The sequence below is a fragment of the Anser anser genome (genome assembly GCF_964211835.1).
Source record: "Anser anser genome assembly, chromosome: 1".
Classification (NCBI taxonomy): Eukaryota; Metazoa; Chordata; class Aves; order Anseriformes; family Anatidae; genus Anser; species Anser anser.
The window spans coordinates 111,549,979-111,671,874 of NC_139720.1; the positions used below are offsets into that span (position 1 = coordinate 111,549,979).

The 121,896-nt window shown below is 39.2% G+C and overlaps 2 protein-coding genes and 2 long non-coding RNA genes across 15 annotated transcripts; 2 read left to right on the forward strand and 2 right to left on the reverse strand.

Moving 5' to 3' along the window:
• Positions 1 to 19,575: 19,575 nt before the first annotated feature.
• MAP3K7CL (MAP3K7 C-terminal like) lies at positions 19,576 to 50,300 on the forward strand. 9 transcript variants are annotated; one of them, XM_083794843.1, is made up of 7 exons: positions 19,577 to 20,025; positions 22,151 to 22,294; positions 22,516 to 22,576; positions 22,831 to 22,939; positions 31,791 to 31,852; positions 41,327 to 41,442; positions 49,123 to 50,300. In XM_083794843.1, the coding sequence occupies exons 3-7, from the start codon at positions 22,559 to 22,561 to the stop codon at positions 49,301 to 49,303; spliced, it is 486 nt and encodes a 161-aa protein (XP_083650969.1). In that variant the 5' UTR covers positions 19,577 to 20,025; positions 22,151 to 22,294; positions 22,516 to 22,558; the 3' UTR covers positions 49,304 to 50,300. The 9 variants fall into 9 exon arrangements, with proteins under 9 accessions (XP_083650972.1, XP_083650969.1, XP_083650971.1 ...); XM_083794844.1 differs by lacking the exon at positions 19,577 to 20,025 and adding an exon at positions 20,238 to 20,382; XM_083794845.1 differs by lacking the exon at positions 22,516 to 22,576 and having other exon boundaries at positions 19,578 to 20,025.
• Positions 34,140 to 58,338, reverse strand: LOC310879915. The gene is made up of 5 exons (XR_014571226.1): positions 57,544 to 58,338; positions 56,831 to 56,949; positions 45,138 to 45,379; positions 41,526 to 43,119; positions 34,140 to 38,057 (listed from the first exon to the last, which is right to left on the reverse strand). It is a non-coding gene; the product is annotated as an uncharacterized lncRNA (long non-coding RNA).
• A 12,819-nt stretch (positions 58,339 to 71,157) lies between these two features.
• BACH1 (BTB domain and CNC homolog 1) lies at positions 71,158 to 101,387 on the forward strand. 4 transcript variants are annotated; one of them, XM_083794803.1, is made up of 6 exons: positions 71,158 to 71,311; positions 74,067 to 74,187; positions 85,826 to 86,123; positions 89,971 to 91,353; positions 93,001 to 93,207; positions 98,022 to 101,387. In XM_083794803.1, the coding sequence occupies exons 3-6, from the start codon at positions 85,884 to 85,886 to the stop codon at positions 98,481 to 98,483; spliced, it is 2,292 nt and encodes a 763-aa protein (XP_083650929.1). In that variant the 5' UTR covers positions 71,158 to 71,311; positions 74,067 to 74,187; positions 85,826 to 85,883; the 3' UTR covers positions 98,484 to 101,387. The 4 variants fall into 4 exon arrangements, with proteins under 4 accessions (XP_083650929.1, XP_083650930.1, XP_083650927.1 ...); XM_083794804.1 differs by lacking the exon at positions 71,158 to 71,311 and having other exon boundaries at positions 73,757 to 74,187; XM_083794801.1 differs by lacking the exons at positions 71,158 to 71,311; positions 74,067 to 74,187 and adding an exon at positions 74,437 to 74,601.
• LOC310879918 lies at positions 101,019 to 120,471 on the reverse strand. The gene is made up of 2 exons (XR_014571230.1): positions 119,492 to 120,471; positions 101,019 to 119,445 (listed from the first exon to the last, which is right to left on the reverse strand). It is a non-coding gene; the product is annotated as an uncharacterized lncRNA (long non-coding RNA).
• Positions 120,472 to 121,896: the final 1,425 nt, after the last annotated feature.

Consider the following 121,896-nt stretch of genomic DNA (forward strand, 5'->3'; position numbering starts at 1 on the left):
AAGTGTGGCTGCTGTATCTTGTTCCTGCCTTTGCTGCTTTAAACCAGTATTCTTTTTTTTTTTTCTTTTTTTTTTTTTCTTTTTCTCCCAGGTTTGGACTATGAGCGGATTGAACTAGGGTTCAGCTTGTTTTCCTGTGTTGTTTTGCATTTTTCCCTTCTGCACCTTTATACCTTTTCTATACTTCATACACATTAGTGTACTGGGTCTGTCTGGGATTGAGTTAACTTTCCCTGCAGGGGCCTATATAAGGGTTGTACTCTGCACTTGTAGCTAGAACAGCCAACTTGTAGCTATCACACCAATATTTTATTCTATTTTATTTTATTTTATTTTATTTTATTTTATTTTATTTTATTTTATTTTATTTTATTTTATATTTTATTTTATTTTATTTTATTTATTTTGTTTTATTTTATTTTATTTATTTATTTATTTTTATTTTAAATTTCTGAGCAGGGCTGGCACAGCATCCAGACTTCCTCCAAACTCCCCAGAGCCAGCAGGCAGGGGGTGGGCAAGAGGTGGGGAGGGGACAGCAGCAGGGCAGCTGACCTAAACCGACCCAAGGGATATTGCACAGCATGTAGTGTCACAGTCTGCAGTAATAGGTGGGGAAGGAGAATGGGTTGGGCGGAGGGTGTCTCTGCATGAAGACATCTGTCCTCCCAAACCACCACTATATGTACTGAGGCCCTGTTTCCGAGGATGGGCCCAAGCATCGCTCATTGGTGGGAATTAGAGAATAATTGTTTTTCCTTCTTCCCCTGTTGTTTCCATGCGGCTTTTGCTTGTTTTCTTCCTCTTCCTTTTCACTTTAATTAAATTATCCTTATCTCCCCTCTCCCCCTCCCTTTTTTCCATCCTTTCCATCGTACTCTCTTCTCCCCCTTTCTATGAGGAGGGGGAGTGAGAGAGCAGTTGTACTGGAGTTCAGCTGCCCAGCAGGGTAAAAACAGCACAATTAGTTAGGCTGCAACATTTGAATCCATGTGTAATCAAGAGTGAATCAGATGTTACCGGTTATTTCGTTCAAACCGCCTGCACTCCAGTCAAGATCTCAAACTGCATGCAGTAAGTTTGTTCTTATACGAACCTAGACATGAGTTCAATATGGTACTCTGAAAATAGAAAATAAGACGAAACTAAGGAGATGAAAGGGGAAAAGTGATCTCATTTTCCTTCCAGTCTTTTCTATTTGATTTCATTTAAAAGAGTTTTTTTTATTTGTTTGTTTGTTTTGTTTTAAACTCCTCATTAAGTTTAGCGTCATCCTAACAATCAGACAAGGTACAATTTTACGGAAAAAAATTAAAAGTAGGCTGAGATAAATAAAAGTCCCTAAACTCAATGATCTTCTCCTTCTACCTCCCTCCCCCGCAACATTAGCAATCGAAGATAAACTGTTCAGTAAAGACTTTCTCCATAAATACAACTGAGATTTAATCAACATAATTACAATTACTGGACTAAATACAAATTCAAGTATATAAGAATTCTCCAGATTCTTCTCTTTCCTTTCTTAACTGACATTCCTGTCACCCCCTCTCAACAACTAACTCTTTTCAAGCCTGTGCAGATCTAATTCTGTTTGTCCGTTGTTCTCCCTGAACAGCGTTTTGTTCAAGCTCATGAAATCCAATTTCAGTTCTGCTAACGAGAACACGGAGAGCATCCTTCCCCTCTCATCCCCTGCCCCTGTTCTGGAGAGGGTTGGAGATAAAATCATCCTAGCGTTATGTTATGGACTTCAAATACAATGCCATACCTTCAGTGGCTTGCTTCCCTGGATCGCTGATACCCATTCCAAAGCAATTTCTGGAAGTCTTTACACGTCTTCAAATTGTCAAGATCCTAGTTTGTCATGAAACAATTTCCTAGTTGTGAAAGCCTTCTCTGTGTGGATCTATTACTAGAGTGCAAACCTGCGAAAGCTAATAAAAATAACAACATTTTCTAGGCTAACAAAGTGTTAATGAATCAGATTTATCTAAATGTGCATCTCTTAAAACTTCAGGAATCATCAAGTTCTATTCCGATCTTACCTAATGCAATGTATATGAACTTTAGGTACGTTTCAGATTGGAGAGAAGAAAAAACAACTGCATAGCACTTACATTTTAAAGTTTAGTGACAAAATCAATGGTTTAACTCCTACGAAAATAGTCAAAACTTTAAAATGGTGACTAGAAAATGGTGACCGATTTGGTAACCCTTAAAAAGGATGCTCAGAAAACTGTAAGCACAGAACTGTGGAAAATCAAGTCCTTTAAGACTGCCAACCTTAGATGTCCATAAATGACTAAGCTCTGCGAGTTAATCTTCAAAAGCTTGTACTTAGGTTGTATTTTATTCTCTACTCATTTAAGTTGAAGCATTACCAAGTTTCGGTAGATAAAATCCAATTATTTTCCCATTCCTACTACAAATAACTGTTATTACTTCCAAACGAGCCACAACAATATCAGTTCTTTTATAACGATGAACAAACCCCCTGCCATGGGCAGAGACACCTCCCACCAGACCAGGTTGCTCAAAGCCCCTTCCAGCCTGGCCTTGAACACCTCCAGGGATGGGGCATCCACAGCTTCTCTGGGCAGCCTGTGCCAGTGCCTCACCACCCTCACGGTAAGGAATTTCCTCCTTATAGCTAATCCAATTCTACCCTCTTTTATTTTAAAACCATTATTCCTTGTTCTGTCACTACACTCCCTGACAAAGAGTCCCTCCCCAGCTTTCCTGTAGGCCCCCTTCAGGTACTGGCAGGCCGCTGTAAGGTCTCCCTGGAGCCTTCTCTTCTCCAGGCTGAACCACCCCAACTCCCTCAGCCTGTCTTCACAGGAGAGGTGCTCCAGCCCCTTGATCCATCCTTGGGGCCCTCCTCTGGACTCACTGTAACACTTCTGTGTCCTTCTTGTGCTGGGAGCCCCAGAGCTGAAGGCAGTGCTCCAGGTGGGGTCTCACGAGAGCAGAGCAGAGGGGGAGAATCACCTCCCTCGCCCTGCTGGCCACCCGGCTTTTGATGCAGCCCAGGATACAGCTGGCTTTCTGTGCCTTAAGCACACATTGCTGGCTCATGTTGAGCTTCTCATCAACCAACACCCCCAGGGCCTTCTCCTCAGGGCTGCCCTCAACCCATTCTCCACCCAGCCCATATTTGTGCTTGGGAGTGCCCTGGCCCAGGTGCAGGACCTTGCACTTGGCCTTGTTGAACTCCATGAGGTTCTCACCGGCCCACCTCTTGAGCCAGGTTCCCCTGGCTGGCATCCCTTCCCTCCAGTGTGTCGGCCACGCCACACAACTTGGTGTCATCAGAAGACTTACTGCGGGTGCACTTGATCCCACTGTCCAGGGCACTGACAAAGATGTTAAAAAGCAGTGGTCCCAATATTGGCCCCTGGGGAACACCACTCAGTACTGTTCTCCACTTGGACATTGACTGCAATTCTTTGAGCGCAACCATCCAGCCAATTCCTTACCCGGCAAGTGGTCCAACATTTCTATAAATATAAATATTTTAAATATACATAGTTTCATCATTTCTGAACTCTGTTCTCTTGCTTTTCAGGGATGCCTCTCCAAAGCACTTGATTTCTCAGCGCCCTCATGAATGTTAGCTCAGAAATCACAGCACAGGTGGTTACTGCCTGGCGATGTAGAGTGTTCCCCTTGTGAGCATTCATCCTACTATGAAGGTGACATTCCCTTTCTGAGTCTTCTGTAATTAAAATGCTGTTATTTAGACTTTCTCAACTTGCCCTCAGAAGTCATCATTAGGAAGAGCATCCTCGGTGCGTGCAGCATGCCGACATTACCCAGTCTTTTACTCTCTATGGCTAAGTACCTGGAGCTTGACCGTTAGAGAAAACCATTACATGGATGTGAGAACAGTTGCTTCTCCTTCCTTCTGAGAAATGAAATACAAACTCGATCTGAGATTCCACCATAAAAATGTATATAGGAATAATAATAAAAAGACACAGGAGAACTGTAAAAGGTTTATTATGCAAACAATTATTTTCAAAACAATCGGCCTATGAACTATGAACAGCTATGAACAACTAGGAACAACTAGGGACAACTAGGAACCTGTAACTGGGTGCCGCTCTCCCCACTGTCTCCAAAGGGTCCTGCACTAGGGTTCCAGCCCATTGCCTGCAGCTGCCTTGTTTGGGCTGCAGGTGCAAGTTGGGCAGTGTGGGGCTGCTGAGGGCTGCCAGTCGGGTGGATTCGGCATGGCCGTGGCAGCGGCTGCTGCCGGCCCAAGAATTGCAAATGGACGGAAGGGAGGTATGGTGGCCCAGGGAATCCGTGGAGCTGGCGCGTTTTGGTGCGTAGGTGCCGAGCCGGCTCCCATGAGAGGCAGAAAGTAGTGCCGTGTGGGAGTAGGAGAGGCAGATGGGCTCGGGCTGCTGCGTGGTGGCAGCTGGGAGGAGGCTGGAGGCTGTTGCTCGTCCCTGCCTGCTGCCTCTGCAGCGGGGCCTGGCAGGGAGGGAGCATCCACGCCTGAGGCTGGATGGGCACCGCTAGCCTGGGGGGTGGCTTTTGCCTGGCGCTTTGGGAGTGGGGGCCCTGCGGGGGCTGCTGTCTGCGTGTGCTCTGCTGGAGCTGCTGCCATCCCGTCCTTCTCCTCCCCGGCATCTGCTCCCCACCCATGCTGGATGCCTGGGCTGCTGCTGGGGCAGTTTCCATACAGAGCCGCCTGCGTTGCATGGGCAGCCGTGGCTTTCCTCTTCAGAGCAACACGGCGCTTGCAGTTGACGAGCAGGTGGGGAGAATCTCTCTTGAAGTTGGGGTTGTGGTAGAGGAGTAACTAAAAAATGCAAAGGAGGAAAGTTAGTTGCTAACATTTTCCAAAAATAATAAAAAATAATTGATCAAGAAACCCAGATACCATAACTTTTCAGATGCTTCTGGGTAGAACTAACAGGTAGGTAACGCTACACTGCTAATATGCATCCCACGGTTGAAAAAAGAATTCACCTATGGCACAGCAAGATTTCTTGCGAATATATTCAACTGAGTAGACTCATCATAGCCTGATTTATTTATCTTTCCATTCCATGAATTTGAAATCCTTGAGTATAACCCAATTATATTGTCTCCACATTTCTACCACTCATCAACGCCACCTGAAAAATACCTCCACACCAGCCTGAGAAAGACATTAAATTTAGAACATTTACTGTCATCCTCATCTCCTGTATTGCCAAGGCCTACGCCCATATCTCCCACTAGACTATTGTGAGTGTTGGTTCGCGTGTGGAGCAAGTGATGTACCTTCCTGTGAGCAGAAAACGCATCTTCTTCTGCAAGGAATTCAGGAAGTGAGGCAGATCTTTGGAAGTCCTGTTGCATTTTGGTAAATCCGTACAGGTTAAGCTGACGGATGAAACTTTTCATGCGCCCAGTCTCAAAAATTTTCTGAGGCCCGCTCCTTCCCAGCACTTCCACTTTAAATATTTCTTCATCAATCACAATGCAGTTTCCACAGTGACCCCACCAAATGGTCTTAAAGTCGTTGCTTTCAACTAGTTGCCACAGTTTCTCTGGGAAACTGAGGAAGGAGAAGAAGTTGGCTTTGACAGCGCTCTCCTCAGAAGAACTGCAGGGTTTGCTCTCACAGTTATCAGTGGAAGCCGGCCAATCCATTTCTTCCTTTACTGATGCTGCAGCACCATCACAAGCTGCTCCTCTGTGCTGACCCAGAGGCTCAGCAGAAGGGGACTCTGAGGATTCAACCAGCTTGTCTGGAGCAGAAACAGGTGAAGTTTCTGCTGGAAGCGGCTCCCTCTTAATTTCTTTTATCTCATTTTCACTGAAGTTTCCGCCTGAAGCCATTTCAGTGGCCAGCTTAGTCTTCGTCCTGCCACTCAGCGAGCGAGACCCAGCTGGTCTGTCTGGGCGTTGTGGTGGGAGATGCTCGAGCATCACCATGACACCCACCCGTCATCAGAGTGACATCACAGTGGAACAGCCAGATGTTGCTGTCCAGCACTTGCTGCTGGTGCTGTACCACGGGTGTTTCGACTCAAAAGAAGCACATAAAGCCGTGTTTAAAGGGGATCGCTTCTTCCCTAGACCTTGCTTCCCCTTCCCTGTGTGATAGCTCTCTTCTGGCCTCCTTGATGTCCCTGTGCGTTTTCCATCTGGGGAGGGAAATCAGTTTCCCAAGCAATGTTAACTAAAGAATGTAGCGATCTCTTCCTAGTTTGCTGCCACTTCCTGTAAATGCTCTGTGATTTGCACAGCACTGCTTTTGCAAGGGAGTAGCTATGTACCCAGGTGATGCTCCTTGAGGTCAGCAGTCTCCCAGAGGCTGCTCTGCAGGTCCAACCAGAACAAAACCTATATAGATTTTGCTAATGACATAAAATGGTAGATGTACAAGCCCTTGTTTCTTTGATTTGGTTCTTATGCTTTGATTCGACAGTTGAGAAATTTAGAAAGCAATTCAACAAAAGCAGTGATGTTCTCCAAGCCTTTTCAATCACACCCCTCTCTACAGGGTCAAGTGGGTTTCTTTTTGTAAAGGAACGGTTCGATGTGGACGTAGTGTCTGGATGCGGGACTGGAATGCACACTAAGTTTGCAGATTGTACCAAATATGAGGCGATGTTAACTCCCTTGAGTATAGACAGGCCTTGTGGGGAGATCTTGACAAGTTAGAGTGCCGGGCAATCAGTGCTGTATGGAATTTAACAGCAATAAGTGATGGATTCTTCCCCTAGGTGGGGGCAACATTGCCTATACATACAGAGTGGGGGATGAGCAGCCCTGCAGAAAGGGATCTGGGCATTGTGGTCAGTGGCAAGTTGAATATGTATCAACAGTGTACCCTGCAGCCAGGAGGGCCACCCGTACCCTGGGGTGCATCAGGCAAAGCATCACTAGCCGGTTGAGGGAAAGCATTGTCCTGCTCTGCTCTGCTCTGCACTGATGTGGCTTCACCTGAAGCACTGTGTGCAGTTTTGGGTGCCACAAAATAAGAAGTACACAGAGCTATTAGAGAGTGTCCAAAGGAAACTATGAAAATGGTAAAAGGTCTGGAGGGCAAGACATATGAGGAGCGGCTGAGGTCCCTTGGTTTGCTCAGCCCAGAGCAGAGCAGGCTGAGGGGAGGCCTCCTGGTGGCCTGCAGCTCCCTCCCGAGGGGAGCGGAGGGGCAGGCGCTGAGCTCTGCTCTCTGGGGACAGCGACAGGACCCGAGGGAACGGCATGGGGCTGGGACAGTGGAGGGTCAGGGTGGGTGTTAGGGAAAAGTTCTTCACCCGGAGGGTGGTCGGGCACTGGGAGAGGCTCCCAGGGCAGTGGTCATGGCACCGAGCCTGCCGGAGTTCAAGGAGTGTTTGGACTACGCTCTCAGCCACATGGTCTGGATTTTGGGTGGGCCTGTATGGAGCCAAGAATTGGACTTGATGATTCTTGTGGGTTGCTTCCAACTCAGGATATTCTGTGATTTTATGATTATATACAGGAAGTGTAGCTTTTGTCATGTTGGAACTACAGCAAAATGCAAAGACAGCTCATGCAGGCCCACAGTTGCAACATTGCATGGTGCTTGCTATTAGGTCAACTCTTCTTCAATTAAGTAAGCAACCTGGGGGTGAAAACCCCTTTTCTTACTTCAGCACTTCAGTAGTCCAGTTTACTTCAGTTTAGGCTTTTTCCTAAGTGCTGCTTTTTTTTGGAGAAGAAAATTTATTCAGTGTTTGTTTCTACTTATAATATTGCAGGTTCCTAAAGGAAGTTGCTGCTGGTCAATGATTTCACACTCCAGGTCCATTATTTTGAAGGATAATGGCTAAAAAGGCAGTCCCATGTCTGCCTGCTTCTTTCACCTCTGCATTCCCCTTCTCCTCCACTCAAATCCTCTCTTGCCAGATTTTTGATCACCCAAGCAGTGAAGCAAATTAGAGAACTGATCTGCACTAAAACTAACCCCAATACAGCTTGGCCAGCTTTCAGCTTTCCTGCTCACTTACATGGTTGTGCAAAATCTTGGGCTGGCACGAGGAGACCTGAAGGGAAACAAGGCAGAGTCTCTCTGTGGCAGTGCTGCTTTACCCTACCTTCAGTTATTTCAGGAACTGCCCTGTTGGTATGATGCCTTCAGTGAAGCTTATAGTGGTTCCTTTTTTTTCTTTTTTTTTTTAAGCTAGAATACCACTAAAGCTAGAATATAAATGTGTGTGCTATATGTATGTGCATTATTATGAATATATACATACATATATTAGTTTGTATTAAACTGTCACTGAAGCATCTCTTCTGTTATAATCAGGAGTTACTTGGGACTCGATGCCTAAGCATGACTTTGACTTGGCCTTGATCTTTTTTTAGCTATTCATATACACCATTTATATTCTGCACAGATATTGCCATGCTAAAGGACCATCCAAAGGTCAGAGGTTTGGCCATTGGCAGTTGGCTGTCCTTTCATCAGCCAAAATCTATTACTGTACACATGGAAATCCCCAGCTTATCTATGGGCATATGTTTGTCAAATTCTGGGATGGTAAAATTTAACAAGGTCTTGGGAAGTTTGTACAAAGGACAGAATGTTAAAGGGCTTAATTTCTATTTACTTATTCAGCAGTGGGAACATAAACAATTGGAAAAATAGGGAATAGAAAAGTATTTGGTGAAACTGTGAGTGTAACTAATATCTGATTGTGTTTGTCAAACAACATTGATGTTTGGCCAATGAAAAAATGTGAGTGCCATGTTGAGGGAAGCCTGAGGACCATACCTAGTTTGCAGAGAATCATGCTTATACCTGACAAACAGAAGTGTGAACCACATAGGGCTGAGCAATCAGGATGAAAATTATTCTGTATGTAACAGCAGCAGTAGTTACTTCAGCTTTTCCCAGATTGTGCTTATCTCACCTGCCACAGAGTGAAAAGGAGCACTCTAATAAACTATGAATACTTCTTAGGCCATTAGTGCACAGCTCCTGGGCTAAGGGCTGCTAGCATCCTGGGCTTATCTCACTTGTTGGAGCAAGCTAGTCAGGAAAGCAAAATCTTCTTACCATTTGTGTATTCTTACCCCAGTATATGAGCTTTCAGCTAATAGCTAAAGACTTCTGCAGAAATAACACAGAAAAGGACTCATGAAGAGTAAATGAAATCACAACTGTTTGTAGACTTGTAGAAACAAGTTACTGTTACACCTGATCTGCATTTCTTTCAGCTCTGCAGACACAAAGTAGAAAAAATGTAAAGGTAGGATTCTGAGATCAAGACCAGAACTTACATTTGCTGGTGCTTGGACCACAGAGGTCTGTAATCTTTCTTCATTGTGTAATGCCTTGACCAATCTGGAATTTTCTAAGGATGGTCTAAAACAGTACTAGATCTTTAGAACAAGGACAGAGTTTTTTCCAATTTTTTTATACTTTGTTTCTCTACCCAAACAATTTTAAAGACCTTGTCCAAGTAACTGCAAATTTTGTTTCTTGTATTGTCCCCATTCTTATCTGGGGATTAATCTTAGGTTTCCTGACTATACATCATCCAAATATACCCATTTAGAAATTCATAAATTCTCCAGAACTCAGGTCAATGGAAGACTTCTTGCCCAGTTATCTCTAAACTATGGAATCATAGAATAGCTTCAATTGCAAGGAACCTGTCCCTCACAGGACATGCTTTCCAGCCCTTCTACCAGCTTTGTTGCCCTCCTCTGGATACTTTCAAGGAACTTAACATCCTTTTTACATTGTGGAGCCCAGAATGGCACAGGGTATTCAAGGTAAGGCTGCACGAACACTAAATATAACGGGAGAATCGCCCCTTTTGACCGGCTGGCTGTGCGGTGTGTAACACACCCCAAAATGCAGTTTGCCCTCCTGGCTCCCCGGGCACACTGTTGGCTCACGCTGAGCCAGCTGTCGACCAGCACCCCCAGGTCCCTTTCTGCTGAGCCTCTCCCCAGCCACTCCTCTCCCAGGCCGTGCCTGTGGCCAGCGCTTCTCCGTCCCAGGTGCAGCTCCTGGCATTTGCCTTTCTGGAACTTCATAACGTTGCCAATTGTCCAGTGCTTCAATCTATCTAAAAGAGAAGTAATAGTTCACAAAATTAATGTTATGGTGGTTTACTTAACAAGACAATCTCCCTAGTGTACATCTGATCAGCAGTAACTAGTGTTTATACTGTGTTGTGACAATATGTAAAGCTACCAAAACACTGAATTACTTTTTTCACATGGATTTGTGTGTATTTATTAAGCATTTGGTCTCTGGAAGCTTTGTGTACTACACAATGAATGGGTGACATGAGAACTAGGCTTAGGGAAGCAAAAGGATGTTACTGGACATTGAAGTTCCAAGGCAAAGGTGGCGAAAACACATCACCAGCTCAGCAGTGTCAGTAGTTTTCCGTGTTGGCTATCATCCAGATTTAGTTCTGAATCCTCTTTTGGGGTTAAGATTCTTGAAACAGTAATCAAGCAGTAAAGAACTCTCTGCCATTTTATTTTTTTTTTTGCTTTTGAAGGATAATTGTCACAACTTCTTTTCATCCCCGATATTGCATATGCTACCAACTCTTGATTTTATCTGTGACGCATTTGAGCTTCTTCATTTCTATCATTTATTCATTTTTAAATGTAATACAGTGAAATGAATGTCTAAATGTTTGTTATGAATCTTTATGGTCTAGGTTCTGAATTCTGTGGACTAAAATTTGGGCATCAGTAAGCCACATGTGAGATTCACAACAGATTCTCTGTTAATTATTCTCTTGTGTAAAAATGGTCCAAAACATATGTTAAAGCTTCACACTGGTTATTTTGATCCACTAACAGATGTCCTTGTTGTCAGCCAACTGGCAAAGAAACAACAGAAGACTTTAAACCAGTGCTTGAAGTAGGACAATATATGGCAGCAAGCCATACTACCGCTTTCTCTCTTACTTTAAACATCAGCATGCTGTGGATTTAGGAAGAAGTCATCTTTCCAAACACCTGCAGAAGGTCTGAGAAAGCAGTTGGCTTGTTTGATCACTTACAAAGGCTTTTGGTAGGTTGGCCCAGAGGACACCATCTTCACAGAAGGGAGTGGCGGAAGGCAGAGTCTACAGGACTCCAAACCACAGTGCTATCTTTTTGCTTCATTTAAACTTCATTTTCTTTGTAAATAAAAGAAGACATTTGACAACTAAGGGTTCAGCAAGGAATCTGTGGAAAAGATGGAAAACATAGTATTCATTCAGCAGTATGTGATTCCATCTACAATGCTTTTGAAGACCCAAGTGTAACTTCTTTTGCTCTCACAGACAGCCTGATGTCTGCTTGTCAAGCCTTCAGAGTCCTGAAGTTTGATCTCTCACACTTAATGGGGTACTTCATTATGTTTCCATGTCTCCAGTCCTCTATGATATGGTCTAACCAGCAATTTCTCTTCAGTCTTGAATTTCCATTATCACTGGCATGTACAGAAGAACTATGACAGAAAATGTGCTGTTCTGATGGGACTTATGAAACTTTATGAATTTGAGAGCTAATAATTGATTTTACATACTGGAATCACAGCCCAAACAAAAACAGTAAAACACAGAGTGTATGTTTTTTAGGATGCCAAGTACAGTATTTTTACTGTAAAAACAAATAAAAATAAATTATTGTGCTTTATCACTAGATGCCTGTGCTAAAGGATTCCAGATAAATACTTTCAATATTTCTCCCTTAAATCCATTAAAGAATGAATCCTTTGTCATCATACAGTCTCATAGAAGCTTACTGCTTACAATTTTTGTGTGTTTCTTGGCTTTAGGAGGAGTAAATGAGTTTATGGTGAAAACTGTGAGTGGCAATGTGAAGATGAATAGCAAAAACCTAGTAATATTTGAATATTCAGAATGTTAAAAAAGGATTCTTCTCAGCAAGTGAAATTAGACAATCTTTTAAAAAAATCAGTATTTTATAATTGCTATGGCAATAATGACATAATTTGTCTAGTAAATATGGTTTTAAGATAAATGCATGAAGCAAGTTTCTTTTTCTTACTCTTGCATTTTTAAAATTCAAAAACAGTCTGTCATGTCTATATGCCGTATTTTTTGTAACTCTTGAAAGTAATGTTTTAAAATTGCAATCTCATCAACCACTAAGCTGTGGTAATGGAAATGGTCTGGTACTACTAAAGAACACTCTTGTACTGGATTTAACATTTCAAGAAATGTGGGCTCTATTGAGAGCTGGTTTTACTCATTTTAAACCAGTGTCATTTTATTTATGGCTGTAAAACTGTAGGAGCCAAAAGAATAGAACAGGAGTAATTTTCATTTTATGTATTTCAGTAGCAATTTTTTAGTTTTGCACTATGTTTGAAGGCATAATGCTCAAATGGTAGACAGATTGATGATGTAAGCTGTAACCTGGAATGAGCAATTTGTCCTCTCAAGTGTGCTACACCATGTACCTTACAGGTTTTCTTTTGATGCCATTGGAGAATACTTGAGACTGCAGTCTTGGGTTTCATAATGTTTCGTCTGAAATGGATGGCTACCAGATATTAAGATCTCACTGTGCTCTTCTATATGTATTCAAGGTATGATGAAGCGTCACACACGGATAGAGATCATGCATTCTGCAAGATGAGATTCTTAAACATTTTTGTCAGGATCTCCTAATTCAGATAATTTAGAGATGAGTATTCCCTGCTGCTGCCCTGCTAAAGTGGCATTGCTGTCACTTTCACAAGAGAATTAGGATTTAGAGAGCTCAAGCAAGAGCTATGGCAGCCTGCGTATAGTTCATGGTATTAAAACATTTAGCTGGTACCAGCAACAAACCTTAATAAAAACAAGGGAGAAAAAGAAGAAAAAGAAAAAGAAAAAGAAAAAGAAAAAGAAAAAGAAAAAGAAAAAGAAAAAGAAAAAGAAAAAGAAAAAGAAAAAGAAAAAGAAAAAGAAAAAGAAAAAGAAAAAGAAAAAGAAAAAGAAAAAGAAAAAGAAAAAGAAAAAGAAAAAGAAAAAGAAAAAAAGAAAAAGAAAGAGAAAGAGAAAGAAAAAGAAAAAGAAAAAGAAAAAGAAAAAGAAAAAGAAAAAGAAAAAGAAAAAGAAAAAGAAAAAGAAAAAGGAGAAAAAGGGAAAAAAGTTTAAAAAGTAAAAAGTAAAAAGAAAAGAAAAAGACTCAGTACATGTTTAGCTTGGAAATTTCATTTTATTCCTGGATTATTGTGGATGACCATATGAATAAAATCATAAAGTTAAAACTGGGATGCCATTAAAGGACTTGCACAAAAGTGATATGGCGAATCAAGCTTGTTTTTTGACAAACACAGCTGTAGCAAAAACAATTTCTCAAAGTGATTAAGGAGTTTTGCATGTTAATATGCCATAGTGGTTAATAGGTTAATAATTAGTAGGTTTCAAATAGTGCAACATTACATTGTCTCGATACAGTTTTCTCTGTCTTGTCTTCATAGGCTCTTTTACAGGAAATGGATGAATTTCTTGAATGTGTCCTCTAAGGGGCAGCATTGAAGAGCAGGTATCTCTCCGTAAACGTCGGCTTCTATTCGTAATAAGAGGTAGGTGTAAGTGAATAACTACCAAATCAGTGATTATTCTCTGTTGTCTGAAACTGTGGGTTTTTAAAGGTAAACAATATGTTTGGGGGTCATTACTGCCAATCTGACAAAAATCCTGTAGCAGACACGTTCTAATTAAAGTGCTAAAACCATTGGCATTCTCACCTGTGGAGTACTCACAATCATATGAGTAATTTGGGTATTTTGTTAATCTTTGATAGAGAGCGAAAGAGAAACTGATGACAGATCCAGCACATTTCTTTCATGCGAGAAATATCAATATTATGTCATTTCTAGAAGCAATATGTCATCTTGACTAATGTTAATAAGGTAATGCCAAGCTTTCCTGGCAGTATAGTTATACTTAGTATTGTGTAGGTGTCTTAATATGGGAATATTCCGACGTATTAATATCACTGGCTTAATCCTCTATATTAAATCACAAGAATATCTGCTTGTTCATTATTAAAATTTGGTGAGATGAGGAAGAGTATGGCATTAATAACGAGAAAATGGTTGTGGTAGGACCTTCACTTAGAGTCAGCCTCAGGCACATGGGTCATCTTTTAGGAAGAATGACGTTCAAGTACCTTCTTCCCCAGCAAATAAAGAAGCGGTTTACTGTCCTTACCCCACTTGGTCTTGCCAGTGTCCCAGTACAAACAGCCTTATTTTCTGGGAAAGGGCCATCCCCAGGTAAGCTGGCCTTTGAATGTGTCTTGTACAATTCATCTGCCAGAGCAAGCACATTTTTTTTTCCTAGTGTGCCTTTTTAAAAATATAATACCTTTCATTGGAACAAGCCATTTTGGCTGAATTTGGGTTGCTGGGGGGAAGTGGTGTAAGCATCCATTGTTAAAGATCATATCAGAGATGCACAAGGGTTCTGAACCATATGTGAATAGGCAGGCTGTTCATAAGCCTGAAAGTGTTTGACTTTGTAACAATAATGATATCCTGTTTAGTGTAGCTCATTCTATAGATCAAGATAAATTCATGCACACACATCCTGTCATTGTGTGATAGTCCTGGGCCTGATACTTGCACACCACTGCAGAACTGTCTTCTGTACTCTTGCTGGTTATAGTACCATATGCTTTCTCTTCGAGGAGAGAGGGAAAATAAATATCTAGAGGAGGTGTGAGGACTTTCTAGACTGTTATAAGCAGTGCTTCATAATGAACAAGTTTTGCTAATAAATATTCTAGAGTGTATTGTTTCTTAATTTCTCCTCCATGTTTGCAGGTGGGAATTTTGCCACAGGTTCTTCTGGAGGCTGATTTCTTCCTGATAGCAGGAAAGTTTGATGAAAAAGTGTGTTAGTTTAGAAGTCTCGTGCCTATATCCATAAGAGTATGACGACCTCAGCCATCATCAACAAGTGAGGCTGTAATGTCTTGCAGTATTCCCTTCCGGTAAGTTCTTATGCAAGGTAAACTAAACATGCCTTCGGGACATGGCAATTCCAATTGAAATGGAGTGACTACTTTACTTTTATGCGGCTGTAAGAGAATTGTCTTTCTGTACTAGAACAATTGGATGTGGTTTAGTGACAAAATCAATAAACAAAATTGATGTCTTTTGGTTTTAGTTCTTTCAAGAAAGTGCTGGTGTTTCCAGCTAACCAGTACTAGCCAGTGCTAGCTTTGAACATTTGGCTGGTGATCTCCTAGTGCATCGCACCCTGTCTTTGCATATCCTCCATCATTCCCTGTTGAGATGACCTGTCACCATTCTTCCTGTATTTAGTTTCTAAAGGTTATTTGCATCTCTATGCTGATGCGAGTGAAGTGTGTAAGTTTGCACCTGTTGATTTCTGACAACAGTGATCCTTTTCCAATAATATTTCTAACTTCAGCTTTCATCTTATTTTCCACCCAAGAGATATGAGAGGATGCCAAAGCAGCATCCTATCTCAAAGGCTTAAGCTTTCTTCCTGTTAGCAGCATTAGCGGCCCACAGTTTTTCTCTAGAGGTTGCTGTGGAAGAGACAGAGCTTTTCACCAGTTAGACTTTCAAATGATTCAAGATGCAGTTATTTCCAGATGGTCATAAAGCAGGTGAAAAAATGTTGAGTCAGCTCCGGTAATTCCACATCACCTCGACTAAGCCAATTTTTTAAATTTCTCTGGAACAATCTCCTTCATTAGATCGGTATGACCCTATATAATATGACCCTATATAACTGAATTCAGCTACTGCACGTCAATTTACCGTTAATTATAACATTTATGTGCTATTTTTTGTCACTGTTCAATGTCTGCGTCAGGTTGTTTTTAATTAATTAATTTCATCTGATAGGGTTCAGACATTTATGATTGTAGAGCTTGGGGGAAAGTATGTTATTTTACCCCCATTAAAATACTACCCAGGGAAGGAGACTGGAGGCAGTATCTAAGAGTAATGAAGTATTCTGTTGGCTGCTCCAGTCGTTAGAACTTGGGATATACGGTTGTGAATGAGATGAAACTAAGTAATGCATATTTTATCTATACCTTCCTATCATCCAAAAGACAAAAGAGAAGTATTGACCTCTGCCTTTAGATTTCTGTCTGGAAAAATTGTAGTTTGAATTCATCATATTGGATGTTCTGATCTCACCGAGGATGAAACCTACTGAAGAAAAAAACACTTCTCTACTCAGTTCCATGCAGACTTGAGATGGTTATCCTTATGGACTGCAAGATGAGATTGGATCAACAAATAACTTATTTTTGTGGCTGGTGTGAAGGCACTTTTTAAATTACCATGACAGACAAATGGAATATACCATCTAGATTTTAATATCTGACAAGTTCTGAGCTTTACAATCTAGGTGTTTTTGGAAATTCTACAGGTAATATGAAGCTAAAGGATGTAGCTCACCAATGTTTATGCCTTTAAAGTCAATTTTCTATGGCATGGAGCAGCTTCACCCTGATCAGCCTCAATGTGAGTAAAGTGGACCAGATGCCTCCTGTAATGGTTTGTTTTAACATTTTTTTTTCTGCAAAAATAATCTGCAACAAAATCAGAAATTGACAAAAATGTGATTCTGTTAGTACTCAGGGGAATTATTAAAATAAGATTTCACTTTATGTACAGTTTTAGGGAAAGCATTTTTTAAAAAATTTCTCCTTGGAACATCTTCCATATGTTGGAATATTTAAAGTGTATTTTTAAATAGTGACTGACAATCTGTGAAACACCATTTTAGCATGAATGAGGTCATATGTTACTAAAATACCACTTATACTAGGAAACTGAGATGAATCGAGAGTAGCACAACTAAAAAAAGTGAGGCAACAGGTGTTTTATTAGACAGCAGATATTGGCTTTTTTACATCTGTAGAATAACTTATACTTCACGCTAAAAGTTGTTACAAATTTGCATATTTCTGCTACAGAATATCAACAAGTCCTAGTGTTCCTAATTTAGCACACACTTTTTTTTAAGGTGCTTTTGATGAATAAAACATCATATCCTCTTCTAGTTTATCACCAGTTCCATAATGTGACACAGGATTAAAAAAATTTTGCTTGGGTACCAGGCATCTGATGACTAAGAGTATGCTGGAAAGGAAACAGGGCAGACTGTGCTCCTGCACTAAAAAAAAAAAAAAAAGAAAAAAAGAAAAAAAAAAAAGTAGATAAAGGAGTTAACAGCATCCTGTAATTTCACAAAGATGACTAGCAGGTGTATGTACAGACTTTTATAAAAAGTATTTTTTGTTTTGTGATAAATGGGAGAATAAGTTTCTTAGATGCATAATTAGCCTACGGAGTGAACAAGTGGGATTTATGTCTTCCCCAAATTTACAATGTCTTCGACTACTAGCTTCAGCAAATCGCAGTACCCTGGACTTCAATTTCCCCCTTGCTTAAAACAGAGCTCTTCCCCAGTTTATTGCTATAAAGTTTTTTAGAAAACTTTTTGAAATGTGCTGTTTAAATCCATATTTTTATTTTTACTACCATATCCCCAGTAGTAAACAGATGATAAAATGGTTACAGCCAAATCATTTATCCTGATGTTTCAGATTTAATGTTCTATATACAGAATGCCATAATGTTCTCAGTCTTAAAATACACTACCTTCCATACAGGTGACTAATTCTTGTGTAAAGCACAGAACTGATATTTAAATGCAAATCAGGGGATTTTTGGTTTGTGCAGTTTTGGTATCTTAGCTCATGATACATAGTCTTCTGAAGCAGCAGCCTCCTTAGAAGAGGAGTGCACATATTAAGTGAAGCACAGGTGATTTCATCTTTTTTTTTTTTTCTTTTTGGAAAGTGTATATAATAATACAGATTTAACTAGAAACACCGACGTAAAAAATATATGCACAATGGATACAAATGATTATGACCTCAATTTCCAAATGCATATACTGTTTAAACTGAGTACAACTGAAGTGTCAGTCTGGAAATGTGGAGTGTCAGAGCCATCTGGGAAAAACACTCCTGAACTATTCAGCCATCATTTCTGTCCAAGACCCTTGCTGTTATGGCTATTGAAGAACTTGCACGACTTAAGACTTTACATCGAGAGCCTTTTTTTAGGCTTTACTGTCATGGCATGTAATGAAGCCTCTCATACCATCTAAATACCATCTGTCCACACAAGGGAGAAGAGGATATATGATTTGAGGGAAACCCTGGCTACGTGGAAACAGAAGCAAAATATTTTTTACTAACTTCAGTGGAGCCAGGATTTTCTGTATCTTCAAACAAATACTTTCACAGTAGTTGGACCAAGAGCTGGAGATCAGCATCAACTGCTGATGGTATTGAGCTGTAGAATGTTATCAGCAATAATGGCTGTGATCAGAGACAAATCTCTTTCCTTCCCCTTCCAAAGGAGACATACAGGGAGGAACCCTCAATTTTTTATTTTTTTTTCACAAACACATCAAGAGAAGAGAAAATGCCTGCTTTTGAGTAACTTTTTGGACCAGAGCCTATACCTTGCTCTGAATTCACAGTGCAGTTAAAAAGCTGGCCTCACCAGCTACCTAGTTAATGGTGTAGCTGTCTGATGCCCTCCCAGGTCATTGCTGGTGGAAAGGCGGTGTGAGTAGAATATCTTTGCAGTTTAGTCATTTCAAAGTATGAAAAAGGTCTTTTGAGGCCACAAGGGCAACTGCTGGGTTCCTGAGATTTGCACTGATTAGACCAGTCCTGGGCTGGGGCCGGAAGGTGAGGAAGGGTGAGAGGGTGAGGATGAAAATTTGACTTCAGAAAACCTTTACTTGTCAATCTGTCCTGCAACCTTTGTCTGTCTTGGCTGAGCCAACAGAAGAATCTAGCAGTGTCCCTATACAGGAGGTTTGGGCTAGATAAAACTTCCATATGGAATTTAAAAACAAATTGATCTTCAAAACATATTTTGAAATAAATAAATTAAAAAAAAAAAAGAACCCCTTTTTCAGTCACATAACAATAAAGATACGGTGTCTAATCATTTTGTAATTGTTTTCCATTTTTCTCCATTTGTTTTAATGTCTGTGATAGCAGTCAATCAAAAAAAAAAAAAGTCATGTATGCAGTACTTGTGCCGGATACAGCTACAGAAAATAAATGTTCAAGCTGAAGAAGTTCTCTTTTGTGTTAGTTCAAGATTTCTCTATTAATTACTTGCCTGTGGTTTCAAGGCTGAGAAATGCTGTCAGAAATCACACTAGGAAACCTAGTTAGTGTGGAAATCTCTGAGTTCAGTGAAGTCTCTGAATTAGTCACCTTCAGTTATCACCATCCTCATCAGTTCATCTATAAATACATCTGCTTTCACAGCGCATACATTCTGAAATTCGCCCGTTGCCTCTCCAAAGCAGCCGCACTATCGCCTGTTACGAGCCGAGCCTTGCTTTACCAAAGCCAGCATGAACCGAGCCTAAAACACCAAGCCCATCCCTTGCTGTTCACTCTGATAGTTGCTGCTATCATTTGATAGTTCGCTTGTAGCCGGTCCAAGTTGGCAATGTCACCCCAAGCTGATTGGAGCCACAGACATTTTTGCTGACTGGAGTCATGCTATCTTTGCCAGTTTGCTGGAATAGACACAGACACTGATTGGGTCATGCTGAAAACATTCCTGTCCTATGAAGCAAGTCTGTTTGTATTTTAGGTTTGCCAGGACTAATGAATTAAAAATCTTGGGCTCGCCACAGTTTGCTGCTTAATAATGCCTGTGACAGAAGGATTTTTTCCACCCTGAAGCATGACAGCATCATAATCCCTCGCCACTGGAAAGGAGAGGAAGGAAAACGGAATTGTGGAGAAAAGCGGAAAAGGGCGATCTTTTGGGACGGCAAAGCCTATGGGAAGTGCAGGTAGCAGCATGTTGCCCTGACAGCTGTCTCAGCTTCTCAGACCTTGTCAGTTTGTTGCTATGCAGCAGGTGCAGCCTTTTCTTTTATTGAAGCTTTACTCCATAAAGGCAACGACAAGCCAAGGCAGTGGCTGGCCCTGGATTATACAAGTGCAGACACTCCACTAAGTGAGGTAAGGCAACAGGTGTGAAAAGTGAACTAAATTGATAGAGCTGTAACAACACTTAGATTATCTGAGTTCTGCTACAGGCTTTTTATGAAGCAGCAGCAGCCAGTGCTATAGGCAATTGCCACGATCAAGAGGGCTGCTCAATAAATCTCATTAAATTCCAGGTTGCCCACTCACACTCATCTCTGTCTGCAGAGATCCTGCTCATCATGTGCGGAGGAGGCAGGTGGGATGGGGGGCAGTCAGGCTGTGTTTCCTGCATCACCTTGTTTGCACACAGAATGCTTCCACCCCACTCTTTTCTGTCTGATTGCTTTTTGTGATGAAGAGCTTGAGGATTCTGCACACAATTGAGTGAAGGTACAAATGTAATATAAGAAACCAGATAGCATGGTAATGGCTGTGGATAAAGATGAGACTATTATTATATATATATATGCTTTTTTGTGTGTGTGAATTAGAATAAAACACAAACACTCTTGTGTTATGATAGAATTCACCATTACTTACTGAAGAGGTATTGATTTTTGCCCTCACATAGCAGGTGGTTAAGAGAGGTAATTTAAAGATATTGAAGACCACAGAATATGTGGCTAGGATAGGACAACAGATTTATTCCTGCCAATGTGCTATGGCAAATTTAAATCCTCCAGCAGAATACTCTATTTTAATTTCTTAGGCTATGATATGAATTGTGAAGTATACTGTTATGTGGAAGACCACTTGTGATAGCAGGTGTCAGGAGAACTGATGCAGAATAGAGCAAATTTTAAATTTATCATTTAAAATCTCTTTTTTTTTTTTTCCCTTTACCTTGTATTGGGAGATATAGAACGGAAATATGAATTTTGGCTTAGTAGTTCTGTTAATTTTTAAAAATAGTGAGATGTCTCAGATATTTCTCATGAAGTGAATGTCTGGGGGAAAAATAGGAGATCACTAATGCCAAGAAGGTAAAAGTTATTTAGTCAGATATTTCGGTCGACTCCAGAGATCTTTTCCTGAGACCAAAAACATACACTGGGGCAGTTATTTGACCTTTATTTGTCTATGCCCATAAGATATCAATTCAATTTTTTGTGTGTCTTGAAGATTAGTAATACAGAATAGGGAATAATTCCTGATATCTTTCATGTATCAGTAGAAAGAGAAATTCACAGCTCCAAATCAGATTTATTTAAAGCAATGATTTTAGAATATTTGTTACTTTTAGACAAGATTAAGAATTTTAAATAATAATTTATTTGATCAGAGTGAATGAATGATTGATAGCATTGCTACAGAGTAACTGTATCACTCTGTTAGCTAAATATTAAGGCAGACAAAGCAAATAAAAAGAAATGCTGAAATTAATGGGCCAAATGCAAATAGGATACTCTTACCCTGATTGCAAGGCAGTGATGCCAGGGAAGAATTTGATTCACTTGTGCATCACCAAGGAAGATTGTAATCCTGTAATATTGTTCTGTTCTATTGACTTTCTGAGACTGCCAAATAATTAAGTGTAAATTGGAATGGGTTGTTGGGATTTCAGTGCAATACAATCGCTACTTCACTGAAAAACTGCACAATTACTGGCTTAGGAAATTGGCTTGTGTTTTCACTTGCTAAATGCCATGTTATCTGGAGATATGTGGTACAACTTTTAGTAATTTGTTTGTATTTTTCTGAAGAATTTGGTTTCTAATTGACCGAGGAGTTTTTATGGTGATTTAAACATTACTCTCATATTTGTCCACATAGTTGGTATGAGTACAATGCACTCTGGATAGCATAGTCTTCAGTCCTAAAATAATTTCTTTATGGGCAGATCTTTTGTGTGCATGAAGTCCCACTGACTTCGTGTTCTCCCCACATGGAGCTAATCAGAAAATTAATATCTGTGAATTTTAGCAGCTTTGTGCTAGGTATACAAGGAGATTAAGTTTACATTCAGCTATTTGATAGAGTTCAACCAAAGCTATTCATTCAAAAGGTTAAACACTGTGAACTCTGCATACAACTTTTGAGTGGTCAGAGATGTCTTAATTGTAGCATTACAGATCAGTAGTAACTAAATTTTTTGTTGTTGCTCAACAACTCTTCGGTGCCCTGCTTGAAATGAATTAGCAGTTTTCTTAATGGGCAGGGTCTCATCTCCTTAAAACCACTTTTTGGAGTTGGTGGTCTCAGAAGAAATACCGAGGACTGACTAAGGTCCAGATCCGGGAGGCAACCCATGCAGAAAGACCCCTACACCTGCAGAGAGTTCCACTGAGGAATCACCACCAAGGTTTGGCGAGCCACTGACTTTCTGACCATTGAGTGTGCAACTACCAGGCACACTTTGACTGGGGGAGCATGGGTGGAAGGTAGGAGGATGGGTGGAAGGTAGGAGGATGGGTGCCTCCTCGTTGACACCATGTGGAGTGGTGTGCACGTTTCCAATCACATGGCAGGCTTGGGGTCATGTTACTCTCATCTCCCCACCCCTTCTTCCTTCTTCACCTTCAGAACCAGGCAGCATTGCCACGAGTCAAGGCTTGCTGAAGGGGCAATGGCGGGGAGCAAGCAGGTGAGGAGAGGGGATGCTTCCTTTGCCATCGTTCTTTCTAACCTACAAGTAGCAAAAGAAAGGCAGGCTGTGCACTGAATTTCACTTAAATATTTTTTAAATGGAAAAGTGAAATGGCGCTCCCTTGACTTTCATTCTAAACGTTGCTTAGCTAGAATGAGAAAGGCAGCTATGAATGCATGAAAAGCAGTAAAACTAATTTGTTGAATGGTGTTACATGCTCTGTAATAAATATATTGTTTATATTATTTCAGCTGGAACAAACAAGTAAAAGCATTGGCTCAAGTGCCCACATGATCACCACCGCCAGGGTACCTGCTGATAAGCCAGTACGAATTGCCTTCAGCCTGAATGAAACCGAAGGTACAGTTTAATTTACAGATCAAACCACAAGGAAATAACTGCTTTTAAATTTTACTTGTTTTTACCCGTGTTTACAATACCAAATGAAGTCCAGTGTAATGGGTGGATTTTTTTCCTGAGTAATAGCATATGATCAGTTTTTCTGTTTCCACTAACAATTTCGTTAGACTAAAGTGACTTGACTGACATTTTAGATCTTAACTATTTTCATGTGGTTTGTGGAATATACTAAAGATTTTAATTAACTATCAAAATTATTTGTATTTAAAGTATGCTTGATTTGGGGGGAATTTTGAAACAAGAAAAGAAAAAAGACATTTTGTACTGTAAATGAGGCTAGAACAGGAAGAGACTTTCCCTTCAGCAGGAAGGTTGGAAAGTGCCACATGTGCCCAGTTTGGTGAAAGGTTTCAGGAAACGGATGCCCCACATGTCATGCTTCATGAGAAAGTAGCTGAAATTTCATTGATGTTTATCCTGTCAGCAATTGCTGACTGAGCATTAATTTCCCCAAATGTGCCCTGTATGCACATGGCCCCTTTGGCCTTTGGAATAAATGAATATTATTACTTTGTACCTTAAATATTATTAAGATCTAGAGAGCTGTTGGCACACAGTAAAAATCAGAGTGTAATAAAGTAGATTGGAAGCTGTGAAGTACCTTTTTAAAAATTGGCTGAGCTGTTGATAGAGGTGTGTGCCTGCAGTAAGGATTGAGATGTGTCGATGGTGTGAAATATAAGGATCTCTGATAACGATAACTGAAACCCAGTGCTGATGATTGCTTTATTGGACGACATGTGCTGTAGGATAATGTGTGAGGTCTCTTCCTGAGCTTTGTGTGAATAGAGTCTAAGTCTGGATATCATTTTCTCATTTAAAAATATTTTAGAATATACATAGCTAATAATAATAATAGCTTCTTATTGCGTAATATTAATTTACAGCTACAATCCTGAAATAGAATCTCATCCATTATGCAAGGAGATTTAAAAACAAACATTTAAGTATATTATTGCACGTAACTTGCAGGTCATAAAGATGAGTGATCCTGAAAGACTGGGAGAAGGAATATAAAGAAATATATGCGGCTGTCTTTGTGCCCTTTTTACATAAACTATAATAATCTGGTAATTGCATTTTTATTATAGAAAGTAATAATGAATCATTCTCACCTCTGGAAATACAATAGCGTGGTACATTTCTTACAGGAATTATGGCAAAGCTAGGTCTTAAAGGGAGATGTAAAAGAAAGGAGTGCTCTTATGAGTTGTGGAAGAAGAATGTTTATGTGAGACAGTGAATACAAGTCAGGGAAAGCTGAGACCACGGGAAAATCAAAGAGGGTAGAGTGGTTTGTGACAAGAGACGGCAGTAGGAAATAACAAGGTTGTGAATAGCTTGGAAGAAGAAGGACGTGAAAGGCAGGAAGCCTAGCTTCCTTAACATTGCATCATATTTTATTTTTTACTTTTCTATCCTGCTAATAATTTCAGCTTCTCTTAACATTTATAAAAAGAATCTTAGTTGCAGAAAGGTAATCTTTTTCTGTTACATTTTGTTAAACTTTTCCGTAGTTCCAGAATTTCCATGAATACCGGTAAAACTAAAATGAAACCGGTAAAGTGAGTGCCATATTTACTTCTGCACTAGTAAGAGGTCTAAATTGGCATCCTGTTTTACCACATAACATGAATTCCACTTTTGCTCTCAGTGGTAAGCCTGAACATATAAATGTTATTATATTTACTATATTTTAAAAGAAGGCAAAGTAAATAAACTTTTATCAGGTTTGCAGATTTCCACCAAACCGTAGTTGAATCAAGATAGTATAAATAAGTATATAACATATGCTTTTTTTGCAACTCGTCTTAAAAAAGAATAACAGAAACCTCTTTTCACTCCTTGACAATCATATTTGCTTTTAATTCAAACAGGGGTTACTTGCTTTATATGTGACAGTAAAGCATCAAGTGAGGTTTTTGTACTGCTAGGGTATATCCGAGAAGTCCTTCACTAGGGCTAAGTGGTGAGGGAATCTGCATGACTTAAACTTTTCCTTGAATTTTATCTCATTTGAAAGGCACAGTGATAGGTTTCACTAAGTAATGCTTCATTATCCTTCCGGGGGCTGTACAACTGCTTACTCGGAGGAACTTGCAGCATAACTAGATATAAAAAGGGGAAATGGAATGTTTCTTCTGGGTGGTGATTATCTCACTGGCTAGGATTGTAACCAAGTGCTGGGTGTGAGAAGCAGTGAAAGGAGAAACTGCTCTTAACTCCTGAGAAGAGATTACTTTGTGTTAACTGACCTACAAGAGGGGAGCTGGCTTATCCTGAGTATACAAGAAATAACTTAATTGTGTTATATTATTTGTCAGTCAACACATGATGACTGAAATCCCGGCCAGCTTTGTGTAGTATGTTTAATGTGAAAGTAGGCTAACCAGTTCCTTAAAAGTCTCAAGAATAGTGGCTGGCAGGGGTGCTATATAAGATGACAGTTTTATTGTGTATCTCTAATTCCTGTATATATAGATGTCTATTTTGGCTCTTTTACTCAAGTTCACTAAGCTGGCATCAAACATAGGTTTCCTGGGGTGTGTCTGCACACCATATTGCACCAGTTTGACTTAAGGTACTGTTTTAAATTTATGAATCTGAGACATACTATATCAGCCTATCTTATATCACTTGGAAACTAAAGTGAATATGGTGTTCCAAAATTTTTAAAAAGTGTTCCCAAATAGAAAGTTCATTGTAGTTTGTCAATATCAATTTATTTAAGCTAGTGAAATTAAGTATGTCCTAACTTATATACTTAAATCTTATTTACTGAACATATTAAGATAGAATAATTATAACAGGAACTTTATTAAATGTAGAGTACTGGATTTATTTTGTGTAATAGATCTAAGTTTTACAGGTAAACATCTCTTCACTTTCTCTCCTAGAAAAAAAAAAAGCTTGAATCTGGCTGAAAAGTTCTGCTTGTAATAAGTGGTGATCAATGACTTGTTTTGAAATTGTTAGTAACTTTTTTCCTTTGAAATTATTCTACCTCTGATAGCACCCTCAGGAAAAATCACTGATAACAAAGGCAAAACATACATCTTTTAATGAAACGAACAGACAGTGGAACAATGTAGTATTTCTGCAAGCATAGTAAATGACTTATTTTACTTTTCTTTATGCCTTTGTTCTCCTAGTGTCCATAAAGAATTTTTGCTTTATATAGTTGATCATGCAGGACTGTTTTGCCATGGTTGTTTTTCAATAGCAAGCTTCAGATCCCTACTCCATACTCACTGTAATGGCAACAGAGGCTTTCCAGCTGACAAAGTATTGATTGAAAACTAATGGAGTTTTCTAAAATATTATTCAAAAAATTATAAGGCTAGTTTCCTAAATCTGCACCCAACATTCAGATAAGTGGCTTGGTCTTTGGAAATGACAAGAATCATCACTCACTTACCTCACCCCACTTGCTGCCTCTTATCTAAAGACATGCTGTTAGTTCCTGAAGGGGAAACATGCTGCCACTTTGCCTGTCTGTCCAGAGGCTGGCATAATGGACCCATCTTTGAGGACTTTTGGGCATTTCTGTGTTATAAATAAGATATTTTTACAGTGGGAACATCACAGTGCATTCACTTTTTGGTTAGGGCTCATGCATGTCTTTGCAGCCCCACATGTTTAATAAATTCTGAGTGCCAGACCTTATTAGGATAGGAAGTACCTACTGTTGTATTTTGGGGAAGTTAGACAGGAACTTAAGTGAGATACCCTAAAAAGGGATAACGGCTGTACATTCCTCATAGGACACTTTAGGCTTAGGTGAAGGTATACTGAGTAGGAGGGTTTTGCTCTTACCTCCTGTGTTACGGGCTGCTTCTATTTTGGGAAGGTCTACAACTCTTATTATTGAGCAAGCCTTCATAGCCTATTCCTGGGTCAGGCAGTGACCATTCCCCACTATTTTATGAGTGAGGTAACCGAGGGGTTGCGTAAGGTCGTTTCAGGCAGGGCTGTGAATAGAACCCGGGGAGTTTCATGCAGCAGTGCCAAGTCCCAGTCACTTAGCCACACAGCCTTCCAGGATCAACTCGATCGGTCCACGCTTGTCTGTCAGTAACCAGCGCTGTAGCTTCTGGACCTCGCTGCCCTCCGAGGGCCAAGGCTGGGCCCCCATACACAGCTTCCCACTGGAGTCCTGTGGTTGCTTGCAGTGCTTTCAGTCGAGTTCGAGCAGCTTTCCTGTGCGAGGGCTGATCCACTTACAGGATAACAGCCTACTTACGTTACCAATTTAATTTTTTAATTTAGGAGGAAGAGATCTGAATACACTTGCCCACGCATGTAGAAGAGAAAAATAGTATCTGATTGTATAATTAAAGACTGGATCATAACTCAGTTACTCAAGGAAGCAGAGTTGTGATTGGCATTTCCTAAATTTTGAGTGCTTGATTTAGCAACCTTAATGTGCTTTTAACACATTTAAATTTTTATGTTCTATTTCTATCTTTGCAAAGACTCTAGAGAAACTGTAATTTGTGAGTTTATATTGCAAATAAATCAGATGTTGTTCTTAAAGTATTTATTCATCAACTCTTGCCTGTAGCCCGCAGTTCAGCTAAATGGAGTAGACATGTAGGGAAAGACTGGAGTGTTACTCTTCACTGTACCAGACATTTTGCCAGTCAGACAGCAAAGTGTGAGGGATTTTGTTTGTTTGTCTGCATCATGGAGGCCTGTGCTATTGGAATCTCTTGTCAGTCCCGAATATGATTAGGTGAAGATTTCCAGAAAGCGTGATACATCCTTAAATGTGCAATATTAGCATGTATCAGCGGAGAGAATGCATCTGGAGATCACTGATAAATAATAAGTCTTTTTTGTGAAGACAGTGCATCTCAGTATAGGTCAGCTTTCTAAATCAGATTGCCTGAGTGAACCTCTGTATCACACGTTATAAGCCCATCATCACATTTGTATTAATAGGTGCTATCAGCAGAGAGACAAGAGCTCAGCTGGACAACAAAGGTTGGGTGGCTTAGCCTTGCTGTGCCTACACACTGAGGCACCACCACACCATTTCAGCATGAAGGTGTGTTGGCTGGGCAGCACAGGGACCTTGTTCCTTTGTTATGTTAGCTTTCTTATAAAAATGGTCAGAGAGCTGGCTTTGAAACAGAAGGATTCTTTGTCTCAGCCCAACGGAATGGAAAGCAAAAGGAGGAAGTAAATTCCATGGAGATTTTGTCTCATGCTCTGCATTATAATGAGAGTTTTTAGCAACAAGCACAGAATGTATGAACCTGATGAACCAAACACAAAAGTCAAACTATTCCATATATATGAACAGAGTATTTAGTTTAAAAAAAAAAACCATCCACTGTGTGTGCAGAGAGTTCATCTTGTAATTGGAGTACAGGTCTTTACCTTTAGTACACTTTTAAATATAGACCTTCAAAATTAGTTTCAGGATCCATGGGCAATCAGGAAGTGCTACTCATTTAGAAATCACGCATCATGTATTTTCACTTAGACTGTGATGAAGTGTCTCATCTGACTCCTTCACATCACAGGTTAGTGCTGTTGAGTTTACTGGGATGGCTGTAAAATTCACATGCACATTTTTCATTCTTTCTTGGATTCTTTTGACCAGAATCTTGACTCATTTTCAGATACAGCAAATTGCTGTCCATCTTTTTTTTTACAAAATATATTCTCAACAAGCGGCTTTCATTATAAATCCATTTTCTTTATGAGCAACCAGGAAGGGAGGAGTGAAATAATGACTGCAGGGGTGAGATGCTGTTTGTGTCTGGTGAAGAATCAGCCTAATTATTTTCAGGCTTTTGTGGCACAAAAAAGCCACTAACTTTATTAGAAAGAGTATCCTTGATCATATCAATGGTTCCTTATAACTAGGCATTCATTAAATACTGATAATAAACTAAGGAAAGGAGTAATAGATGTTTCGGGATTGTCTAGTAAAGAAGATATGGAATAGAAAAGAACAAATATGTGTAGAAAAGGAGGTAGTTATGAATGTGTTTTGATCTTCAGAATATTTTGACACTTGGGACATTTTCACTGTTTCTGATTTTCAGAGTCATAGATTTTTAAGGCTAGAAGCCAATGTGATTTAGCCTGATCCCCTGTGTAACATTAAGGGCACTAGTAATTCTTTTGCAATAAAATGCAAGAGTTTCTTTCCTCTTGATTTTCTGCAAACATCCTCATAAGAGTCTTTGGAGGTGAATAATTGCTGTCATTTGCTTTTCCCTTTTGTGAAATCTAAATGTGTTTAATTTTTACCAAGTGCTTTTTGTTGTTATTTTTGTGGTTGTTACTTTGACAACGGTGCAATATAGACCATCCTGAAGAAGTAATTTATTTCACTGAAAGCTTTGGGGAAGGTTTTTTGTTGTTTTTGTGGAAAACAAACTTGCAGTTAGTTAGCTGTGGGGGTGAATGCTTAAGTTGAAAATTTCAGAGGAGCCCAAGAGAATTAGGAACTCAGAAAAATTTCAAGCTACTGAAGACCCCAGCTTATCTGATGTGCTGAACATCATCGAGAGGATGATTTAAACAAGTCTTAAACTACCATAACTAAAAAAAAACCTAGCAGCTGTTCAATAGATGCTAGGGCAGGCCCATTATAAAATGTACTATGGTATGCCATAATGGTTAGGATACCAATATGTTCTATTTTTAGTACCATTGACTCAGTCACTTGAGTTCAGAAAATAAGCAGGGAACATCTGCTTATTGAAAGGATTTCCTCTGTAGTAATTTCTCTCAGTATTCCATCCTTTTAAAGGTATTTCCAACTTTTTTTTTTTTCTGGTTCTTTTCTGAGGATAATCCATTTTTTCTCTAATATTCTGAAACTATTTTTTTCTTATTAATATCTGATTCGTTGAAAAAGTGGTTATTGGCTGTTGTTTCTTTAAAAGCTTCTGGGGTTGCTTTTGCTTCGATTTTCCTTAAGTTAAAATTTTGTCTGAGTTCCCTCTTTACTGCTACTGTACCAACAGTTGTAGTGCTGGAATTGTCAAAACAAATAGCAGCTTAACTGCTGTCCACTACTCTGGTCCAATATCTCTGTCAGAATATTTAACAGCTATTCAGCCAAATATCTGCACAGCAGCTGTACCCCTAGTCTGAGTCCTATTTCGTCCTTCCTTTTAGCCCTGCTCTATGATTCATCTTTCTTCTTTTAGAATATTAGTCTATTTTTAAATATTGTACAAGAAAGCAACTGAAAATTAAAGGTAAACACTTGCATGTCAATGAGATAGCACTCTACAATTAAAGCATTTAAATATTCTCCAGAATAGGCATGTATGGGACATAGTATACAAAATGAATTTGTGTGGTGGGGTATGACGTCATGTGCAAGACCCCTACCCCATAAAAATATACCCGTTCACTTTGTTTTCTGCAGAAGTTCAAAAACTTTTGCTTTTGCCTTCTGTATCATTGTATTTCCCCCCCCCCCCCCCCCCCACCGGGCATCCCTTCCTAGCGGTGTCCAGCTCTGGCTGTGCTAGTTAAAGTTCAGACTGTCTGTTAACCAGTATGTTTGTTCTTCGTAGGATAAAGTGGGTTAGTTTACTTGTTTGCCCTAACCTACTTTGCTGTATGGCAGGATAAAGAGAAAACAAATGCTTGTCAAATAATTGAAATCCAAGCCTGCACTCTTTAAGAATGTACAGAATCCTGCTTTGACACGTGGTTCTTTTAATCCTGTTTGGGTTTTGTTGTAGCGTACAGGTCAGCCGGCATAGAGCAGTTTGCGAGATCTGACCTATGGTAGCAATTTTCTCCTGTGGGATCCATCCTTGTTTAATTTTGACACATTACAAATAACTCTGTAAGCTAGCTAATAGTAACCTTCTCTTCACCTCCCGTAACCTGTAGTAAGATACATAAACAGTCATCACAATCCAATGCAAAACTGATAGTGTGAAAGTCACTGAGAAAGAAATATTGCAGTGGCTAGCTATGATGCTACTGAGTATGATTCATATTTCTGATCTCAGTCCAGCTACTAGTGGGCAGGTGTCCACACCACAACACTGACGCAACTGGCACACTCTGTCCCACCTTTGCTGGAAGCCTGTACTAAAAATAAAGAAATAAATGAAAACACAGTTTGGCTCGTTGTCATGAATGAACTAACTCTAGTACAGGAGGAGTGTTATCTACAGGTTAGAGTAAAGGCATTCCCTTGCAGTATGGAGAAGTTTGTGGTGCTTCGGTGCTCTAATCATGTCAATGTAGGTAATGGTCTTCCAATTACAGGGTTGCCAGTCTGGTTTGCATGTTCTTGTGGTTGCCTTTGGATAGTGGGAGGAAAGGTTTCTATTATTGTTGGTTTAGCCCTGGTAAGTCATTGTACTGTGATACGTAAGATATCTTTCCCTTTCATTCCAGTCATGAACTCTTTTATAGTAAGGATGCTGTCTGTGGAGGGTTCTTTATTTTGCACTGTAATGGATATCTCAGGGAGAAAGATCACTTGAATTTATTGTTTTTTATTAAGTCACCACATGTATTACTTCTGTAACTGCTTTAACTGCAATAATAATAATAATAAAAAAAAGGATTTCTGCTTTCCGCTTTCCCAGCACGTAAACATTTTATTTCCCACCCATTTTTATTTACAATGAGTCTGTTAAGATATCTCAAGTGTAGAAAAATAAGCCTATATGGAAGTGTTTTCCTAATCCTGATATTATTGTGAGTATATGCAATTTAGAGCTACATTGAACAGATCATATGAAATGCCCTTTTGGGGTAGATACTGGCTTTTAATGTAATGTGTACCTTTTAGATGATGATGCACCTGAAAACTCCTTCGCTTTGGCATTTCCAGAACTAGATCAGCAGCTGCAGGTAATTTTTTTTTTTTTTTGGACTGCAGTTCTACTTCACGTTGACTAGATTTGTTTTGTTAAAAGGCTTTGGATGTTACACTAAGATGAAAGTTTTCAGTGGTGCTTCTCTAACCTATTAACATTTAATAAGGCTGTGTATATTTCTGTAGCGGAAAACATTGTCTTTTTAAGATCTGCAGAAAAAGTGATTTGATGTTTTTAATCCAATTGCAGGGAAATTACTATTTGAATAATCTCATGTACTCTTTTATTTTTTTACAATCCCTGTGCAAAACACAGCATGTACTACTGCACTGCAGTGAAGGGAGTTTTTGTGGTTTTGGTGGGAGCAGGAATGAGCCAGGTATTACACTCTTATGACTACAGACTGTGCTAAGGTTGGTATGATCAGCTCTCTCTGAAGCATCCCAAGAGAATGCAAAGGTATGCAGTGCCATCCTATCTCTAATCTTGGGTAACAAAGGCCAGTCATCAAGACTGACTTCTCAGAATTACTCTAGTTCATGCTGTGCAGCCAGCAACCCTAGCGTGCTGCCCTAGCAGATGCCTGCAGACAGTACCCGAGAACGGAGGTGAACCCTTTTGTGACCACTCTGACTTGTGATGGCAGCATAGCACAGCAGAGCCCTGATACGCTGGGCGATCCGGCAGCAAGTTGATGGCAAGTCCATGGTTGTCCAGGCACAGAGCCAGTTCTGTAACCAGGGATTATTTCCCTTTCCTCTGTGGCAGTTCTGGAGTGTTTGTTGGCCTTTGTAAGCTACTTCAGATCATCTGTTTCCCAGGAGCATTTAGACTTCCTCTGATATTTCAATATGAAGGCAGTTGTTTCCTGAGTGTAAACTGAGAAAGGCATTAGCGGGCCGTGGTGTCCAATGATGTCATCCTTCCTGTCCCCATCAGCGAGTGAGACAGCTCTGGAGGGCTGCTGACTTAATGAACTTCACTTTCTCTCCTGCTGTTCTCATCAAAAGGATGGCTGAGGAAGGAATGGAGGATGGCAGAGACTCCTCTTGCTCTGTCCCTCTAATCCTGAGAACAGAGGCAGGATCCGTAGGCATAGCTAGGAAGGATTAAAGGAGTGAATAGCAATTTAAGATCAGGGCTGAAAAGAGCAGGGTAATATGATGGCCTCTTTATTCCACTGCTCTTCCAGCGCAGCAGAGGGGACTGATATTTTCTTCCCTCAGAAGGATCCATTTGAGAAAAGCAGTATTGTTTTGTGGCCGGAGCACTGAAGTGAATGAACATCAGTAACCTACATTCTTTTACCAACTCTGTCAGTGACACACTGTGCAATCTGGAAGAAGTTGCCTCATCCCTCAGATGATCTGTGAAATGAGGTTAATAATTTTTACCTTCCTTTTTAAAGAGCATTGAGATCAGTGAGTAAAGACTGCTCTAAAAGAGCAAAGTATGATTATCATTCCTGTTGGTGCATAAAAACAAGATTGCTAGTGTTAGATGTAGGTACTTCACAGGCTGAGTGATGATTTTTTGTTAAGACTTATGACCCATTTCTGGAACGTATAATGTGCTCTAAGCTTGTAATTTTGTGATAGATTGAAATTGCTCCTCTGGAAGCATTCAAATCTGTTGGATAAATAATAGCCCTTCAGTAAAAGTTTTCTAAGCAAGCACTAGAGCAGTTCCACAAAGTACACCCTTTTGGCCTGTTAAGTACCTAACATTTATTTTTTTTTCAAGAGAACCTTCCTTTACTCTCATCATCTCAGGATGACAACAAATTCAAAGAAACAATCAAAGGCTTTGATTCAGATAATGCTTTTTATTATCCTTCCAAAACTTCTTGGTAATACTGAGGGAGTTCAAAGGATAACTTCTGTGGATTATCTGACTCAAGCACTTGAAAGTATAAAGTCAGTGGTGCTGCTTCATCCTTTAGCTTTTCTAGCTCACATGCATATTTATATTTAGATGTCTTTATGTTCAGCCAGGGACAGTTAAGTCAACACAGGGCTCACAGCTGGTGTAGAGGTAACAGAGCATTTAGCTGTAACAATGAATACTTGAATTTCCTTGTTTTCGTCAATCTGGATCATGGCTTAAAGTTATAAACATTTAATGTAATTATATTGTGTTTAAACTGCTTTAAAGCTTTGAACTAATTGTAACTGTAATAAAGTTATAATTTACCTAGTTACAATTTCTTATTAATTACAATTTTAAATTACTGTAATCCAAATTACTAAGGACGTGTCAGCCCTGTATAGTATGTGGTTGCAATTTATGCTAATGTAACCATTCCGGCTTTGAAACAGGTAGCTCCCATATTTCAGAAGCAAACTACAACAACATGGACTTCACCAGGACCTGCAGAAGTTTTGAATGGTGCTGCCCCTTGTCACTCCATCCAAGCTTTTCTGTATCGCAGAGTTAGCTAGTATAAAGCAGCATGAGGTGTGATGTAAGCAAACCCTTTAATCAAGTGCGGCATAGCAGCCTGAAATACTTGAATTTGTAAGAATGCTGGTACATATTTTCATAATAAAAACATCGCATCTACAGCCAGCCACAAGATTTTCATCACCATGACATAAATACAGTCAAAAGCATCAGTGTTTTATTTAAAGAAACAAACTATAAATGCAAGGTAGGTGTCTAAAGAGTCACTTAAAAGAAACCACATCAGGTAACAACTAACTTTTTACATTTGAAAACTGGCAAGATTGTGAAACCTGTAAAAGAAAAGCCTAAGTTAGCTGATCTTCAGGTTGGATTTTGAAAGCAGTTTGAAAGATATGTAAGTTCACTAAGCCACTTGGAAAATCAGTGCCTTAGTATTTTATGCACGCAGGCAGCAGACCACAGCCTGAGTACCAAGCAATTTGCACCTCTGTTTTGGGCTTCAGGCCCTTGTCCTTCTATGTTAGGCCCTGGCAGACAACTTGGCTGTTTGAGCAGAATTACCTTGTGTTCCCAGTTTTCCTCCCACAATCCTACCATACCTCCTCTCCGGGCACTGGTGTCCGATGGCAGGGCAAAGTTCAACGCAGCCGCCCCCTGGCAGGGTAATAAAGCCTGCTGTCCAAGCACCGGTGCCAGCTTTGCAGAGGTAGAGGTAGGATTGGCTGGAGAAAAGGTATTTCTAGGAGGCTAACTGCAAATACTTAATGCTCTATAAGCACTCTTACTAGAGGACAAACCTAGTTGAAAGTCAGAGCTGCTTTCTGAAGGATAACAGTGATCTGCCTAGTGTTCCTAGGTACCTTCAGACCAAAAATGTTATCTTGTCCAACTACCTTCCTGAGTGTTACATTTTCCACTAATAGGAAAAAGTTCCAAGGAGTAATTTGTAAGAAAATAATATAAATTCTCTAACTTGAAAGTTTTGTTCTTGTTTTTTAAGCCTTTAAAAAAAAGTATTATATATGTATTGTATAGACACACACCTTTCATTTATAGTTTGTTTCTTTAAATAAAATACTGATGCTTTTGAATGTATTCATGGCATGGTCAACCAGACACAAAAGCACTATAAATGAGAACAGAGGAGTTTAATCTACATACAGAAAAAGTTTGGTCTTTTTTTATTATTTATATATTAAATAAATAAATTAAATAAAGAGGTTGCTGAGATGCTCAACTGAAACAAAGCTTGTATTAGTAAGTTCTTAATTTCTGTTTCTTTTGTTTGCAGTACTGGAATTTATTATATTTCCACTGAAGAGCAACAGTTTGCCTATTTGGGCTTCAGTGTTGTGTTCCCCCCCACGCTTGTGCAAGCAATGTAGTGGTAGTGAAGAGAGGGTAGGCTCCTACGTTTGTCAGTTTGCTATTGGGAAACATTAACCTTTGCCTCGTGTCAAAGTTGGACCAGGCCTTGGAAGGTGCTTCCTCGATTAGCTGCATAGTGGTGGTGGCCTCTGACAGGCGTTCTGCTAGTAGTTGTTGTCTATATTTAGATACATACATCAGCATCTAGGACCTTGTTGTTTAAGTCACTGAATATAGATGAAGGTGCCTAGTGTTAAGTACCCCCATCTAAGCCCTCTATGCTGTCTGTCCTGCTCCAGCATTTCCTGTGATTTACTCATTTCATCTCCTTCTTCTTCAAGAAAGTCTTTTCTCCAGCTAGGCGTTTGGAATGGGGAATAGGGAAGAACACACGTCACATACAGGCACACAGGGCACTCTGTAATTCTTTATCCTCTCTTTTCATGAAATCATGAGCTTGAGAGAGGCATTTAGATCTTATTTTGTATTATGTATCTCCTGAAATCAATGGAGTTGGATGACTGTAAAATTGATGCAGCAGAGAAGAGACTCCAACCACTTATAATATCAGCTTGTTAAGTCAAGGGGAAGTTTTTCATGCTTTAGCGGGAAATGTCTAAACAAAAGAAACAATGAAAATAGTACGAAAGGGACAGTTTCTATGTGACACAGGCATCTAGCAGAAGCCTCATTTACTCTGCAACTTGAACAGTGGAGCTATTGCTTCTGCTGCCTGACAAGACTGTTGGTAGATGCATACAAATTATTTTAGAAAGTTAAAAAATATCCAACGTTTTAAAAAAGTATGCTCAGTATTAAATGTATTAAATTTCAGGAGACTTCCTAGAGTACCTTGGTACTCTATAATTAGATTTGACTGCCTATGAACTTGCTAAGTCTCCTGTAATGCTGCTGTGATAACTACGATCTTAGATTATATAAGACAGATATTGACAAAGTCGAGCATCATACTGAGGTGGGAAAAGAATGGAAAATCTCTCAGGCAAGGAGAGCAAAACTCTCTGTTGCTTCCATCCAGCAATGTGCAGCTATCACTTTTGCTTGGTATAATGCAGTTCCTTCCATCATGGAAGAGTGCACAGTCCATGTAATGAGCATGGACCACATGGAAAACATTGTCAGTGGAGTTTCTGTTTTTCCAGAAAGTTTTAGCAGGGTCTGATTTACCAAATCCACAAAAAGCGATCAACTATTCTACACCTGGGCTAGAGATTGCCTTCTAGATGAGTCCACATGCTCAGCTAGCAAAAATGCAGGACACATCTTTTTTCTTTAAACTTTGACCTTTTCAGAAGCAGGTCTTGATTTTTTTTTTCAAAGCGCCTAGAACCAAAAAGTAAATTCAAACAAAAATAAATACATAAATAAATAAATAAACTCTTTAAAAGTTTTTGAACAGTGGGGTGACACTACTGACTACACAAAAGTTACTGTTGGCTGTGAACTTCTGTGGATGTGGAATGCTGATATCCATATGGCATGGCAAAAAACACTTTGTCAAGTGAGTAAAGCAAGAAAAAAGAAAACAATAAAATGAAAACTGAAAATTGTTTTTTTGTGACCCCCAGCAAAGACTGTAATTAGAACTGCTCCTTCAACCTGCCCTAAACAAGCAGAAAGCTCAGGCTCTTTCTACATCTTCACGAACTGCCTTTGCATAACATCTTTCAACATCTTTCATATCTGGATTTGAAATTAAAATCCAAATAGACGGTGCAGATGTCCTGTACAGATGTACATACATACGTGCAGTAACAGAATCTCTTCGTGTCTACTTCCTGGAGTCTGTAGAAAGCTTGTCAAGGTCACAGTGAGTTATTCCGCAAAATACTAGGCAAATATGAGGACCTTGTTGAAAATTAGGGATAGTAGGATAGACACTAGGATCACAGAAAGCTGTGGCTTTTGTATTAGCCTTGTGAACAGAATCAGAGATGCTGCATGTGCATTTTTTTGCCAGCGGAGGAAAATGAGGGTGGATGACACTGAAGCCCGAAATAAGCAGGATTAAAAGTAGCAACTGCTACCATTAAATATAACTTTCTTTGGCAGGGTCTTTTTTTGCTTATATAGCAGGTATGCTTTTATATATATTAATCACAGATGGACAAGATACTTCATGAAGTAACCAGCTCAGGCTGTACAAAGGAGAAATTACAGTACGGCTTTGGATTCTGAATGAAAAAAAATACATACTGTAAATTGAACTTAATTAAGGCCTATTGTGATTTGTCACCTATGTAAACTAGTGAATTCTTACCAAAAAAGAGCACACAGCGTTCATGGATGAGCAGTGCTTTCTACTGGGAATTCCAGTGCTTCTCTGCCACAGGCAAGTTGCCAGAGGACTGCAGTCAGGGTAGCGACTGAAATGGTTCATGTGGCCTGCTTACAGGTGTCCAAAAAAAGGCCTGCCAGGTGGAATGGGCAGCAAAGGAAGACTGCTGGGATAAAATAAGAAAAGGAAGCTTAATTTGGGAGGGATTAGAGGAACGCAGCTTGGCTGCATGACGGCCCTCTATAAGTACATCACAGGGGTAAAACAGGCAAGATAGGCAGCCAACATTTGAATGAAAGCTAGTGCTAGCACAACAAAAAATTATGTAAACTTCCACAAAACTGAACTGGAAAGGACATAAATAAATAAACAAATAAATAACTAAATACATCTAATCCTTGGTGAGGCTCTGGGCCAGTCTTCTACCTGGGTCAGGGGACTCCAATATTTCTAAGAACATGACAAGTCTTTGGATTACAGAATTTGCTCCTGATATCAGGGGTCTGGATTCATTGATTTTGTAGGCTCTTCCCAGTCCTGTTTAGATGAGTATGGGCTAGTCCAGTAACTGCTACTTTGCTGTTATTGTTTTCTTTTCTGTGGCAATGTGTCAACACTGTAAATATCTGCTAATTTGGAGTTATTGAAGTACAAGTAAGCTTTGCCTCTTTCGGCAGTTGTTTTTCAGGAGTTTGCCCTGCCATCTTCTGAAAATGCTTCTGTTGATGGGAGCAGATGCATTATTAATTCTCTGTACCGTTGTTTATGTCAAAAAAGTAGGCTCTTAGACATGGCTAAAATAATTTCCCTATGCTTATGAGTTGGCTTACATTTCCTGTTGGGGAGCAAAAAACTGGCTAGACTGTTCTACCTCCCCATGTCTCTTGTGATTATAGTAGAGCTGTTTGATAAACAACAAATGCATAAGTCTGTGTTTCATATACTACTGGCCAGAAATTACTCATAGAAACTGTTGGCACTATCTCCGAAACCATTCTTAGAAATGTCAGTTTTACAAAGTGCAAACCAAAATATCCAGTTGTACAAAAACACAATCAAATGTACATTTTTACAGTAATTTTTACATTCTGGCTTAACTTTTAAGCATTAAATAGGTAGCTTTTCACAATTAAGTGCTTAATAGCATTCATCAAGATTGAAACAGAATTGTATGAGCAGAATACTAATAAACTGGTGTATATTTTGTTGTCAGTTTATTTTGAGTGATAAAATATCAATGTAAGAAAAAATGACGCTGAAGAGAAAACAATGGTAGGAAGGGGTTTGAAAGCCAGCAACTGGTTCTAAGTGGGAATTAGATACTAAGTCTCAGCATGACTAGATAATTTTTAGCTCTCTAAATATATCTTTTGAGTGGGAAGCTGGAATATAGAAACTGAATGCTGCTTTAATTTTTAAACTGGTTTCAACCAGCTAGATTTGCGGAAACTAAGTTGGAAGCAAAAGCAGGTTTTTTTTAATAGGAATATCAGTGTTTGGGGACTTTCCCCCTGGGAACTGTTTAAAATTGTTTTATTATGATGCATTTGTTGTTTGCTGATCTCTGGTAGATACCAGAGATACTACTTTGGCTCACCCTTGCATTCTTGGATTAGAGCACTGAGACTTCTATATTCTGTCTTGTTAAATTTGTGCTTATTATTTAGGTGACTATATGAATGGTGCTATTGCTCATCCACATCGAAATGCAATTAAAAGCCCAGATTCGCCAAGTAATGGACTGCACTTTCCCTGGGGTCCCAAATTCTCTGAGCTCAGAACTGTGCCATGAAACAGTTCTGCTGCAGCATTTCTTACATTTATAACATGGAAAATGAGTATCCGTTTTAAAATTTCGATGAGGAACTGCATACCATCTACAAATACTTGCAGAGGTCCATACATTAGTCACATCTGTGCACTAGTGTACATCTGAAGCCAGCTTACCCTGCCCCTAGGATAAAAACATTTTTAATCTTTGTCTGTGAATACGCTTGATAAAATCTAAATTTCCAGTGTAGCTAAAAGAAAAGATTAGAAGATCATAAATAGGAAATGTTTGAAGACTTGTGCTTTTATTTTTCTAACAATGCAATTGAAGGAATATTATGCTACAAATAAGAGTCAAAGTAGGAAAACAAGCAATAAAAATCTACTTACATTGTGAAAAGCAATTGTATTTCTTTAACTGGACAGTAAAGGAACTATTTTAAGTGCTTCCTTTTACTTCAAACAGGTGGCTCAAGCATGCTATTTGGAGTTCATTTACAGTCAATTGATTCATGGCTAATAACTTAAAAATACTACACTTCCTGTAAGTGTTATGGTCAAAATGTGACAGTCAAGCCTAAGGCCCAAATTAAGTTGTATTCTTTTTAAGGAATAAAAAGCACTGACATTTAACCACACTGTATTTTCAAGATTTTAGTTGAAATTCATATGAGCATTCCCAGGATAGAGTGGATTTATTTCCCATACTTATTAACTCCAGTGTGCAATGAAAAAAAAAAAAAGTGTAATAATGTAGGTATTCAGGTTAGGAGGCTTTTACCATCCCTGTGTCTTTTAAATCTGATTTTCTGTATAATTTTTGTTTTTAATTGCTTTCATCCTTCAACTCTCAATCTCACATGCATCTCTCATGGAAATTCAAAACACTTTGCAAATATAACTGGTATTACTCTCAGGACATTTCTGGCAAGTATATCCCCTTCTTCTACAGAAAATAGTGATGTGGAGAAACTGGATGCAATCTTGAGCAGACTACTTAGAGACTGAGGCATTTTTGGGTTACAAAACACTGTGAAATCTTGGCTTCACCAGAGTGAGCTGTGAAACTCCTTCTGAGTCCAGCAGAATCAGCCCCAGTGTCTCAGTTCATGGTCCTGTTCATTTTAGTAATAAGCTGGAGGAAGCCTTGCATCTGTGAATAAGAGTGTTTACTCAATAGCTTTCCATATATTTTCTTTTAAAGTCGTAGAATTGGAGAATAAATGCTAGTTTGTGCACAAATTACCCTTCTGTTCAGTGCTGTCGTCTCTGCAGTGAAAATATGTTCACATATTTTGTGGGTATGAACAATGCATCAACTTTAGCATTCCTATATCTCTATAGCTGAAAAGGGGGGAGGTAAGGAGAAATCTTTCTTTGAACACTCTTTAGTGATACTTTGCAAAGTTGTAAAGGAAAGTTGTGAAAATCCTAACAAGGTTTGAAGGCTTATGCATGTTCTTATGCAGAAAAGTGTTTTCTTGCCTTCCGTGAAAGGCCATCCCTAGGAGTATTTTCAACACTGCAGCTAGGGCCAAAAACTTTTTCTCAAAGTACCCTCACAGGGATGAAGATAAGGATTGTATCTTTCAAAATATGTGTTTATTTTGAATATTTAATTCAAAAGCAGTATACATATGTTTTTTTCTTCTTCTGTTCATAAAGCCTCTGCCTCCTTGTCATGACTCTACAGAATCTATGCAGGTGTACAAACAGCACTGCAAAATAGCAGAAGAGTACCATGAGGTGAAGAAAGAAATTGCTCTGCTGGAAGAAAGAAAGTGAGTAACTTCCCCAAAGTATTTACTGCTGTATATTCTCCTTGTAAAATCCTGTTCTAAGCGTGCAGGTGATATTTCGTTACCTTATTCCTCTGCCCAGCAGTCACTATACAGCACAACGGTTAGGCCCTTGGTCCTTAGGATGAACTGGGAACACAAAGGACACCGAGCTGTCATCGCTTTGGGCCCTCAGTTTTACAGATGTCTCTTAAAACCTTCACTGCCAGTATTAGGACACTTTATCACATAACAGTCTGGTTCATCTGGTACAAGTCCCCTTTAGAGTTCTAGGGATTTTTTTTCGGTGTAACTTTATAAGTTTTACTGAAAAGCATAATGAATCCTCAGTTTGGTGTAGGTAACTTGACAATATTAGTAAACTTTTTTTGTGCATCTTCTTTATGTACATTCACATTTTAGGTGTTCATATCCAAAGTGCCTAAGCTGTAGGGAGGCTTTTTCCTTTTTTTTTTTTTTTGTGTCTATGACCTATATTCACACCCCTAGTCTTCACATGACTATTTAATGGCAAAGTGCTTTCTGTGACTCTTTCCACAAGACATCTGACAAAGGAATTCTGACAGAGAGAGGAAAGAAGGTGAGCAGTGAAAGCTTTTACCAGACAACCAACCCCAAGCAATAACAGTTACTGCTAACTTTCTCCTTCAAATGCTTTTTTATTTTTATATTCACATTGAAGGTGACTTGAAGAAGTGTGGCATTACTCAAGAAGAATTACCTCAGTGTGGATCTCTGAGGCTTCTTGGGAAGATAAAGACACACAATCATTCTTCCAAATGCCACATTAAGTTTCTGTGATTGGTGTAGTGTATGGTGAGAGAAGGAATATAGCCCGTAACTATGTACGGAAGAGAAACACTCAAACACTATTTGAATGCATTTTTATATATCTATACAATCTGTGGTACTAGCTGAATTAGAAATATTTTGCTCCTTGGGAACAGCAGATATATGCACAAAATTGTTTACCTGAACTCAAAAACTATCCTAATCAACCTCCGAGACCAGAAATCAGACTCTCAGCAGTGGTCATTCTGGATGAATTAAGGAGCTTCAAGTTGGCATTTTCCTTCATTCCACCAGTGGATGTCAACAGTGGAACAACGTGAGGAAGTTTCCACTATTCCTACCTTTGCTAAACCTGTTTTGTGGACAGAAGATTTCATGCCCCAGTAAATATGTTAATGCAACAGCAGCTGAATAAGGCAACAAATAGAATTCTATTATTGTCCTTTGTTACGTGCCTCCTCGTTACATATTTGTGGCTTAGATGTTCATGTGCTGTGTAGCTGTGAAGTGCCTAGACATGAAAGGTGTCAGTGCATCACCTGTCATGACCTCCCAGATCCTTTAATCAGAAGTAGTCCTACAAGCACTAGAATTGAAGATGCTTACTTTTCTAAAGATTGGTGCATTGTGGTTATTTGATTTTGAGGTTTAAAAAGCTGCAACTGCCAACTGAAACTTCTTTCTCCAGGGAATTATCTGTGGAGTCCCTCCCTTCACGTAGATTGTCTATTTTGTAGTGTTTTGGAGGAGGGCTCATCATACTGCCTTCCCTCTTTGGGGTGTCTGTCTTTTCTGTTGCAGTAGGTTTTTTCTGTAGCAGAGAGGATTGTTTGTTTTAAACCTTCCAGAAACTGGGATTTCTTCGCCCTGTAAAGTTTGGTTAAAATCAGAAAGTGGATTAGAAAGTTACTAGGACACATAGACCTCTACACACATGTAAGCATACATGACCTAAATAAATTTATCTTGATTTTTGTATAAAACTAGGTAGAAAGGAGGTACAAGTGTGGAGGTGTAGAAGTAAGCAAAACATAAATGAGGTTTTTGGTCTAACGATCACTTACTTCTATCTAAAAACATACTCAACAGTAACACTTTGAAAGTTAAAAGAAGTTTATGGGTTAGCATATGCTGAATTAAAGAGGTGGAGAGTGGATCATGACATCTGGGGTGAGATGCATATTGACTATTTCTCTCTCTCAAGAGAGGAAGATGATTTGTCTTTTCTAAAAGAAGTTTGCTGTGATGCACAGCTTTTAGACTCAAAAGCAGTTATAATCAAAGTGAAAATGTGGAGTTGTCTGCAGCTTTCTGAAATTTGAGCAGATTAGGAACTGTTACAGGTGTCTTGATCTACTTAAATTTAATGGTATGGAAATGCAGATGCACAATTGCCTAACAGATCTGCTATCTGTTACTGTTGTCTATTTCTTTTAAATATTAATTTGATAAAATGGACAGAAGTAGAGTTTTGTGCTTTTTAATGTGAACAAGTAATTTGTGCAGTGTTCTTCGGCTTACATTTTTACCAAAGACAACAAGAAGTGCTGTTGGATGATAGCCCTGCCAGTGTTTTGAACTTCTTCCCCACAAGTCAACGCACCTTTGAAATTCAAATGTCAAGTCCCACCTGGCAGCATCTGCAGCATCTGCACCTGTGGTACAGATACACAGGTACATCTGCACCTGTGGTACAGTGTAGTACACTGGGCACACAGAATATTGAAGATGATGATTATCAGGAACAAAGCCGAAAATTGACTAAAAATGGAGAAAAATTCGGTAGCTAGGGGAAATAAATTATTTTAAGTTAACCTGAAATAAATATCTATAGAAGTATTGGACATGTTTAGTAAAACAAACAAGAGAAAATAATAGTAAAAAAGAATAGTATTCATTTTGCTTCATACAATTTTTTTCCCACCTGCAAAGTTCAATTTAACCTTATATATATGAAGTAATAAACACAGGTGTATTTCTAAAGGAGGAGTCCTTAAGAACTAGAAAGGTGAATAACATTGTTATAAAATAGTCAAAAAATATTTACTCTTTTTAAAAATTTCAAAGGTTTTCAGTTCTTCTTAGTTTAACTTGTCTCACACTGTGGTGTGTAAATTATGTATGGCTGGAGTATGGAAAATCAGTGGTGTGAAATGACAGAGGTTGCTTTTCTTCAGAGCAAGAACAGAGCTTATTTGTCCCTTTCTGTTGTGTGCAATGCAGGTTGCAAGAGAGTGTACTAGGTTGAGTGGGAGGGAAGATGACAATTATTTTACATGGAAATGGGAAATGTAAAAGAGAAGGGGAAGTTGTATGTTCATAAAAAGGGAAACTCATGGGGCAAAGCAAATGAGAAGGGAAAAAAGTTAGGAAAAAGACAAATAAAAGGAAGCAAGAAATTGAAGGAATTTAAGAGAACATCGGGTAGATTTTTTTTGCTAATATAAATCATCATAGCTCTGGTTGCAGTCTTCACTCAAACTCTTCCCAGTTATGCCATTTATGCCAGCAATATGTATTAGAAGGGACAAAATCAGTCTGGAATGGGAGACATGATCGAAAAGAAAGAAAAGGGTGTGGGAGCGAGAACACACTACATTTAGGTCACAGAATGTTATTTAATTTATGTTCCAGAAACACACATGTATTTCCATAACAGATGTTTTTGGGTATCTAAGTTTGGGTGAAAGGGATGGGATGGCTGGTTATTTTGAGCACTTGTTATATTGCTATTACTAGATAATGACCCTGGATTATGTAGTTAAATATTAGAGTTGCCATGGTTGCTAGCTATATCTTATATTCTTAGCTCTGGCTGGTTTTCTCTTTTTCCTCCCCCAGACAATTCTAATATAACTCTCCAGAAAATATCACTTGACCACCACCTGGTTTAGGATTGCTCTTTTTCTTTGCCATGGAGATGATTGCTTTTCCTTCCTTTACATGTGTTGCAGTAGTCATGCAGTGGAGATGTCCACTTAATCTTGTGGGATACTTCCATATGCTTTAGCATGCACTCATCACCCAAGGAGTTTTTGTAAGGTCTCAAGCCCAAGTGGCTCCTCCAAGCACACTTTCTGGAGAGTCACTACACTGTTGAGACAAGTAGTCTTCAGGCTTTCAGGTACTGCAGAAAAAGACTGGTGTAAGTCATAAAGGCAACTTTTTATCCGACTAATTTTTCCATTCTAGGCCTGATTTTTCATCAGCTCAAACATATCCAAAATACCTGTTAACTTGCCAAATCAGTAGAAATAACATCTTCTCAAATACAAAGAGAAACCTCTACATGCCCTGTTGTAGTAGTGAATACTTACACACCTTTATGTGCTGGCATCTGAGGAATGGTTTTATTTACATTAAAGTAGGCTATCTCAGTTTTTAAAAAATTAGTTACCAGACTTTGAACACACAAGGGCAGTCTCCTCAGTCAGCAGTTACCTGACGGGAATCTCATGATTCCTCCTGACATGAAAGTCAAATATGGGAAGAGTAAATGACCTTATGGCCACCAGGACACAGACACGTCAGCTAGGAAGAAGTGTGTAGTACCACAGGTTCATGATCCTGAATATGTTGCTCACAACCAGGTAAAGACAAAGGCAGCTCTTTGCACTGTGGAAGCTGTTTGCCGTGAGTCCAGTTCATCTCCAAATAGAGTTATCTGGAATTAAGTATATTTGCCTTATCTGACACTTTTCTTGGTATTTATTTGTTGTGAGTATTACTGTAAAGTAATTCTGTTCTCTGCAAGGGCAGTCATTAAGGCCAGGACAAGAGAACAATTTCCCTAAGACCATGATGGTTTTGTTTGTTTGTTTGTTTGTTTGTTTTCCTGGTCTGGTATGGCTTGTGGTTTATTGATTCGTGATGCAAATCACACTGGTCTTCCCTTCTCACCCCAACCCCTCCCCAAAAAAGAACACTTAAAGTGCATGTTACAGATTGTCTCAAAGCTTCGAGTACCCCAGCACCATTTTAGAAAATACCTTATCAATGCTGTTAATATTTAAATACAGGGTAACCATTAACAACAAACACAGATTACACAATGCCAGATCTATTTATTAGGCATCCATAACAAAGGCTAGATGGTGCAAGAGCTTAGTATGATGTTCTTTAACCTCTGAGAGCTAAGTTCAAATCCTGGATTAGATCAGAAGCAAATGTTAGTTACTGTCCTCATCCTTTTGTGAGCTTCGTAAACCACACCATTCATAACATTTAGCAATTCCCTGGTACTCTAATTTTAGATCTCTGTGGCAGGCTGGCAGTATTTGCCTGAAACATCACCCTACCCTGTAAACAGGTGTTGATCCTGATGGGAAGGGAATAAGTAGGTTCTGCTGACTCAGAACACGGCAATTTTACTACCTCAGTGCAAGGAAACTGCATTCTGGCAGGGAGGTCCTAGAGAGTGGACTACAGAAATTAGGATACTTTGATCTTAGCTCTTGTTTGCTTTCTTTAACAGCAAAGCTTAATCCCAGGAAGAAATAAGAAGGAAAAAAAAAAGCCACCTGCACTGCTTTAGGTTTATTAGAGGGCAGCATGAAAACCATACTTGCACGTAGCCTCATCTTATCAAATCAAGAATGACATTCATTAATAGAGCTGTCTGAGTTTGCACGCTGTCTGCCTGGCTCAAGTCCAAGTAGAGTAGACAGTACCTTTCTCCCACAAGTACTAAAATTCCTCCTGGAAAAGGTTTACCTGCTCTTAAGATGCTGACTGCTTATTAGTGTGTTCACTGCATCTCCCTTTAAGAACCTTGTAAATGTAAGAAAAGTAAGAATTATTACAAATAAATGTGTTTGGAGGACTTCTTAGTCAACAGACTGTAGTTTGGAAAAGTTTCATTTAATCCATCCGTCCAACATTGTACAAGTAGAATAATTGCAAAGAAATACTGCTGAAGCTCTCTTTCAGTCCAAAGAGACAAAAACCATCTAGAAGAAGCCCAAAAGGCTGAACTTGATTGAGGCTGTTAGACTAGTAAAATCTCACCATCCTTAAATATGTTTCTTACTCTCTAAAGCATACTTGCAATTAGTCCTTTGTGGTTGATAGTCCCATTAATAGGAGCTGGAATATCACATTTTCTAGCATGATTAGTTCATCTTGGCCAATATGAAAACTGATCTAGCATGGTCTAAGCAAAGAGAAATGAATCTGTTAATGGCTTGCTGCTTTAAGAAAAATTAAGGCTATATTATGCCAAATGTTAACAGAATTCTGCTGAAGAAAAATAGACCCTTAACATTTTCTCTTGAAGAGCTTATCAGGTATGTTTTATATCTGGTGAAAGGAAGCAGAAGAGACTTTGCTACAGTATAGCTGATATGCATTACACCAGTGACATAAAACAAAGCTGACATTTAGCTACAGGAGGCCTTCAATATATTGCAACTTTTGGATGATTTAAATTGCTGTAATGGCTGCTAACTGTTCCCTATTTCTTTTTTATATGAGAAGCACAGCTGGGAGAAATGAGCGTGCCAGGTGTCTTTTGTGACTCCTTGAACTGCAGTAACTGTGACTGCAGTCAGCTAAGCCATGGGTAAACCGTGCTATCTCTCAAAACTGAAGATTAGATTAATCTCAAAAAAGGCCAGATAGGAGAACTCTGTTTCAAAACCCAGGTGCTTTAAGTTTTGCTGCTGGAAGTGGTAATTTTGCAGGTACAAGTAATGCGAGTGCTCAGCAAATACTGAAACATTATCCTTTTGCAAGTACTCTGACCTGCGGAGACAGAATTCCTTATCTGTAAGAATTTCCTATATGAAAGCACTGGTCCATCTTGCCAGGGGCGCTCCTGCAAGTGCAGAACAAGCTACCCACTTTGAAGGCATTACGTCTTCCCACAGATGATCTACCAGCATTATTTTGACATGACTGAGAAGTAAAGTCACAGGGCTACAAACAGTTAAAAGATTAACTAATCTCTGAGATAGAGTGATCAAACGAGCTAAGAACCCTTTAGAAGAGGCTTCCTGTAGCAGGGGTGAAGAAATGATTTGACTCAAAGGGAAATAAAGCAGAGACCAGGCTAGTCTGCCGGTTAACTAAGTGGAGAGCGATTAGATACCCCATGCATTCAGTGTGTTTTGTTTTAAGGCCTCTTTTATCTCAACTCCTGCTGAGGGAATTCCAGCTGATACTCTACAGGGGGCTCCGGCTCCTGGCCAGCCCTGGGAATACAGGGCACTGGGGGACTCACTCCAGGAAGAAGCAACAGCTTGAATCCTCAAGTGTCTGCTCTTAAAAAGACCAGGAGGGGTCAGGTTTGCAGTTGGATGACTGTTCCGCAGCAGAAGGACTAAGATCTGAGAATAAAAACATTACGGACACAATATGTAGGATTTGGGTTCATGTGCCTAGCATTTACCAGAATATTTTTTTTCTTTGTAGAAGAGGAATCAAAACCAGTCATACTTCACAGAAAATACTCATAATGCTAACCAACTGAACAACAACAACAAAAACCCTTGCTCACTTTCAAATATATTCAGTATTAAGAGAAAAAAAATGTTCTTCTTCTGCAAGCAAAATACTAGCGTATGGTCTGAAGGGAAGCTGATTTTCTTCAGTAAGCTGCAAGACCAGCTCTGACTGAAGTTAGAGATACTGACTCGAAGACCATCTGCATTTTGCAGGTTTGGTCACTGAATAACAGACCTGTCGGAGATTTTGGCAGGTTCATCTTTTAAAGAAGAAAGGATAGCAATAACAGATCAGTTTTCTAGGCCTGTATTTCACAACAGCTCAGGTAACACCATATCAACAGACTACAGCCCATGACAATATATATTTGCTTACTGCCACTTTTAATCTTTGTGGTTGGTTGGTTTGTTTGTTTGTTCTTGTCAGAAAGGAGCTGATTGCCAGGCTGGAACAAGTGGAAAAAGAAAGCATGGATGCTGCTCAGCTGGCGAAGGAGTACGCAGAACTGACGGAGGAGAACCGAACGCTGAAGCTGGCCCAGACGCAGTGCGTAGAGCAGCTGGAAAAGCTCAGAATACAGTACCAAAAGAGACAGGGATCCTCCTAACTCACAACTGGCTTATGTGAGGCAGTTAATACAGGATTGGTCCTGTGCTGGAAGGAGATTTTAAAATAAAGGTCTGTTTAATATGTTATAATACTTCACTACAGATACAGAGTATGTAGAAGTCTATATTTGATTTAATGCTTGCCAGCCAGTAGCTTAATATAATGGATATTTCATCCATTATATAATGGATATTTTATTTCAAGTAACATAATTGAAGTTAATCTATCCCCATTATATGTTCTGGTAGATCAGGTTTCTTTTCTAAACATATTTCTTCCAATTTAAGAAGATATGGACACACTAGAAAATGATATAAATAGTCTCTGTGTTGGGAATTTGGACCATACTAAGGCATACAGCAGGGACAATGTTAATATATGGAATACATGTATGTTAATTTTAGTTTGGTCAAGATTTTTTTAATTATTTTCCTCATGCCTAAAGTGTTTGGAAGTTATCTTAAAATGGATCTCCTCGTGGGTAAAAACTATACTTTATTATCCCTTCTCAGCTTTACAATGTTGTATAAAATCTGAGAAATTGCACATTAAAATTGAAGTAACCCAATTACTATTTATGAAGTGAGTGTACTGCCAATAATCGTTTGCAAGTTATGAAATTGAAAGGAAACAGATGAGATCACGCTTTCCTTCCTCAGGCATAAAATAGCCTGAGAGTCTTTTTATTGTGCTTTTTGCCATGAGAGAAATGAAAAATTAATGTATGACTGCTACCGTCATAGCTTTAACTGAGAATATGTCACTAAAAGTACCATGAGGGTATTTTGTTCTTAATTCCTGGTTATATTTTGAAACATAAGTGGCTGTAAGTAGGGACGGGAGTTTGGTGATATCCTAACAACCTGGAATTAAAATGTTTGTTTTACTTGCTCTATTTATCCCCGTATTTCCCTAAATCAATTGAAATTCTTTGTTATACTTCCATTTCTATTCATACAGTATTTTTTTCATTAAAAGCATATCTAGAAAAGCCATTTTATGTTCTGAATGTTCTTAATCCACCCTGTATTTTTAACTCTGCTTGACAGATACATCTTCGTGTGGTTGGAATTCAATACAAACTTGATTTCTCATTAGTACTAAAAAGTCTTAGTAATGGAAAACTACACACTTAAGATTTCCGCCATAACTTTAGCTTTGATTATTATCACTAATGCCTTATAAAAAATGTGATTTTAGGTTAATCCAAACAACTCCTGGGGCAGTCCTTTGGCACCAACAGTAACTCTGGCAGCAGAGGAGACCAAAGAGCACAAAGCTGCCTCTTCGCTTCTCTGTGCCCACTCCCTGCGGTGTGCCCCTAGTCTGGGCCTAGTCTGAACTCTATCTTGTGAGAGCTAGAGAGAGGGAAAAACAACACCACCATAATGTATAAAAAACACTTGGGATGTTAAGCCTGGGAATGCTGGAAAAGCCTTGCTGATGGCAAACATACCTTGTGTGGACTTCAGGGTTTTGCTTTGAGCACAGCAGGCTGTGGAATCTGGGATGTAGTCTCTTTGGCTGGATTTATATGTTTTGAACAACAGGATAATCATTGTCAAAATTATTTTGTGGATTTAGTCACAGATTGCTCTATCTAGCTTTGAATGTCAGCTGGTCTGCGTGGTGATTTCAGTGAATTTGGTGAAAACTACACGTACAATTATTTCATTAACAGACTGGCTTTGTATACAGATGGATCAGACAGCAGAAGGAAGTCATCAGGAAATGTTTACAGGTGCACAGACACCAAATCTGTGGCATGGTCCAGTTACCAGCATGGGTAAATATGGAACCTTCAAAACATCCCAAACTAAATTAATTCAGAGATCTGTATTAAAACTGGATTGTGGCTATTTGCAGTCAATTTTTCCTCCTACTTTTAGCTATGGTTGAAGTAAAAAATAAGTGTTTTGTATCAATGTATTTGCATGCCAGCATGGATGCTTATATGCCTGATAGTAGTGACCCAGAGAAATTTCATCACAATTTAAATGGGTAGAACTAAAATAGAAGTACCAAGAATGGAAAATCGAAATATCGAATGAAAAAAAAATAAAATTAAAAAAATAAAAATAGCAGGGGAAATGTGATTTAAAGAGAAGAGAGTATAAAACTAGAATTTTCCAAAAATATTCATAGGCAACTAAATTAAAGTGCAGAACAGTCAGCATAATCCAGAAAATCATTCAAATATTGCTAGGTGTTAAAATGAGCAGAACAGCCTCCTGAGAAGTTACTACGGTATTTAGCATTCACATACTGATTTTTTTTTTTATCAAGAGCATAATAAAGATACATACTTTCATATTCAATACATCCCCAGTTCTGACATGAAGAATTTTTCTCTAGATACTGCTTTGAACTCCGTAGCTTTGCTGACCTAATAGCTAAAAATTAGGTGTTTTTTAAAGAAAAACTTCGCTTGTCATATTTATACTGTATTTTCCAAAAGATAATATGATTTGTGTCCTTCTGTTATTTAAGGATAGACCTTAAATTACTCTGCTAACTAGGTCCTTTGTAAGTATAGCACTGTAAAAAAGCATTATACACGGTTATTTCAGAGATGTGTTTATGTCATATTTCACCCAGGACCGTAGAAGCCAATTTCAGCTTTTGAGTTCAGCTGCCAATGAAACCTTCAGTTTTGTAACGTCTGACTGCAGCCTGGGACAACTGCAGTCGTGTTCAAGCAAACCAGCAGAGCATCTGAAGCCTGCGCTCACGATTCACCCATGGCCAGAACGCAGGGAAAAGCCATGTCTCAGACGGCAGCAGGAGTTTCTAAATGTCTAAAGCTATACAGATGCAGTCTGTTACACAGAGAAAGTACATTTCTTGCTGTTATTCAGGTTAGCAAATGTAACCGTGCCACTACAATGGCAAATGCATTTGCTTCAGACCGCTTAAGAAAACAGTGAAGTAAATGAATTTAAAAAAACAAGACCTGTGCTATTTCCTATTATTACTAACTTCCTTCCATCGTAACAAATGCTGAACAAGCTTAATTTAAGTATTCCAGTTAGCAAGGATATGACTCATGCAGCCTTGAAACAGCCAAATTCTAGGGTAATTCTGCATTTGAAAAGTCTGGAAGATAAGAACCTGCTTTTTTGAGTTTGGCGGCTTGATATTTTTTTTTTAACATTTCCCTTTCCACAGTTATCTTCATTCCAGCTGTTATTGCGAATTAATCATCTTTGGAAATGTGTCACCTCCCTCGCCCCAAAGGCTTTATTGCCACCTAGGCTTTTGTGAGCATGACACATGGCTCGTTTTTCCCTACCTAACATTCTTTGCTTGCTCAGAGCTCAGGATGGCAGCACACAGATGTCAGTGGTGCTGTCATTTTGGCAGCACCAAGTTGTGCACTGATAGAAGAGGACTGCGGGGAAAGGAGGTTTGCTTCAGGCAGAGACATAGCAGGAGGACCACTGTCCCTGGCCAGCAGGATTATCAGGAAAACTGGCAGAACCCATTATGGCAGGGCTTTTCTCTCCCATGCACATACTTCTACATGTGCACACCCACAGCCCTGAGGGTCTTCTCCCTCCTGTTAGAGTATCCTTGCACATATATACACAGAGAAGAGGGGAGAAGATGCCAAATTGGCATCAAGCTCTGATTTCCCAAATCAATGAGCATTAATACCTGCTGTGAAGTATGCAGAAGTTGTGCTTTCAATACTTAAAGTGCTCCGTGATGCACCACAGTGCATCTAAGGTGCTCTAAATACTCCAGGCTGTGATACTTTGCGTATCTCTGAACAGGCCCCATTAATGCACCTCTTGTATTTTTATCTGTGTGTGCCTCAGTTCCACCTGAAAGAAGAGGGTGGGAGGGGGCATACAAGGAAAATTAATTTATCTTATCACGGCACAATGTAGGAAAAGTAATGCGGGAGACCCACGGATAATACACTGATGAACATCCTTGCAACATCCATGATGAAACTATTGACTGTCTTCTTGACGATCTACCTTGCTTGGACTAGTATCAGCCACCTACAGGTTCTTCAGTGTTCCTCACAAAGAGTGCCTTGCATTAGTCATAGCCGTATGCATGAAAGATGGCAATCATTCACACAATAACTCATCCCAGGCTTTCTAGACTGCACAGTCCAGTGGTTCAAGCTGTAGAAAGCACAAGATTTAGCATGAGTCACTCAGCATTTCTACACGTCAGTCACCAGTTCCCTCTTCTAAACCTCAGTTCCTTTAATTCCCCCATCCTCTTTACCCCTTCCTGAGCAAGCAGCATCAGTCTAGAGCTCAGATCCGGTTGACTGGTGGTCTCATGACGTGGTCTGATGATTGCTGCATCCTTCATACGGTTTCCAAAAGTTACAATCATACAATGTTTTGTGGCTTGGTGCTGGTACACGACAACAAGATCCTCTGCCAGCTTGCAGGTGCTTGCTGTGAGGTATGATTTCTTTCTCTGAACTGCTTAGGAATATTGAGAACAGTTGCTCCATGGATTTAATTATTTGACTGAATTTTATATTAAATTTTAATACAGAAATTAGGGAAATGAAATGAGGATGTGTGTGCTGATGTAACAAACGTGTGGCGAGAGGCAAGGCTATCTTTTGGGTGCTCAGGATTAGTACAGGGATATGAGAACTGCAAGTGACAGAAAGGAACTAGCTACAGCTGAGAAGAGGAACTGGTGAGTGAGCTGTATGCCTTAACTGCTTTCTTGCTTGCTTGCTCTTTATGGCTGGCATCAGTGGGATGTACAGACTGTTACCCTTAGCTCAAAATTAAAAAGCTTTTGTTTGGACGCTTCCCAAGGTTTTTTTACACAAACATTTTATACTGGAATATTTACTTCATTTAGGGTTATGTTTTTGTCTAATATGCCTAGTACCAGCTGACCTACCTGTGGTATAGATGCTTATAGCGCTGTAGGTGGTTCTCATAAAGAAACAGGAATAACCATTATATGGCTCTGTTCTTCTAGTACAGATGAATCCATGCCAAGGGTTGTATTTGCATTAAAAATACTCAAATCATAGCCTTGATAAATAGCCTATGTGTTGTAAAAACTGCACTGAAGCTAGAGCACTTTGGAACTGAAATAAATGCATCGCCACTAACCGGCCTTTACTGCTTTTATTGCACAAGCTGAGTTTGTTGCTTTTATTAACTAGATCCGCAGTTACCCACACGAAGGGGCAGTGATGTGATGTTCTGTGATGAAAAACCTCCCACTTCTGTCTTGTGACTGCTCCACAAGCGTATGGCACATCCCGGTGCGCAACCCAGGCTGCCCTGTGCCTACAGACTTCCTCCGCAGCCCTGTGATTGCTTCAGTCCCTCCTGCTTCTTCCTTTGACTCCTGCTTCTCACTCTCCCCTGCTGTGCCTGGGCAGCTTAAGTAAGTCAACCACTCAGAATTGTTAAGAGTAGCCAGAAGCAAAGACATCCTTTGAAAACACCGCCTGCTAAAAACCTTACCTGTCTCATGGTCAGACCCTTCTGTATTCATGTCAGTATATAGGTTTATTTGATTAAATATCAGTATTTTCTATACTAAGAAACTATAGTATTTTCTATACTATGCGTTAATATTCATGGGAGACTGGCACATTCATACATACACATACTCATAAATACAGTTCTAAATGTTTGGCTTATTTGGGGAGCTCAGCCCCTTGTTGAGTGTTTAATCAGACAAGAAGCCCACTGCTCCCATATGAAATAATACCTCCTTTTGAATTTATCTGCATTCAAGGAGAATGTGAACACTAATTTGTGAAACAATTTGAAAAAAGGAGGATTCTTTCAAGGAAAAGATAACTACATAAACGTTCCCAGATAAACTAAGTTACATCCAGGTATGCACTAAAATGTGCTAAAAATGTGCCTAAATCTATTTATGACCCTTATGACCCTTTGAAAAGCTCTCATTAGTTTAAGTCTGTGGAAGAGGCTCTTACATCTGACTGTGTGAGCTCCCTCTGGTGGGTAACGTGACATCTACCACTACCGTTGCAAGACAGATAGAGATGCCTCAGTAAATATTTTCAGTATACAATCACATTTTTCCAAGTGGAGTTTTTGTTGTTTAAGTGGTTATAGCTACTCATTCTTCACTTTATCTGGTATAGGACGGTTTACCGATTTCTCACCATCTGATCGTATCTGTGTGAAAATACTAAAAGGGTGATATCCAGTGTTTTTAACATACTAGAAAGACTTGTACAAGGGTGTAGTTTCCAGCAAAGCGTTAGACAACAGCTAACATGAACACCTGAGCTGAGTGAGTTCTGGCACCCTAGAGAAGCTAAAAGAATTCAACATACTTCCATGTCATATAGAAACTTCTTTATCTGTCCAAAGTTTTTCTGTTGGCTTCAGCTGGATTTACATTGATCTCTGTTGATTCCTGCCTGGAAATCTGGCCTAAACAGCTTTACTTTACAAGCATTACCCAGTACTAATTGATTGCAGACTCTTTATATAAAAAAGATTTATATAATAGCAAAAAAACCTAAGAATCAAATATGCTTTAAATAAGAGTACAGAACAGCTCAGAAATGTTTTTCTATTTATTGGTAAATTTTAAGAGGCCTTAAATCTCATACAGCATGGTCTTCATGAATTACGTTTTGAAATACAATAACAATAACAACAAAATGAGAATGCAATGCTGTCTTTCTATTTTTCTCTCTGTATTCAGTCAGGTTAAGTAACCTGATTATCCAAAGTGTTGGACTTTGGAAGCGCACGCTAACGCATGGGAAATTTTCCAGACGCAGTTCAAGTTTCAATGACCCAAAGTGGCTGTGCTGGAATATTAGGCTTGTTTTGCAAGCCATGAAATCGGTGGCTCTTGCACAGCCCACAATTTATTTGAACAATCATTTTTTTTTGTTGAAAATTTGGATTCATATTACATTTTTGAAGGAAAAAGAGCAAAAAAAGCATGCTAGTAAGTTTTCTTTGCTACTTTAGCTGTTTCAGAATTCCCCTTTAGTTCATAAAAAGAAGTTTCTTTCCTCACCTGGCTGAAACCTGGCAAGACACAAAGCTGTAGTTACATGGTTTTAAAAGTGAGACGTGAAAACGAAAGAAAACATAGGCAAGATTTTACCAAAAGTAGTGGACCACATTTTTATCAGCAGTCTGTGATAGCTGTGTATCTCCTAAGCATGACTGTACATGCAGTGTTTTCAGATGTTTGTGAGGGTCTCCTGATCCTGTAGCTTCTATTCAAGAGACTATTAATTCAAAGTTTGACCATCAGAGTGCTCTGACGTAAAGCTACCAACATATTGTCATCCAGAAGGTAATCATCACTGGAATTTTATCATGAGAAAGGGGCATTTTAAATGTGCTGAACATGGTTTCTGAAATGAAGGAGTCCACACCTAAGTGAGCGAGGCTGCTGGGTAGGTTAATCAGCAACATCAAGAGCACACTGCATGGTAAACTAGATTTAGGCCCTGGTTCAACACAGCACTTAGTGTGGAGCACTGTTGCCATATCAAACAAATCTCTCAAACACGTACCTGACTTGAAGCGATGAGTAGTTCCCACCCATTGGCAGCGGTAGGGTTTTATTCACGTGTTGAAGTGTTTGGTTGGATCAGGGCCAAAGAGACCAGCACCTCAGCTTGAAACCCGACGGCTAAAAGACCATCTGAATGTAATGACGTGCTAGGAGTGTTTAAACACCGTGCTTGGTCAGTACTTTTCCACTGAGCTGTGAGTGAGCTAAACAGGTCGTCACTGAGCCTGGCGCTGGGAAGGGCCTTCATGCTGTGAGGTGTGTACAAAACTCGAGCATCCTGCTCCAGTGCTTGGAGCTGGGTCTAGGCCCAGCTTCAGCTTCTGAGAAGCCAGCCCCAGGTGTAAGTCAAAGTAATGAAGAAAACATTCTCTTTTGTCATCCCTATTAAACATATTTGTTCCTACTTGCACAGCTACAGCCATGCCAATGCTCCTGGAGTGGCTCTGTGGAGTCATTATATGGAACTATATGACTTTAAAGAAAAGCAAGCAAACATAGAAAAAAGGTCAAATATTTACAAAGCACTATGAAACGCATCTAGAAACTGCTGTTGACTAAAAGATTGACAGTATAATACTGTTAAACAATTTTAGAAATACTCTGCCAGCTTTTCTTTGGAAAAAAATAGCAGAAATACAGGGCTAGGAGGAAAATCCCATGGGTTTCTACGTTAGATACATCCCATTCCTCCTTTCTTCACCCTTTACATACCCCTTCCAGTTCTTCCAGTAAGAGGAGATCTCAGCTGCTTCAAAGATGTGACAGAGAAAAAACGTTTCTTGCAGTTGTGACAGTGGCACCCGTGTCTCTGAGAAGCTCTGCATGCCTTCTGCTTTGGAGGCAGGCATTAGGCAGGGGGGGAGTGCCTGGGTAAAGGCGTGTCCTCTGCCCTCCACATGAGTGCCTGATCAAATCCCAGTGTGTAATAAGCATGGAAAATGTTCAGTTTGCATGTGGTAAGCAGAGACTTGGAGCTAAACTATTTCCTAGTTGAACTTATTCCTTAACCCAAGAGCATTGATGTGTATATGACTGTTCGGCACATGGATTACTCTCCCCTGCAAATGCATACTTCAGACAGGGATATATGACCACTTCCCTTCCCTTCCCACTCAGGAGTATTAAAGCATATGCTCAGAAAAGATAAGCAGTTTAAAGTAGAGTGCCTTTATAAGATAGATAGGCAGTGAGCTCAGACCTACAGTGATATGTACAGCTGAACAAACAAAATGACTATTTCAGCATGATCTTAAGCATTTGGAGCTTTTTGTCTGATGACACACTTTCCTAATTCAAGAGTAAAAATTACTTAATCTCTGTCTGAAGTACCAGAGGATTTATGAAACACACCATCTTCAGCTAGTCTCAGCCTTACTGGAGCATTATTGAGGACTTTTATTTAAAAACAATAAGTAAAAACTTTCAACCCCATTTAATTAGCCACGCTTTTATAAATACCATTTTAGTTACAAGAGTCAATACCAACTGAAGGACGAGATTAGAAGAGGGGGACTAGTCCACAGTGGGCCCAGATTGCTCACTATACAATTTAAGTCAAGTTTTCAAAATTAACTAGTGTTTGGGTAGGCAGCATGCAGCAGTCTCTCAGGGCTTCATTATCAGGAACTAGGCAATAGGACTTCTCGAATGTCAGATTTCTTTAAATAAATCAAAATTGACACATCACAGCAAGCCAGACTTCACCTTTGACAATTAAGGCTGTATTAAGACCTCTGCTAACATCTGACAAGGCTTTGGACAGCAGAGATAGTGCCCCAGTTCAAAAAAGATGTGAGCAATTCATATTGTGTGTTATCTGGGGCTGGGGCTATTCTGGGAATGCAGTCAATAGCAAGGAGCAGGCATCTATCCAGAGCGTAAGTGCCTCCTGTAGCAGTCTTTTTATTTTCCACTGACTACGTAGGGACCGCGGGGTCCAGTCACCCACCAGCTGGGTCTCCAGGGGGCTCTTATTGCATCTTGAGTCCGTATGAAAGAGCCATTCCTTCACTTAAAACTTGGCTCTCACCACTTAAGGCTTCTGGGAATATTGTTGAGAATGAGACTTTTGGTATTCTGAGTCATGCTATGTGGACGTAAAAAGTACCTAAAACTCAGATTCTGAGTAGCCTTAGTGCCTAATTGTTTTGTCTTCACTTGAAAACCCCCTCTCAGAAACCAGACACTTGCAAAAGAAGCTATTCTGCCAGCCCCACAGAGGCAGGTATGGCATGGCTACAAACTGAGCACACGCAAAAGGTAGCTTGAAATACTTATCTGCAGCTACAGTCATTGCTCTCTTGAATTTAGGGGTCTGACGTAAAGCCCTGTTGTGTGCCATGAACATCGTACCCGTTTGGTGTGTCTCCTTCCTTGTGGAGCCACCTCCAAGTTTTACAGGGGAAGGGGGAGCCAAAGGAGCTGTTCCACTCCTTGCCTGGCTCATTCCAGCTGCTGCTCTTCATGCAGCTGGCAAAAGGCAGAGAAGCACCATCAGGTGGCAAAGAAGCAGCCAAAAAGTCTTCAGACCTGTAGATCAAATGCTCCTGAAGCTTCATAGAGGCTCTAGAGCACTCCAAGAGGAGATAAAACAAATGAGACAATGGAAACTGTACTGTTAAAAAGTAGTTTTAAAAAATAATACTGTGGAGCTGTGATGAAGATGTGTGAGAGACAAATAGATCACTGAGAGCAGGAGTTGGTACGGACAACTATATTCAAGAAGTTGAGCTTTTTCAAGGTTCATCCTGAAGATTCTTTGAAGTGGAACAAGATTAACTAGCAAGATTAATTAGTACTTATGTAGTCTGTGAACGAAAAAGAAGGAAAAAAGAGATAGATGGATAGATGCTGCCTCTGTAATGCTCCTGGTCTGAAGCCTATAATAAGTGGAAATCCTGGAGGCAGACAGCTGGCAAGTGGTATCAGACACTGCTTTTTTAACATACTGAAAGAAGAAATTTCTTGCTGGTTGGAGATTAGAAATACAGGAAATATTACCTAAGACCTTTGCTCATCTGCACTCTTTGACCTTCAGAGGGTTTTGACAGTTTAAAAATAGACTTTTTATTGTGTCTTGTTAGAGTAAAAAAGCTCTGGAAAGAAGGCCAATATTCACTGTAAGACTTGTGGCCGTGTATGTGGGTCTTCTGGGGCTTCCTTGGAAAGCCCTCTGGGACTGTTTCCTTCATGTGTGGAGGACAAGGGGAGAACAGCATGCAGTGATGTCTTAACACCTCACCCTAGGTTTGTGGGACCTAAAAGCCCAGGACATGCCACCTGCAGCCCACTTTGTCCATTCACTCTCAACAGCTGATGAGCTGACCTGGATTGTTCTTTTTTTCTGTAACTATTCCAGGTTATTCCTTCCTAGATCTTGTTATGAATTTTCTTTAAAGCTGCGCTACACATTCTGTGAATTCAGCTCCAATTTTGTCCTTCCTTCTGCCTATTTCTGGAAAGTCAGTGTGCAATTTATCCATATATCGGTAGTGTGAACTAGCAATCCATTTGGATTAAATGAATGAATGTTAAACTGTAGTGGTGTTTGTAAGCATTCTTGTGACTGACCTCTTCTGTTACCTGTTCATTCTGCTAAAAATCTGTCCCTTGTTTCCTTTTGAGAACTGAACCAATTCACTGTATTTTTTGTTAGAACTGCTCCAACCTGCTGTCAGGTGCCTTTTTTTCAAGAGTTTCTTCCTCTCTGTAGAAAAAATAATTTTATGTCCAGACTAAAACTGTTAGAAAAACAGAATTTATTTGTAGCAACATAATAAGAGGCGATTAACTTTTTTGGTTGGTGGCTTTTCCCGATTGTAAGAGTCTAGTTCTTTTATGAATATACTAGTATTTATATATGTATATATGCTAATTGCACAACTAGTGTTATGACATGTTAGCTGTTTTATGAATAATTCTGCTCTCCAAATTAACGTGCTTCCCTTCATGACTCGTTGATTTCTTTTTCCTCATTGCTCTTTTGAGCCCTTTCTGTACTTCTTTATTCTTTTGAAAGAACAGCAACAACCTTTCTCCCCGGTTTGTTCTTATTTCTCTCTCATTGCCTGTCGGGTAGCATGGCTGCTTCGGCACTGATAGACAAAGGCACCTTTCCTACCTGGAACCCATTTTCCTAGAAGTTTGCTTCCTGCCCTTATCTGAAAACATAAATGTCTTGCTTTAACAGAAGTTGTTTGCCATGCTCCAGTAAAATCCTAACACAAACACATGGCTGCAGTTACTAAAGCAAGTCTTACATATTGAAATCATTGAAAATACATTAAAAACACAGTCTTAATATGCAAAATACCTTAACAGCTTCTATAAGCAAGATGCCTTTAAGTTCAGCAGGCAGCAAGACAAGTTTCCTCAGCAGTTCTGATTTGTTTTCCAGAGGGTTTGTTGGTTAACTAATTCTACTTAATTCTATCAATGATTAAATTTTATGCTTTCATTATAAGGGTTTCCCAGGGCATTATCTACCTAAACAACATTTTTTTTCCTAGCATGAAGCTTCTTTTTTAGTATATGTATCCCATAATACTTGCTCAACTATGGTGGTTTTCTAGCCAATAAATGAAGTACATCTCGTTCCCAGCAGTTATTTAGCATATTTGGCAATGTGTCTTATATTGCTGTTTGAAACCTCAACAGTATCTGAATGACCTCAGTTTAGTCCAAGCTAATTTTCACATTTTTAATGGCCTGTTGGCTGTTTTAATAACCCATCAATTGGACGCTTAAAACACTGCAAATAATTGTGATGTGTTCAGGAGAGAAGCTGCTTGAACAACACGAACAGGCTGACATCTTGAGAACTGATGAAAAGAGGATTCCCTGAAAACTGGTGAGGGCACAGTTTTGTTATCCATGACTCTGTAGTAATTTCTGCCAAAATCATTCCAAAAGCGTTCAGAGGAAAGAACCGGAAAGCCTTGGCAGCTTCCAGGCGGTGTCCCCATCGGCAGTCTGGGAGCTGGAGGTCCAGGCAGGGATGAGGCACTACCTTACTCAAGTGCTTAAAAAGCACAGCCAGAGGCACCAAGAGGATGTCCTGGTCAAATAGGGATGCAGGGAGCAAACAGAGACATGTTCAGGAGGAGAAGCAAGGAACATTTGGCTTGGTTCATCATTTTGGACGCAAGTGGACTTCAGTTTTAAATACCTAGGTATATTTACATACCTCGATGTACCCAGGTGTATTTCCAAACACCTCCCACACTCCAGTATTTGCAATTGCTAGCTCATGATTGCTGTTTTAGCTGCTACACCAAATGCAGTGTGTTTAAAGCACGTTAGCTATTTGCTTTGTGAAGCTGCCTCCGTCCCCTCATTCTCCAGTTAATATTTTACTTCTTCGAGAAGAAGAAAAGAAGAAAAAAAAGAAGAAACAACAAAAAAAGAAAAAAAGAAAAAAAAAGAAGAAACAGCAAAAAGCAATACTTGTAAGTAGAATACAGTTCTTTCATTTTTAGGATAGTGCTTTGCCTGCCAGGGAGCCCCGCTGCAGGCCTCACGTGGTGAAAATGTTATCCTTCTTGATGAAGAGATGTGTCATCTCTATCACCGTGTGTCTGCCCACCTGGCACGGGGGCATGCTGATGTGTAACCCCAGCAGGGTCATGCCCCAACACACGTCAACACGCACACGTCCTTCTGGGGGTTTCCCTGCCCCTGTAGATCCCGGCGATCTGCAGCAGTGGGTGGCTGCTCTACAGTGCTCGCTATGAAACTTCATGTAAGTGTGTAACATACAATGTCATTTAAGGAATGCTATCACAAATAAAATGAGTCATTTAATTTAAGCATCGTTCTAATTTTAATACTGAAAATACCAAGGTACAACTTAGAAAGTAGCTCCTAAGGTAGGTTTCTCTATTCTTAGAAGCATCGGCTGTGTAAAAAACTTGGCAGAAGCTGAATTCAAACAACTGCAGCACTCTAGTTTTGTTTCAAAACCAGAAAGTACCTAGAAAATACAACAGACTCTCCAGTCAGCAGTTTTTTGTGCTGCATCATTTCCACTGCAATTGGCAAATAACGAAAAAAACAAGCAAGCTGCTCACGTCCGGACAGAAACAAGGCCTCTGTGGCACTGTACAACTGAGAACTTTTAAAACAAGACCTACAGTGCAACGTGCAGCTGAGAAGTTTCTAGCAATTCAGAAGTGGTTATCTGACAGTATTTCTTGCTCTATGAAACAGCAAATGTTGGTATGCAACAGCACGTATGGATAACAGGGACAGGCAACTTTGTGTTAATAGAAATGTGAAGCTTAGTCCTTCTGCCCTTACCAGTACAGCTGCCAAGAGCAAAAGCAGTTATACACTTCTGGTTGGTACAAGGACGGACACTAATCCAAATAAACACAATTATGCTGACACACGGCCTCTCTCCATTTGCACAATTAGAGACAGAGCTGCTGCAACCTCAACTAGTATTTTATGTATATATCAGCTTATATTTTAGCTGATCTGAATGAACTTTGACAGGCAGGTTTAGATAAGTTGTGTAGGGACCCGTTGGGAAAAAAGTAGTTTTTCAAAGACTGTAAAATTGGTCAATATTGATTATTACACAAGAGCATTTTCTCAAAACATCTAGGTCAGTGTCTGGAAGTTTCCTTCCCATTCTGCTGCATCATTTCAGTCTTCCAAACTACAATGTCCCACCAGTGAAATTGCCAAGCAGTATTTAAATAACACAAATGAAAATGATGGAGAAAAAAGAAAAAGAAAAAAAAAAGAAAACAACACTTATATTTCTTGATATGTAACATAGCAGTATATCTTTCAAACAGATTTTTAAAGGCTTGCTCATTCAGATTGTAGTGGGTCTACTCATCTGCCTAATGACATGTACTCTGTTAAATGTCTTATCAGATGTGCAGGACTCTATGTGTACTATATTCCATTTTGATCTCTCTGGATTATTTCACAGACAACCCTAGACTTGAGCAATTTTTCATAAACAGTCACACATGCTATACATTCCAATCCCAAAGCCTATGTCCTTACCTAGAGTGGCACTTCATCTGTCATCCTGAATGCTCCGGTTTCATTTATTACTTTGTTCCAAAAACATTTTTAAAAACACCCCTGGACTGTTCATTCTTACCTACACCCGACAGTCTAATATTAAAGCAACAGTAACTACCATGCATTTACATGCAACTTCTGCATGTACTTATTAAGTTCACAGAAAAAATAGCTGGAGTGTATTCTACTTTGCCTGAAAAAATGCTTGTTTTTGTTACTTAAACTACTATGTTAAGATTTCTCCTCCGAGCGCTTTGTCAGCTCTACAGCTTCTGCTCCACTTCTCTGTCTGAAAGGAACGTGCGGTATGATATAGCCCACGGTGTCATACAGTAATCGCTGAACAGCACTGTCGCTGAGTGTCTCATTCAGCACATCCTCCCCATTTTCTGAGAGCTCAGATGAGACGAGACAGGTGGTGTCATTGTTTACAAGGCAGTGATTCAGGAGCATTTCACCGGAACCTTAGCACCGTGTTCTTTCTTAGAAGGACTTAGTGTGAGGTAATTACAACAATCTCTGATTTGCAACATTTGTCATGGCGTGTAAAGCGTTTGCATTTTCTTAGGCGAGAACTTGCTTTCACGTGGTGGGAATGCTTGCAAACAAGCACCGGGAGCCGCAGGCTCCTATCTTATCAGTACCAAACACTGCTGTGCCCTGCCGGGGCTGCACATGGAGATTTAAGCAGCTTGACTGTGACTTGCAAAACTCCGCCTGAACCCCAGGATCCCAAAGTTTTCCAGGTGACTCCTAAGCAGAGGGAGGTGAGAAATAAGTGACAACACACCCCGGAGAACATGGCTCCTGCGAGCAACACACGGACCTCAACCTGAGCCTGGGTGTCCTGAGAGGTCGGTCAACAGGAGGCTGCTTTGCCAGGTGCTCCCTCTGGAAGCCCCAGCAGGAGCAGCAGGCTTGGCAAAAGCAGGTAGAGAAGGTGTTGCCCCAGAGCTGCTATAAGCTGTCACAGCCCTTAGAAAGGCTGTATGAGTTGTGACCTTCACTGGGGGATCACAGAAAAGAGTCTTGCAGAAAGCCCTAGTACAGTCAGCTATGAAGCCTTTCAGATAATAAATATAGCCAGAATTTGCTAGACGGACAAAAAGGTCAGGGTTTTGTATAGAAGAAGAAAAAAAAAAAATTACTGTGGTGTATGAAACAATATCAGAAAATCTCCTAAGCTAAAAGACAAACAGAAAACACCTTACAAGGAAATTTAAGGTCGTGTTTACAATCCTCCTTGTCAGGAAATAAGTCTATGCAAATAAATACCTGCAGGAATTTGATTTTCTCCTGCCTGTCTGGTAGAGTGGCAACTTCTTCCCTCCCTCCTCTTCCTCACCTCTCCAAATGCTTGTGGGGAGGTAGGGCAGTCAGTGTGGAACCAAACCGGTCCCTTCAGGGGGCTGAAGACCCTACGTGAGCTCTGTGGACAGGAGATAGGGGCTTGTTTCAGGAAAGACACAACATGTACAAAAGAACCCATCACCAACACACTCACATGCTGTTTTTCACAACCGTGCCCAAGCCTCAGATACAGTTGTACAGCTTGGATTTTGCAGATGGCACAAGGTATATGGGAATGGTAGGCTGCCATGTGGTCTGGGATGTCTGAGCAAGTATTCACTGACTTTTTTCAGGTGTTTTTGCAGAGTGTTTTGAAAACTGGCTGGGATGGTGTCCAGACTCCACCCAATGCCCAAGATTTGCACTGTCACTGTCACTGTTTGGCTGAGTGAAAGCATGTCTCAAAAAGCATTGTAATCATTAGAAAGTAGCAGGAACAGCACTGCAGGTTTTTGCACTGGGTGTCCCTGCTTGAGCAGGGACCAGGGGTTTGACCAGATGACCTCCAGAGGTCCCTTCCAGCCTCAGCCATGCTGTGATTCTGTGAAGGAAAAGGGGAAAAGAAACAGTGTGCTCCTGAGACAAATTCTTTTTGAAAGTGCGTTCAGGAAGCTCCTACTTTCCAGTGTGAGAAACCCAGCTCCAAAATGTTTCTGGAAAAAGCTGTGAGTTGTGGATCATCAGCTGTCCAAAGAAGGGAGAGGAAAAGCAGAAACAACAGGAAACTATCAAGCAGATTACTGTATCCTAGGCAATACCTCATAAGACAAAAGACTAACGCAGAGCTGAGTTATCAGGAAATGACACTACATAATCAATCCCATCATTTCTATAACCAGTTCCAGGTTTGCAAGTACCCTTTCCAATCTAAACCTGCTGTTTTCAGCAATTTTCATCCTCCCAACAGGAGACAACCGCTACTTTGTGCACCATCTAGTATTTGTGCACCATCTGACATTCTAGTTTTTGGGAAGAAACTCCATCCCAGCCAGACCCAACACAGAGACTTGCAGCTACATTTCTCTCTCTCTCTCTCTCTCTTTTTTTTTTCCCGTGTTGATAGTGATACCTTCTGTATCTTTTATGCATTGGATTACCTTTTGCTGCATGTAGCCGTTCTGGACCCTTTTTGACTTTCACAGAATTAACTAAGCTAGACACAAAATTAAAAGTAGAGTTAAAATTGGCCTCCTTTTCCTTTCAGTATGAGCTGTTCGCTTGAACCATGACTCATCATGGCTCGCAGTCACACCCAAGCGAACGATGAACGGACTGGCCAATCGCTCGGGAACGGGAGGAAATCCAGATAGGCACGGCAGATGGGCTAAGATTGGCTGCCTCCTCTTGCTGGATCACCGCGGTGACATACATGTTTGTAATCACTCCAGCTTCTCGACTGAGGCTCCAGCTTGGTAATCACTACCAGAAACTGAACAGCTTCTGTTGTGGGGCATTTAATTTGCAGTTCTAAACAGAAGCAGGCTCTGAATCAATTTTTGTTCTGTTATGACAAATGGGAAAGCACACAACCTCAGAAAAATAAATCCCTTTTTTTTTTTCAGAAAGCTGTAGTAACAGTACAGTTAATATGCTGAACAGTCAAACTCTTTTCCTGGCAAGTCATTCTAGGATCAATATAGAAGCAGTAGGTTACAACAAGAACCTTATGTTGTGAAATTAAAACCTAGCCAAGTATTTGAATGTATGGTATTCTTTCCTAATTTTGGTATGCTTTCCAGTCTTAGCCAAGCCTTCAAATGCATCATTCACTTTTGCAATCATCCTCTGTAACAAAAGCAAGCTGGGTGATCATCATGAAGAACTTATTTAAGCAAAACAGTACTTAGGTACTTAAAAAAAATGTTATACCATACTGCACAAGATCATATGCTTTCAAGTCTTTTTGCCACTGTTAGACATCTCCAAAAGGAAATGCAATTTCAATGTTCACTGTTCTGCTCCTGATATATTTCTGATAGCCTTCAGATAGCCTAAGTGTATGTCCTTCAAAAGTCTGCCATCAAAATTAATCCTTCTTTAGGCATTAGACTCAAAAGGCAAATATGTTAAGATAGACTGGAATGACAATTCATTTCCATATTTTCTTTCAGAGTCCTTGAAATGTTTCTGTCTGATGCCAGAAAACCTAGCCTTTTGAATCATTTAACCAGTATTTTTGTTGTTCATCTGTCTGTCTTGGTTGTGTCTGACCTCTGTAATGATTGTAATAGAAAAAACATTCAGCTTTTCTTTCCTTTCTTCACTATGACTCAACATCCTTCTCCTCTCAGGGGTATGACTACAGTTTTTAGGGAATCAGTCCAAAGTTTTAATGTTTCAAGTATGGCAGAGATTTTTGAATCTGCTGTGAGAGAGAAGCCACTTCTTTCCTACCTTCAAGGATCTCACCCACAAGTATTTTTGTTAAGAACACTCAGGGTACCTCCTTCCACAGATATAGCGAATGTTTCACAGGTTTTCATCTGAGGGAGTGAGTGTGCATTTCTCTAGAAGAGCAGCAAACCGGTGTTCCAGATATCACCAATAATCTAGCACTAACGAGCAGACTCCTCAGTTAGAGCAGTTTAGAGCAAGAGCAACAGAAGAACCCCAAGCTTGACACAGATGGGGAGAGTGATCTACCAGCTCTTAACCACCCCCCCCCCCCAAAGTACGAGTGCATGGAGGGGCCATCAAAGTTGCTAATTCAGGAGACTATCAATAGAGCGTACTGTGTGTTAAAGGAAGCAGACGGGCTCTTGGGCTGTTCAAGGAAAGGTTGGACCTGGTGCCTAGGGACACGGTTTAATGGATGACGCTGGTGGTAGGATGATGGTTGGAGCAGATGATCTTGAAGGTCTCTTCCAACCCTAATGATTCTACGATTCTATGATTCTTTTTTCCCTAGTACCACTAAGGGTATTATTTAAGGTGGTGGCTCCCTTTCCCAGCATAATCTTTTCATATAAAAGGGAACACATAACCAACACAGTGTGTTATGCCTTTAGCTTGTGAAGGAGGACCCCACCACGAGGTGTTTCACCAGGTCTTCCTACATCTTCCCAAATACTCAGCAATTCCACGAATCTGTTAGCAAATCTGTATCTGGCTGAAAACAGCTTCTGCTGTTTTCAGGCTTTGTGGTTTTCTGCTGCACTGAACTAATTCATTTAAAATCCACACAGCTGCTATCCCACAGCATTACTCGAGACTGAAAACGCTCATCAAGCTCTGGACAGCATACACTGGCTTTCCCACAAACACCGAAGTTTCCTCCCATGCTTCAAAAGAGCCACTGTGTGATAATGCATGGCCTGGACAGTCTGACTGCAGCAATCTCACCTCACGTCCCAGACATTTCTGGTCTTTTCTCAGATCCCTCAGATCAGCCATTTCTGCCAGACAAAATTACAACTTTTACCATTTTCTTCTCCAGGTTTCCAGGAAAGCAAATCCATTTTTTCATGAATAAATCAATTGTTGTCCTCTTTCAAGCAAAGTACCTGGATGGGTCTTTTTAGTTGTCCTGCTGCAGTTCTCATTTATTGGTCTCTTCATACACCTCCTTCAGCCTATCTAAGCAGACCTCTGATGTCCCACAAGTAGAAACTTTTAAATATGTTTCTCATCTTTTTTTGCCATTGTTTACATATAGTTTATAACCCCTTTCATAGAATCCTCTCCCTCCTCCCCAAATCATTCTTTTCAATCAAAACAAAATAACCCCCCACTTTCATTTCCCTGTGGAAATATTACTGTTTAGTTTAATGATGCTGTTTTTAAAAACAATATCTGAAAAAAAAAAAAAGAAACAAAAGTTTAAACCGAGAGACCAGTTTTCACTTTAAGAAGCTTTGACAAGAATTTGAACCAAATTTACTTTGAAATGATCGCTTTTATAATTGCATTTTTAAAGGACAGTCTAATAGAATAGGATTCACTTCTAGATGAAAAACATTTTCCTCTCTCTCTTTTTTTTTTTTTTTATAAAGAGGGAATTTAAAAATATTTTCCTGTGAGTAATAGTATGCTTTCCCAGAATGAACAAAAGACTTTTGTAAGCAAGAAAACCATGAAAAATAAGCATGTGTATTCTTAAGAATTAGAACAGTACCTCACACATACAGCAAAAGACGGTATGGAAATAAATTTGCTTTGCTCCTTCGCTTACGTACTTGTAAGAAAATGTAGAAAGTCTTCAAAGGCTTTCTAGAAGAATTTGTTTGACGACTTTAAAAATAATTTTAAAGTAAAAGGCAGATATTCAGCTTATACATATTGACATAGCCCTGAGGTTTAAGTCACTTAAATGTATTACATACTACTTAGCTACTTGATAGCTAGATTTACAGTAAGAAAATGCAATCTAAGTGTAGATTAAAAACCAGGTTTTGCGTCTGCGAGTTCACAGGAGGGAGCAGTTTGGTTTTCATTTACCAGAGTGCAAACGGACTGGTCTGCTGCGTGACGACGTGGATGTGTGAGCAGCAGGGTCCCCAGCCTCTGGTCCATGAGGGCCGGGAGGCAGACTCCTGCAGGAGATACTGGAATTGCCGTGCGTGCATCCATATTTTTTACTGCTTATGATAGTACGGCGAGTGCTTCCAGGAAAGCATCGGACCTGCCCCCTCTGTAGCATGTTCAATCTATGCATACAAAACTGTTGTGTCTAGGACAAGTCTTTTACACCTGGTTTACTGTATGCTCATTTGGCTTGTGACCAGAAGTACCAGATTCATTGCATATATCTCATCAGTCTGCTACAGTGTAGGTACGGGGCCAAGGGCAGAAACCCTCTTCTGACAGTAAGTGTCCTGCTCAGCCAGAAAAAGCTGGGCACAAAAGGAAGGAGATGGGGCCTTGGCGTTTACTTTTCTCAACGACTTTTGCTGATGTTTTTGATATATTCTGATCCCAGCATCCCGCAGAAGGTGCAGATTCAACTCAACCACAGTCCTCTGAGAGTTATCCACTTAGCCTAACCCAGTTATCTGTTCCCACCACAGACAAAGGAGCGAGACAGGCATCTCCAAAAGGAGTTTCATCACACCTGTCTCAGACACCCACCATAGGAAGGGGAAAATTACCCTGTGGAGATGCCTATCTGGTTCCATTGACTGCACAGGAGCCCAAATAAGTAGCTTAGACTAGACAGCTAATATTTAGATGGGTAAAGATAGGTGGGATGAGTCTCACCTTTAGCATTGGAATATGTTGCAATTCAGCTCTGGAGAATTTATTAGCCAAGTTTCTGCTGTATGAAACCAGCTTCAGCATAGGAACTGAGGACAAGGGCAGAAAAGATCAAACACAGTATTAAAGATGTCCCGAATGTTCCTTGGTTTAGGCTGTGCCCGTTTAACACAAAAATTCTAAACTACACCATATTCATCCGTCTGGGCCATTATCCTCATGCAGACTAGTTGGAGCTCAGTGAAATCCAGCCACAAATTAGTACGAGCTGAGACCGAGCTGAGACCGGTGCACCCAGTGTGTCTGATGCAGTAAATGACACTAAGAAAAAGATAACGATATTCATTCTTCTTAGGGAAATAAAAGCATATGATTTAACGGGACTTAAAATCCCGTTGTCTTCAATGTATCAGAAAAAAAAATCTATTGCAAAAAAGGGCATTATTCTTCATTTTCTTCTAATTGCATTCTTTTATTATTATTTCTTCTCATACTCATTAATTCTGTGAGCATTTATAATTCCTGTTTATAAACTGTTTAATCTTTAAAACATTCATTATTCATCTGCAGGAAGATTTACTTCCTTATTTTTCAGCTTAGCTCCCAGATCTCCTTTTTGCTGGTTTTACTTCTCCTTTTTAGGAAAAAAAAATGGACTAACTTTTTTTTTTTTAAATTATTTTTCCCCTCTCCAGTTGTGTCTGATTTCAACGAGGAAAGTACTTACTCAGTTCTTCAGTCTGACTATGAGTGAGAAACAAGCTATTACACCATAATTTCTTTCTCTATTGTGTGGGAAGTCAGCATTGCATCATCCCTAGGACCGAGAACAAGAGATGAAGATCCCTTCTTGGTGGGTGCGGTCCAAGGTCTGGTAGCCAACCTTCAAGCCAAAGTAAGAGTTCTTTTTGTTTTGATTTATTTCTTCTCCCTTCTTTCCCTTGCTTCCGCTACAAAAATCTTAAGTGTGAGATCAGAAAAGAAAAAAAAAGAAAAAAGAAAAACAAACAAACAAAAAAACCCCAACACTTACCCTAGTGGTATTTTAAATTTTCTGCTTATGCTTAAAAACTGAACTAATTCTCTATTTCTGTAACTCAACTTTTACCATTTAAACATTTTGTTAAGCTGCTTGTTTCATGTCTGAGTACTTGGGCATTGGGAATTGTCAACATGGGTAAAGGCATGAAGTGGTAGAAAACATAAAGAATAGCTATAAAAACTGAAATTCAGGATATGTTATTATTAAAAATGTAAGAACAAGCGTTACCCAAATCTCAAGCATAAAGATACTATTTGGATATCATAACCAAATAGTTGTTCTTATAGATATTTACCAACAAATTGCTTATGCTATTTTGTAATGAAACCCTGGTTGTGCCCGTGGAATATATTGGGCAACTAATTAATAACTAAAATAAGAACTAAAAATAACTGAATGCCCTCCTAAGGACATGAAAAGCAGTTATCGAACAGTCAAAGAAGGAAAATTGGTATTAGCCTCTAGCAAAACTGAAAGTCTCAGAATTTTGCTCGATACGCTCTTTGTATGAATGGCAGGGAGAACCACACCCTCCCTTCATGATGTGCGATTTTGCTAAATCCCGCATGAGATCACAAACATTGCATATCTTCATTTTACAATACAGTTGCATTTAGCAAATTGGGGCCACCACCAAATTCTTGCTTACTCAAAATACGGGAGCTGTATAAACACAGGATTAACAGTTCTGTTACACGTGAAGGGAACTGTTAGAGGAGTTATTTCCATTTACAAAGTATTGGGTATAACTTGTTCCTTTAGCAGAAATACACGAGTGAATTTGTCAAGAGAAATTCCAGGGAAAAGTAGGGAGTGGAGAGGCAATCCTTCCTCCTATCGGAAGATTTTTCTCACCTAAAAGGTATTGTTCTTCCTTCACGGAATGCTCGCAAAGTCAATTTGTAAAACAAACAAACAAAGGCTGTAATTATATATATGCACATATATGCATTATATTAGTAATTGAATATCCAATTTGCTTTTCAGTCAGCAAGTACTTTCATGTCTTCCGCTCGTGGCTCAGTACCATACTTTGCACTGCTGCAGTTCTCTACTCTCTTTCAACCATCTCTTTTGACCCAATACCCTCTGCTTCATTAGCTCCAGTGTAACCCACGTGCAGCATTTTCATCTTGGCCATTAGCGCGGACGAACACATGGGTATATAATTCTGTTTGCTCCAGGCCTTTCAGAGAAAGCCTTGCTTGACTAAATCTCATGTACAGACAACACAGTAGGTTGTTTATTCATGTTCTTTTATTTGTTCTGCATAATTGTCAGTTACAAATGACAACTGTTACCCGTCCCACATTAATGACTCTTAAAGAATCCAGGAACTTGTAAAAGTAAAATGAAAGGTGTGTCGCTTTGGAAGATGTTTAAAGTTTACGTGCCTACAGCAGGCATAACAAAAAGCCAAACCAACTTTCACCTGGTGGAAACCTAGACAAGGTGTTAACATCTATCTCAAATGTTGTCAGCTGAGGAAAAGACAGCTTGCGTTCGGCAGACTTTTCCACCTGAATGCAGAGATTACAAAGTAAGTACAGCAGTTCCTCAGGGGCTGTGGTAATCGGGAACCCTTGAATAAACAACCTGGAACTGCTACTCAGGGTCTGGTTGCAGATCTGCTTTCACAGTGCTTCAGGTTGTTATTTTTATTTTGGGTAGTGTTGAAGATGTCTGACCGAAGAAATACTAACAAAATACACCTTTCAAAGCAGAGACTAAAGGGACTTAAAAAATGATCCAAGGAAACATTGAAGCCTGCCTGTGAAATACAGCCACTCCTCACCTAAAAAAAAAAAAAAAAAAAATAAAAAAGTCCCATTCAAAAGCTAACAAAAAACAACAAAAAAGTCAATAAACCAGCAGGGATTTCCTGTCTGTTATCAGTTTTAATTTGGTATAATGACTATTGAAGAAAGCTTTTGAAAAATTCCTTTCTAGGTTGCAGTGGAAGTGAAACTGTTCGGTGTACAAGGGCTCCCCAGTTCACTGGGTGGGGGCTGGAATCAGCTGTAGACCCTTCAGACCTCCCATCTGTGTGATTTCTAGCTGCTTTGCCACTGAAAATAAAAAAGAGTTTCATTATCATCCTAATGGTAACTGAAGAATGAGAGTATTAGTACATGTAGGAGTAAAGTAATATATATAAGTATGTTTTTGACACCCAGTGCTTTTCAATAAGCATTTTTTCCCCACGGGTTCATCTGTTTCTGAATTATGCAAGGTCAGTCATTATGCGCAGACACGAGGGGAACTCCCTGCCCTTTCATATACACCTATCACTACTACGCCTCACCAGTAAGATTTTTACTCATACCTTCCCCCAAAATTCCCATGAAGGTCAAAAAGAGGAGTAGAACTTCTACTGTAAAATAGCTTGGGAAAGTTACAGGGCACTTAAATACAGGGTAAGAGCGTGTATTTCACATTTGCTTTTTTAAAATGTAACTTTTATGGAGCGTAAATGGGATTCTGTAACTTGTATGTAAAGAAAATTGTTGACTTTGTTAGAATGTCACAACAATCATGTTCCCACTAGCTGGTATTACTGACAACGTGCCTTTCACAGTTGCCATCACTGATGTTTTGTTTTATTCAGGATATGCAGCTTCTGGAAGGAGACTGCCCTCCGTGGCATCCTTGAACATACAAGCAGATGGAGTTTCCCCCCCTCCCAAGCGGCCAACAGCATTTCCCCAACCTTTTAATACACAACAGAGGTGAGTTCTTTCTGTGTGACACTAAGTTTCCCTCAGCAGTGCCTTCAGGATGATAACTAGAGATATAGCAAACAGCCTTTGGCTATTTATTAGCAGAGGAAAGCTTTAACCCGCGCCACAGCCACCCAACGAGGGTCTCCACGCGGAGCCCGCAACGGCCACCGGCGGCGGCCGCGCGCATGCGCCGTGCGCGGGCGGTCGGCGGGGATCGCGGCGTCCAATGGGCGGGCGGGGTGTGCGCGCGGGGGCGGCCCGTGTTGTCGGGGGTCACCTGACCGCCGCCAAGCCGCCGCAGTCGGGCCGCAGCCGCCGGGGCAGCAGCAGCCGGGGCGGAGCGGCGGGAGGGAAGGAAGGGCGCGCGCAGGCGGTGGCCGCGCTGCTGCTGCCCGCGCCGCGGCGGCGGCAGGCGCTGAGGTGAGGTGCGTTGCGCTGCGCTGCGCGCGCGCGGTGCGGCCGTTGGGCGCCCCTTGGGCTGGGAGGGGGGGGGGCGCGAGGGCAGCACCACTTCAGCTGGAGGGGGGGGGGGGGGGGGGGTGAGGCTGAGGCGCGTTGACCGCGCTGCGCTCGGGCAGCCGCAACCCGCCTCGGTTCCCTCCCCCCCCGGCTGCCCCGCGCGGTTTGGGTGCCCGGCAGGGGAGGGGAGGGAGGGAGGGAGGGGGGCGGCGGCGGGCCGGCCCTCCGGGAGGGCTCGCTGCGGGCCGTAAACAAGGAGCCGCAGTGCCCGTCGTGTCGTTGCGAGGCGCCGGGGGGGCTGTGGGGCGCGGTGGGAGCCCGGTCCTAGAGCCTATAAACCACCCGGAGCCTCTAAATTTTCGTTAGAATTAAAGAGAATAAAAAGCAGCGTTCCGTTAGTAAAGATAACGCTCTGTGTACAGTTCCGTCACGCAGTGACTTTTGACAGACGCGTTGATTTGAGGTGCTTTCAGGAAGGCGTGTGGAGAAACATGCTTAACTGTAGTGATGGAATAGTTGCCATCTGGAAAGAAATACCATAAGTTAGTTGCATAGCTCCACAAATCCTTTATAGTCCTTTAAAGTCACACTGAAGAAAAAACAAATGGGAATCTCCTTATCAAGCATGAGTGAATTGAAGCAGTTAAGATACGACGTCTTATTTTGTGGGTTGAGTTTCCCCTTTAAAGGTGACTTGCGTGGCATAATTCCTCTTGCGTGTCCTGACACATGAGTAAGCGGCGTGTGCGTTTCCAAGCGGTGAGGCCCAAAGGTAGCAGATGTGCAGAGAGAAACAGTTGCTGAGGGCAGAGTATCCACACTGCATGCCTTTCATAAGGATCGATTTGAGATGATTCTGCTAGATCCCTTAGTATTTGGACTTCTTTAGGTGTACTTCTAGAGTATATCTTAATATAAAAGGAATCTGCTTTTGTAGGCTGGATCTGTCTTGTGAGGTGAATGGAGGCACAGTAGGTGAGATGTTTGGGAATTCTGCTTCACTGGCGTATGAAGTAACCGAAATGCTAAAATGAGCACTTTAACTTATGTCTGCTGTGTTATTGAGTGTCTTATACTCAAAAACGTCCAAGAACTTAGTGTAATAGGATCTTAGTATCTTAAGGATATTTGAACAATAGCAATTTGATGTTAATGTGAGAATTGTCTGGTATTTGAGGCCATGCTCTTCACCTGATCACTTTGATCAGTTAGCACTATCATTGGGCATAGAAAAAAGGTATTGTTGGGGGTAGAACAGAGACATCTTTGTACTTGAGTGGTAATTTGAGTCCCAAATAACTGCCCAATGGTTTAGGCCCAAGTCTTCTTGTTCTGTTATTTCCTCCCCTCTTTCCCCACCTGATCGGGTGAGAAAAGGTGTTCAGATAAATTTCTCACATTTCCATTCAGTCATCAACCTGGCTTTCTCCCTTCACTGGGCTGACTGGTGTGAGGGGAAGGATTGGTAGGCCAGTTGAAGGACTTGTGTCTGAGTGCTGGTGTTTCAGTTGCCCCTTTGGGTTTTGACACTGAAAGTTTCATGAGGGAGGTTTTAGGGGCTGAAAAAAACTTGGGGGTATTTATAGCATAAGTCTTGTTTATATGCAGTCCATAGATAAACAGCGGTAACATGTTGGTTAACGCAAATGTGGGTAGGAACAAAACCTTAAGTGAGCAAAAAATAACTGCTGAAACAACCATGAAGTTGTGTGAATTCAGCGAAGTATGCCCAAACTGGGGATAATTTGTGAGGACTTCCTGCAGCTTTCCCTGTCTTTGTTTCAGAAGTTAACAGTGGGGTGATGTTGGGAGGGAGTGCTTGCTGTGATGAAATAAGTCATAGGCTGTGTCGCAAAAGCAACTTCCATCTCCAGCAGCATGCTGTATTTTTCAGTTAAGGCCCTTTTTGTGGTGGGGAGAGGTTTTGTTCTTTGGTAATGTGAAGGGAAAATAGTGTTCTTCAGTGTCTTGTGTAAATGTGAAGTAGCAGGTCAGAGTAAAGCTCAGCTGACCTGTCAGCTACTGAAACTTTGCAAAGAAGGGTGAAGTGTGTTATGGAGGGCAAACTGGCTTTAGAAGCACTAGTGAAACACAAATTCAGTTTAACCATTAGACGTACACTGAAGAGTGGAAGACATAGCATAGGGTCTGCTTAAATGCCTTTAGATGGACTGCATCTTAAAGAATATCCAAGTAATCTTCAGAACCTTGTTCAGATAGTGTTTGTGAGTGACTTCATTTTAACTGTCAAGATAACGCTTAGATTCCAGTCTTGGCCCATTAGCTAATACTTTCATAAGAAATTAAATAACACTTGCTATTCCTAGTACCGTTTGAAGTCTGGTATTCTGTGTTTTCTTCTCTAAACAGAAATATAAATATTGCGAATTCTGATCAAATTTCCATATGCTTTTGTTTTCTGTAGCAGTGTGTCTGAAGTTCTTCCTGATTCATGCCTAAAATTTCAAAATTTTGTTTGTTTCACGTGCTGTGAAGAAAGGTTGTGGAAGCAAATCAGAAGAGCTAAAAAGCTACCACAAACAATGTTACTTTCAAGATCACTTCCAAAAAAATAGTTACTTTGAATTGCCAATATATTTGCTTCTCAGTTCTTTCTGGGTTGTTTCTTGGATCCTTTGTAAGTTAGGGTAAGATGCATTAGAACTACAGATGGTTAATTTACTATTCGTTATAAATATTTTGACATACATACTTATGAATGGATTCTGACTGTTGTTTAAATGTAATTCATGTGGTTTAACTGTGGCAAGGAGTAGAAATATGTAGATACAAATGCAAAGGTATTTGTCCTTTAAGGCAAGAGTTGACAGTAAGTACTTGTTGAGCAGGCTTTGTTATTCCTTTTACCTTTCATCCTAAATGAATATTTTCAGTCAAGGCATAGGCAACTTCCCAGAGTAACTGTTGAATACCAGCAGAATAGAAGGATTGTAAATGGTGGGATTTTGCTGCAAAAGAGTCTCTGAAATTTCTTCAGTCCTATTTGTTTTTAGCACTGGAACAAACCAAATCCCACAAAGAGATTTTTTTTTTATGCCTGATACAAAATTTTAGTGGTGTAAGGTAATATTAAACTGCAAATCAAAACACTTTTTTTTTTTCTGGCTTTGATACGGAGTGCTTTATATCACCTCCTCAGGGAAGCTGTTCAAACCTTTACTCTGGTGAAAGTTCTGTGTTTATACAATATCCGTGTCTTCTTTTTTCTTTAAAAATCCCAGCCTCTGGAGTATAATGTCTAGTAGGATTCTTAATTCTCTTTCCTTTTCTCCTCTCTGAGTTCTCATACAGACTGCAAATATTTAAAAAAGTGAATCTCTAGGCTTAAAACCTGGAAAACAAATTGTGACTGTGAGACTTGTCAGTGGCCTGACTTTCCATGAGTCTTTTTAATTCTCACTTGCGACTTGACAAGAGTCCAAATGCTGCGGTAAGAATTATGCAGAAATGCAGCCTAGTCATTTTTTAAAAGCTCGTTTTGTAATTAAGCTGTGAACAAATACCATCCAGGTGTTTTGACTAATAAAGGATAGCTTAGAATTTCAATTATGAATGTGCTAATCATCTGAAGATGAGACCTACTTTCTTTATAGGAGAAAGCATTGTTTTTATGAACAATGCCAGTTTGCTGTAACCAAAAGGGTTTTTAATCACTTTGTTCTTTTAAAGTATCGTCGGACTGATGATGGAGAAGCAGTAAACATGAACACTAAAATGCTTGTTCATCCCTTGTCAGCATAACGTGAATCAGCAGCTATTAACTGCTGTAGGCATTCATCTGTAACATAACTTCATTTCCTTAAAAGGCGAGGAAGTTGGGGGCAAGGACAGCTACAAAGCCTTAGAAAAAAGCATTTGCCATGCATTTCGAATAAACTGTCTCTCACCCAAACAGTCTCGTTTTAGCAGTAGTAAACAATAGTTGTCCCTTTGTGCTTTATATTTGTGGATGAGAGGTTTTTTACAGAATGAAATAAACCTGTCTACTCTAAGGGAACTGAGAGGGAGATAAGTGACACGCTTAAAGTTACTTGATACATCAGCATAAGAGGCAGGAATAGCACTCGGTTTTACTTTTCAAGTTATTTTCTTGTCTATAATACCTTTTTTCAACTGCTCAGGTATTTAAGGGGTTTTAAGAGTACAGATAAGTTATGAGCATTGTGATTGCTGAGCAGATGTTTTCTGGCTGCTGCATGAGAAATAGATCTTGCCAGTTTGGTTGTGATGATGATCACAACAGAAAGCTCATCTGGATGTCAGTTCAGGTTGTGGATTCAGGAGTGGTGGCCTGCCTGAGCTTTGGAGCTGCTGAAGATGAACTGCACTTGCTGCTTCCTTGTATTTCAGGAACTTTACCCGTGTACCACTGGAAATTACTGCGATTACTACTGGGTATAGATATCCAGCATGCCTTTGGAGGATGGTTGTTCACTAACTAAAGAATAAGGAACAGGTTTTTGTTTACTTTTTCAGTAAATTGAGTAACTCTTTGGTTGGATAATTTACAGGAAATGTATTGTAGCGGAAGGTCTGGGGGGGGAAAAACAAAACGAACCCTGTAATTGCTGACAGATTGGTGGTAGAGCAACATAACTGATACCTGAGTCTAGGAATAGATTAGCTCCTTTCAGGAATTTCTGAAATGGAGTTATTGACCGATGGAAAATGAGAGGCTGTTGCTCTTGAGAACAAAGCATTGACTTGGTAGGTTGTAACTTGTATAGCAGTCTTTTTTTTCCTTGGCTCTTGCTAGTACCGTTACTCTCTTTGTAGAGCTCAAGACCTAAGAACCACGTCAGTTTGAGCTGGTTTATTACCCCTCTTGCTATTGAGTGTATTACAGTTGATGGTAGCAAAGTACAGTCCTGTGTTTTATTTGACAGTCTTTCACAGGTGATCATTAAGCTAGGATGCTCACTAGATTTGCTCAAATGCATGTGCCTGTGGGTTCCCATTGATCTTGCTGAGAATTAGATACTGGAGTTTCTCTTCTGGGTCTTTAGATTTGCCCCGCAGAGTTTAAATTGTCAGTTTGGCAAATCAGCCATCTCTGTTCTGAAAGTGCAAGCCTCCTGAGTAGGAAAGGTCTGACCGTTGTTGGTTTCCATGGATTCGTATGCTCTGATTTGGTATTTTTAAGGACACTTGAAACACTTGGCTCAGAATGTTCAAAAAGTATTTTAGTAAACGTGTACACAAATCATAGGTGTATCCTTCTGTCATTTCTGCTTTTATTTGCATTAGTTTCCATTCTCAAACGTCTACCTCCGTTCTAAGTGCCATTTTAGTATTTTTTGGCTGTTTTTCCTTTAGGAGTCTGAGAGCCTATGGAGCTGACTTCTATGACTCATTCATTTTTTCTGGTTGTGAGTTTTCTTCTAATGCTGCCAGTGGATCTTTCCAGCTTCAGCTGGTCTCACATGCAAAAACACTTGCTTCAGCTGTAAAGCATGCCCCTTTGTATGCTGAAATCTCTCACCTTTTTCTTTTTAGTGTTTGTGGTGTTTGAAAGCAAACTGAAGGATGCTGAATTTATTCACCAGTGTGAGAGCTGTCATGCTGTTGTTTTAAGTTACTTAGTAGTGAAGTTCTTGGCAGCTCTTGTAGGCAGGCGGGGACATTTCCAGCTGTTGTTTTTGTCTTCTCTGGTTAGAAAGAATGATGGAAGTATACAATAAACAGCTATAAGCGTACATAACTGGTGTTATTTGATTGTTTCTGAGTCAATGAAAAGCTTTGTGGTAAACTGTATGACTTGGGGGGATTTTCCAACATAGATGCAAAATGCAGGCTATTCTGTTTAAAGCTTCAGAGTCCAAAGAAGTTCTTAATATTAAATAGTATGTTTCATTTATTTAGTCAGTTCGGTTGACTTTTATGATCCTGTATGTTTGGCATTCATTATAAATAAAATATTTTGGGCAGAGCATGGAAGTTCTAGAAATTCTCAGTAGGAAAGATGGATTTTTTTGGTAGTTGTTCAGCGGGCATCTAGATGAGCATTGAGGCGATGACTTGAGGTAATTGCTGCCGATGTTAAAACTTGCAATGAGCTGTTGGGTGATATTTTATTGTTTTAAGGTTTCAAATGCTTTCTTAACATCCACATCTTAGTGCTGTTGCTTTCGGTTAGCAATAGCACTTTCGCTTTGGAACAGGATTTCTGTTTATCTTCCTTGTGCGACTGTAAAGGGCTTGATCATTGGAGCATATCGTGAAGTTTGTGCTGAATGATGCAAGAAAGGTGGATACTCCTTTTGAGTGTACATAAACTGTGTTTTACTATCCTTTGCATAGTGGGAAAGTTACTCCTTAGCATTAAATATTTCAGCTTCATTGATAACTTGATGCTTCAGAGCTTCCTTCACCTCTGGCATAAGGCTCTCCTGTCAAAATGTTCATTTGCGTGTGGGCTTCTACCTGCTGTAGTGGTGCTGCTGAGTGCGAAAGTTACAGTTAATTTACCTTGGGCCAGATTTCTGAATGTGGAGGAGAATTGTATCATGTGCGCTGTTACAAGGTTTTATCCGGGTAATATGTTCCCGCTCTTATGCTATCTGTTCCAAGATAATATTATCTATTATGTTCCTTCTGTAACTTAGCAACTGCAGTTCCTTATAGCTTGACATGGACTCGACCAGAGTGATCATCATCTTTGGAACACATGTAATTAGAGTCAAATGGGGACGACTTAAGGTTTTCCTGAACATCAGCACTGAAGTGACTCTCTACTTCCCTCCCTACCAGTACCTGCTCTGGAGGATTACTTAACCTGCTTTATTCTGCCATCAACAAGCAGTTAAGGAGAAGTTACTTTTACCAATTGTAATCTATCAGATGAACATACCTCAAGTCTGTTTTAATTTTACTCAAAGTAACTTACACTTTCTATACTGTGCAGTTACCTCCATGTTAGTAATATAAATTAATGAATAACTTCAATCATGTGAAGAAAAGGAGTCCTGGTGAGATCTCTTATTTCCAGATAAATCTGGACAGGCATCTTGCTCCAAGCTCTACACTGTATCCAAAGAAACTTCTTTCTTAACATTGTTGGCAGTGCTAATTTTCATTAAGATAACAAGTATTTTGTATGTCCTTTGAAAATAAATATGTATATATGAAGTCAATTAAAGCAGAGATGTCTAAATCTCCTGAAGACAGTAATTTTACAGGTACCTGTTATTCATAATTTTCCTGTTGAGCCCTATGGTAGAAGGGAAGAAAGAAATCAGTATAACTTCGCTTAAAAGGCAGAAAAGCAGAAAAGGGTTTTATAGCCAGTATTTAAGAGATAATAATTTTGCCCTTAAGCAGAATGTTCTTGATCACAGTAGCTGCCTGATAAAGAATGGCAGCTTTACGGTCACATGCTTTGCTGTGTTTTCAAAGTAGAGCTCGATTCATTCAGCTGCAAGTGTTCCTCCAGGTAGCTCTTATACTAGCACTCATGTTAGTTTCTTTCCTCTCCCCTCAAGCCTCTGAGGTTATTTGGTGCCCAGAATTTCACAAGAGGAATTTAAGGAATGCCTTTGTACTGACAGTACTAGTTTTCTTCCACTGACAGAGGATTCATACTTAGTGACATACGGTTTCTTCTTTAATCCTTTCAACCTGCATTATAAGGACTATTTTAAGTTTAAGATCTCTTTGGATTCTTCTTATTTTTGATGGTGACTGCTCTGTTGAATACCTTAAGCAGTGTTCTTGCCTGTTTTTGTTTCTTAGCTTCTTTTGCATTTAGCAAAATGATTGTTAGGTTATACTGACTGAGTAAATGGGGATTTAGATATAGCCGTAGGCTGACTTAGAGTATTTCTATAAGTTTTCTGTGCCTACCTCTAGTTTTCTTTCCTTAAGTGTTCACTTGAAAACAAAGATAGCATGGTAGAATAGGAGACTAACTTTCAAGGAAGTAGTTTATCACTGTTTTGAGTGTCCTGCTTCCTTTTTTTAGTTATTTGCATCTGAATTGTCTGAGGGGCGGAAATCTGACAGGTGTTTGTAGTAAATGAAGAGGTGCAAGCTGCACAGCTGTATTGGGGCAGGGAAAGCTTGTGAAGGTCTGTGCTAGGGGAACAGTTGCAGCTCGAGTTTGCAAGTTACACACCTTCTTAAAAAGTACCATCAAATTGCTTTGTCTGCTTCAAACCTCTTACCCCCTTTGGCCATCCATAAGTAGTATTAATTGGAAATAATTTGTGGGTGCTCCAGAAGAATAGTTAGAGTAGGAGGGACACAAAACAGTGTAGAAAAGATTTTTTTTTTCCCTATTGGAAACAAGAATACAGAGTTTCTGCTAGCGTTGTTTGTGGATGTGTATATAATGACACTTTTATGGCCAACGGTATTCTGAACATAGAGTGGAAAATCTAGTTGGCTGTCATGAAGTGTTATAATAAATGTGTGGCCTTGCCTTTATTACACAACTGGAAAACAGAATTAAGACACAGATTTGACCTTTGTTAGTACTTCTCTTAAGTATGACAGATTTCTTACAGTGCTTACATTTTTCCTTTCCTGTTTGATACTTAGTTTTCATGAGCATTTTCAGTCTTTTGGTTGTTTTCCTTTTGGTTTCTCTTTGCCATATATGAAGGTTATTAGATTTTTACAAAGACGACAGATTTAGTGCTTTGGTATCTGGTTTTTGCTTTTTAAAGGTTCTTTTAAATTTTGGAATGTTTAATGAAATGCCACATCTTGTATTTTGGACATCTCAAACTTGTCTCCTGTTTAAAAAAAAAAAAGTGGGGGCTTAGTTCTTTTGAAATCTTTACATTAGGAAGTACAATATTCTGTCAGATTAAAAATACTAAATCAGGTTATACTCAAATAAAATGCTTTCACCCTTGAAGAAACAGGAGGTGGTGTTTCCATGTAGAAACCTTTTTTTTTTTTTGGCAGCAACAACATTGGAAATTCGTTATCAGTGCTTTAAGTAGGCTGCACAGGGTTTTGAAAGCACGTTGTGTGCCTTGTAGAGATGAAGTGGAACAGGTTCAGCTGTCCTCCACGCATATATATGCTACTGTTCCTCTTAACCTTCCATGCTGTGAAAGTGTAATGAGCTGGAGAGGATATTGGAATGGATTGTTTTATAAGGGAGAACCCAAGGGCAGCACGTTTGCACGGGCTGTCTGAGGGTTGGGAGGACTTGAGGAAAAATAAAGAACCCCTAATTTGTTGCAACTAATCTTCTTATGCATTGTGCCTAGGTGCTCAGCCTAAAATAGGCCCTTATCTTTAATACTGCTCTGTGCTCCCCACCTCCTTGGATTTAGTCTTCCATTTTGTCCTTAGTTCCTCATGTCATTGGTTGTTAGACCTTCTGGTAACAAACAATGCGTGCTGTAATATCTGAGGAATATGGTAAGGATATTGACTTTCACAGTTAAGCTGTGATGTTTATTTAAACAAAAGTTTGTAGTCATTCATTAGGTATATGGAAGAAAGATTTAAAGTGTGTTTTTTTCTTCCAAAAATAAGCTTTTCTGGATTAACTACTCAAGATATAGCTATTGCTTAGTGGGAAAGCTCTGGTTTGTGTAACTCTGTCTTGGAACTCAGATTTTCACTAAACAAAATTTTGTAGTTTTAAGCAAACACCCCAAAATAGACTTACTTTCTTGGTCAAGTCGTGAACTGTAGTTTTGTTAGTGAAGTTGAGCGTGCAGTATTCCATTAGGGAGTGGAAGGTGTGAATAATGTTGACACTGCTTTACTGGAGTCTGGACATTTCAAAAGATCACTAAAAATGCCTGTATCCTGTGAAAATAACTGGAGTCATGAGTAACTAGAAGTATAGCTTGGCAGGGTAGCTGTTTTTTTCTCCCCACTGTGCTGAAAAATGCTCCTGCCCTCTTCCCTCCTTGACTTGTGAAAGCTTCCCATATCTGAAAACTGAGGATTCATATTGGCTACAATTTTATTGTTGTTGGGAGCTGGCATATCATAACAAACCATGTTGTGCAATACGATGGTTGAGTAGTTTTGTGTCAGCAACTGTCTACAGTTACAGTAACCCTTGCGTAGAGTAGTCCAGTGTATTGGAAGTGCTTAGTTTGTTAATGTAACGCTATTCCCAGTGACATATTTTCCTTGTAGATCACCAGCTAGTTCCAAATCTGACTTTGTAGCTTCTCGATTGAGCTTTAGGTGTGAAGATGCTTTCTATTATGCCTTTTTTCTATCTTTTTGAAAGAAGGCTCGATCCAAAGAAAGTAGGAAGTTAGAAATGCAGTGTAAAGATTGGACTTAGAAACAGTGTTAAACTTTGCACTCTGTAGGAGGGCTGACTTTTCCTGGCTCTTTATTTCTCAAACTCCGTGAGTTCAGGAATAGCTTAAGGACACTTAAGAGTTTATTTCTGAGATTTTGATATTATATCACGTAGCGTTATTATACAATAAATACTGTTATTTCAGAACTTTGTTCTATCACACCATTGCCAGGTGATCTGAATCAGTGTACTATTATGAAAGAAAACTCTTGACAAGCATGATCCAAATAGCAATGAGCAAAAGGGCAGGAGGAAGGCTGCATTGGGGAATTAATGTAAGCGGAAAATAAGAGAACTAATGTGCTTAAAAAGTGAAGTATTTGCTAGAGAGAAAATGAAAGTTTTTTTTTTTTGACTGCTAAAACAGTAAGAATTGTTAAACTACTTTTTAAAGAAGATAGAAAAAAAATTTCCCTCTGTAGTGGATGAATCAGTAAACAAGTAGTTTATGTAGCATCTTGGTGGATTTTAGCTTAACAGGTCTGGGGTTTATTTCTCTTTACATTTTCATAGTGTTGGAGTTACTAACTCCATAACTAAAAATTAATGCTTAAATAATTTCTAGGCATTACAGTTAAGTTGTTATTAATGACTTGCTGAGGAAAAACTGTTCTATATCTCTGAAGTCAAGGGAAAATGCTTTTTTCAGTCTGTTCAACTATTAAACCAATACCAAAGATGTACATACCAAGGTTTGGATATGTTAAATGCTCATAATCATGTATTTGTGGTATCATGAATGAAACATTAGGTGTTAAGCTTAGTCTTCGAGTCAGAACAGGCAATGCCTGTTTAATGGTTTCCTTTTTATGTTCTAGTATCATCAGTATGTTCCTGCTGGGTATGATTTTTATGTACACTATTTTTTTCTCTCTCCAGATTGGAAGAATAGAAGCATGCTTTCCACTGAGACTTACACCAACATTTGTGATACAGAATGTCTCTAAGTGAGAAGAATAGTGTGGTTTTTGCATATGAGTCTTCAGTACATAGTACCAATGTACTCCTCAGTCTTGATGATCAGAGAAAGCAAGATATTCTTTGTGATGTTACTATTTTAGTGGAAGACCAACGATTTCGGGCTCACAAAGCTGTGCTTGCAGCTTGCAGTAGTTACTTCCTTTCAAGAATTGTGGGCCAGTTGGATGCTGATCTTATCATCACTTTACCAGAGGAGGTGAGTGTCGCTTCTGTATTTTACCAGTCCGTTCTTCTGATCTGTTCTGTTCAAATCTGTTTTACAGTAGGCTGGTGCTTAACTGAGATTAGAAGTTAAGGGAAGAGGACTGAGGGGGAAGGAATTTCTGAGTTGTAAAGCTGCCATTGATTTGACGTAAAGGCTAGACAGATCAGAGGGTATATCACAGATTGAAGATAAGTAAATACTGTGCTGGGGAATGTGTAGGGTAGAGCTGTTCAATTAAGCATATATTACTTTTAAAATTGTGCACCAGATTCAAAGCATATGAGCTTGTCAAAAAACTGTTTAACATAGACTTCAATTGTTGAAGAGGCACTGCAGAACTAGTCATCCTATACGAAAAGGGAATGCTTCTGGAATAGTAAACAACAAATGAATGGTATTACTGTTTAAAGCTTTACACCAGCATCATCGAGGTTTTGTTTAAGAAGGTTTGAGAAATACAACCATGCTTATATTCATTGCTTGCAGCTTACCATTGTTTTTCTTCTGTTCAGTTCTCCATCTTTTTTGCACACATAATTAGCAGCTCGATCTTTTTTCTACTGTATTTTTGTACTTTTAAGACTGAGAAAATGTATTACAACAACTTGCTTTCTTTTTTCAGTTGAAATCTATACTCTTAAATCAGACTGAATTCAAAGGCATGCAGTGGAAATGAGCCAGAACCTGTCATCCATTGGAAAGAAAATTGATTATTAGATACCTGAAGCATCCAAGACATTTAAAGATTTCAGTTGGTATTTAGTTAAAAGCATTCAAGACACTTAAAGATTTCAGATGGCATTTGCTTAATAGCATTCAAGGCACTTAAAGATTTCAGATGGTATTTATTTAAGAGGCATGAGGCAAACAAATGATTGGATTTTATATTAACCACTGTGCTTGTAAATGAAAAGTCAAGAGCCTCCAAGTGCTCTGTGCCCGGAAGTAGCAGTAAGCTTAAGAGTTGGTTGGTGCATGATCAATGGCTTTCCAGGAGGAGGTTTTTGGTAATCAACTTGGTGAGGGGGATAGAAATAACACGCCAGTTGTTGGCATGTCAACTGAAATCATTAAAGCAGGAGGAAAGGTGCATGCGAATGAATATTTATAGTGACACAACATTAGTGACTTGTTCACGTAAAAGAGTAAATTGAGTGCTAAATGTAATGTATTAATACATTCACAGTAAGCCTGTATCTCATTAAAATAACCCCTTCACTGTATCCAGAATCTTTCTGATTTGATTTAAAAAAAAAAAAGGATCAGATGGTTTCTTTAAAGAGTTTCCGTGATCTTTGCTATTCTCTGATCAATGACTTTGTAACAAACCTATACCATATCATAATACCACTACGTCACTTTTACTCAACTTCCTTACCATGCCTGTGTGTTCTTTTTCCCCTTTTTATTTTTGATAGCCTATCGTCTCTATTAAGAGAAAAGTAATGAAAGGAGCTGATAAGGAAGGGAATTAGGGTGATGGGGACACAAAGTCGTCATTTGGAGTAAAAGAGAAGGGTTAGTGACATGTCAAACTTTTGAAATGATGAAAAATAGGATATTAGAAGAATAAGAAATGTACATCAAAGTTGGAGGGGGGGAGCAGTCTGTTGTAAAGCACTGGTGTTCATTCCCATGGACCTGTGAACTCAACCTGAGTTAAAAGGGAACCAGAGTTTGTAAACAAAATGGAAGAATTTAATAATCCTGATACCATGAGTGAGATGAGTCCTCATAAGTCTACAGCTTAAGAGTATCATTTAGCATTACTGATGTAAGAACTGAATATGCTGAAGTAAGAAGCAAAAATACCACTGATTAAGAGATAAGATTCACTGTTAGATCTCATCATTTACTTGATAAGTTGCTGAATCTGAAAATGTTTTTGAGCTTGTCTTCTGGGAACTGCTGAATACTTTGAAATGAGTCAATTTATGAAGCTGCATATATGAGAGAGACAAATACTAATCACGTGGTTTGGTTAAAAAAAATTCTTAACCTTTTTAATCATCCAAAGTATCTGAAATTTAAAAGGAAAGACACCAGTCCATAATCCAAAATGCCAAAATATTTTTGGCTTTAGATTGGTTCATATACATTATATTGTCAAAACAAACCACTGACATGTTGCTGTCTGTTCGTTCTGTTGTTTTCCTACTAATGTTTTTACTAAGAATTGGAATTTGAGCCAAAATGCAAATGAAATTTAATGGCTTCTGCAAGACTTGCTTTTTAGGGTCAATCAGTCCAAGAGTCATTCTAGTCTATCTTGTTTGAGGATAGACATCTAGAAATGTCTAAGAGAAAGTGTAAGGGGTATAGTGTTTTTTTCTCTTACTATTTCATTTTTTAGTGATAAACATATCTACCTTCTGTAGGAAAAACAGTTCTGAAATATCATTGTCCTTGTTTTGTTTGGTTATGTGCATGAGTGCAATTTGTTTGTAAACCTACTATAATGATTTGTTGGCTGTACTAGGTTTCAATACTTGACAACATATGGATGACCTGTCTTTTCCCTGTCCATATTGTTAGGGATGAATTAATGTGATAGTGTAATCAGTATTCTTGTCTCCAGAGAATACTTGAAACACTATTTTAAGTATTCTTTACAATAAGGTCATGAGATTTTTATTTCAGAATGTTTTTTTGCTGAACTGTCTCTGTGCAGATCCCTTCAGCTGCCTTTCATGTGGTATTTATGTTTTTTTAAAAAACGAACTCAACTGATTCCTAAATCAAACTGTATTGTATAGTAAATTTTCTTGCTGGCAGAAGAATTCAGTATAGTTCGTGCATTAATATGGCACTTTATTCAGCATAAAGCCCTGTTCTTTAAAATAAAGAAGGGTACCAGAGTGTGGGCTTGAGTTTGAGTAGTAATAATGAACATACTGCTTCATCTTGTCTTTGCAGAGAGGCTAGTGAAAGTGTCATGTAACTTGTAATATGATGGTCTGTTTACGCTTTCCTACTTGATTCCTTAGTAATTTTTTCTTGTGTAGATCTTGTTCAGTTTGTGATGATACAGTTTCGGTCATCTTTGAGTTCCCTTTTTAGGTAACTGTTCTGCAGTAGAAACTGAGATGATAATGATGGAACTGTTCCAGTAAACCTACGTACTCCAAAGAGGCTTTAAACTGAGAATAGCTGCTGTTGGTGTAGGGTTTTGGGTACCGCTCTTTTACATCCATGGGAAGAAGAAAGGAGTAGGATGGATACAGTAACAAATAATATGTGGTCAAATTCCATTGTTTCAAAAACTCTTATATCAGTGATGCATTAAACTGAACAAATAGCAGTAATTGCTTTTCAAAGGAATGATTAATGCCAGCAGCATCTTGATCTTATTGTAGGGTAACTCATGCGTAACTTCAGTTTGAAAGATATTTTTGCAAAACTGGAGTTTGGTTACTGGTTTTCAGTGTACAGCAATATTTTTCACTTGTTAGTACTATTTAAAAGATTCATCATAGTGAAGAAGATAATCACCATAAAATACACAGGATAAAATTGTGTCAGAAGATTTGTTTTACAATGAGTGTGGCCAGATTTCCCCTGCGGAACAAATCTGTTGCATTTTTCTTGTTCTCTGTCTTGATGGCATGGTTTGCTCACTGGTAAATGCGAGTTCTGCGTGTTTAAACCCATTTACAACATTGGAGCTGTAACTGGAAACTTGGCAACTGAACTGTCTGGTGTACTGGAATTGGAAACACGGAACCTTGTTCTCTTTCATACTGTATGTCCTGGTTGAGAGGAGGCAAGTGAGATTTGGTTGTGGTTTCACCAAGAGGGAAGTTGGCCTTACTAATATTCTCTTTTTTCTTTTTAATAGGTAACACTTAAAGGATTTAGTCCCTTGCTTCAGTTTGCATACACAGCTAAACTTATTTTAAATAAAGACAATGTGTCTGAAGTTTGCAAGTGTGCTGAATTCTTGGGCGTACACAACATTGAAGAGTCCTGCTTCCAGTTTCTCAAATTCAAATTTTTGGACTGTAAATCGGATCAGCAGGAATGTCCTAGGAAGAAATGTTGTACGCAACATTGTAAGAAAGCAAATCCTAAAATTGGCAACGTGGATGATGGAGACCTAGAAATAGATGATGAAGCAGAAGAACTTATAGAAAAAGAATATATTCAAACATCTCACACAAAGCTCTGTAAAGATGAAGAAAATCCTAAAACATCACCTGCTCTCCAAGATAACACCAATCAAACGTGTGATCCATCACATTTAGAAAAGGGTAGCGTCTCCAGCTCATCTTCCCAATGTCCAAAGTATAGGAAATTCCAGAAAGCTTTTGGAAATGACAAGGTTCATACTACAGAGTCCAATTCCAGTATTAAAGACACTCAGGTGCCACCTTTTCTTGAGAAGGAAATATCTGATAATGATGGCACACGAAAAGCTCAGGAGTGTGTACCTATGCAGCTGGTCTCCAAATGTGAAGAGACTCAGGTAAAAATGGAAGAAGGGGAGGAAGACACTGAGAAAAAGGAAGAGTCGAAGAAGGATTCTGTGACTCAGAGTGTTTCATGTCCTGTGGAGAAAATTGATGTTGCTGCTTTCCCTCAAAACACTGCTGCACCTCATGGACTTAATTCTGTGTCTTTTTTGCATACATGTGAGCAATATGGTAACTTGAATTTCAGTGGTGTGCAAAACAACACAGTCTTAGCTGAAAAAACTGTAACAAGTACTGGAGTTGGGAATGACAAAATTGAAGGTCAAGATGATGCACCTTTAAAGGTTGATTTGTGCACTAGAGAAGCCATTAACATTACATCAGCTGGTGATCGAAGCAGTGTGGAGAGAGAGATAGCAGAACATCTAGCAAAAGGGTTCTGGAGCGATATTTACAGTACAGAGCCCTGCCAAATACATTTACAGTCTGCAGTTCTGAAAGAATGCTCGGAGCCTGTATATTCGGGGAAGAAATCAGAGTGTCCATGGCTGGGTATCAGGATCAGTGAAAGCCCTGAACCTTGCTCTCAGCGAACTTTTACAACATTGAATTCTGTCAACTGCCCCTTCATAAGTAACCTTAGTACCGAAGGATGCTCCAACAGCTCTGAAATAAGCAGTGGAGATTATGTTCAGGGACAACAGCAAGAACAATGTCCCTATAATTATGTGATAAGTTTAGGAGAGGATTCGGAAACTGACACTGAGGGAGACAGTGAATCCTGTTCAGCAAGAGAACAAGAATGTGAGGTAAGAACATCCTTGTGTATCCTTTGCTTCCATGTCTTTTAAGGCCCTACTCAGAAGCCCGAGTCCTGTTATTTTGTTGTGGTTGCTTGTTTTAAAAACTTGGGGAATTAAATTTAAAATAACCATTTGAAGATCTGTATGGGAAATCACTGTTAATTCAGGGAGACATAAAAGTTTCTAAGTGATAGATGCTTAGGTATTAGATCTCTTCAGATATTTCTCTGGAACAACTTGATCAAAAGATGTTAGAAGTATTTTAAACCACAGCATGTGGATTCTCTTTTTTTGTCTACTTCAGTTGAACACAACTAAATTTCGTGGTCTGTTTTATAGAAACTTAAAAAGTTCTCGTTTTTGTTTTGAGGTGAGAAGGTGGGAGGGAGATAGTACTTCAGTTTTCCTGCAAAACAAAAATCAAGTTTTCAAGCTGCCTACAGTAGCTGTGCATTTAAGACCGCTTTAATAGCGTCACCTTCTCCAAAACTGTGGCTATACTTGTTCCCTTGAAATGCAGAAACTATTTTGTGATTCTTTCCGACATGTCACTGCTTTGGTAGCATTGTAGACAGATGCTGTAAGTAGTCAAATCTCAAACGGATTTACAGTGTACATAGAATGACTTCTGTCACAGTTCCTAGAATTGTAGAATTGCAATGCAACTCTGTGTATGGTGGGACCTTACTGAGACTTAAAATAAGTGAAAGCTGCCATTCCTGTAGAAGGTTGACAGACCAAAAAGGGCCAGAAATGGCTTAAAAACATTCCTCATCTTTACGTTACAAAGAAGAAAATGGCATCATAGCTTAAGGTAATACTTCGCCCATTTGCTTGTCTGCTTATTAACCAGTGATAGCCAAACATAAAAAGGGTGGTGGTTTTTTATTTGCTATTTAAACAAATTCCAGATCTTTAACCACAGCAAGGTAACGTTCTACTGTTTAATGTACTCAGAGGGATTAAAATAGTGTCTTTAGTTGGGTGCTTAATAAAACCTGACACTTACTTTGTGAAGATGGTTCTCAGTATTTATCAGGACTGTATGATCTGTGTGTTTCTGATACCTGCTTCCGTATGTAGCTCAGGTGTACATACTGTGTACATAGGCTCTTGCTACTAAGTCAAATGTGATTTTTCTCTCCTCCAGCATTAAGAGTTATAAAACACTAACTGCCAGTAACTGCTCTACTTTAAGTAGATGCCTGTTTCATACTAACTTTTCCTACAGTAAAATACAAAAATGGATACAGAATACACTCTTAGTAGCAGGTTAGAGGAAACTTTAGACTGCATAATGATTCTTGACACCTATTTTATGCACAACCTAACCATAACTTAGTTTTAGAATGTATCGCCTAGGTGATTTGCTGTACACAGGGATGAATTTTTGGTCCTCCTCTCTTCATTCTTTTGAAGATCTAGTGTAAATGTGCTCAATTATTTTTCCTGTTCTTGAGCTCATCTGTTTGAAACCCCTGGATTTTATCCACCTCATCTGATGGCTATATTACTTTGCTCTTGCTTCTGAGATTAAGGAAGAAAGATAAGTGTTGTGATAAAGAACGCTTATAATTAAAGACTTGAATTGACCTGTTGGAGTATGTGTAAACCAGTTTCACCTTTGACTTACAAATGTATCTTACATTCTAGGTAAAACTGCCATTTAATGCACAAAGGATTATCTCACTTTCCAGAAATGACTTCCAGTCATTTCTGAAAATGCATAAATTAACTCCTGAACAGTTGGACTGTATTCATGATATCCGAAGGCGAAGTAAAAATAGAATCGCAGCACAGCGATGTCGTAAGAGAAAACTTGACTGCATACAGAATCTTGAATCTGAAATCGAAAAACTGGTATGTATAAATACTCATTACTAATATTGACTTGAGTCTGTCTTTAAATGTCTTCTTTGGATATCTGCCAGTAGCTTGAGGTGGCTTATTATTTTATCCACTTAAGCTCAGAGAACTTTCAGTCTTAAACAGATGACTTCTTGATAACAGTTCTAGATTTTTCTGTGCCTACTCTAAAATGCACGCTTTTCCTCTGTGTTTTTCTGTGGTAAAATTTTATCACAGCATAATTCTTGGTGAAGGCTGTTTCAGAACTGCCATCAGTATTGAGCTTAATTATACAGAATGATTCCCACACTGTCATCTCATCCTGCCAAGTTCTCTACCTCTCTGTACTTTCCTGCTTTGCTTTTTTTTTCCTTTGGCTCATATAGTTCATGATCAAGTTTACTGTTACAGTATTGTTGGTATTTGTTCTTGTAACATATCAGCACAGGCTGGTAAACAGTTTCTTGAGTCTTGAATCTTAAAAATGAGACACGTGCAGAAAGGCAGAAGATACAGCAGAACTCAGGAAGCTGCTTGCAGTTTTATCAGTTTTATCACGATTGTAGCTGAGGAATTAATGCATCCAAATTTCTCTACAGGCATCTGTTTACATATTTGCTACTCATTTAAAGTGATAAATGTGTAGCTTCAGACAGCTGTGCATGATCTGAAGTTCTTCTGGCAAGAAAGTTATTGTGAATGGCTTTTTTCTAATGTTTTTCTGACCCTCTCATCTCAGTTTTGTTGTTGATTACACCAGATGAACTAAATAGTTAGGTTTACTGTACTTTAATTTGTCTGGTGATTAAGACTTTGTGCTCCATGTAGGTGAATTTAGTATCTGCATCAGGAGCATATGTAGTCATGTAAACACGTCTTTTCCTTCTGACCTTGAAGTGAAAAAGAAAATAAAACTAGAGCAAAGGACCACAGGCTAGAAACTTAGTTTCCAGAAATGCTTCATCTTTCACAAAATGAGATTTTTTTTTCTGCAGTAAATGAGAGACTTTGAGGGAAGGCTGAGAGTGCCATACAACCCTGATGAGTTGACAGAGCAAGTCCATTCAGTGTGCCGAATGAAGATATTCGAGTGGGGAGGGAAATCAGGTGGTTGTGCTAATAAAAAAAATTATATTACTCAGGCAAAGCAAGAAGCTGTTTCTGACATTTCAGAACTTTCTGTTTGTTTCTGTTGTCTTATGCGATTTCTGTTTGTTTTGTAACTTTGTCAATATTGTGCAACAGTTTGGGGAAAAAAATTTAAAGACATGATTCATCTGCAAGATTAGACCTGTAGTTGACTAAACGATAATTATAGTGTAATATCCTTTTTTTCTGTGGACCTACACTAGAACAGAATGAATGTCTGCTGTTTGACAGAGATCATTGTGCGAGTGCTAGACAATGAGCATTGAGAATTGTGAGGTGAGGCCTGAGTTCTGAATTGTGCTCTAGGCACAAATGTTTCCTGTCACTTTTTTTTTCCCGAGCGGGTAAGTTTCTTCAGAACTTCTTGAGAAAACGTTGTTTGGAGCTGTTGAGAGTGTCTTAGGGCAGCTGATGCTGTGCGCCGTCAAACTTGTGTAAGTTGTGCACAAATGCAGAAACTGAGACTTGTCTAGGCATAATTTTTGGGTGGCTGGAAGAAGAGACATCTGAAGAGTGTATGGTACACACCCAGGCTGCTTTGTGCATGGCGACTCCTGCCTCCTTTCTGCTTTTCGGGGTCAGTCTTGGGTCTCAGAAGCTGGTTGCTCTTCTCACGGTATTCTCTGTGATGTGGCTCTGAGAGAGGATAATGCGGTACAGCTATAGTTGGAAACCTTTGGATAGGTAGGTAATACTCTGTGTACTGTTAGGAAATATTATTTGGCAAAACTACTCATACTGGTTTCCAGTATGTACAGCGTGTTGTCTTGTATTGATGTCTGAGTTGTTGCTTATCAGGTTTTTGTTTTTCTCAGAGTAAAACATAATATTTGTGGTGCATTCTTGAGAAACCACTCTATCTGGGGCAGACATTAACCCCTTGCATTAGTAGAGGCTGGAGACTGGCTGGGGAGTAGTTTTGCTGAAAGGGCCCTGGGGGGTTGTTCTGGGCATGAGCATGAGTCAACAGCTGAGCATGAGTCAACAGCTTGTCCGGGCTGAAAAAAGGCTGTCAGCATCCTGGGTTGTATTAACAGGAGCACAGCCAGTGGTTTGAGGGCAGCGATTGCACTCCTATACATAGTACTCGTAAGACTGAATCCAGAATATGGTGCCCAGTTTCACCACCGCCCTCCCTGTGCTGGAAGGACCTCGACAAATGAATAAGGTTAGGAGAGAGGTCCCCAGGACAGTCAGGGTTGAAGTACTTACGTGAGGAGAGGCAGATGAAATGGGGCCTCTTCTGCTCGGGAAGAGATGGCTGTGGGGAGAGCTAATAGCCACCTGCCCACATCTGTGGGGAAGTCATCAAGATGATGTTGGGAATGGGAGTACTCCTGCCTCCTAGCAGGTAGCGTTATTCACAGCAGAATAGCTGGAGACCCTGTCATAAACAGAATTAGGAGGTTTCAACTGGATATATGGAAACCCTTTTACCAAGGGGGATGGGCAGGCAATGGAGGAGGTTACTCATAGAGGTTGTGTGGGCTCTGTCCTAGGAGGTTTTCATGACGCCACTGGACAAACCCCTGAGCAGACTGGTCTTACCCAGAGGTGACTGCTCAGACTGCAGACCTCCTGAGGTGTACCGTCCTATCCAAGTGAATCTGAAAGTCTTAAGCTCCACTTACATGCGAACAAGAGTAGTACTCTGTGTTGAATCGAACTGCTCTCTGAGAGAATTAGGTTGAGTCGTTTCTCTTGACCAGCTCTGTACAGAAGATCATCTTTGACCCTGAGTCGGGCAGGGGTGGAGTTAACTTCCACACAGCAGCCCACGTGGTGTTGTGTTCCGCAACTGCAGCTAGAACAGCCCTGGTATCGCACCAGTGTTTTGTCTTTTGCTGAGCAGGGTTGGCACAGCATCAAGACTCTCCTCCCTTTTTTCTTTTTCCTTTAAACGATCCTTATCTCAACCTGCAAGCTTTTGTTTGCAGTCATATTTTCTCCTCCCCCTACCTCTTCCTTTGAGGACTTCAGTTGGCCATTGGTGTGAAACCACCACAGACCCCCCTAGTATAGTCCATATAGTCTTTGCTTATTGACCTTACGGGTGAGCCTTTGTGTTCCTGTTGTTCACTCCTGTTCTGTATGTGGGAATACATGTGGGCCTCTCAGGGAAAGGTTAGCTTCATAGAAACAGCTCTTTCAGAACACCTGTGTATGCATATCCACCTAACTTGTACTTTTCTCACATCAAAGTTTTAGACTGAGGGTATTTGTGAGGGGGAGCAGAGTAAAGGACAGCTGGCCTCAAGAAACACTACTTCCTTGGAGATCCCGTGGCTCAGGAGGAGGATGTGTCACTGTGTGACAGGCTGTAGCTGTGATCTAAAATGCAATTGAGATCTTGTTATATATGCTATAGCAAGGAGAAATGCATGACCTAAATAGATTCTTCACCAGAAGTGAGAGTTCTTAATGTGATGATAATTTTGACCTCAACTAGTTAGCATTTCTTTGCAGTATTAATATAATGCAGCTAAAATTGAAATGCATTAACTTTTTAACAACTTAAATTCCCCACCCCCATCTTACACACTGGGAAAAAATATTTCTGAGTGTTGAAGTTTGTGTTAAGCAACAGTCCAGATTATTTCATCAGTCCATGCTGCACAGCTGAGTGACTCTGCATACCCAAAATGTACGTTTCAGATTAGGAGATCTGGCAAAGCTGCACTCTTTCTAATCGCTTTCGGCAAAAGAGGCTGGCAAAAACTGCTTCCCTTGCAAAGTGCCGCTTAACACTAATGAATTCTTTCAGAAAGAAATTGTAGAGGTTGCAGTATGAGTTTCTCCTGCAAGAAGGAATGTGAGAAGAAATAAAAGTAATATTTCTAAGAATGAATTGATGTAACCCATGATGATTTATTTCTCAAAAGCTATTTAAAACTTTGTGCAGAAACTGAAATGTATGTCTTCAAAACTCTGCCTTTTAAAATTAACTGTAGAACTAAAAATGTGTTTTTTTCTTTCAGCTACTTCATTTGGGTCTTATTTCCTGTCCTTCGTTTCCTCATTTTCTTTTCCTCCAGACATTGCTTGTTTACATCATTAGACTAACCCCCCTCAGTTTTCCATGTCCTTGCATCTTCAACCAGTTATACCAGAAGTCTCAGAAAAGATTGATGTTGAAGTAAAATAAATTTTCCTATTCTACTTTAGAAACAATTCTGGAGTCTATTGTTTTTTCTGTGGTGGACTTAGCACTTCTTGAGAATTTAATGTATTTTCATCTAACAGTAGTATCAATACTGAAAATGTGATGTCTAGTTTTTTACACTTAAATTTTCAATGTAAAATCTCCATGGAAACCGTTCTGCTTAATGTTTGGTCGACCTAACGGGTGGTAACAGTTTAGATGCGTTATCCTGTAGAATTAGTGTTTTGGGAATATTTACAGTAAGTGGAGCTAGGTTTCATTCAATAAGTAAGCGTTATTCTTTTGTTTGTCAGCATTAGTTTTGAAAAAGCTTTATGTTTTGAAAAGTCACTTCAAATAGCTGAGTTGACACTTCAAGACAGGGTAGGATTGTGCTTTTAGTAGGCATTTGGTTGTGTCATTGTTGATCTTACAGTCTGCTGAAACAGAAGGAATTTGGCAATGTTATTTACAGACTTGTTTTGTTTTTTTTTGTGTTAAAATGTACGCTAAAAAGCTATTTCTCTTTTTGCAGCAAAATGAGAAAGAAAACTTGCTGAAGGAGAGAAATCACATTTTGTCAACTCTGGGTGAGACAAAGCAGAATTTGACTGGACTTTGCCAGCAGGTGTGTAAGGAAGCAGCCTTGAGTCATGAGCAAATACAAATACTTGCGAAATATTCTTCCTCAGATTGTCCGCTTTCATTTTTATTCCCGGAGAGAGAACGAACAGCGCCATCTGATAGCGAGCTTGCAATACCAACGGGTCTAGAACTAGCAGATGGCCTTTCAGGTGTTACGTCTACAAACGAGCAGAGTTCCTGTTATCAGTGTGTGAAAGGTGTATGTGATGCACCATATGATCAAGTACAAGAACTGCATCCAGCTTCTGTAAGAACATTGGAGAAAACTTCACTCGTGGAGCAGTGTGGACAGAGTGGTGCTATCACAGACTTCTGTCAGCAAATGACTGATAAATGCACTACAGATGAGTAAATCTATTCTCTTCCTATTGCCAGCCTCTCAGCATTGCGATTTAAAGCGAGATTGAGCATTATCCTAAAGTAACTTCAAAGTGAAAGAGGAAACTTTCTTTAAAAGCTACATTGACAATTACATGGTCATTATATTACCTGGCAAGCTTTGGGTTTGCTCTGTGTAGTTCTAAAGTGTAATTTGTATGTGTCAGCCTTAGAGCTTTTTCTGTGTGGTGATGGCAAGGGATGTTCAATTAAGTTTTTTGAAAGTATAAACTTTGTGCACAGATGTGTATTTGTGAGGAAGCTTTCATTCAGGTATCAAGTAGCCTTCACTCTGGTTTATGCCACAGTACCTAATGCCACTCTACATCTCAAGATTCCTAACATATATTTATGCACAGTGACTTCCGTACGTGGAGTGCTTATCTGTTTAAGATGTCTTTTTTCTCCTGGCAGACAAACTTTAAGAAGCATATATAGCTTTATAAATGTTTATAGATGGGTTAGGATAACATGACATTATGAGGAGATTCTGGCAAATACTCTCTGGAACAGCTAACTGCTTCCTGCTGTTCACATCCCTGTACCAGAGCCACCTTTTATTAAATATTTGCCTTTGTCTTAGCTTTCCCATGTGTAGTTAAGGTGATGGGAACAGCGGAGGTGCTGCAGCATACTGCTCTTCCTCTGTTTATTTTTTGTGGGAGAAATAACATATTGGAAAGGCAGAAGCTTGAAACTGATACAGTTCTTTGCTTGTACAGTGTGCATTGGATCCTCTGGCATCTGAATCCCAGGTGCTTGTTAAAATTCATTGATGTACAGTAACTTACTATCCTAGCACCTTTGAGCTTGCTGCTGTTTGTGATGAGTTGGAATTGAAGTATTGTGAAAGTTTATGGACAAGTGGCTTTGTTTTTTTTAATTATGGTATTCAGGCACCAAATTCTTCATAACTTCAGTGCCTAATTGCATTTTAAGTAATCTCTAAGTCTATAATCTCTAAGTCTAATTGCCCTCTGATCACTGGGACCAGTAAAGATCTATTTCAGAATTTTAATCTTCAGGATAATTTTATGGCTAAACCTGTAGTGCATTTTCAATGGCTTGTGTTATAAGTATAGATGTATAAAAAGTATAATAAGGAAAAGAGCTGGAGGGATTTCTTTTATTTACTTTATGAAGGAGAAATTCAGCCACTAAAATAAGAGAAATGGAAAGTAATCCCCCCCCTTTTTAAGAAAGACTTTTATGTGGAAGAAGATGCATATTGTGTACTGATGATTGCTTTGTTATTTAGATGTTATTCTCACACCAGAACTAAGTATTGAACCTCACCACAGAAAACTTTGGTTTTGCTGGTTTACAAAACATGAAGAATCTTGTACAAGCCAGTGGAATTCTTCATTTCCTACCTCAGAGTGTATATTAGCTGTTTGTGTCTTTGTGTGCATGTACAGTAGGCAGCAACTAGAGCAAAGGACTATTGTAAATACTACTTTGCAGTTTTTTCTTGCAGTGAGACAAAACTTGCTAAAGAAACTGTTTGGCAAGGATCTTTTTTTTTAATTCTCTTCCTCTTAGCAGGTAACATAGCATTAATAAATAAAGACTATTAGGCCACTTATTTAAAACAAAATTGACAGATTTCAACAGTACTTCTCGTAACCAGCACCTAATACAAGTGACTACACTACCTCACTTACGCGATTGAAAGTTAATTCAAATCTCTAGTGATATCCTTGGATTTTCATCATATATCATATTTTAAGGGGAAAAATTATGTTAATGGAGCATAGCTTGTATAAATCAGTGCTTGCCGTAACTGAAGTTCAGAAATAAATACTATATTGCAGACATCATGAGAGTTCTGCTGCTTCAGAAATATTTTCAGATAATCAAATTGAAATTCTTTTAAATTACTAGGATTTATGTGTGTTGATCCTGTATATGTATAACTCGTGAAGCTCTCTGTCTGTTCTCCAGCATCTGTATATTCCTGGTTAATTTAATCCTGCCTCCCTCATGTACTGCCATCATGGGCAGTATATTATCTTAAGTGTCCATTTTAATTAGTAAGCAAGCCAACAGAAACAGTAAAAATAAAAACAAAGTCCCAAACCCTCTACTGTCTATCACTTTTTAAAGTTGTTGATATTTGAAACGACATGGATAATGACCTTAAAGCATTGTCCTATAATACATGTACTCTAAAATGGAATTTCTTGGGTTAAATATGTTTTGTTATAAACTGGTGGAGCACGTATATAGAGAATGACTGGCTGGGAACTTAAATATATCCAGTGGCCTATACCCTGACTCACCTGGCTGTGAATGAAACAAAGTCTGTGATGACCAGGTCCAGAGGCTAGAATATCCACCGAAAAGAGTTGTGCTCCACTGCCATGGTCTGATCAGCCACATCTGAATTCCATCTAGCAAATGTCGCAGGGCTTCCAGTGCAGAAGTTATGGCTGTCGTTTCACGTTGGGTTAGGATAAAATTCATGTCATGTATTTAAATCTATGATGAACTTGTTGAGGTTTGAGGGTAGGTTTTTGCCTAACCAGCTGCATCAAATAATTTTTAAAATATTTATTTAATACAGTAGACATACAAGTTGCATGTTGACTTCTGTAGGCTATATCATTAACTTTAAGAATGAATGACAATTTTATGATACCGAATTCTCAGGTAAATGTTTTGGAGTTTTTCCAGTAAAGAAATAGTCAATTTTGAAATTGTAAAATACTTTGTTAAAGCATGTTTTAAAATACTTTGGACAGAATATCTAAAAGCCATAAGAGTATGGTGGCATACAGATTGTAAAATAAACAGATAATTACAACAGTTGATTTTGTATCTTTCATAATTCAATATTTTCTAAGACTACAATAAAAACCACTATCCTTTCTACAAAGGCTTTTCTTTTTTTTGTACAAATCTTTTGCAGTGACAATGTTTATTGGTGTATTATTAACTTCTGTAGTACTACTAAAACATTTCTGAAAGTAGTAGCAAAATAATTTATATGGTCTATAAATTCCTGAATAATACACACAATAGCAAATATTACTAAGTTGGAATAAATTTCCTGTAAGTTTATTTGATGTTTATTGTGTCCTGTTCTGTTTGAGTGGGTTTTCTTCTCGGGGAAACTGAGCTTTTGATTTGGAGAGAGAAAAGAGGGAAATAGCTGGTTAATGGGATACTGTATAGGTTTGTTGGTTCAAGAAAAAACACAAATGACTGTGCGTATAGTCCAGATAAGTGCATGAGGTAGAGGTAGAAGCATCTTTGCAACTGTAGATAAGGTAGGTCCTCTTAAGTAATTAGGATTGCAGAAGAGCTCTCCTTTGAGAAACTACAGTTATCCTATCTCCCTCTGTACCTCCTAAACAGTTAACTGTAATATGGGATCTGACCTTTCAGTACTGTGACTCACCTTATTCAGAAAGCTTTTCTTTAGAAGTTTTTGTAACTTGTGCATTTGGCACTGAAGTCCGAAGTTGTTTGATCCTACAGCAGATGCGTCATTAAAAGTGAAAGCAGTCATTTTAGGAGAAAAAGCTGGAAAGTAATATGATGGATTATAAGGCTTAACTTGCTGCTTGGTATGGCAGCAGACTGTTTTTCTCAAGGGTAGTTTTGTCCTTGAAATTCATAGTCACTTGAATTTAGTCTGTAGGTGTTTCGTGCATTTCTTGGCTTTAAGAGTCAAGATGTCATCTTTCACAAAAAGGTTACTGTGGTTCCTCTTTGAGGAAACTAAAATCTCAGTGCAAGGTTCTGTGCTGTTTAAAACTCCTCTTAATATTCAGAAAGAAACAACAACTGCAATGAAAGCTAAAGAGTACATGCACCAGAGATCAGGACTGTACATTTAGTTCTGCCTCTGGATCATTTTTTAGGAAGTAAGAAATGAGGAACTGCTGATAACTGGTACTCTAAGTAGCACTTTGGTTTTTGTCTGAGTATGACAGCAAGTCAAATTAGTAAGAAATTTGTTTGAAGCAGCAAAAAATCTTCCAATGTTGAAATAGTGAAAACGTACCCACTCTAACTAGCAGTTTTGGAACAAATTTCTTTAATCTTATTCTGATAAAGGTTTCAGGATAAACGAAGTAGTTGATCTATACCAAACAAAGTGAATTTTATCCCTTTTTGGCACAGAAATAGAAGCTGGACAAGCTGGACCTTTATGGTGGTTTGCTGTTACATTGTTTGCACATTGATTTCCTCTTCCATTTTTTTCAAAAAAAAATGCACACAGTTGGGATTTAGTAACATGGATCATGGGGATTTTTAATACCAGACTTCACGTCGGTTGAATTTTTGTGGACAGGACTTAAGGGAAAAGGGAAGAACAAACCTTTTTTAAAAAGAGGTTTAAGCAAAGTATTTAAGCATGCATTATACTCCTGTGGCCTCTTAAATTTGTATACACTATACAAGCTTTTTATTACTATTTTTAATCTTTTTGATTTGCAAATGGTAATCTGACAATATGTGGATGCAAATCTTGCTATCAGAGCAATCTTTTTTTTTTCCAGTTCTAGGTAACCGGCATGGGGCAGGGAAAGCACTGTTCACCTCAGATTTAAGCTTTAGAAATGAGCAGGATGTTTAAACAAACACTTCTGGGAATGGTTGTGTATGAAGGTCCAGGTAATGGCATTTGTTGCTGAGAAGCGTTTTTCCATTTCATGGGTTCAAAAACAAATGTTTATTTTTCTATTGAGCCAAGAAAGATTCAGGTGAAATTTCTGATGCCAGAACCCATTTTTTTTTCTGGTTAAGAGAAGGTGAGTTACAGAAAGGTCAGGTTGACTTTTCTATCCCTTTTCCACTGTTTCAAAGAAAAGTGGAAGAAATAAAACCATTTACAGTAATGCTTATTTAGTATATAGTATAGTTTTCTAAGGATGCTGTTTATATATATATATATATATAAAATATATATAAAGCTTTTGTACCTACTAGGTGTTGTAGGCACACATACAAATAGTCCCTATTCAAAGAGATATTGGTTAAGAGATGAGGACCTAATAATACAATCAAAGCCCAAGATAAACTAAAATCTCAGTTCTAGGACAGTGTTTCAGCTTGCTACCTACAAAACTTCTAGGACTTCTAGGCTTTCTGGGCTCTGAGAAGAGAAGATATGGTATGACTGCAGGAGGGTAAAAATAGCTTTAGACTATGAATGAACGTGAATTTGTTCTGTGGAGGGTTATATTAGGCTTCTATAATATATTGCTAATGTTGACTCGTATGTTCTTACTACAGGCTGGTTTACTGAGTAGTAAATATATAGTAAATGTGCATGTACATATAAAAAATTCCCTGAACTCATCAGAAACGTGAATACCTGTTAGCTGGACTGACAAATGTCTTGGAGAACCTGGAGCTGTTTGGGCCACACGGTCTGTAGAGTAACTTGTGGACAGAACATGTGCCATCCATTTCCTTCCTGTATTTGGATCTGCATTTGAGAGGAAACAGAGGTGTGGGGCGCCTCATACAATACTTCATTCTGGCAATGTCAGGCAGAGCAAACTGCATAGTACGGTCAGTATTCACTAGGAAGCCTTAAGGTTGTTTATAACGTTCAGTAGAAGCTGAATGCTCGATCGTAGATGGTCTGAAACTCCAGTTACCATCAGGTAAGAGTACTCTTTGTGTGCACGTAGTGGCTTCTTCCCTTTTCAGTTCATGAGAAGCATTTTCTGAGCGCTATAGCTGGCGAAAAACTTCCAGCTTTCTATGTATCCACAGACATAGAAAAGAATGAGGATACAGATAAAAAAAAAAAATAGCAAGCTTTTATGTTTTAGTAGTAATTTAGTACCACTTATAACTTGTACATTTTTGATTACCAAAAAAAAAAAAAAAAATCAGCAGTGATTTGGTTGTGTTACAAAACTAGAAGGTCGAAATGAACATGTTTGTAATGATTAGAGAGACAATCAGAATATGGTCATCTGCTTTTGGAATTTCAGTCACTCAAATTAAATAAGGAACTTTGTTTTCTTAGTTCATGATTTTAAAAGAAATACAAAAATCAAAGGAAATAAAGCCAGGTGTCAGATTCTGCAAGACAAACTGGTAACTTGCAGGATTTCCACATCCACAAGACTTCCATTGTTTTCTTAACAAGAAAATGGGTTTCTTTGTTTTCATGGAAATACTCTTTAAAAAAAAAAACAAACTTTCTGCAAAGGCATATAACTTTATGAAGAGCCACCCTGAGAACAGAAAAACTGTGGTGTCCAAATATTTTGGAATGTGAAGTTTTCATAACTATTTCCAAGCTGCTAATACCTACTTTGAAAGTAAGTGCTAGTAGGTGATCTCACATTTGTAACCAAGATTCCCAAATCTGTATTTCATACAATTGATTGAAATATTATTTTTTTTCGGTGCTAATGTACTGTCATTTTTTATTCTAGTCCAAGCTAGGACTTCTCAAGGATGTCTTGCTGATGCTTTCAGTAAGGCCTCAAGTCTTGCTTACTGGGCTAGAATGTAAGCACAAAAATGTCTGTGCATCTTGATTGCTCATTTCTTGAGAAGCTCAGATTTTTATTTTATAAGTGCTACTTAATCCAGTGGTTTATATTATAATTTGAACTGTGCAGTCTGTTTTCTTCTTTAAACTGTAGATGGCAGCATAATACTGCTTACTGCATGCATCACTAGGTGTATCAGTGAGGGCGAAATGTTTGTTGGTTAAAAAAAATCTACTGGAAGAGTGAATTTAGATTATTTAAAAAAAAAAAAAACTTAGAATATGAACTTCAATATCTAGCACTTCATCCTGTAAACTATGCTTACTACTTATTCATTTCAGCAGATCGGTGATGTGAATGCAGCCTACTGGTTACTGATGTTGTACTCGGGTGTGAATTGCAACAGCATCTATTTTGCTTGCAACTTTTCATTCCTCAAGTGTATAGTATCTCATTGGCTTGATTTCAGGATAAAAATTAGAACAACAGTAAAAAAATAATAATAATAAAACACTTCCCACTGCTTTCCTCTTTGTGAATTTAAGTGGCAGAGTACATTACAGTTTGCCTTGGGGCCTGACATAACCTGTGTACCTTTTTAGTGCTATTATTACTGCTCTTAGTACAAATGACTTTATATTACTCATTTTCTAAGAAAGGAAAGGTCTTTAAATTGTGCTAGCATTGAGTCTTCTAAATATAAATAGGGACAGACGTAGATTTTGGTTTAAAAATTAAGATACAGCTTTCGAATTATTTTGTTGTCAGACTATCACTGATAGCATCAGTCTGTGGTCTAAGAAAATATGATCTTGCCACTTTGTGTGTACTGTGCAGTAAGAGGAGGTAATTCCCACAAAGCTGAGGATGTTTGTTCCCCTTTTCCACCTTCCTGGTAAAACACCTTCTTCCTGGACTATCTTCTTGGATGCTGCTGAAGAAGACAAATGCTGCTTTCTGGCAGCCTGAAGGGTACCAGTTGATACCAAGTGTTTGGTTTGAACACACAGAACAAACCATGCTTTGGAAGCAGATATTGGCTGACACAGGCTTTACCTAGCACAAGCTGTAGCTCTCAGCTGATGCCACCTAACACGGGCCTGTGAAGGAGAAGGAATTAGCTGAGATAAAATAGATGCCTGCATTTAGTTCTGCTGAGAAACTGTAGTGTCCTACATGCTGATGTCAGATGTTGCCAGATCAAGCTTTAGGGTGTATGTAAAAGAAGAATGAATTTGAAAAATGGTGTTTCAATCATAGGCTAAAACTTTATGTAATTCTTAATTGCGTAGCTAAATAAAACACTTAATACAAATATCCTAGCAGTTAACTTCTCAAATTTCCCTTTTTCCCTCATCAGCTTAAAAAATAAAAAGGTAGATCCATGTGCATATGGCAAAATTTTCTACCATAACACTGAAAATAAAATTCTTATTATGTAAATCTTAGAGACAGTCATAAAAGTGCCTTTAGGGATATCATTAATTTGCTTGAAAAATGACAAGCTTAACCAGAAAACAGCTTTTTGTTGTAACAATGTGATGACAAAGACTTCTCTAATGTATTGAAATGCAAATGTTAAAAGCAAAAATGTACAGATGTCATAAAATGAAAATCCCCATTTTTCAAGCTGGTACATTCCCTTTTGTTTTGCAGTTATGAAAACTTTCCAAATACTTCAAGTGGTTTTGTTAGTGACAGAAGATGACCTGCGTATAATTCCCATCTCAAAAATAATTAAAATAAGTAAATAAAAAAAATCCTTTGTCTGAGCTGTCAAAAATTATTTCTGCCCTATCTTATAATCAAATGGTTATTTCAGCTCAATATTTCTTTTAACATTGGACTCTGAAGCTCTGAAAATACAGGCTTACAATGAAGCATTGAAGAAATTAAGCAATAAAATACAGCAGCATTAATCCTTCTTTACTCTTTTCCTCTTCCTCTGATGTTGATCTGAAGATCTAGCATCTGATCCTAGAAATATTCTTTGACTGGATTACATTATGGAGTTCTTAATAGGGGAAAAAGTAAACTGAGGGGAGGAAGACTGCTGCAACTGAGGCACTTGCCCTGTAGTAATTCCAGTGTTTTTTGGAGATGTTCTTATGGCTGAAATCTTGTTTGCATGCTCACAAATTTAGGAAATCTATCAATCAAACTGTTATGCCAAGAAGCCAGCAGCTGTGTGTTGTTGGATGTTTTGCTTTGTTTCCCAAAGGAGCTGTGATTTTGGGCTGGGGGCTTAGACATCCAACAGCTGATGTTTGTTTGGGGTTGGCACTCTGGTGCTACAACTTTCTAATGTGCAAATTCCTCCAGTGAAAATACCTCGGAGAAATGTGATTTGCTATACAGTTGCAGGAGGAATTGCATTGAAAGTTTTTCGTAGCAATTTTCGTAGCAATCTTCTATAGGTGGCTTATTGCCTGAAAATAGCCATACTAGTGCTGCATGCACTGCAGATATGTATGTTGTTTATATCTCAAGAATTATTGGATTTTTCTGCCAGTATAGAACAAGTTGTAGCAATCGGGGAGAGTCACTCCAACAGCTACTTTCATGAATGTTTAAAAAAATATTTTAAGTCAATCAAGTCTTAAGCAATATTAGTTTTAACTTTCCCTTTAAATCTCAAATCAGACTGAGCAATACTGATGAATAAATTTGATGTTTGTCAGCATCACACCATCCTGTATGTTCAGAATTGCTGACTGGATACTGACAGAAGTCAGCCAGAACAGAAATCTTGCTTCAGTGTCATTAGCTAGCTAACGAAGGGAAAAAAGTCATTTGCAAAGGCTTCCTGTTTTTAATAATGTCCCCTTTGCCTTTCCATTCCTCCCAGTTTGTGACTTGTTGTAAAGTATAGGAATTGTAACTCTGCATGTGCTGTGTGACCGTCACACCGCATCGTCACCAGTCAAGTCCATAAAATAGTAGGACCCAAGACTCTGTTTTCCTCACTGTTCATTTGAGTGTGATTTATGATTTGGCTATTTCGAGAATCAGAAAATTGTGTAAGACTTGAGAGAAGTCCTGCTGTTGCTGATTTTCTTCCTCAAACTTCTATCCCCTCCAGAAGCTACTGTGCGCTATTCAGATAGGAAGTAAAGCACATGAAAGTGAGATGTAAGATTAGTCATGACTCTTCCCACACAGTTTTTAAAATGAAGGTTTAATCGTTGTAGGTTTTTACAACTGTAACCCAAAGCTGTAAATTAGCCCTTATTTTTACAAAATGCTGTTATCAAACTAAGTGCCTGTGTGTTACATAGCATTACTCCTACTGTCTTCAACATTAGCCCTGAGAAGTCAGGGATCTAAATGAGTAAACTACTGTGAGAGGGGGAATATGAAGTATAGCTCTAGAGCTACACCTTCTTTCAATATGGATCCCCAGCCTTCAGCTCCTTAGTGGCAAGGCTTGCAGGTGATCTGAAATTGTCCACAGCAATCAATACTGGCTTTCCTAAATTTATGGGCTATTTTATAGTCTGTCTGTGTGTCAAGGCCAGATCTGCTCTGTAACGACAGCTGTTGTCACCTCTTATCTGGTTCTTCAGTGCATGTGATGTGTGAGTTTTAGCTCTGTTTTGTAGGAGGATGCCAGCATGTAAATCACAAGGCCAGGAACTTTCTTTAGCTCTGCTCTGAGGCTGGGGCTGTCTCATGGCGATGTGCTGTAAGGTATCTGAAACTTTGGCAAATCTGGCAGGGGAACACAAAAATCTGGCAGGTGAACACAAAAATGTAGGTTATAACAAGGCTTTGTAATGAAACTGCAGAAGAAGTATTGAGACAAATTGAAGTATTTTGCTAACTGACAAGGATTTCTGTTGTTGAGATGTACTGAATGAGCTGAGGCTAGCTTAAAAAGCTCAGTAGATATGCTTTCCAATTCTGTGTTCTTCCAAGAATGAAGAAGCTCAGGGGAATGGGGCCCACTGCAATAGTGGTAATTGCAATAAATTGTTTCATTGCTGCACAGAAATATTCCTATCTGGCTAGATAAACTCCAAGGCAAAGTAAAGTATCAGTGATTGTGATTAATTTTGCTACTGTCATTGCTGACACTGGTAGAGGAATTGGGTTGCCTAAAAATAGGTGATTAGTGCCATTTCAGGGGTGTAGATCTCCCATAACTTATCTGTTAGGCTCGTGTGATGTCTTGTATGCTTAATAGCACTTTCTATTATACTTGAAGCGGATGTGTGATCAAAAGAAGGGTTTTTATAACACTGGACGTCAAGGCACACATTGGACATCATAATGGAAAGCCACTAGTCAACCAAAATTGGGAAAGATAACTTTAAATGATGATACTGAAAGCTTTGGCAGCTCTCCAACCTGTGGTATAACCTTGCTGGCAGCTAAGCACCACATAGCTGTTTGCTCACCCTCCCCCCCAGTGCAATGGGGGAGAGAATTGAGGGGAAAAAAATGTAAAAGCTTGTGGGTTGAGATAAAGACAGTTTATTAGGACAGAAAATAAGGAAAAATAATAATGATAATAGTAATAATAATGTGTACAAAAGAAGTGATGCACAAAGCAATTGCTTACCACCTGCTGATTGATGCCCATCCCATCCCTGAGCAATGGTCTCCCCACCCTGGCCAGCCACCCCATATAAATTGTTCATTATGTCGTCATATGGTATGGGAGATCTGTATCTGTCCCCTCCCAGCTCCTGCTACACCCCAGCCTCCTCACTGGCAGGGTGGTATGAGAAGCTGGAAAGTCCTTGGCTTAGTGTAAACACTGCTCAGCAATGGCAACAATATTGGTGTGTTACTGGTATTATTCTAATACTAAATCCAAAACACAGCACCGTAGCAGCTCCCAGGAGGAAGGTCAGCTCTATCCTAGCCAAAACCAGGACGCAATTTCACTCAGGGAAGAAGTTTGAAAAGTGGATGTAGTTTAGTGAATGTATAGTTTAAGGCTTGGTAGTGGTTTTTCACAGAAGGCTTTTCATTCCAGGAATCAGGGTGACTTAGGCAATGGGAACTTCCCAGTTTAGGTGTATGACTAAACAAAGCATTTTAAAGCACTGGATGATAAAGCACCTTTTATGTTTTAAGAGAAAGCCAGCAGCTAACCAAGCAAAATTGGGAATTATAATACTAGTGAAGAGGATAGGCAGGAAACAATATTGTAGTCTGTAAATAAACTAGAAGAATCAAAACAAGTTTGTGAAGGGAAACAAGAATCCTTAATTCAGAAGACAAAAAGGGAATTAAAAAAAAAAAAAGAAAAGGGGGGTGTAAATTAGGGGAGCCTACAAATTACTAAAAACAAGTAGTTCTTCATGTGTTGTATAATCTTCTATGGACTGTTTTGGTGTTGCATTTAAAAGGTTATTTTAATGCTGTCTTTGAGGTGAGACTTCTTGCAGGTCAATCCAGGAGATGAGGGTGGAAACAGGTCTCAGTAGATACTGGATGGTGACTTCTGCAGTGCTTTCATCCAAGTGTACATCCACAGGTATGATCGGTTACTACACTGATAGTTCAGCACCAGACGAAGTGGAAATATTAGGTATGTCCAGCCAGCCCATGGACGTCTGTGTTAGTTGGATGAGGTGAATGGACAGGAAGTCTGCTGAGCTTAAGGTCACCCCGAGTCCTTCAAAAGCAGCCCTTCTTGGCACAGGTACGACGACAAAAATAAATAAAAAAAAAATCATAGGGAGATATTTTAGTTAAAGCTTTATACGTGATAGCAACAATTAGTGTCAAATATTTTGACAATTTTTTGGTATTAGATAATGAGATAAAACCTAATGTGAAGATCAGATTGTCTCCTGCTTTTATATTTCTTAGATGTTCTACTCTGAATTAAAAATTAAAAAAAAAAAGTCTTGTTGCAACTGGGGATTTTGGATAGCAACTTATCGAAAATTATTTTAATGTTACTAGCTGCATACATTTCAAATGTTAGTAAATAGATTTTAACAGTATCGCAGAAGCAGTATTAGCTCTGTTGTATGTCTTAATAGTAGGCTGATTGAGTGGTTGAGGCTGCTGTAGTGTCTAGACAGTGTTCGCATATCCAATATACCTTAATGATTGCCAGCTGAGTCTAGATGCTGTGCTGAAGCTCTAAGTTTTATCCCTTGCCATCCACATCTACAACCTATTTGGTTGAATTTGAGCATAGCAAGACTCTGGGAAGCAAGGGGAGCAATCCCATAGTTTAGCGTTCTTAACTTCCTTCTACACGTTATTAGCTATGTATAATATCATCTGGAGGAAGAGACAAAGTTATACAAAAACAAGCAAAAAAAAAAATCACCAAAACAGTGATTATGATTTGATGTTTCAGCACAGGCTTTCAGATAAGAAACGGAAGGAAGGAAACCTCATGCAGTTGTTTAAAATGGATGAGTAAAGGATTGGAGGCTAACTGTAAATATCACTGGAAGACTAATTCCAATTGTTATTTGATTTGCAGGGAATAAAGGATTAAGAAGGAATAAAAGAAAGATCTGGCTTCTCACTCATTCCTCCCTCCTCTTTTGCAAAGGCACCTACTTAGTAAAACAAGATCCTCAAGAGGGAGTGCCAGGGGTAATGTAGAAGTGTAGATGACAGCCAGGAAGAATCACTGGCTATTGAAAATGTTTGTAATAGCAGAACTGGAATACAAGAGAACGTCTTGCTTCAGAAATCAAGTGAAAGAACCTTGCTAACTCTGACTGTGGAGGGAGGATGGGGATGGCTAGTAATACGCTGGTTTCCTGTTGAGTGGGCACCTTCTTGTTCTCCAGAAATTTCCCGCTGGCTGGTCTGTTTTGCTGCAGAACACTGTAGCTATTGCATGTGTTTGCATCAACTTGTGTTTGTACAGCAACTGAATTTTTTTTATGCAATAGTACTTTGTGCAAGGATAATGGTGCTGAGAAAACGTACTAAAATTTGGCATGACAAGCTATACTTTTCATCTGAATTCATGGGGAAAAAAAACAAAGAAAATAATGACATTCAAACAGCTAATAAATGCATACTTTTAGTACTAGCTGTTGTTTGGTCCTATTTCTGACTGTCTGATCACATGGTGATTCACTGACTTCACTAATAATGCTTTCAGAAATCACAAGGAAGATGTGAGAACACTTCTAAATATTTACAGACCACTTCAACTTCTTCATTTCTGACACAGTCAAACAGCAACTGTAACTTCCACAAAGCTGAAGGACCAACTTCTGTTTCACCGAATTCCTTTTCCATTTCAAGAGAAAACTTGAGGATTGGAGATCTTCCTTTTTATTCACACCAGTTTTTCTTGTTCCTTTCAAAGACCATGAGCAATAAGACAGTAGCAGCTGCAAGAAAAAGTTTCTTCCATTTTTGATGACAATGACAGACGTCTTGCTAAATTTAGAGATTATTAGGGGCAGCAGTATTTGTTTTTATTAGGGAAGGTGATGAAGAAAGATCTTACCTATGTTGGTCAGGGCTGTTTCTAAAAAGTTTCTTAATCTTGAGCTATCTTCCCAAAGGGAGGAAGGAAGATCTTGTCATAATCCTTGGATTATGTGAATATCCTTTCTGTTTACAAGTGCACTGCATAAAAATTATGGTGTTAGAAACCTTACAAGAAACGTTCCTTTTATTCACTGAGGATTTTTTTTCCTGGTCTGTGTTTTTATTGGTCTGTATCAAAAATGCCTTTTTCCTTTTGAATTTCCTCCTCCTTTAAATAAAACTCCAAATATTTTTGTTATTCTATCCATCTCTATATGCTCTTTAAGGAAATGATAGAGATTATGAAAAGTTTAATTCTAGCTCACTATCATCAAACTAAGTTGAAGATAGTTCAAAACTCTTATTGAGCTTCAGGGAATGATTTTTCCTTGGACTTTTCCTCTCTTTACAGAATTTGAATAATTCAGGAACTGATAAACTGGGATAGCCATCGCTAACAATGATGTAAAATAAAGTGCTTACAGAACTATGAGGAAAAGTGCAATGAATTTAAAATGAATTGTGAAATCAAGATTGTTGTTCTCCTAACATGGCTGATTAAGATTTTCATGACATTAAATGACTTCAGCTCAGCTACGTGCAGAGAAAATCAACTGTTGTTTTGTGAGGCAGCTCAGATGCTTGGAGATTTATGTACAAGACAAGGAACTCAACGCAGGAGGAATAAATGAAGCTCACAAAAGAGAGGTGACTTTCCCTCCTATCCCAGATTTCTTCTGCAATTAGCAATGCCATGTATGCACTTGCTTTTGAATTAATTAAATCATTTATACTGTAATGATCCTTCTCTTGCCGAGTTCAAGGCAAGACCCCTGAGTGGGGCTGTCTCGCTGGGGTGAGGTGAGATGAATTACTAGATTGGTCACAGGGGAAAAACAGCCTGGTGGCCTGGGTGCTAGCCCGGGTCCCCCAAGGATGTGGGCCCAGTCTTTGTATTGCAGCGTTTTGTTGTGTGCATGTGGAGATGGGAAGCAACAAGTTTCACAAAATCACCTCTTCAAACACTGATAGTGAAGGCTGCAGAGATGCTACAGGCAGCTAAAAACATCCATGGAGGAGGTGTTGCAAGGTGCTGTGTCTACCACAGTCCTCTATGCTGGCAACCCTAAGTTACCAAAATGAGGTGCCTGCGGCTGGAGCTGCTTAAGGGATCTTGACTCACTCCACCATGATCTTCTTCAAGTACTAATTAGGTTTAAGCAGGCTTGGTGAATAAGAACGCCTAAACATCTTAAAGGAGTTGCTGAATGCATTTCTTGTTTGGAAAAAACTATCCCTTCCCCAAAGAATTTACAATAAAACTAGACACGCTTGGTAGTGTGTCTTTCCTTTTTTTTTCCTGGGACCTTCTTATAGGTTTGAAATGGCTCTCACTTGCTGTGACAGTGAGAATGAGAAGGGGAAGCAAACAGCTGTCTCCGAGAGGCAGATCAGAGGCCTCTAATCTTCCATTTTTTACATACAAGATTAAAGATCTGCTTTGAGTTTTGATTAAGAATGCAAAGTTAAAAGATTAAATACCAGCAAGCCAAATTAAAGAGGTTTAAGTCAATCTCAGAACTCATCAAAGTACCAAATTTTTAAGCTGTCATTACAACACAGGATTAGTGCAAAGCTTCCCAGAACCCTGATTTGATGTCCTTCAGTCAACAATGTTATTCTCCCTGCAGTTTGTGCTCTTGGCGTAAAACCAGCTATTGTCTTGTATTTAGAGCTCATCTCACCTAGATCCTTCTTTGACTTTTTCTGTTTTTCTACCTGTGGCCCAGTTAATCTACGAACCCTATTGTTTTGTGACTTGTGGTTTAGCAATGCACTGTTCCATATTGTGCATTGTCACAAAATGCATTCACGCTCAGTAAATTTGACTGTTTTTAAAAAAAAGGCCTTAGTCACTCGGGTAATTATAAACTATTCCTATGAGTCCTAAGGAGTAAATACTTTCTGCATCCTCTGTATATTTCAGACAATTGATTCTAAAAATAAAGGAAGAGGGGAAAATGTAATGAGTTCCTATAATGAAATGAGTCTAGCATGGTGATCATCAGCTAACTGAGAATCAGTTTTAACAGTCTGTAATCGATGTTCCGACCTTTATGAAACCATGAATCATTTCAGCTGAAATTTGTGAAACACAGGACAGTGAGAACGGAAGACTGGAGAATGATTAGATCTAGGAATCTGCTAATGCAAATAACTACTTTGGTAATAAATTTTACAAACTGTCATAAATGTTATTTAAAGCTCAGGCTGTAACACATTAAAGTGAATGTTCCTCTGATTTTCAATATAGTAATTTGGTTCCTTTCCATATTTTATTTATAGAGTTTGGGATGTCTCAGCTACATTAACATTATGCTTTCCAGGATTATAACCACAAAAGATAATTTACTAATGTTACCAAGCACCACACTAATTAAATCTTTAATTTGAAGTTAGTCCCCCGGTAAGATTGTGCGCCAAGTGAAATATTTCAACATTTTAATCTAAAGACTTACTTTTTGTTTGTTTGTTTGTTTGGTAACAGTTAAGAACAATAATTCAGCTTATTGAACACAGACACACATTTTAACATGCCTGTGCAGAATCATGTCTTATCCAAAATACCACTCATGCTAAACTATGTCTTTTTAAAAATAAATAAATTAATTAATTAAAATTCATGTTCTTTATTGAACTGTAGTATCTGCATCTCTATATTAATGAGAGATCTTCATGGTCTGTTCTGACTCTTGCAGTCATTTCTGAGAACTGACTTGATGTGAAAGACCTTACAAATTACTGTTGTATAGTATATGGGACTGCAGTCAGCACATAGTATCTTTCAGAAAGTTCTTCAGGATCATGGAAGACAAGGGATAAATTCTTGGCCTTTCAAAAAAGTTTTTTCTTGTAATGTTTTTTCACCCACTTTTTTGAAACTACCTACTATCTAATTTATTTTGGGTATACTACATAAAGTCTGAAAAAGCTTTTAGTCAGCAAATAAAATTCAAATTAGCTAGGTTTTCTGAAAGAACTACATATGTGCATTTTGATTATAGGAAAAAAAAAAATGACTGCTGAAGAAAAAGGAGGACCATGAAGAAGGAAATACAGGTACTTCTTATGAGGCTCTTGGCATCCTACTTGGCAGATTTGCAGTTATTTTATATCTGAGTTTCTCTTGGTTCTGTTTTCATTTGCTAGTATTCAGGTTGCAGATAGAAATGGATATATGAGAGTATGATTTCCAGCCCACAGCAATCATGACAAGTAAGAAATTCACAAGAAACACTATCTCCAGGAAATGGTATTGGCAAATTCATTTTAGGGGTAAACAGGTACAGATTAGGTAGAGTTTGGGTAAACTTGTTCATGAGTTGGTAAAGCTGGGATGCAGCTGACTTCTACACTATTGTGCAAATTTGTTCCTGCAGTTTGATTTACTTCTTTTTCAGTATTTATAGTGTAGAAACAGTCATGCTGTCTGTACACAGGTCCACCTGGCTCTGTAGGCACTTGGTGAGAGTGGCTAATGCACTTTGGACAAATACAGTGATATTCTTCACCTGGCATTTCCTCCTGGTGATCCACAGGTTATGGGCTTCCTAAGCCCAAGATTGCATTGGATTTTTCTCTTTAATGGCCTAGTGGCTTTTTTTTTTTTTTTCCTTTTTGAGAAAAAGTACATTTCACATGCTGGCGAGTGACACATTTTAAGTATGCAGAAAAGATCATTCTAATTATTTTGTTTTTATGTTTTTTTACCTGACCAATTCTTTCGATGCTTGTAAGTGTTGGTGTTGTGAAAAACGGTGAATAACAATTCTATTCACATTTTCCTTACTGCGCAGAATTTTGTACAACACTGACCTGTTGCCTCTTTTTTCCATGATGAGTAATTCTCTAAAGCCTTGTTCTGTTTTCTCTTCGTCTTTGTCTTTCTCTCTTAAGTTCTGCTATATCCATTTTTAGATATAGTGAGCAGAACTGCATGCCTTGTTTAAGAGACGTATTTATATACTGGTAAAGAATGCTTTCTGTTTTATTCTCTATTCCTAATCTTTGCTAATATTTTTTTTTCTTTGACCAGAAGTGATCTATTTCCAAAAAACTTATTCACTATGGCTCTTGATTTTTTTTGTTTCTTATTCATAGACAGGTAGTTTAAAACTCATTAGTGTGCATGTCTAAATAAGGTTGTTTTTCCCTATATGGATCACTGTGCTTTAACAACTTTGAATTTAATCTGCCTATTTTACCATCCAGCTGCTCAGTCTCCTCCTGCAACTCTTCACAGTGCATTTTATTCTTTTACTGTGCTGGATTATTACCATCAGCAATCTTTATTGTATAGTTCACTTTCTTTTTCACGTAATTTATGACCATGTTCTACACAGAGATCATTACTGGACCCATGTGGTAGCTTCCTGTATAGGTTGAAGGCTAATCGTTTATTCCTGCCTTTTATTTCCCATCTCTTAACCTATTATTAATCCGTAACAGGACCTGTATTTCACAAAGAGCTTTGTTCAGGTAGTATTATACAAGCCCGTTTTAGAAACCCTAACATGGTTCACTCATGGCCACATGCTTGGTGATCCCTTCAGGGAACTTTAATAGGTTTGTGACTTCCCTCCTGTGATCATATTGACCCTTCTCATTGTTACACTGATGTGTCTTTTAATTCTTCCCCTGTTATAATCTTAATCAGTCTGGTCACTACGGGCAGCAGAATTACTAAACAGCTGCTCCATAGATCCTTCCATAGCTCTTTTCAGAAGTTGGTATCACTTTCCTTTTCTCTGAGTGCTCATGCCATAGGAGACATCACACCTAACTACTTCTAGAATTAATATTTGAGATACTTAAGAATTAATGAATGAAAACCATTTGGTCCTCATGAATTATTACTATTTATTTTATCTATTTGTTCTACATTTCTTCTACTGACGCTTCTATTTAGCAGATTCTCCAGTTGATTGTATGGCTAGGTGCCAAAACAGGCAACTCCATGTTCTTCCCCATGATAGAAATAGAAGTAAAGCATTGATTTAGCATTTCTGCTATGGCTTTAAATTTCTCGTGTAAATTTCTTTTTCTTGCACCTATTTCATTTTCGGGTTCTACAGACTGGTTGATTTTCTACGTCTGAGAAATTTGAAGAAAGTTCAAAAAACTTGTCTGCAGTGTATTTTTAATATGGCTTTATCTTTAGCTAGCATTAATGTACTTTTCTATTTTCCTTGTTTGGACATGGCTTCTACTTCTGGACAGATGCCTTTTTGCTATTAATAGCTTTCTTTATTCTCCTGCTTGACTACACCAACATTTTCAGCAATCACTTGAGAGTCATTTTTAGTACAAAGTATGATCTAAGCCTCTGCTATACTGTCTTCACATACTCTCAAATCAACTGCAAGGATTTTGGTCATTTAGGTGCTGATTTCAGTGTTATATCTGTGTGACATATTGTTTCCAGTACATTATTTCCTTTATCAGGCCTGTGTGGTTTCAGTATGAACAGGTAAAAATTTTACATAGCACTTGAAACAAACAGATGAGCAAAGATCAGCAAATCAGTCTTTGTGAGGTTAAACTCTGAACTTTTGGCAAAATCAGGATCGTGTTGTTATTTGGGTTGGGCCCTGCCTGTTACCAGCAACACACGCGTTCAATGAACTCTGGCACTGTGTCCTGCTGGGTGCTGAAGGAATGCCTGTAGGCCTGACAGAGCAACGGATGGACCCCTGTCATGCTGACCCACTGAAGGGAGGGCTGCCCTCTAAGAAGGGTGTCCACAGGCTTTTGTTCAGTTTAGTTTAGTTTAGAGGCCTTCTTTTCTGCTTATGCTTCAGCTGAGGTGTCTCATCCCCCATTTGGAGGGTTGGGCAGCATCTGCAGAGGATGCCCCTGAGGCCTCCCACCCCTGACAGGCTTCTGTCCTGGCCTGGTCAGGTGAAAATGGCATTCCCAAGGCCTTGCTAAGTGTCATAACGTCAGAAGGTGTTACAGTTTCTAAAAAAGGGTCCAGGACATCGGCTATTTCTACAGTTTTTCATATGTGTGAGAAATTCAATGGTTAGAAATGAGGATGGAAAATGGAATAACCCATGAAAAGTGATCTGTCTGTGGCTTGTTGTCTATGCTTGCTGAGCTGAGGAATCACGACTCAGAACAAGCAAGTTTCTGAAATGTTCTGTGATTTTGTTATGTAAAATCTTTACTGTATTGATAGGGAGAGACTGAGGATTCCTGCAGCTTCTTGGGAGACTGGAGAGGAGTCAGGGGATGTCGCTGCTTAGCTCTATTGGTTTTCCTTGAACAATCAATGTCACCACTGTGACAAGGACATTCAATTTAATCATCTGAAAATTAAGGCAAATAGTTGAGGGGCCCCAGAGAATACAAACTGCAATTAAGAGCTAATTGACAGAGAATAGCATAAATTGACCCGTTATCCCTGAGCCTTGCTTGTGAGGATCAAAAATGGGAATGGTTCCTGCACGAGGACTTGGTGAGGAGGTCCAGAGGTGATGTGGGAGATGTGACAGAGGCCCTGCAGGGTTGTGACCAGAAGGGGAGGGCAGAGAAGGACCAACGGTTCAACATCTCCTCTGTGGACCATTAAATGAAGCTAGCAGGAGCCTGGTTCAAACCAAACAAGAGGTGGGGCTTCGCTTAATGGATGGCTTGGACTTCATGCACAAAGATATATTTAGGTGCTAAAATATTACATAGGTTGAAAGAGAGGTTGAACAGGTACGTGGAGAAAAAAACTGCGGCAAATCTGGGAGGTACTGCTGCAGAAAAGCACGAGAAAAGAACTTGCATGTGTCCATGCTCAGTGCATAGGTATGCCCCTAAGCAACATAAGTGAAGACTGGAGCTGAATGTGTGATAAAATGAGGAATGGACAACATTTCAGATAGAGAAGTGATCAACTAGTGTGCAGTTCTCTGCTACAGAAAGAGAGATTTATCTAAGCTTTACCTAAGATGTTTACATAAGCTTTACTTAAGCTTTACCAAAGCTTTACCTAAGATGTTTGCATAAGCTTTACTTAAGCTTTACCAAAGCTTTAAAATCATCAATCTTTTTTTAAGGAACTGTTTTTAAATATGAAGTTTGAATTTAAGAATAAAGTAAATTAATTAATCTGAATTACCAAGAAATGTAGGATCGTGATTACCATGTCTATTCAGAAATTGCTATAATTTATATAGCTCTCTTCACTCACGCATCTTGATACTTCTGATAGTAATAATCATCTTTTGGAATCCATGTGTTTGAGCATTATGAGCTAAATTGGATCATCACAAAGCTTCAGCTACAAAGATGAATACAAAGAAACAAAAGTTACAGCTTACAGTTCTACAGAATGAACTTGGTCAGTGGATGTCACAATATTCTCTGACCAGATTCTTTCAGATGTTCCACATGAGGAAGGTATAATATCAAATCTGCTCATCATCAAATGTTACTTATTACCAAATGTGTTTAATATCAAATAACTTATTTGGTTTATTTGGTGTTACATGGGATTTGATTTAGCAGAATGATACAGAAATATATGGAAATCACAAGCATAATATAACAACTGCAATGTACAGTTGAATCACAATACAGACGTAATTCCCATTACCAGACTCTGTATGTTCACCATCACTGTGCTGGGTGTCCCCAGTCACTGACAAGGCACATGTGGGTTGAGATCAGCACAAATGTTTGCTTTCTTCAAAATGTGTTTTATTTGTTGGCTGGTATAATACATTATGCTGGGCTGAGCCACATGGGCGCTCCCCCCACATGGTGGTCTGGCTGGCTCAGGAAGACATTGCTCTTTGTTAACTGTGTCTGAAACTTGATGACTCACTGGTGCAGCTGTCTTATGGAAAACCAAGGTTACCCTCCAGTTGCAAGAATATGCAGCTTTGTTTAGGATATATTCTTCCCTGAGCTTATTGCTTTTTTGTTTTCCTCTGAGCTCTCCTCCACTGTAGGGGGTGCTGGTGGGGCTCAGTGGGGCACTTGAGTGAGGAAAGAAAAGGCTTTGAGTTGCATTTTGGAAAAATCAACTTACTGGTGTAGTTCTTCTTAGTATATTTTTAATATTAGAAAAAAGTAGTAACATTAAGCTTTTAGTTACATTTCATTGTTTTAACAATTGTGTGATACATACAATACATTGTATTGCATTGTGTTAGTTCTTGTGAGTGCATTAGAGCCCTCAAACTTATTGGGCACTAGAGGTCTCTTATTTACACTTTTTGAAAAGACTACAGTTCATTTGTATGCTGAATACAGAGCTCATCATGTTGCACTTGATTGCTACTTTATTATTAGAGGTACATCATGTGCCGCAGACCAAAAAATATTAGCACCAATTAGAAGTCCTAGTTATTGAATATTGTTCTTTCCTATACAAGCAGCAGCACAGCTTCACTAGCAGGAACAAAGCATTAAAATCTCTTATTTTTCTTAAGGAAAAAAGAGAGAGAGAGAGAGAGAGAGAGTTAAAAGACAAGGCAGTTTTTGTTATTTACTATGCCTTTGGGAAGGGGGAGTCTAAAGTTCTCCTTAACTGGCAACGGAGTGTTGAGAATTTGAGCCTGGATTGACTTTTTTAGGTAATTGACTATGTAGCTATTCTTTCTGGTACATTGATAGCAAAAGAATAATTGAAGAATTTATCCATAAAAGCATATATTTTGTCTCATAAATATGCCTCCATTTAATTTTTGTGCATGAAGGGTCTAGAGCACTCAAAATGCAGCAATACAAAGGAGAAACACACACTTGTAATAAATCCTCAGGCATTTGAAGTATATATTTGCTATGACTTTTATCATGCATTTGACATTTTCCTTCTGCCCAGCAACAGTTTGTTATACCCTTTACCGCAAGAAAGATTGTCAGTGGGAGGTTATCAGATGCTAGAAGTGCTACTGCTGGAAGATGTCATCTGCAGATATTGCTTACATTTCTTCTCTTTATCTGTATTTTCCTCCTCTGTTCACCCCAGGGGAAGGTAGAAAATGGATTAAAATTGATTGAGCTAACGAGTTTTGGAAAAAGTGCTGAAATATACATTTTCCATAAAACCACGAATGAAATGCATGCTGGCTACAGTCTGCAGAGGGACTCTGAAAATAGAAATGCTCAGATGCAAATTTTTCCTGATTATCGCAGGATAAAATTCTTGCATCTAGTCTGTGGCTCCTTCCATTGTGAAGCCCAATAACTTCTTGCAAGCATTAAGGACCGAAGCAGCAAAGTTTAAATCATCATTTGAGTGATTATTTCTCTCTTTTATAGAGGAAGCTTCTGAGGCACACAAAACCAAGACCCTTGCTCCCGTGCGGGGAGTCTGGCAAAGGTAGGGTTGTGATCTAAGTCCCTCGTCATGAAGAGATCCCAGTTAAGGTTTCTCATTTCTAACAG

Excerpts from the sequence above, each read along its gene's own strand:
- MAP3K7CL (XM_083794843.1), top strand. Across the intron at positions 22,940-31,790 it reads CAGCCTGAATGAAACCGAAG|ATGATGATGCACCTGAAAAC; the intron begins GTACAGTTTAAT and ends TGTACCTTTTAG. Across the intron at positions 41,443-49,122 it reads GCTCTGCTGGAAGAAAGAAA|AAAGGAGCTGATTGCCAGGC; the intron begins GTGAGTAACTTC and ends TGTTCTTGTCAG.
- BACH1 (XM_083794803.1), top strand. The coding sequence starts at position 85,884 with ATGTCTCTAAGTGAGAAGAATAGTGTGGTTTTTGCATATGAGTCTTCA. Across the intron at positions 86,124-89,970 it reads TCATCACTTTACCAGAGGAG|GTAACACTTAAAGGATTTAG; the intron begins GTGAGTGTCGCT and ends TCTTTTTAATAG. Across the intron at positions 93,208-98,021 it reads AATCTGAAATCGAAAAACTG|CAAAATGAGAAAGAAAACTT; the intron begins GTATGTATAAAT and ends CTCTTTTTGCAG.